The 144,179-nt window shown below is 42.0% G+C and overlaps 6 protein-coding genes across 12 annotated transcripts; 5 read left to right on the top strand and 1 right to left on the bottom strand.

The window, feature by feature from the left end:
• The first annotated feature begins 32,242 nt into the window (after positions 1-32,242).
• Positions 32,243-38,383, top strand: LOC103977283 (ubiquitin domain-containing protein DSK2a). Of its 2 annotated transcripts, none has more exons than XM_009392757.3 (8): positions 32,243-32,643; positions 35,895-36,668; positions 36,740-36,948; positions 37,024-37,131; positions 37,202-37,260; positions 37,618-37,649; positions 37,825-37,911; positions 38,024-38,383. In XM_009392757.3, exons 1-8 carry the CDS (start codon positions 32,403-32,405, stop codon positions 38,170-38,172), a joined length of 1,659 nt encoding a protein of 552 aa, XP_009391032.2. In that variant the 5' UTR covers positions 32,243-32,402; the 3' UTR covers positions 38,173-38,383. The 2 variants fall into 2 exon arrangements, with proteins under 2 accessions (XP_009391032.2, XP_009391031.2); XM_009392756.3 differs by having other exon boundaries at positions 36,737-36,948.
• Positions 38,384-39,097: 714 nt separating this feature from the next.
• Positions 39,098-45,624, top strand: LOC135581915 (uncharacterized). Of its 2 annotated transcripts, none has more exons than XM_065141397.1 (4): positions 39,098-39,336; positions 44,410-45,056; positions 45,124-45,207; positions 45,287-45,624. In XM_065141397.1, exons 1-4 carry the CDS (start codon positions 39,299-39,301, stop codon positions 45,382-45,384), a joined length of 867 nt encoding a protein of 288 aa, XP_064997469.1. In that variant the 5' UTR covers positions 39,098-39,298; the 3' UTR covers positions 45,385-45,624. The 2 variants fall into 2 exon arrangements, with proteins under 2 accessions (XP_064997469.1, XP_064997468.1); XM_065141396.1 differs by having other exon boundaries at positions 39,197-39,336; positions 44,341-45,056.
• A 9,452-nt stretch (positions 45,625-55,076) lies between these two features.
• LOC135632325 (WRKY transcription factor WRKY51-like) lies at positions 55,077-56,750 on the top strand. The gene is made up of 3 exons (XM_065140800.1): positions 55,077-55,752; positions 55,851-55,976; positions 56,064-56,750. The coding sequence occupies exons 1-3, from the start codon at positions 55,178-55,180 to the stop codon at positions 56,236-56,238; spliced, it is 876 nt and encodes a 291-aa protein (XP_064996872.1). The 5' UTR covers positions 55,077-55,177; the 3' UTR covers positions 56,239-56,750.
• Positions 56,751-57,357: 607 nt separating this feature from the next.
• On the top strand, positions 57,358-77,506 carry LOC135632482 (ubiquitin carboxyl-terminal hydrolase 2-like). 5 transcript variants are annotated; one of them, XM_065141091.1, is made up of 9 exons: positions 57,358-57,597; positions 58,106-58,223; positions 59,793-59,850; positions 70,550-70,627; positions 72,818-72,868; positions 74,998-75,044; positions 76,229-76,275; positions 76,360-76,462; positions 76,562-77,506. In XM_065141091.1, the coding sequence occupies exons 5-9, from the start codon at positions 72,838-72,840 to the stop codon at positions 77,336-77,338; spliced, it is 1,005 nt and encodes a 334-aa protein (XP_064997163.1). In that variant the 5' UTR covers positions 57,358-57,597; positions 58,106-58,223; positions 59,793-59,850; positions 70,550-70,627; positions 72,818-72,837; the 3' UTR covers positions 77,339-77,506. The 5 variants fall into 5 exon arrangements, with proteins under 5 accessions (XP_064997163.1, XP_064997164.1, XP_064997160.1 ...); XM_065141092.1 differs by lacking the exon at positions 58,106-58,223; XM_065141088.1 differs by lacking the exon at positions 70,550-70,627.
• A 596-nt stretch (positions 77,507-78,102) lies between these two features.
• LOC103977315 (protein BTR1) lies at positions 78,103-97,695 on the top strand. Its single transcript, XM_009392807.3, has 8 exons — positions 78,103-78,409; positions 92,521-92,759; positions 92,835-92,935; positions 93,263-93,453; positions 94,785-94,897; positions 96,412-96,555; positions 97,049-97,110; positions 97,202-97,695. The coding sequence occupies exons 1-8, from the start codon at positions 78,328-78,330 to the stop codon at positions 97,287-97,289; spliced, it is 1,020 nt and encodes a 339-aa protein (XP_009391082.1). The 5' UTR covers positions 78,103-78,327; the 3' UTR covers positions 97,290-97,695.
• A 21,707-nt stretch (positions 97,696-119,402) lies between these two features.
• Positions 119,403-119,771, bottom strand: LOC135632497 (uncharacterized). The gene has a single exon (XM_065141103.1). The coding sequence runs from the start codon at positions 119,769-119,771 to the stop codon at positions 119,403-119,405; it is 369 nt and encodes a 122-aa protein (XP_064997175.1).
• Positions 119,772-144,179: the final 24,408 nt, after the last annotated feature.

Below are 144,179 nucleotides of genomic sequence, written 5' to 3'. Positions count from 1 at the left end.
TTGTGCTAACTACGATTTTTCCTAAAACATTTACTGCAACTTGTTCCGGTGCGTCAATCGCTTCTTTCGGGGAGCTTCCGGCGAACTTCCGTCGATCATCCGATGAACCCTCGGTGATACTCCTGTGGACTTCCAGCAAACTCCTGGACTTGCGACGATTCACTTGGCGAGTTCCGACGAGCTTCTTTGGCAAGCTTATGGACTTCTTGGATTTGTTCCCGTAGAACCTCCGACGACTGTCCTAACTTCCGTCGAACTCTCTAACTCCCAACGTGATCATTGTCTTGACTCCGGCGCAACTCCTGCTGCATGTCTTACTTTCATCATAGTTAATCCTGCACACTTATCTCCACATATAGATTAGATAACAAATGACAATTGACTTCATCATCAAAATCCGAGATTCAACAATCTCCCCCTTTTTTATGATGACAAACAATTGATAATGGAGTTAGCCTTAACTCCCCCTGTCTATATGCCATACTTGAGATAAGTCATTCTTGAATTCAAAACCTAAGAATTCAAGAGACATATTGATAAGTTAAAATCATTTGAACTTATCAATACTCCCATCATGATTTCCATCATGATGTATCTCTCTGAAGATGATGTCAAGGCTTGACATTCATTTTCAAATATAACAAGTTTGAATGATGGTAATAGTAGCAATTCATCATATTGTAAGATATCAACATGTAAAGCTGCGAAGTAAGATTTTGATATCATTACACGATGTACACATTTCAAATATTTTAGCAAGTATTGCATTTCATCACATGGTAAGATATCAACTCGTAGAATTTCGATGCAAGTTTTTTGTTTGATATCTTGACACGATACAAACAAGGCATAATGCAAATTAATCATAGCATATGTTCATATATCTCTTGGTGATATAAGCATGGCATAATCATAGCATCAGTGTTTATAGCATCAATTCATATATTTCTCCCCCTTTGTCATCAACAAAAGCCATGATAGTTGTGATACCAGCTATTTGTGAGTTTACTTTGAGTCAAGATGTGTGTTAAACAGCTTTTGTAAGTAAAAGTACTATCATCCATATTTCAAGATGGAATTCATAAACAGGAATCATTTCATCAAATTCATTTCAGAAAAAATATTTTTCATAAGAGTGTATGAGAAAATCAGGATTTTTAGCATTCCAATTGTTAAGCAAATCCAAAAATGAAATGAACTCTTTCATACATTCGGACAAGACTATTCTACAGATTTTCAAATACAATCATGAAGACAAAACATTTTTGTATTCAACACATAATTTTCAATATGTTATTTAGGCATGTAATGGCAATCAAGTGATTTGATCATTCAATAAAGTCCGAAAAATAATTTTAACTAGTTTATGTATTCGGACACATCAACATTCCTAATTCTCTTCTTATGAAATCAAATTGCTCTTCACTTAGAGGTTTTGTAAAAATATCAGCTAGTTGATGTATAGTGTTAATATCATGGCAATGTCATGACTTATCAATTGCATTGGTATATCACTTTCTCAAATTATATTTATCATGGAAATCAAGGCACAAAGTTTGTAAAATCCAAGATAAACAATGAGAGATGTTTGTAACTCTGCATATGTGTTGAATCTCGTATTTTGATGATGAAACTACTTGATATATGTTTATAATTTAATCTGCGTTTTGAGTGACGCAGGATGCTTCGATCAGGATGAGACAATTAAAGCAGGAAAATCATGTTGTGCCGAAGGAACATGTTAGAAGATTGGACGTCGGGCCGGTGGATCGGTCGACGTATCGACAAAAGGCTTCGGGCCGTGAACTCGGGCATCGGGCCAAGAAGAGCGGGTATTGTGCCAAGGATATCGGAGTTGCGGAGTCAACTGGCCGATTGGGCAATAGGCTGCAGGAGAGGATGATGCGCCGAAGAATCGGACGAAGCGTCGAGGGACCAATGACATGTCGGACAACTTGGTTAATTGCTTAGGATTAATTGTCTTGATCGAAGTTTTGTTTTGTTGTGCAGGATTAACTATGATAACGATGAAGACATAAAGCGAAACAAAGTGTCGGAGTCAAGCGCGAAGGATTTGTTGCGAGTTCGAGAGTTCGACGGAAGTCCGAAGGTTCGTCGGGAATGCTACCGGAACTAGCCAAGAATGAGTTGGGAGCTTGCCGAAGGCTTTTTCGGAAGCTCGCCGGAAGGTTCGTTGGAAGTTCGCGGAGCTCGCCGAGAAAGATTGGAGCTTGCCGACGAAGCTCGTTAAAACTCGCTAAGATCAAATCGTGAAGTCTAGGAGCTTGCCGGGAGTCCGCAGAATGGTTTCCGAGAATTCATCGGAAGACCGCCGGAAGTTTGCCGGAAGCTCGCCAGAAGAAGTCTTGACTTGCGGACTTTGTAATAGCTTAGAAAATGTCTTTAAATTCATAGTTAGCACGTTAATTAGGGTTAGGATTAGGTGTTAATCCTATAACCCAAGTAGGGGCCAATTAGGCCCAAGTTCGGACTGGTTTGGACCAAGTTTGGAGCCAAACCAAGTGAGCTGGAATAGTGAAAGAGGTGCCACCGCCAGGGTTGGAGGTAGCACCGCCCAGGCTATGTCTTCCAGCGAAGACTGGGCGGTGCAACCGCCCCAGCCAAGAGGTGCAACCGCCCAGGATATGTCTCCCAGCGAGACTGGGCGGTGCAACCGCCCCAGCCAAGAGGTGCAACCGCCCAAGGCTCAGTCTCCAAGCGAGACTGGGCGGTGCAACCTCCTCTGTCAAGAGGTAGCACCGCCAGAGCTCAAGTTTCGAGCTCTGCCAAGAGGTGCAACCACCGAGCTCGATCTTCAAGCTCTAGGCAGAGAGGTGCAACCTCTTTGGACAGGAGATGCATCGCCTGAGCTCGGTCTTCGAGCTCTGGCAGAGAGGTGCAACCACCTCTGGCAGAGAGGTGCAACCACCTCTGGCAGAGAGGTGCAACCACCTCTGGCAAAGAGGTGCATCAGCCTGAGCTCAGTTTCGAGCTCTGCCAGGTGATGCAACCACCGAGCTCAGACTTCGAGCTCTGCCAGGCGATGCAACCACTGAGCTCAGTCTTCAAGCTCTGGCAGAGAGGTGCAATCGCCTGAGCTCAGTCTTCGAGCTCTGCCAGGCGGTGCCACCTCTCCAGTCAAGAGGTGCAACCGCCTGATCCCGGAATTCCGGGATTTGATCGTTTTGAGCTCCAAATTTGAATTGGGTTGGGGCCTATAAATACCCCACCCATTCAACACTGAAAGGATACAGATCCACACCGAATTCTTGATCTTTTCAGTGATTCTAAGAGCTCAAATTTGTGTAAAGTCCTAAAGTTCTCCTCCTTCTGTTCTTCAAGTCTTGAGTTGTAAAGAGAGGAGAGAAAGGATCTGTAAAGGTTGTCTCCTGAGCCTGTCAAAAGGAGAGAAACTGTAAAAGGGCAGTTAGCCTTCGCCCATTGAAGGAAGGCAGCTAGTTAACGTCGGTGACCTCGTCGGAGGAGGAAGCCAAAAGTGGAGTAGGTCAAGACTGACCGAACCACTCTAAATCTCTGGTTTGCTTTTACCTTGAGCACTTTATCATTACTGCAAACCTCCTACATTGCTACTGCCCTCTGCGCCTTTACGAACGAGTTTCTAAGCTCTGATCTTTCAGAATCTGCATTCAAACGTAAATCGTGTTTTCGTACGATCTTCACACTGCAGTTTACGCTTACATTCGGATTCCATTTATAACTGTAAATTTCTTTCTACGTAAAACACTTTTCAAGGTTCAAAACTGCTTTTAGACGCAAAACTACATTTAGACGTAAAATTACGTTTAGACGTAAAACTGCGTTTAGACGCAAAACTGCGTTTAGACGTAAAACTGCGTTTAGACGTAAAACTGCGTTTAGACGTAAAACTGCGCTTAGACGCAAAACCGCGTTTAGACGTAAAACTGCGTTTAGACGTAAAACTACGTTTTGACGTAAAATTGCGTTTGGACGTAAAACTGAGTTTAGACGCAAACTGCGCTTAGACGCAAACTGCGCTTAGACGCAAACTGTGTTTAGACGCAAACTGCGCTTAGACGCAAAACTGCGCTTAGACGCAAACTGCACTGTGATTCTGCTTTTATATCGAAATCATTTTTTATCGGACGAACGCAGCTTTAGCTTTTAAATTGCTGTAAGATTTCCGCTGCACTAATTCACCCCCCCCCTCTTAGTGCTCTCGATCCTAACAATTGGTATCAGAGCGGGGTATTTCTCATTTCGGATTTACACCCGAGAGAAATGACTTTTCAAGAGGGCTGTTCGGTCTTTCGTCCACCGTTCTTTAACGGATTGGACTACACTTATTGGAAAACTCGAATGAGAGTTTTCTTAATTTCTCTAAATCTGGATTTATGGAATATCATTGAAAACGGTTTTCAACTTCCCTCCAAACCGATGAACGAATGGTCGGTTTTGGAGAAGAAGAATTTTTCTTTAAACGCAAAGGCTATGAATGCCTTATTTTGCGCATTGGACAAAAATGAGTTCAATCGGATTTCTACGTGTGAAACGGCTTTCGATATTTGGCGCACTCTTGAAATCACGCACGAGGGAACTAGTAGAGTCAAAGACTCGAAAGTTAATATTTTACTGCTTGATTTCGAGCTTTTTCATATGAAACCAAGCGAAACCGTTGTTGACATGTACACCCGTTTTACGGATGTCGTCAATGGTTTAAAATCACTTGGTAAAAGCTTTTCGGATTTTGAACTCGTTAACAAAGTTTTGCGCTCACTTTCTAAAACTTGGGATTCAAAAGTAACTGCTATTCAAGAATCGAAAAACTTGAACCATTTTCCACTTGAAGAACTAATTGGTTCATTGATCACATATGAAATGACGTGCAATGCACGTGAAGAACTTGAGAACCACCTTCCAAAGAACAGGAAGGATTTGGGACATAGAACATTTGAAGACCACTCGAGCATAAGCTCAAGTGATGGTGAACTTAAACTACAAATGAAACGAAAATTAAAAAGCAAAAAGAATGGAACTACTTGCTTTAAACGCAAGAAGAAGAACAAAAATTGGGATGAATCGAGCTCATCTGAAGACGAGAAAGTCAACAAAAGCGAGGCGGCAAACTACGCCTTACTAGCTTACGACATTGAGGTAATTAAAATGCCTTTGGTTTATTTTGAAATTACTTGATGCTTTCATGATATATTTTCTTTTTTAGTTTAGAACTAATTTTCTTGAAAATTACATGTTTAAAAATAAAAATACAAAAATTATGATCATGCTGATAATTTCGAAAATAATATTGCATATTTTATGATAAACAAACAAAATGATTTTGATCATGGTTAAGAAGTAATAATGTGTATCATGTTTGATTAACATTGTTGAATGAAATCACGTTTGATTTAAAGTAATGCATAAAGATGTAATATGAAATGGTTATTAACAATTTTATGCATGTGATTTTAAGTTATCCATGATCATGAGCTTGTTTGATCTTCTTGACTTAATTTCAAGATCTATAGCAAAAATCATGTTTGAATATATGAAAGTGTTAATTTCATTTTCGGATTCAGTTAACAATTGGTATCCTAACAATCGGATTTTCTCATACACTTATGAAAAATATTTTTCTAAAATGGATTTGATGAAATGATTCATGCTTATAAACTCCATCTTGAAATATGAATGATAGTGTTTTTGCTTGCAAAGATTTGTTTCACATTCATATCTCCTATGATTCGTGTGCAGAAAAAGAATTTATAAATCATAACACAATGTGATTTCTTATGCAAAAATAAAGTGCTTTTGTGATTCTTTGCTAAAGAGAATAATTATTAAAATCATGATCTTGATAACATGAAGCTCTTTATAAATCAAGATCATTCATTATGCTCCCTACATTTATCAAAAAGGAGTTCTTCAAATGAAATGCAATTCAATGAAGTGTCATATTGATATCTTGAAACTTGGAATATTTTAAAATGTGATCTTGATAAGAATGTTTCAAGTTGCTCTTTGTACTATATCTTTTCGAATGAATCATGAGCCTTGATATCATATATTTCATAAACAAGATTTCTTTGCCTTATGTCTTGAACTTTAATGCTTATCTTAATTTGGCATATAAAGACTAAGGCATGCTTAGATGAAAAAGAATCTCTTAAAAAATGCTTTTCCCATCTGATCGAGATTAATGATTTCATGATATTTTGTGAATCTCGAAATTAATTTTAATGACTTGATTATGAATTTCAAGTTAATGATTTGATTTGAATAAGTTTTATCTAAATCATAATCTTCATCTTGCAAAATTGAAGTCACAAATAATATCTTGTGGTATTCATGAATTGATACTCACAATATGAAAGCATTGATATTCATGACTTGAATTGGATTGAAACATTGTATGCTTAAATTAATCATTCTCCTATGTTTCAAAAATTCCTTAAATGCCTTATGTGATGATTGAAAACTAACTTGCTTTATGATGAATCAAAAATCATGACTTGATCTATGATGTAAATGCCTTGAAATGATTAAAATATTTAACACTTTTATGCTCTACCCCCTACTTTCTTCTTGTTTTCAATGATAAAATGGGGAGAAGTTTTGATCATGCATGGTAGGATATAATTTGACAAAATTGATACCATCATGATATGAAACATTAATGTAATTATGAATGGTGATATGATATCATGCATGTAATACTTCAACTTATGATAATGATGCATGCAATGATAAAATATTCATGATGAAAAATTGTCTTGACATTCATAACTTGATTATTCATCATTTGTCATGATTTTGAAATCGTTCTAAAAGGAAAAGAGAACTACAAAACTGTATTCTCTCTTTCTTTTTTACAATGACAAAGGGGGAGATAGCTAGCTTGTACAAGTCAAGAAGATGCAAAAACTTGATTGCTAGCTTACCTATTTTAAGAAGCAAAGATTGCTAACTTGCTTATTTCAAGAAGAAAAATTGTCTTCTTGAACATCACTATCTTGAATATCTCAAGAAGCAAAACTTGCAATTTGCACACTGCAATAGGAAGCAAGAATCATGAGCTTACACAAGAAATTTATCTTGCATTTGCTTTCGAAATTTTTGCTAGCTTATATATTGTGAAACTTGTATATCATAAAAATTGCTAGCTTGTTGGTCTAAAGAGAAGCAAAAAGTTGCTATCTCAAAAGAAGAAAATGTGCTATCTTGCCTATCTCAAGAGGCAAAAGTGCTAACTTGTGCATCTAGCAAAGTGAGCAAAATTTTCAAGAAGCAAGAGTTGCCTTCTTGAACATCTCTAATTTGCTAGCTTGCATAATATAGAACTTGCTATCTTGAACATTACCAAAAGTGCTATCTTATATGTTATAAAACTTGAATATCTAAAACTTGAAAGCATGAATGTTCTAAGCATGATATAACACTTGCTAAATCTTCTAGCTCCAAGATTGCATGATGATAAAACTTGATACTATGTTTTTCATGCAATGAGTTTAATCAATATCACAAACAATTAATTGTGATACTTCTCCTTTTTGTTGATGACAAAGGGGGAGAAGTATGTTGATGAAATGACATGTGATGCATAAAGTTTATGCATATGTTCATGTTGACGTGTTGCAAGTATTCATGATGAATATTGCAATGACTTGAATTCAGTTTGAATTCAAGGTTCTATCAATATGGCATATTGATAGGGGGAGTTTGTTTAAACTCCGGGAGTTAAGTTTAACTCCGTCATCAAGTGGTTGTCATCATCAAAAAGGGGGAGATTGTTGAATCTCGTATTTTGATGATGAAACTACTTGATATATGTTTATGATTTAATCTGCGTTTTGAGTGACACAGGATGCTTCGATCAGGATGAGACAATTAAAGCAGGAAAATCATGTTGTGCCGAAGGAACATGTCAGAAGATTGGACGTCGGGCCGGTGGATCGGTCGACGTATCGACAGAAGGCTTCGGGCCGTGAACTCGGGCATCGGGCCAAGAAGAGCGGGTATTGTGCCAAGGATATCGGAGTTGCGGAGTCAACTGGCCGATTGGGCAATAGGCTGCAGGAGAGGACGATGCGCCGAAGAATCGGACGAAGCGTCGAGGGACCAATGACATGTCGGACAACTTGGTTAATTGCTTAGGATTAATTGTCTCGATCGAAGTTTTGTTTTGTTGTGCAGGATTAACTATGATAACGATGAAGACATAAAGCGAAACAAAGTGTCGGAGTCAAGCGCGAAGGATTTGTTGCGAGTTCGAGAGTTCGACGGAAGTCCGAAGGTTCGTCGGGAATGCTACCGGAACTAGCCAAGAATGAGTTGGGAGCTTGCCGAAGGCTTTTTCGGAAGCTCGCCGGAAGGTTCGTTGGAAGTTCGCGGAGCTCGCCGAGAAAGATCGGAGCTTGCCGACGAAGCTCGTTGAAACTCGCTAAGATCAAATCGTGAAGTCTAGGAGCTTGCCGGGAGTCCGCATAATGGTTTCCGAGAATTCATCGGAAGACCGCCGGAAGTTTGCCGGAAGCTCGCCAGAAGAAGTCTTGACTTGCGGACTTTGTAATAGCTTAGAAAATGTCTTTAAATTCATAGTTAGCACGTTAATTAGGGTTAGGATTAGGTGTTAATCCTATAACCCAAGTAGGGGCCAATTAGGCCCAAGTTCGGACTGGTTTGGACCAAGTTTGGAGCCAAACCAAGTGAGCTGGAATAGTGAAAGAGGTGCCACCGCCAGGGTTGGAGGTAGCACCGCCCAGGCTATGTCTTCCAGCGAAGACTGGGCGGTGCAACCGCCCCAGCCAAGAGGTGCAACCGCCCAGGATATGTCTCCCAGCGAGACTGGGCGGTGCAACCGCCCCAGCCAAGAGGTGCAACCGCCCAGGGCTCAGTCTCCAAGCGAGACTGGGCGGTGCAACCTCCTCTATCAAGAGGTAGCGCCGCCAGAGCTCAAGTTTCGAGCTCTGCCAAGAGGTGCAACCACCGAGCTCGGTCTTCAAGCTCTAGGCAGAGAGGTGCAACCTCTTTGGACAGGAGATGCATCGCCTGAGCTCGGTCTTCGAGCTCTGGCAGAGAGGTGCAACCACCTCTGGCAGAGAGGTGCATCAGCCTGAGCTCAGTTTCGAGCTCTGCCAGGTGATGCAACCACCGAGCTCAGACTTCGAGCTCTGCCAGGCGATGCAACCACTGAGCTCAGTCTTCGAGCTCTGGCAGAGAGGTGCAATCGCCTGAGCTCAGTCTTCGAGCTCTGCCAGGCGGTGCCACCTCTCCAGTCAAGAGGTGCAACCGCCTGATCCTGGAATTCCGGGATTTGATCGTTTTGAGCTCCAAATTTGAATTGGGTTGGGGCCTATAAATACCCCACCCATTCAACACTGAAAGGATACAGATCCACACCGAATTCTTGATCTTTTCAGTGATTCTAAGAGCTTAAATTTGTGTAAAGTCCTAAAGTTCTCCTCCTTCTGTTCTTCAAGTCTTGAGTTGTAAAGAGAGGAGAGAAAGGATCTGTAAAGGTTGTCTCCTGAGCCTGTCAAAAGGAGAGAAACTGTAAAAGGGCAGTTAGCCTTCGCCCATTGAAGGAAGGCAGCTAGTTGACGTCGGTGACCTCGTCGGAGGAGGAAGCCAAAAGTGGAGTAGGTCAAGACTGACCGAACCACTCTAAATCTCTGGTTTGCTTTTACCTTGAGCACTTTATCATTACTGCAAACCTCCTACATTGCTACTGCCCTCTGCGCCTTTACGAACGAGTTTCTAAGCTCTGATCTTTCAGAATCTGCATTCAAACGTAAATCGTGTTTTCGTACGATCTTCACATTGCAGTTTACGCTTACATTCGGATTCCATTTATAACTGCAAATTGCTTTCTACGTAAAACGCTTTTCAAGGTTCAAAACTGCTTTTAGACGCAAAACTACATTTAGACGTAAAATTACGTTTAGACGTAAAACTGCGTTTAGACGCAAAATTGCGTTTAGACGTAAAACTGCGTTTAGACGTAAAACTGCGTTTAGATGTAAAACTGCGCTTAGACGCAAAACTGCGTTTAGACGTAAAACTGCGCTTAGACGCAAAACTGCGTTTAGACGTAAAACTGTGTTTAGACGTAAAACTGCGTTTTGACGTAAAACTGCGTTTGGACGTAAAACTGAGTTTAGACGCAAACTGCGCTTAGACGCAAACTGCGCTTAGACGCAAACTGTGTTTAGACGCAAACTGCGCTTAGACGCAAAACTGCGCTTAGACGCAAACTGCACTGTGATTCTGCTTTTATATCGAAATCATTTTTTATCGGACGAACGCAGCTTTAGCTTTTAAATTGCTCTAAGATTTCCGCTGCACTAATTCACCCCCCCCCTCTTAGTGCTCTCGATCCTAACAATATGCTCACAAAAAATATATCAGGTAACCATATCAAGGATCAAGGCAAAGCCCATCATGGTGAGTAACATAAAGTGTTTACAATAACAACAGATGATTGTGTTCATACAAGCTCATTCATGAGGTAGAAAATTAAAGTGCCTAAATAAAGAGTCAAATTGTTGATGAATTTGCTACAGCTCAGATAGGATTTGATCATGTCGATGTTCAAGCCGTTCTTGTCTTTGTTCGAATCGGTCCATCCGAATCCCAATATCTTCGACAGATGATGTATGAGTTTGCTCAAATGGATGTGTTTCCTCAAAGGGACAGATCGGAGGAGATTGGGTACCCCTAAAGACTGGTGTTTTCGGTTCTTGTTCTGGTTGAGGGGGATCGGTTCTTCTAGGCATTCTAACCCAGTTACCGTTTCTATAAAAACATCTTAATCGGTGAAGTAGAATTTTATTTATTATGCTAAACCTATCTACTTTTATTACTTCTTCTTCCGGTGGTATTAGAATATCGTAGGTTTTCATTATTCTAGTGATTATACCACCATATGGGAGCATCATATCTTTCTTAGATAGTTCTAACATGTTTTGTTGGATAAGATAACCAAGACAGATGTCATGTCCTTTCATGATCAAATACATAGTTCCTAATTCTAATTGGCTTACTTCATCATGATGGTATTGTTTAGGGAGAATGATGCTAGTTAAGATATGATGAAGTACCTTAGTGTTTAGAGGCAATAGATGTTCACAACTTTTAGGAACAAATGCTAAGTTGGGATTGGCAAAAATTGTTCCTAAGGCTTCAACATATGTTGTTCCAACAGTTTCATCATCCCATGATCCTCTAAAGTAAAGTCCTCTACTTTTTATGGGAATGCCTATCATGTCGCAAATGAATTTATCCGTAATGGAGATTTGTTGTCCTAAAAGATAGGTAGACATTCTTTCTTCTTTATCTATTTGTATGTTGTTGTAAAACAATCGAACAAGTCTTGGATAGATGGGTTCATTAATTTACAAAATAGGGAGTAGATCTAAGTTTGCAAACCATTGGATTATCTCTAAGTCTCTTAGTTCATTTAAATCTATATATTTTCCCTTATTGACACTCCTAAGTTCGAAAGAGGAAAACTTTTCAGCATGGTATTTTGAATCGAAAATGGTGAGATCAAAATCTTCTACTAATCTCCTCTTTCCTTTGTCCCTTGAGGATCTTCTAGATCCTATAACTACTGCTGTTTAGAAGAATGGTGATGAGCAAGAGTAAATGAATCAAAAACAGAATTTAAGGGCTTCTTACAGAATACCTTAGTGAGATCTTCAAGAGAGGGAAGGATTGTTGATGTTTTGCTCCGAAATGAGGGATATTTGGGATGCTATGAGGGGAGAAATGGGGATGGAGGAGCTTTGGAAGAGTAAAGAGGGGAAGGGAGTGAGTTGGGGTTGGTTTCACCGCTGGCCCTAGCTTGGGTTAAAAAGGGCAGAGTTACGGGCGGTTGCACCTCTAGCTGGGGCGGTGCAACCGCTTGCAACATTTGACAGCCGGAGGTGCTACCTCCAGCTGGGGCGGTGCCACCGCCTGCAGACGGTGAGCACTTGTTCTGATCGTAGTGTGATCTGATTTGAGAGTTTTTGTCTTGAGAAGAATTTTCATTCAGAGCAATCAACTTTACTTACGTAATTACGTAAGAGTTTTCATTTTAAGACAAGAACTTTTGCACGATCAAGATAGATCTTTTAGCGTGCATACTCTCAATGTCGTACACATGTTTGTGACTGTTTGTTCAAGTTGGTAAGTCTTGCAAGTTCATGACAAACTTGGTCAGTTCATGATATAGAGTTGGATTTGAAAGTTATGAACGGATGAAATTGAAGGGTTCGAAAACCAGAGGATATGTGAATTGAGAATCATGTGTTTCTAATTCCGAAAAATCAAATAGGATTGTATCTAAATCGCATTTGTGATTTCTAATCTTCATCTATTATTTAGGCCAAAGAGCATTGCGAGTTATTTTTGGATCTTGGGTCATGAATATCGAGAATCCAAGGAGCAGAATATTATTTCTTGCTCCAGCTTATAATTTTTTATGTCTTTACAGGAAAGGATGATTTTTAGGTATCCATTTGCTTTTGGGTGCCTCAAAAATAGATCTACATTGTTTATCATGTTGCATAGAATTCATTATGGTTCCTTTAGGAACCCAAATTAATTTGTTTGGACTAATTTTCTTGAATGGACAATAATGTGTTTTGTGTCCAAATTTGCAACAAAAGTTGCATTTGCTTTGGTGTCGAACATGTAAGATGGGGCCTTTTATGAAGGTGGTTGGATTTTGGTGAGGACTTCTCACAAATCCAATTCCACTTCTTTTGGGAACGTGACCCTTGTTTGCAAGGATCATGTTCAATGACTTGCTACCAACCTCGAATTTCTTCAAAGTATCCTTAAGTAGCAAGTTTCCCTTTTAGAGAGTTTCTAGATCATGGCATTTTATGCATGAACTTAAACTATCATGATATTCAGTTTTTAACTTATCAAAATTACAAGTAAGACTATCATGCTCCTTTTTTAGCAATTTGTATTTTCTACTAATAATCTTGCATTCATCAAATAAGTCATGGAAGACATTTAATAATTCATCAAATGATAAATCTGCATCTATTAAATTTGTTACCTCCTCTCCGATGGCCATCAAGGCGTAATGAGCAACTTGCTCGGTGTTGGACTCCTCTTCTTCGGACGCGCTCGAGTCATCCCATGTTGCTTTGAGCGCCTTCTTCTTTGATATTCTCTTTTTGACTTGGGGACAATCACTTTTGTAGTGTCCCGGCTTCTTGCACTCATAGCAAATAACTTGGTCCTTCTTGGGTTCAAATTTATTTTTTGTTTCATTCTTAAACTTGTTTCTTTTAATGATTTTTTTAAATTTTCTTGTTAGAAGTGTCAAGTCATCATCACAGTCCTCATCACTTGAGTTTTCTCTCAAGTGGTCTTCTAAAGTTTTAAGTGTCATATCCTTCCTGTTCTTTGGAAGGATGTCTTCTTGCTCTTCATGAGCTTTGCAAGTCATCTCGTAGGTCATTAATGACCCGATTAGTTCTTCAAGAGGGAAGTTGCTTAGATCTTTCGCCTCTTGAATAGCAGTGACTTTAGGATCCCAACTCTTAGGAAGGGATCCTAGAATCTTATTTACGAGCTCAAAATCCGAAAAACTTTTTCCGAGTCCTTTCAGACCGTTGACGACATCCGTGAAACGGGTAAACATGTCGCCAATGGTTTCACTCGGTTTCATCCGGAAAAGTTCGAAAGAATGTAATAGAAGATTGATTTTTGACTCTTTCACTCTACTTGTGCCTTCGTGAGTCACTTCGAGTGTGTGCCAAATATCAAATGCGGTTTCACAAGTCGAAACACGGTTAAACTCATTTTTATCAAGTGCACAAAATAAGGCATTCATAGCCTTTGCATTAAGAGCGAAAGCCTTCTTCTCCAATTCATTCCAATCGATCATTGGAAGAGAAGGCTTCGAAAATACGTTTCGACAAGATTCCAAAGTTCAAAATCCATAGAAATAAGAAAGATCCTAATTCGGGTCTTCCAATAGGTGTAGTCCGTCCCATTGAACATGGGTGGACGTGTAATAGAATGGCCCTCTTGGTTTCTGGCGTATGCCATCTCTCTTGGGTTTTAATCCGTTAGAGAGTTAATCCCGCTCTGATACCAATTGTTAGGATCAAGAGCACTAAGAGGGGGGGGTGAATTAGTGCAGTGGAAATCTTTCAACGATAAAACACGTTCGAACGATAAAAACAATTTCGGTGTGAAAGTCGATTCTAAGATTACTTTAACTTAAGATCAAGCGAGATGACGTTAAAATCAATCTATGAAGGCAGTTTGCAATTATGATGAAAACCAGAATATAAGCGCAAACTGAAATACGATGTTCGTATGAAGAAAATGATTTACGTCTAAGTGCTGATTCGTAAATCACTTGATTAGGCGAGATGCAGTTTAAGCAAGGATATAAAGGCAGTTTGCAGTTATGATTGAAATCAAAACGTAAACGTAAACTGAAATATGATGATCGTACGAAAAAATAGATTTATGTCTAAACGCTGATTCGGAAAGTGCAAAGCTTGAAACCCGATCGTATATGCGCAGAAAGCAGTAAGCTTTAGAGGAGGTTTGCAGTAAAGATAATATGCTCAAAGTAAATGCAAACCGAGATTTAGAGTGGTTCGGTCAATCTTGACCTACTCCACTTTTGGCTTCCTCCACCGACGAGGTCACCGACGTCAACTAGAGGCCTTCCTTCAATAGGTGAAGGCCAACCACCCTTTTATAGTTTCACTCCTTTTGATGGGCTTAGGAGACAACCCTTACAGAATTTTCTCTCCTCTCTTTACAACTCAGAACTTGGAAGAACAGAGGGAGAAGAACTTTTGGACTTTACAACAATTTTGAGCTCTAAGAATCATAGAAAAAGATCAAGATTTTGATGTAAGTTCATGCTCTTTCAGTGCTGAATGGGTGGGGTATTTATAGGCCCCAACCCAGTTCAAATTTGGAGCTCAAAACTATCAATTCCCGGAATTCCGGGATCAGGCGATTGCACCTCCTGACTGGAGCGGTTGCACCGCCTGGCAGAGCTCGAAGACTGAGCCTCTGGGCGGTGCTACCTCCTGTCAGGGGCGGTTGCACCTCCTGACAGAGCTCGAAGACCGAGCTCAGGCGGTTGCACCTCCTGACTGAGGCGGTTGCACCGCCTGGCAGAGCTCGAAGACCGAGCTCAAGCGGTGCCACCTCCTGTCAGGGGAGGTTGCACCGCCCAGTCTCGCTCGGAGACTGAGCCCCAAGCGGTGCCACCGCCTGGCTGGAGTGGTTGCACCTCTCAATCTCGCTCGGAGACTGAGCCCAGGCAGTGTAACCTCCTGCCTTAGGCGGTTCAACCGCTTGGCAGAAATCAGGGTCCGAATGGGTTGATCCATTCGGCCCAATTTGGGTTTTTCAGGGGCCCAATTGCCCCAAGATTAAGTTAATGGGATCACCTCCCATTTCCAACTTAATCATTGTGCTAACTATGATTTTTCCTAAGACATTTACTGTAACTTGCTCTGGTGCATCAATCGCTTCTTCCGGCGAGCTTCCGACGAACTTCCGTCGATCATCCGATGAACCCTCGGTGATGCTCCTGCGGACTTCCGGTAAACTCCTGGACTTGCGACGATTCACTTGGTGAGTTCCGACGAGCTTCTTTAGCAAGCTTATGGACTTCTCGGATTTGTTCCCGCAGAACCTCCGACGGTTGTCCGAACTTTCGTCGAACTCTCGAACTCCCAACGTGATCATTGTCTTGACTCCGGCGCAACTCCTGCTACATATCTTACTTTCATCGTAGTTAATCCTGCACACTTATCTCCACATATAGATTAGATAACAAATGACAATTGACTTTATCATCAAAATCCGAGATTCAACAAACATAAGTGGCACCAACTTTAGGTTAGCTAGTGACACATATCCACTATTTTTTTTCTTTAACTTAAATTTGAATCTTCCATAAATCATATCAAACTTTTAATATTTACTCTTAGGTCCCTAACCATAAACTTTTAATATAATATTATTTAATATAAAATAATTATTAAATAATCCTCATATTTACAAACAAGCATTTACTAAATTTTTGAAAATGGGGGATGTTACACTCTCCCTCCTCAAAAGAAAAATTTAATCCTTTAAATTTATCACACCTCTTTCGATGAGAAGATAAGATCAAAATTTTGCACCTAGATTGAGGCCATCAACATCATTGAGTCTTTTGTGGTGACTTCCATTTTCAAATCCATATGTCGTGACCCTCTTATTATCGCTTTCTAATTTATTTCCAATCATATTTTTATTGTTTTCCATCAGTGCTCAGCCTCTACTTCTAATACAAAGGTGACAAAAGAAATCTTTTGATTGTTAGAACAATTTCGTACATCAAATATCTTCTTCATTCATATCGCCTATTATTCTGCTACTGTTATATCACTAATGAATTAGGTTCACCACACTTTCGCTGCACTACTCTAATTTAATATTTTCAATCAACCCTTTCATCGCTATTAATTAATCAGAAATAAATGAAGTAGGATGACCAAATGTCCTTGTCATCCTAGATTCCTAAAGGACATCAAAGAAAATTTTCACTGATCACTATAGTTTACTAGACCTCAAAGTATTTTGCACATCACAAATATCAAATATCTCAGTGATCCTCAAATCATGCTCTGATACCACTCTGTCACGCCCCCCCAAATTTAATCCTCATTTAGGAGGTGTGAACCTAACTCAAAATTGATGATATTATAATTCAATAAATAATCCAGGATCCAATCACATATTTGAGGACACTAAGAAAACACTCAAGTCAAAATTCACCTATATATTCTATAATTCATAAGACTTGTGCAGTTTATAATCATACCATCATATTACTTAATGATTCACAAAATCCAAAGCCAACTTAACTAAACCATAACAATATCATAAATCCATAAACGTGTCAATCTATACAATCACAAAACCAACATGTACCACATGTTTATATCATTACAGAGTTTAAACTTAACATTCCTAAGATCCCCACATGAGAGGTACGTTCCAAATATTTACAAGACACATCAATATAGAGTTATCGTTTATATTTTATTACACACAAAAGGAACTTATACAACATCAACTTATCAAGTACGAAAGATTTGCCCCAAAATCATCTAGCTTTACACTACCTCAACCCAATTTATACATTTTAGCAAGCGATAAGCTATCCCAAAAATTTTATATAGCAACAGGGTGAGCATATAAAGCTCAACAAGTGACTAACATAACCATAGCAAAGAGGATAATTTTTAAACAAATAAGATATCAAAAATACAAAGAAGAGATACAAGATGAAATAGAAGGATGTTTTGTTTGAATGCAGAATTACAATGTCGTATCGTTCAAAGCATGTTTTGTTCATTCAATCGAGGAAAGGTAATTGGAGTATATCATTGGCATAAGAAGCATATCAATGACATATGGTATTTTTCAAGGCATAAAAAAAACATCTAAATATTTTGGAACATGTCAAAGAACAAAACATAAACAGAAGCTCAAATGTCACATGACGTTGCATTCATTTAATTCTTATCCAAAGTATGAATAGAAACATAACCAAAGCTTTGGATATCATATCAAATAGATAGAAGGTGAATTGGGATCTCAAACATAATCTAGAGCATCACGGGCTCTAAGCACATACCCTTTACCATTTCTGGCAAAGGTCTAGACAATCCCTTTCCTATTTCTAGCAAAGGTCCAAATAATCCCTTTACCATTTCTAGCAAAGGTCCAGACAATCCCACAAATACCATAGTACAAAAGGGTATTGTGAACAATAAGGTTGGTACATATCAGAAATACATGCGGAACAACGGAATGCATATGCTTGTACGAATTATTGCGATGCAAACATGAACTTTACATGATATCTATAGGTGTACAAATAATTAAAGGACAAAAATATACAGGAATTTAAGACAATAATGTAAAGCTCAACTAAAGTGATGGTTTTTGCCGAAATCACTTTCCAAAGAGAAGAAATATGAAGAGGCGAAATCGACCAAAGCTTGATTCTAGCAGAATTTGAGAGACACATTATATGAATTATTTGGGTAATCAATTATACTCCAATTTATACAAAATATGTGTCATTCATAAGTTGTGTCAATCTAGTCTTAGGCAAATTAAGTTTTATAAGAATTGGAGTTTACAACAGGGATTTATAGATAATTTTGTAGCCAAAGGTCTGAAAACATTAGCTTTGTTTTACTAAATCTATAGGGCCGATGAAAATAGATGTTTTAGTTTGCAATTATACTTCAAAATTTTTAAATTAGTTACATAGAGAAAGAATTTTGAGTCTAGCTTTGAATAAATGGTTTGCATGAATTTGAGTTCCCAACAGAAAGTTATAAGCAGTTAAGCAACAAGAGATCAGAAATTACAGTCCCTATTTTGCAGAATCTATAGGGTTAATTGAAACTGAAGTCTTAGTATGTTGGGAAATCATGGGGGGCGACATCATATGCGCAGCGGAAGAACAAGAAAACAAAAATCCCCAATTCCCAAAAAGATGTTCGTCGTCGTGCGAAGATTGGTGCGCAAAATCCGCAAAACACAAAACTGCGTATAGAGATTGTGTTACCTAGGGAGATCGTATATCCCTGTTTCCTTGCAGATCCTTAGGAGAGGGTGAAGGAGGTCAAGTGTTCTCCTCTCTAGCGGTGATCCACACAACAGGGTTGCGACGACGCTCCTCAAAACTCCAGGCCTACTCTGAGGTGGAGAGGGAGAGGAGAATAGGAAGGGCAAGCAAAGACTCTAGCCTATGAGGCTGTGAATCCCTCCTATTTATAGAGATCCCGTGTCAAACCCTAATGGGTCCTTCCCTAGTGGGTATTGGATCTGCATCCAATAAGACAAGGGCTCCGTCGGATATCTCATATCCGAACCTCTACTCATCGCAATGCCTACCATATGTGTGTGACCCTCTAGGCCCAATATCGAGCTGGATGTGAGTCATACCTGTCAGAACTCCTTCTAACTCAATGAATTATTATCTCTGTAATAATTCACTCGACTCATCGACTACGGACGTACTAGGCCACTACGCCGTAGTCCCCAGACGATACAGGGGAATCCAATCCATTGGACCTGTCTGTCCTCAATTACCATGTACCTATAGTCCCTCATCCATCTAATATCCCAGAGACCGTATATCGAGCATGGTGCTGTCAGACCCATACGGTTTCTACTCGAGTCTCGCTCTAATCGGATTCTCCCGGAGAACTCTTTCTCTCTCAACCCGAGTGACCCTGGCCAGGGATTTGTCTGAGCAAGAACACATGGGATATTCCTCTCATGACGCCGAGAGTGGATGATCCTCTGTCGACACTAAATAGCCCTCGTAAGGTCGACTACCACTCCCAATGATCAGCTGTACTAGATCTGGGACAGCCAAACCTATAAGTCTGGTATCAAAGAGTGGAGCACTCATATAGGACATCCTTGGTGTCTCAAGTCTAAGGACTAGATACACCACTAGGACTACGGAATCGTTGTCTGACAATAAGGCATCATCAACCATCCAGCATTCCGTAAGCGGATCAATCAGTGAACTCATTCTCCAATGAGCACCTGTACTGTATCCCTAGTGTCCCTACACGAGCAGCTATGAGACCAGCTGCATCCATCATATGGACGGGTATACAGCACACCAGTCTATTCGGTTATCACGATGTCCCTCTCGAGTAACCTATGACCGGGATTATTTAGGATATGTGTTTAAAGGTGAATCGATCTCATTATCGTGATCTCATCACGATCCGATTCCCATTGCACAAATCCAAGGACATCACAATATATATATGCATTTATGCAATAGTTATAAAGTGATATACGCCAAAATATAATAAGCAAAAAGATTATGTATCAAGTCACACGTGCCATCACTCACGTGATTGGCTTGCTGGGCACCTATGACTAGCATAGTAGACATTTAAACTCCAAATCATTCAATCTTGGTATCAAAATAAAGATTTTTTAGTCTACTTTCAAATGGAATAGGTTTGCCTAGATCAGAGTTTATTACAAAAAGTTTGGACTGAAACAATGTATAGAGGTCAGATTATCGAAAAATTACAGATTCATGGCTTTGTATCAATAAAAGAAGGTCTGGTTCTCAACTGAAATCTCTCAAATTTTGTAGAATTAAAATGGAAACAAAGGTTAGGGTTGATGCAAAATCTCAAGCAAAGCTTCCTCTTCCTCTTCTTCTTCTTCTTCTTCTTCTTTCCTTCTCCTCTTAAACTAACGTTGGTTGCGAGAAACTTAAGTTTTTTCTTTAACCTCTCATCTAATTACTATAATTACTTGGGTGTGGCTAATACAAGGGTTGTAAGGTTTCATGCATGCATGAAAGGGGCTAGGTGTCATCTTTAGAGCAAGCATAAGTTGTACCAACCTTAGGTTAGTTAGTGACACATGACCACTATTTTTTTTTTTTAACTTAAATCTGAATCTTTCATAAATCATATCAAACTTCTAATATTTATTCTTAGGTCCCTAACCATAAACTTTTAATATAATATTATTTAATATAAAATAATTATTAAATAATCCTCATATTTACAAACAAGCATTTACTAAATTTTCAAAAATGGGGGATGTTACACTCTCCCCTCCTCAAAAGAAAAATTTAGTCCTCTAAATTTATCACACCTCTTTCGATAAGAAGATAAGATAAAAATTTTGCACCTAGATTGAGGCCATCAACATCATTGAGTCTTCTATGGTAACTTTCATTTTCAAATCCATATGTCGTGACCCTCTTGTTATCGCTTTTTGATTCATTTTCAATCATATTTTTATTGTTTTCCACCGGCGCTCGGCCTCTACTTCTAATACAAAGGTGGCAAAAGAAATCTTTTGATTGTTAGAACAATTTTGTACATCAAATATCTTCTTCATTTATATCGCTCATTATTCTGCTACTGTTCTACCACCAATGAATTAGGTTCACCACGCTTTCGCCGCGCCACTCTAATTTAATATTTTCAATCAACCCTTTCATCCCCATTAATTAATCAGAAACAGATGAAATAGGATGACCAAATGTCCTCATCATCCTAGATTAATAAAGGACATCAAAAAAAAATTTCACTGATCACTATAGTTTACTAGACCTCAAAGTATTTTGCACATCATAAATATCAAATATCTCAATAATCCTCAAATCATGCTATGATACCACTCTGTCACGCCCCCCCCAAATTTAATGCTCATTCAGGAGGTATGAACCTAACTCAAAATTGATGATATTATAATTCAACAAACAATCCAAGATCCAATCATACATTTGAGGACACTAGGAAAACACTAAAGTCAAAATTCACCTCTATATTCCACAATTCATGAGACCTGTGCAGTTTATAATCATACCATCGTATCACTTAATGATTCATAAAATCTAAAGCCAACTTAACCAAACCATAACCACATCATAAATCTATAAGCATGGCAATCTATACAATCACAAAACCAACATGTACCACATGTTTATATCATTACAGAGTTTAAACTTAACATTCCCAAGATCCTAACATGAGAGGTATGTTCCAAATATTTACAAGACACATCAATACAGAGTTTAAACTTACGTTGATATTTTATTACATACAAAAGGAACTTATACAACATCAACTTATCAAGTATGAAAGATTTGCCCCAAAATCATCTAGTTTTCCACTGTCTCAACCCAATTTACACATTTTAACGAGCAATAAGCTATCCTGAAAATTTTATATAGCAACAGGGTGAGCATATAAAGCTCAGCAAGTGACTAACATATCCATAACAAAAAGAATAATTTTTAAACAAATAAGGTATCAAAAATACAAAGCAGAGATACAAGATGAAATAGAAGGATGTTTTGTTTGAATGTAGAATTACAATGTCGTATCGTTCGAAGCATGTTTTGTTTATTCAATCAAGAAAAGGTAATTGGAGCATATCATTAGCATAAGGAGCATATCCATGGCATATGGTATTTTTCAAGACATAACAAAGACATCTAAACATTTTAGAACATATCAAAGAACAAAACGTGAACAGAAGCTTAAATGTCACATGACGTTGCATTCATTTCATTCTTATCCAAAGCATGCATAGAAATATAGCCAAAGCTTTGGATATCATATCAAATTGATAGAAGGTGAAGTGGGATCTCAAACATAATCTAGAGCATCACGAGCTCTAAGCACATACCCTTTACCATTTATGGCAAAGGTCCAGACAATCCCTTTACTATTTCTAGCAAAAGTCCAAATAATCCCTTTGCTATTTCTAGCAAAAGTTCAGACAATCCCACAAACACCATAGTACAAAAGTACATTGCGAACAATAAGGTTGGTACATATCGAAAACATATGCGGAACAACGGAATGCTTGTGCCTATATGAATCATTGCGATGTAAACATGAACTTTACATGATAGCTACAGGTGTACAAATAATTAAAGGACAAAAGTATATATGAATTCAAGGCAATAATATAAAGCTCAACTGAAGTAAGGGTTTTTTCCGAAATCAATTTCCAAAGAGAAGAAATAAGAAGAGGTGAAATCGACCAAAGCTCGATTCTAGTAGAATTTAAGAGGTACTTTGTATGAATTTTTTGGATAACCAATTATACCCCAATTTATACAAAATAGGTGTCATTCGAAAGCTATGTCAATCTAGTCTTAGGAAAATGAAGTTTTATAAGAATTGGAGTTTATAACAAGGAGTTATAGATAATTTTATAGAGAATGGTCTGAAAACATCAGCTCTGTTTTACTAAATCCATAAGGTCAATGAAAATAGATGTTTCAGTTTGCAATTATACTCAAAAAATTTTAAATTAGGTACATAGAGAAAGAATTTTGAGTCTAGCTTCGAATAAATCATACTTTGCATGAATCTGAGTTCCCAACAGAAAGTTATAAGCAGTTAAGCAACAAGAGATTAGAAATTACAGTTCATGTTTTGCAGAATATGTAGGGTTAATTAAAACAGAAGTCTTAGTAGGCATTTAAACTCCAAATCATTCAATCTCGGTATCAAAATAAAGATTTTTGAGTCTACTTTCAAATGAAATAGGTTTGCCTAAATCAAAGTTTATTATAAAAAGTTTGGACTGAAAAAACGCATAGAAGTTAGATTACCGAAAAATTATAGATTCATGACTTTGTATCAAAATGAAAGAAGGTCTGGTTCTTAGCTGAAATTGCTGAAATTTTACAGAATTAAAATGGAAACAGAGATTAAGGTTATTATGGGATGGGGTTAGAATACTTATCTTAGAAGAGTTTGATTCCCCTAATGTGGGGAGTTGATGCAAAACCTCAAGTAAAGCTTCCTCTTCTTCTTCTTCTTCTTCTTCTTCTTCTTCTTCTTCCCTTCTCTTCTCAAACTAACGTTGGTTGCAGAAACTTAAGTTTTCTTTCTTTAATCTCTCATCTAATTACTCTAATTACTTGGGTTTGGCTAATACAAGGGTTGCAAGGTGTCATACATGCATGAAAGGGGTTAGGTGTCATCTTTAGAGCAAACATAAGTGGCACCAACCTTAGGTTAGCTAGTGACACATGTCAACTATTTTTTTTTTTCTTTAACTTAAATCTGAATCTTTCATAAATCATATGAAACTTCTAATATTTACTCTTAGGTCCCTAGCCATAAACTTTTAACATAATATTATTTAATATAAAATAATTATTAAATAATCCTCATATTTACAAACAAGCATTTACTAAATTTTTGAAAATGGGGGATGTTACAAAAACTCATAAGACAACTATGTATATCTTGAATAGGGTTTCTAATAAATAGATTCAATTAACCTCATTTGAGTTATAGATTGAAAAGAAATTCAATTTGAGATATTTACATATTTGGGGTTATCCTGTAGAAATAAAAATCTTCAATCTATACGAATATATTCAAGAATTATTTTTAGATATTTTATTAGTTATCTTAAAAAATTTAAGAGATATAGATTTTATTATTCTAATCATAGTATGAGAATAGTAGAATCTAATAATATAATATTCTTAGAAAATGATAAAAATAGTTGGAGTGAAAAATCTTAAAAGATTAATTTTGATAAAGAGACAAATAAGTTGATACTTCTTTATCATTTTTTATTCAAGAAATTATTGTTTCTTAAATCATTAAATGAATTGATGATGATAAATAAAAAAAATAATATTGACGAACTCACTCATGATATTGATGTTACTATTAATGATCTTATAGAATAATCACAACCAACAATTTTGATAAGATTTTAATGGAAAAAGAGATGTCATTTATGATGATTATATAGTACATCTATAAATTTAGATTATGACATAAGAATTAAAAGGGATTCCTTATTGTTTTTATAAGCTATGGAAGGTAGCGATTTTGAAAAATGGTACAATGTATGAAAGGAGAGTTAAAATCAATGGACTAGAATGATCTCTAAGAACTCGTTGAGTTGTCCTATAAAGGAGTTGATTACAAATGAGTCTTTAAGACAACGTGACTCAAAGGATAACATCGAATGATAAAAAGTAAAACTTGTAACCAAATATTTTTCTTAGAAAGAATGCATCCATTATAACAAGACATTTTCTCTATTTTTTTTAAAGGACTTTTAAAGATTGTCATAACATTAGTAACTCATTATGATCTTGAGTTATATCAGATAAATGTGAAAATACTATTTCTAAAAGGGAATCTAATTGAAAAAATCTACATAGAACAACCTAAATGATTTACAAAGAAGAGAAAAAAAAGGTCAGCTTGTAAACATAGAAAATCTATTTATGATCTTAAATAAGTTTCTAAGCAATAGTATATAAAGTTTCATGATACCATTACTTTCTTCAAATTTAAAAAAATTATTATTGATCAATGTATATATTTGAATGTCAATAAGAGCAAGTTTATTATATTGTTCTTATATGTTGATAATATTTATTTTTCAACAATGATCTTAGTTTATTATATAAAATCAAGATATTTTTCATCTTAAATTTTAAGATGGTTATAATGAATAAGATAGCTTATATTATTGGCATTGAGATATCTAGAGATAGATCACAAAGATTGCTAGGACTATCTTAGAAAAGATATATTAATCGAGTCTTAGAGAGAATTAATATATAGTTTTGCTTAGCTAATGATATACATATTACCAAAGTTGAAAATTTCAATTAAAGCTAGTGTCCTAAGAATTACTTAAAAAAGAATCAAATGAAGGATATTCCTTATACATGCACATTTGGAAGTCTATTATATGCTTAAACTTGTATTAAACTAGATATCAGTTTTGTAGTTGGAATGCTAGGTAATTACTAGAGTACTCGAGGAATAAAATATTGAAAGATTATAAAGAAAGTAATAAAATATTTTAAGGGGACGAAAGACTGCATACTCATATATAAGAGATCATATCAACTTATAGTGTTAGGATTTAGATGTTTATTTTGTAAATTATCTCGATAGTGAGAGGTTCACTTCATAATTCATATTAATGTTAGCTAGATAGATAATTTCTTAAAAAAATATAAAGTAATTGCTTATTGCATTATTAATCATGAAAGCTAAATTTACGTTATACTTTGAAACTATAAATTAAGCTTTATGATTATAAAATTTCATCTCATCACTTTGTGAGATTGACTCAATTGTTAGGTCGCTGAAGATATTTTATGATAATATCATAGTAATTTTCTTCTCTAAAAAGAACAAGTACTTTAGTTGTCCCAAGCATATCGAGATCAAGTACTTGATGGTTTGATAAAGAATATAGAAACAACAAGTATTAATTAAGAATTTAAGTATTTATTGATGATTTTTTATCAATTTACTAAAGTTTTACAACCTAAAGTATTTATAGGACATGTTCTAAGCTTGTGAGGAATTCATAAACATATTGTGATGCATATTTAAGTGAATATTATTATTGATTTTTTTTTTACTTAATTAAAATTATTTATTTTTATTATTATATTTATATTTATGTTTATGTATATTATAGATGAATGTGATAACAGGATTTTCTTGATAAGATAAATTACAAGAGTTATTATAGATTACATTAGGAAAGCTTAACAATGTTATGATTTATAGAATGGAGCAAAACATTAATAACATATAACCGATATAACTTGTATTGGTAATCAGATTTAATATAGTATTAATGCATTTATTAGATGTATTAACTTATTTTAAAATTCATGATCATGTATAAAATACTTTTCAAAACTTTTAAAATCTAATTAGTTAAAATCATTTTCTAATAAACTTTTATTTATTTGTTTTAAATTTAAATTTATTTTATATTTTACTAATTAATGGGTTAAGTGAAAGAATATATATTATATGATCATATTTAATTAGGTAAGATATATTATAGATCTGATTGGATTATGTTAGGACTCTAGCTAGGAGAGTCCTAATTGAGAGGAATATTCATGTAAAACCTACCTAAACCGACCCCTATTAAAGAGGCGAAGAGGCCGGCTAGGGTTAAGAGGTTGTTTCTCAGAGATGAATTAGGAGTTGTAAAGGAATACGAGTCTTGAGTAAAAGTCCTATTAGGAGTTGGTTAGAAGTAGGAGTCTTGAGTAGGAGTCATATTAGGAGTTAGGGTTTCGAAACCCTATAAATAGCCATGTATTCGTCCTCTTTTGATAAACAATAGATGAATATTTTCTGCAGCCTTTGAGCAGCAACTTGGAGGGAGGAACCCCTATAGAGTTCCAAGGAAGCAACTTGGAGGAACCCCTATAGAGTTCCAAGGAGGCCGATCCCCTAAAGAGATCAACCCTAAGTTTAGAATCTACAAGGGTTCTAACACCTAGTATCAGAGCAGCGTTCTTGGCGTCTCGCTGCCCTTCCACAGCCATCCATCAACCCTCCACAATCGCCCAAAGCAATTCCCACAATTGCTTAAGAGATCATTGCCAAATTTTGCCGTCATCTCCACAACCACGGATCATCCTTTGATCTCCCCGTGAATTGCAACAAGTTCTGGTTTTCTACCTTACTACTGCTGCAATTTAGTTATCCTTATTTGAAAATCCCAAAAAAATTATTCCTACATTGCTGCATAAACTTTTCATCATAAAGTTTTCATCTCTACGACGAAAGATACATTGCAGAATTCCAACCGTATAGCACCGTCTGTTTGATCTTGCTACTATGTTTTTTCTATCCAAATCTCTATGAAATTTTTATGACATCTTTGACATTTCGTAACAGCAGATTTCCTTTGGGTTTGTCAATAAATTCTCCATATAAACCATTGATATTTTACGTCTAATCTGCTATACTTGAAAATCTGCACTATAAAATTTCAGCCGCATAGCACTGCTTGTTTGATCTTGATACTACGTTGTTTCTATCCAAATCTCTACAAAATTTTTATGATAGCTTTGACACTTCCTAACAGTGGAATTCCCTTTGGTTTCATCAAAATATTCTCAAAATAAACTACTGATCTTTTACGTCTTAATCAAGAAAATTTCGGCAGTATAACAGCAAGGAAATTGGTGCAAGTTGTGATTGCAGAATTCTCGTCGAAAAATTTCAACGGTTTACGATGAAAATTTACAGCAACACAATCATTTTTAGAGATGAATTCCTCAATAGATCAATCTTAGATGGAAGCCAAGATGATCTATGAAGTGTATAAGAAATTTCATTCAAAAAAGATTGCAAATAGATGGGTTAAGGCAACAATATGCGGCTGAAATTTTCTGCAGCATAGATTTTTAAGTATAGCAGATTGGACATAAAAGATCAGTAGTTTATATTGAGAATTTTTTTATGAAACTAAAGGGAAATCTACTATTAGGAAGTGTCAAAGCCATCATAAAAATTTCGTAGAGATTTGGATAGAAACAACATAGTATCAAGATCAAACAAACAGTACTATGCAGCTAAAATTTTACAGTGCAGATTTTCAAGTATAGTAGATTAGACGTAAAATATCAATAGTTTTTAACAAAACCAAAGGGAAATCTGCTATTAGAAAGTGTCAAAGATGTCATAAAAATTTCATAGAAATTTCGATAGAAAAAGCATAGTAGCAAGATCAAACAGATGGTGCTATGCGGTTGGAATTCTGCAATGTATCTTTCGTCGTAGAGATGAAAAATTTGTGATGAAAAGTTTATGTAGCAATATAGGAATAATTTTTTTGGAATTTTTTAATAAGGATAACTAGATTGCAGCAGCAGTAAGGTAGGAAACCAGAACCTGTTGCAATTCACAGGGAGTTCAAAGGATGATCCGTGGTGGTGGAGATGATGACGAAATTTGGCAACGATCTATTAAGCAATTGTGGGAATTGCTTTGGGCGGTTGTGGAGGGTTGATGGATGGCTGTGGAAGGGCAGCGAGATGCCAAGAACGCTGCTCTGATACTAGGTGTTAGAACCCTTGGGGTTGATCTCTTTAAGGGATCGGCCTCCTTGGAACTCTATAGGGGTTCCTCCCTCCAAGTTGTTGCTCAAAGGCTGCAGAAAATTTCGGCAGTATAACAGCAAGGAAATTGGTGCAAGTTGCGATTGCAGAATTCTCATCGAGAAATTTCAACGGGTTATGATAAAAATTTACAGCAACACAAAATCGTTTTTAGAGATGAATTTCTTAATAGATCAATCATAGATGGAAGCCAAGATGATCTATGAAGTGTATAAGAAATTTCATTCAAAAAAGATTGCAAATAGATGGGTTAAGGCAACAATATGCGGCTGAAATTTTCTACAGCACAGATTTTTAAGTATAGTATCGGTTGATGACTATGAGGCCATGCTTGGCATAGAATGTCTAATGATGCTAGCTGATGTCTCTTGAAACTTTTCCAAATTAATTATGAAATTCTACTGCAAAGGCAAACAAATCATCCTATGCGGGAAGCGCGGAAGCAACGTAACCACCGTTTTAACCCAACGAATGGAGAAAGTTTTACACAAGGTAAATGGTGGCTTTTTGATGCATCTCTAGAAGTAACCAGAGGGGAAGAAAATAGAAATTGAAGATCAAAATCTCGCCCAATTGCTTGCTGAATTTGCTAACATTTTGCTGAGCCGCACGGTCTTCCTCCTACTCGGCAAACTGACCATCGGATTCCAATCCTTCCAGGCAAGCCACCAGTGAACACTCGGCCGTACCAATATCCTCACCTCTAGAAAGATGAAATTGAAAATATCATAAAGGAGTTGCTTGAAATAGGGGTGATTCGGCCAAGTTGCAACCCCTATTCCTCACCTGTGCTACTTGTGCGTAAGAAGGACGGAACTTGGCGGATGTGCATCGACTACCGAGCTTTAAATGACATCAGCATCAAGGACAACTATCTAATACCAATGGTGGATGAACTTCTTGATGAATTAAAAGGAGCTCAAGTCTTCACGAAGTTGGACCACCGATCCGGTTACCACCAAATTCGGGTATGTCAAGATGACATTCCAAAAACTACATTCCGCGCCATGCCTCACGGCCAATCAAATGCCCAAGTCACATCTCGGCCTAATCCAATGCCTAAGCCATGCCTCGCAGCCAATCTAATGCCCGAGTCACATCTCGACCCAATCCAACGTCTGCGCCACGCCTCGCGGCCAATCTAATGCCCGAATCACATCTCGGCCCGATCCAATGCCCGAGCCATGCCACGCGACCAATCAAACGCCCGAGTCACATCTCGGCCCGATCCAATGCCCGAGCCACGCCTTGCGGCCAATCAAATGCCCGAGTCACATCTCGACCAAATCCAGCGTCCGAGCCACGTATCTCGGCCATCCAACACCTGAGTTGCATCTCGGCCAAATCCAATGTCCAAGCCATGCACGTCGGCCATCTAACACCTGAACTATGCACCACGACCAAATCTAGCATCTAAGCCACACACCTCGGCCATCCAATGCCTGAATCACATCTCAACCAAATCCAGCGTTTGAGCCATGCACATTGGCCATCCAACGCTCGAGCCTCGCATCTCGGCCAATCCAACGCCCTGGCCACGCCTCAGTGCACCTCGGCCAATCCAACGCCTGAGCCACGACCTCAGCACACCTCGGCCAATCCAATGCCTGAGCCACGCCCTAGTCACATCTCGACAATCATAACTCCGGGCCATGCCAAACCCGTTATCCGACCTATGACTCATCGGTTTCGCCTCGACATGCCCCTACCAATCGATCGGCATAGTCAATCCTGCCTGAAGCACAGGGCACCACCCCTCTAAAACACCCCCCGACAAGTCAATCCAGCCTCACCGCGCAGGTCTTGCCTCGCTGGTTTCGACGCTCCGGTTTCTCCTCAATAGGCCCCTACCGTTCAATCGGCAGAGTCAATCCTACCCGAAGCACGGGGCACCGCCCCTCTAAAACACCCCCTGACGAGTCAATCCAGCCTTGCCACGTAGGTCTCACCTCGCCAGTTTCGACACTCCAGTTTCGCCTCAAGAGGCCTTGACCGTTCGATCGACAAAGTCAATCATGCTCGAAGCATGAGGCACCGCCCCTCTAAAACACCCCCCAACGAGTCAATCCAGCCTCGCCGCACAGGTCTCGCCTCACCGGTTTCGACGCTTTGGTTTCGCCTCAATAGGACTCTACCGTTCGACCGGCGAGGTCAGTCTTGTCCGGATCACTGGGCACCGCCCCCCTGAAATTACCCCCCTACAAATCAATTCATTCCTCCCATAAAAAGCCCAACGCTATCATATCCCTCAAACCCAAGCATGCCTCCCGGACCGTCAGCGATCCGTCAGCACACCTCGGAGAGGGGGGGGTGGGGAGGGCGGTGGTGAAGTGATAGGGCGTATTTTGGCCCTATGTGAACCACCGACAAATGCTACATACCGACGCAATACCGTACGCCCCCAGAATCGCGAGATGCATGCCACGTCAATCTCCAACAGTGCGACTGTGCGACCTAACCACCCAAGGGCTGGGGGCGGTGTCGTCTGCTGTTAGGGCAGTGCCGTCTGACGCCGCTCAAGCACCCCCGAAAATGCCACCTCATCAGAGAGGTTGTTCCGCCCCCATAGTCAATGACCATGTCGGACCAAGGCCCAACCAATTCCCGCACGCATCGACCTGATCCGGGAAAAAGAGGGGGGGGGGAGAAAAATCAATTAATCACTCTACTGACTTGCTCATTAGAGAGGCCTCATCGGGTGATCCAAACGCCTCAATCATTAGAGAGCCATTTTTGTAGGAAAACACGACCATCTCACGAAGACGAGCTACCAACCACCCCGGAGAAGTAGAGACGCAGCACGGCATACATAGCGCCCGGAGCAGCATACCAAGGAACGCTGATCAACACCCCGTCGCGAGGGCCCGGTCGACCTCGGCATCCAACTCAGCGGGCAGAAGACTCCCGACATTGACTCGTGGACCAGGTCGTGCTGACTCGGAGGGGGGGGGGGAGGGGGGAGTAATAGGGTATATTTTGGCCCTATGTGAACTACCGACAAACGCTACAGATCAATGCAACACCGTACGCCTCCAGAACCGCGGGGTGCATGCCACGTCAAACTCCAACGGTGCGACTGTGTGGCCTGACCACCCCAAGGGCTGGGGTCGGTGTCGTCTACCGTTAGGGCAATGTCGTCTAACGCTGCTCAAGCACCCCTGAAGATGCCACCTCGTTAGAGAGGTTGTTCTGCCCCTAGAGTCAATGGCCATGTCGGACCAGAGCCCGACCAATTCCCGCATGTAAGTATAAATACCCCCGACCTGATCCAGGAAAAGGGGGGGAAGAAAAATCAATTTATCACTTCACTGACTTGCTCGTCGGAGGGGCCTCGTCGGGTGATCCCGACGAGGGCTATTTTTACAAGAAAACATGACCATCTCACGAAGACGAGCTGCCAACCACCCCGGAGAAGGAGAGACGCAGCACGATATACATACCGCCTCGATCAGCACACCAAGAAATGCTGATCAGCACCCAGTCACGAGGGTCCGATCGACCTCGACATCCAGCTCAGCCGGTAGAAGACTTCCGACATTGACCCGTGGATCAGGCTGTGCTGACACCAATGTTCACCAACAATTATAATTATAATTATATATATATATATTTTTTAATATAAAAAACCGACATTTAAACAACCGGACAACCCCATTCCTTTGTCACGTGAGACGGGCGTGACGCGTCCCTGTACACGTCCACATCACGTGAGAAGTCCCTCCTTCCCCTTGAAGTAAATATAAAAAAGAGAAAAGAGTTAACTTTTTCTCTTTTATTTCTTCTTCTTCCCCCTTTTTGATTGCGCGAATACCGTTTCCTGAAGCTTCCGATCGCTCCCTTTCCTCCCTTGCAAGCTAGAGAGAGGCCCGGTCCCCTTCCCTTTCTCGAGCCGCGCTTCTTTGGATCGGGACCCGATCGTCCTTGGCCTAGGGCTATGGGCACCGACGGGGATTCCGGCCACGCAAGCGGCTCCGACACCGTCGGAGGGGCAGCCGCCGTCACTGTGCACGTCCGATCCTCGAGCGGGTCCAAGTTTTCGGTGCAGACCGCTCTCGATTCCACCGTCGCGGCCCTCAAGGCTGCCCTGGTTGAGAAGTGCAACATCCCGGTGGAGCAACAGCGGCTGATCTACAAAGGGCGGATCTTGAAGGACGAGCAGACACTGGAGAGCTACGGTGCGTCGCCTGATTTCGTGTCCTTTTGCTTTGTTCATCTCCTGTTGATCATATCTCCCTATTTATTTTGTAGATAGATGTCATTTTCAGAATTGGTTGCCTGTTAACGAGAGAATCTTCCTTAAAGAGACGCGATATAGCATAAGAAATGCAAGATGTCAAAAATAATCACTAGCGGATGCGTAAAGGATGAAAGCTTTCGATGCTTTGATCAAACGTTGAACAAGAAATATATATTGAAATGAATATTTATCATGTGTCAGCGCACAACTTCAAGATGGAAATGCTTTTGGACTTTATGTTCTGTCTTGCTGCCCCTTAAAATATTTAGGATTTTCACCTCCTATCAACGGCCTTGCCTCCTTTCTTCAAGGGGTGAAGATATCCTCCCAGAGAGGCACTTCTATCATAACAAAATTGAAAGTAAAATCTCATGATCTGTAACGACTGATGGCCAAAAGGTATTTAGTGAATCGGGCTGTCTAAGGTTTATTGTTTATTATCCGCAAAGAGGATAAAGTATTTATTCTGATTTTATAGAGATTCTTATGGTCTGGACCGAGCATAAATTATTAAGGACTTGCCTGTACTTTCTGGTGACTTAATAAGACCTAATTTTTTGTATCCGAGCTCAACCAATCATATAAAATATTGTGTTGAATTTAGACCAATATATGGACTATAGTTGTGGTCTTGAGCTGATAGCATGTCTCAATGATAGGTCTAATTTCTCCAATGTGAAAGATATGGAAAAAAATAAAAAATTCTGGAAAATTGAACATGGGATGAAAATTCTGGTTCCTGTCATTAACTAATAAGTGTAGAAAAATGATTGGATAGTTAGATCAATGCAATTATTTTCTGCATGAGGCTGTCGTATTATAGCTGGATTCTTGGTAGACTAGTTTATCCTGCAAGGTGGATGACTTGGAGCAATTGATGTCAGATAAGTGGTTGCAGTGCCTTAAGAGCATGCAACTCTGGCAGATTTTAGTGTATACTCATTCTACCGGTTACTTGGTTGACAGTTCAAAACTGTTTTTAGAAATGTGAGTTATCATATATTGACATGGAAATACTTAGGTACGTATTCCAAATCTTTCAACATGTAACTGGCAAACTGGTGATATGCTGCATTTTGACCATTCTTTTTCTGTAAAGATGGAAGATGGTATTTCCTTAGGGTGTAGGGATTATCGCTTAATATTTTACTGGATGTCATAGACAATTGAGCAAGTTGGAGTCTTTTACAGTCTGTTAAGAGCAAAACAAGTTGACACATTTGTTACTGTAATTAACTTAATAATAATTGTCCTGTGATTAACTTTGTTACATTATTGAGCTGTGAGTCAGTTTTATGACATCTCTTGTTCTTTGAGAAGGAAAGGAGACAGTCAATTGGTCTTTTTAAGCTTATTCATGGTTATACTTGAGGGTAACATACATTTCAATTTAGCTATATTGCTTGTGGATCTTGTGTAAAATATGTGTATAGTGATATGTTAATCATATATAACTGTTCACAAAGTATACAAAAAGTTAATGATGAAGCTTTGAGTGGAAGGCAAGTGGTGGTCTCAATTATATTATGTTATGAACTGGCTTGCAATGAAGTTGTTGCCACATTTTTGTCAGTACAAAAGAAGCATGCCGTAACTAAATGTGGATTAATTATTATACATCACTTAATTTGCATGAGCAAAATATCGTGAATAATTTATAGTGCAGTGAAGTACTACAAAGGAATTGGACCACAGAAGAAAACCTGACAAACAGTTTAGGGTAAAAATATTCACTAGAATTTTGAGTTGATGCAATTTTGATGAGACTGAGTTTAGGTATAGTTTTATCCTATCTGGGGTTAGTTTTAGTCTTTTAGATTAGATTGCTGGCAACATTGCATAGTTGCTCCCCTAAAGTTGTGTGCCCCTCTAAATAAACAGACATTTATGATTATCTATCATGAAAACCCTCTCTAGTGGTCTTTATTAATACTCTTCAAATTAGAAATTTTGTACATTTATAAAAGAACTGGGTGTATGAATTTTTTTTACAAATTATAAGGGGATATCTGCTAATTTGAACTCTCATGTGTGAAAATTTGCATCTGTATTCTGTTTTAGGGTACATATGAAATTCTCTAAACTGTTATAGGCTTCTCATGCTTTTTGTTTGGTGTGCTTCGAGTTTGACCCATACTGGCATGTCAGGCCAGCAATATTTTCAGAAGAAAACAACTCAGGGAAGGAAAGGTCTGTGGTGGTGGGAAGGATTTGTATTTGCATTTGACTTTTGTACTCCTATTCTATTAGGGTCTTCCTTTATAATGTGTGCATTGGGGATTCTAGTGTTGTATGTGTGGGCATCAACTCTCTTGTTCTATTCTCCTTTCAACAGAGTGCATCATATCCATCTTTGCCCGTTGACATGAACTTGTATGCCAAACCACAAATTTGCTTGTGTCAGTCTTTGTTTTATTTATCTACAACTTTTTTTTTTCATTGATTTTTGAATTGTCTCCTGATTTGTTTACAAACTTGGCCAACTTGTACTGTACTGTCTGTCCAGCTATAAACTTTGGTAAGGACATAAAAAACATAGTTATTACTACATAAAATTGTTCAAGTAGTCTTTGTTTTATTTATCTACAACTTTTTTACATTTTTGTTGATTTTGAATTGTCTCCTGATTTGTTTACAAACTGGGCCAACTTGTACTGTACTGTCCGTCCAGCAGGCTAGAAATCTTGGCAAGGACACAATAAATATAATTATTACTACATAAAATTGTTCAAGTAGATCTTTTACCACATAAAAAAACATGATAAGTTATTGTTATATGGTATGGTTGGAGCTTAAAAGTTTGTTGAATTTTTCCATAGTATCCTGCTTGATTCCTTGACATTCTTGTTACAATTGGACTTACTTGAATCCATATTGATCTAATTTTATGATGGTTGACTCCTACCTTGAAGTAGTACAGCAGATTTCTTTTTTTTTCATTTCTTTCATATTTAATCCTCTTGTTATTTTAGGCATCAATCATACTGGCTAACTGAGTGATTGTAAGTTGTTTATTTTCTGTTTAGTACCACCTCATTTCTTGTTAATTGTGTGGTCACCTTGTTGCTCTCTGTGCTTTAGTTAGTGACCATTAAGGCTAGATGACTGCATGGATGTGGTTGGTTCTCTTGGTCTCCATCATTCACTGGCATTATTTTAAGGCTTCCTTTTGTCTTTTGTCCTTCCTAGGGCTGGAGTCAGATCACACAATTCATTTGGTTCGTGGTTCAATACCACCAGCTGCATCTGCTGATGTGACTGTAGCTAGCAATGGAGCTTCAAGGGTTCCGAACAACACTAGAGGTGTTGAGAGTGGTGGTTCTAATGAAGGCGGCCGATTTGGAGCTGATTTTGGAGGCTCGCTTTTCCCTGGCCTTGGTGTTAACAGAAGAGATGGTAGTGGTTCAGGTTTTTTGGGGTTTGGTTTACCAGATCTTAATCAGATGCAGCAGCAGCTTGCTCAAAATCCTAGCATGATGAGGGAAATAATGAATATGCCTGCCGTTCAGAGTCTGATAAATAATCCTGACCTGTTGCGAAATATGATAATGAACAATCCTCAAATGCGTGAAATCATAGACCGTAACCCTGATTTCGCACATGTCCTTAATGACCCTAGTACACTACGACAATCACTGGAAGTCATGAGGAATCCTGAACTCATGAGAGAATTAATGCGGAACACTGATAGGGCTATGAGCAACATTGAGTCATCCCCAGAAGGATTCAACATGCTTAGGCGCATGTATGAAACTGTTCAGGAGCCATTCCTGAATGCTACAACTGGAGCAGGGAACATGGGCAACGATTTGGAGCGAAACCCATTTGCTGCACTTTTGGGAAATCTGGGTGCTATGCAGGCAAGAGATCAGACACCAAACCAGTCCGTTACTGATTCCGATGCAACAAACGAAACTGCTGCACCAAACAGTAACCCACTACCAAACCCATGGGGCAGAACAGGTAAGTGATTTGATATTCTTATTTCTTCATATGGTTTATTTGTTATGTATTAAAAGTTGATGCAACAGCAGGAGGTGCACGAACTACAAACACTAGACAAGCCCCTGCAAATGATGGAAGATCTCCAGCCATTGCGGGGTTAGGTGGGCCTGGTTTGCCAGAATTGGAAAGGATGGCTGGTGGCATGCCGGATCCATCCTTTTTGAATCAGCTTCTGCAGAATCCAGCCATTATGCAGATGATGCAGTCCCTTCTCTCCAACCCTCAGTTTATGAATCAGGTATCTGCTATCTATTAGGAGTGAGACAGAGCTGTAATTTTTGCTAGTCCATGTCTGATTGTTGCTTATTATTAGGTATTGAATCAGCAACTTGGTGGCTCGTTGGGGTCCAATTCCCAACTTAGAGATATGTTGCAGAACCCAGAATTGATTCGTCAGCTTACTTCTCCTGAGATGTTGCAGGTAGCTTCATTTGCAATCATAATTTGTTTCTGGTTTTCTGTTCTCAAGTCTTTATTTTTCCCCTTTGCAGCAACTTCAATCTTTTCAGCAATCACTTCTATCCCAGGTTGTTCGGCAACAGTCGAGCCAGTAAGTTATCACTTATATAAGATTGATTCCTTTTATTTTGTTATTCTGCTATTCATTAACCTTTACATATTATCACTCATCAAACTAGATAAAGTACTTGTGCTTGTCTAGGATTGGTTGAGCTTGCCTTTTTTCTTTAATGTCCATGGGTGAAATCTTGTTTGATTGACTAAGATTGAAATTTGAAAAAAAAGAATGTTGTTAAGTTTCATTTTCTTTTTGATATATGAACTAGTGCAAAAGCACAATTGGAGCCGAGCTTTGACTGTTTGTTGCCTTTGCACCTTAAGATGAGTTAGTTACTGGCATGCATTTCAAAATTTGATTTGTTCACCGACTTTATGATCGTCGTTGCAGGGAACAAAATCAGAATGACGGTGGTGCAGCAGGTACGAGGAAATCATCCAATGTATCTGGTCCTTGGGGCCTCTCGATCCCATGTTCATTCACTAGATCTGTGATATGGCTTTCCATAAGATCTCAAGTCTTTCTGTCTTAATGATATTTCTGCACAATGGATGCATTTTAAATACAAGATGCATTTATCATTTTGTTTTGATGCAGGGACTACAAATACCAGTGGACTGGAGCTCCTGATGAACATGTTCGGTGGGCTTGGACCTGGTGCTGGTGTTCCTAATAACCCTGATGGTTATATGCCTTCTAGCCTGTGTCAATTAATACCAGAATATCCTTTTGCGATCGAAATCTGTATTCCAAATTTCCCAAGTGTTAAACATTTCTATGGGTCTATGTCTTGCAGTGCCACCAGAAGAACGATATGCAACACAGCTATCCCAGCTACAAGAAATGGGTTTCTTGGACACTCCAGCAAACATTCGGGCTTTGAGTGCCACTTCTGGAAATGTCCATGCGGCAGTTGATTGGCTCTTAAGGAATATTGGTGGATAGATAGTCTTCATGTTTGCTTTGCCATTTTTCCCTTAGCTCACAACTATAACGATGGTTTCAACTTCATAATTTTGCAAGGCATAATCATATATACTTTTCGAGTTGTGTAACCTATAAACGGTTATGTCTCAGTTTCAGATGTCTCTGTTGATATATATTGACTCATTGTAAATATGAATCCTAAAAATTATTATCATTCCAACTTTTTACAGCCAGGTATTATTTTTGGTCACATCTTTTGGTTGCGCATGCTTAATTATATATGCTTTGAGAATCTTCAGGCATCAAAAGAAATGTTGAAGGAAATGATCTGATCATCAAAAGCCCCTTCGTCGAGAGTGGATTGTGTTTTAATGCATATATAATTATGTAGTTTTGAGAGTGGTCTTTTGGTTTTAATGCATATATAATATCCATTATTTATGACGTATACGTTTTAATTGAAGTACATTTTATACATGTGAACTAAAGAATCAGGGACGAGAGTTTATCTTGTTGTTGCATTTAAATAAAAAAGAATTTGTTTTATTATGGTCTCAATATTTTAATAATAAAATCAAGCTACTTTTTTGCTGAGATCAGTTTGATCTTTTGCTTTTTATGCATATATATATATATATATATATATATATATATATAATATCCGTTATTTATGTGTGATATAACCTATTGAGATTGTCGATAAGTGTCAGATTATATATATATGTATGTATATATACATATATGTATATACATATATGTGTATATACATATATATATATATATATATATATATATATATATAATATTAACATGTTATTATTTGATTTATCTTCTAGTGCATACGTGGCATAATCGGGTCCATACATGCCGCATCATCTCCACCCACATCCATGGTGGATTGGACGCTCGCATACATGACTCTTTGCACGAACCCGCAGATAGCTTTATCTCGAGCACATCTCCCCCCTCCTCGCTTCTCTCTCTCTCTCTCTCTCTCTCGCTCTCGCTCTCGTCCCTCCAATTCTCTCTCTCTTTCTCTCTCTCGCTCTCGTCCTCCAACACCGTTCGTTCTCCTTCTACTCGTCTTTCATATCTCCCTTCTTCCTCGTATTCGCGTTCGTGTTCGATTCTTCGGCAGCCCACGATGGCCCGCATTGCTGGTGGAGTTAACGGGCGATCCAGGTGGGTTGTTCTATTCCATCCTCATGCCCTGCTTTGTTTCGCTTCAAATTCCTTTCTTGATGCTTTCTCGCACGAATGAGAGAGCAATTCCGCGTCCATATGGTATCCCATTATGATCGAGCCCTGTGTGATCGATGTTTCCCTGCGATAGCTCAATTGGAAATTCTCCCCCTTTGGAACCTAAAAAAGAAATATTTACCGGTGGACGGTGATGATTCCTATTTGAAAGTTCGTTGCTCTCAGGAACATCCTCTTTAGTTTCCCGTTAATTGGTGGCCTCCTTTTGGGCTGAGTCAGGGGCGGTGACAATTTCATCTAGTGCAATGTCCGTAAAGACGTTTCGTGAGTTTGCTGTGAATCTTTCTTTGATCAATTACACATGGAATAAAATAGCTTCTGATTTGCACACTAGACGACAAAGACCCTATATTTACCCTTTGGGTCATGTTTTATTTCTGAAGATAGTGCTGCTGACTTAGGTTAGATGTGGTTTGTTTCTCATAACGACAGCTGAGCATAGTAGTTTTGAGTTCAATTTGTGTGCTAAATTTCAAATTTTTGGTTTTGCTTCTGCTTTATTAATTATAGAGCCTTGTCTTGTTAACCTCTCTACCATTGCTGTTGAACTGATTTATTTTTCTCATACATTTTTTTGGAGCTTTCTGGACAATGGAATCATTGCATCAATCATCAGTGGACAGTTTGTTCGTTGTAAATTTTTATGGCTGGTCTGCATAGGCTTGGTCATGATTGATTTACTGTTTTATCATTTATAGGAATATGGTATTTGTGTGCTAGTATGTAGATGGTGTTTCTAAAATACTGTACTGGCATGTGAGGTGGTGGTATCTTGCTTGGTCTGAGATGATTCAAGCTGGTTTGAGATTTGAGAGTCTTAAACAGTTAAATGACGAACGAGGCACTTGTGTCATTCTAGCATGTGAGACTTGATAGAATGCAGCTTGAAAAGTTAACTGACATCTATTCCCCTTGTCTAGAGATACAATCACTTTCTGAATGCATTTGGAGAAATATGAGCTTTGATCAAGAATAGTGAAGGGGTATGAGATCTAGAAGTTGAAGGGTGAAGGAAGATCTATGTCTCATCGGAGCATGCAAGAATCAATATAATAATGCTTGTAAAGTGAAACAGAGTGAATACAAATAAGGAGGAACTTAAGTGACATTGAACCTCTGTTGTTAGCTTTAAGAAATTACCATTGCTTTTGAAATGGAATTTGGAGACATGAACTTATTCTAGAAATACAAATGACTTTCTTTTTTAACTCTACAGCTAAGCGGCCTATGGAAAAGCAGAATATCTGACCATTCACTCTTGTAAATTGGTTTTCTTGCTACCTTTTCTGCATACTTGTTCAACCTATTGAATAATATATAAAATAAATTCCTTTTGATCTTAGAGCATGCATTTCTTGTCATCAAGAAATGTATTTCTTATATTTCTATTTTGCCTTTAAACCATAATCTTTTCTTAGAATTTTTTTTATAAAGTGTTGCATGTATTTTCTATATTGCTATTTTGTACCTTGTCCTTGTCATCAAAGTTGGTGGAATATGAATGCTTAGATATTTGATTTATACTTCTCTCCTCTGCATGACCAATATGTATTGAAATTTAGGTAATTCTAGAATCATGGATTTGATTTTTGCAATCAACCACATTATATTATTTGTTCCAGGATAGTTAATTTATCAGTTCTAAGAATAATCACTAGTAAACAAAATGTTGATAATTGAATGGTATAAGAAACTCTTGTGGCATGTTAGATTTGGATATTTTAGAGTAAGTTAACTTGACAGATTCGACACTAGTTGCTAGTTGGATAATGCTGGTTTATAAGATTAAGTGTTGGATATTTGAATGAAGTTAGGGGAGAAGTTATCACATTAAGATCATTTTATTATGTCAAACATATGCTCATGCCACTTTTTGTCTCAAACACGTATGCAACATGCACTATATCATTTACATCTTTTCAGAATATGCATCCAATAAGGTTATCAATCTTTTGAGAATGTCAAATCACAAATCATCCAGTATGTTTATCTTTGGCCATATCAGAGCCGGTTAGAACTTGGCTAATTGATTGATTTTAATTTGGATATCAAGTCTCATCTTCAAAAAAGTATACCTGGCACATGAGGCTCCCGCCAATTTGGGGAGGGTCAATGTACACGACCTTATCTTTATATCTAAAGAAACTGTTTTAAGAGTTGAAACCCGGTCTCTTAGGTCACAAATGAGCAAGTAACAAGTTCCATCAACTGTCAAGTAACAAATCCCATATACAGAGAGCAATTTTGACCCTTTCATTTGACAAAAATGGTATCCAGTTGAATCATATGGACAAGAGTGATAAGCATTAAGATAATATCAATTTGTTTCATGTTTTAAATGTTGACTCATATGTGATTTTTGGGGTGTCACTGGAGTGGCTCCAATCCTTGTCATGAACTCAAGATTCTACTGTGTTTCTTCTGCTCAATTTTTCTCCTAGTGCTACTTGTTTCTTTAGTGGCTTCTTACTAGCAAAATTTTACTTGTAGGACAAATGATTTAGGATGTGCAAATTCAAAATAAAAAATATTAAGTACATGTATTTACAACACTTCATGCATCATGTTTTGAATGTATACTACTGGTTGCCCAAGGGATATGACTGGTCACAACCGAAGTGCCACTGGTGCAACCCAGGCCTAACTTTGGTTTAGGTTGAGTTGCAACGGATTTGAGTTTCTGTCAAATGCCGTGATTATTTCATGTGTTTTCTTTTTTGCTGTTGAAAACAAAAGTACCAACTGTAGCTTCTTAGACTCTTTTTCCTGACTCAACCAAACTTTCAGCGGGTCTCATGTACATAAGTTATTCGCTTGACATACTTCCCTGTCTATTGTTAGTTATTGTCAAAACTCGTCATAGACAATACTGTTTCATGAACAATTGAAGTTGCAATATGAGACCTGTAGCTGTGAGATCAACCAACTGCCATGTGTGGCTTCAGTTGGTATCTGTCCATGAATGCAACTTGCTATCTGATGCTGTTCAGTTATGCTGTATTGGGAGGATACATGATGCTTAATTATATCTCTGTTTATAAAAGTTTGTCCCACTTATCTTGGCCCACAATGTGATAATGACAAAGAAAAAATGGTGTTCAATCAATTTAACAATGAACCTGCTTTCAGTCTTTATGTTTGCAAATACAATTGTAACTTTTGCATATGTGACAAAAGACCAATTTATGCCCATTCATCATTTGGGGCATGGCCATCTCCCTCAGATTTTACCTTGGTGGATGGGACTTCTAAGTTCTACCAGTCTTAGTTGATGCTGTAGAGTCCAAAATTTTTTTGATCCAATTCCTCTACATTGAACTTGGGTCTTAGTTTGAGGCTTATTTTGTACAATGAACTGGTTTGAACTTGGTTTGAGGCTTAGTTTGAGGCTTATCCAATTCCTCTACCAGACTTCTAAGGTGCCTTTGTTCTGGTTCCTTATATTATGGTGTGTCCTTCAGTTCAGACCACATGGATCTATGTATTGACAAACTAACTTGAATTGGTCATAAATTTTCATGAGCAACATTTTTAGTTATTTCAAGCAACAATTTAGTTCGATAGCCAAAAGCATGCATGTTGCTTCTAAACATGCTCCCTTAAATATCTGCAAGGCAGGAGAATACTATTTAGATTAAGACTAAAACATTACTCCATCATGAATTCTTTAATTTTTAGCTTCTTAGACCTAGAAATGGTTCCACCTTAGTAAGAAGATGATATATGTTCAACAATTTCTTTTCTTGTGGTTGCACCATATATGAGAGATTTTGACAAGCAGTTTGCCTAAATATTGATTTGTGGAGATACCAACTGTAATACTTGAGTATCAAACTGAGACAGCTAATCTTAAGAGACAAGGTTGGTGATTGAGTTTGACTTGGCTTTACATCATTTTCACACACTTGGCTCTTTACAATGCTTATTGATCATTCCCCTTATCAGGTTCTTCCTCTATACAGACATATGTAATATATATGCATATAGTTACATGTATAGCGCAAGTCTTGGCAACGTGATTAGGTTGCTCCCTTGCTACTTGAGTAATCATGATTGGAGTTACAGATAAAACCTATTTAGCTGTGGAGATAAGGGTTATTGTGCCTCCTTATATAACTGTATCAATATGTTTGCTTTTATATGTATAAATTTATTTTGTACAATATTAAAACTTTGTAGTAAAATCTCTTAAAGGTATTCACTGTTCTATTGCATTATAATGATTTACAAATTCATTGAAACCTGATGAGTATTGGTTGCCCTGCATTTTAAGATGTTCAGACCATGATTTACTATTTTTCATACTATAGCTCTGCACTTTATTTTTCCTGCATATAACTAATTCTTTTTTTTTTTTTTCCGAGTGGGACAGGGATGCCATATCTGTGGTTAAAATCTTAATATAACTTCCTTCTGTACCTCTCTATCCTATGTATGTCTTAATACGCTCATTCTTTAAAATAATACCAGAAGTCTTTGACAAAAGTTCGACAAACTTAGTGATTTTTTGTCAGTCTGACAATGGTTGTTTAATGCTGTTGCTAAGTTCCTAGTGAAGGCCATTGTTGGAAACAGAGGGACTAACATGAATGCTTAAAAGATTATTTGGTGGGTGAAAAATTAGCATTATTTTTTTGCTTCTGAAGCTTGACTTGGAAGAAATCCTCAGAAATTGGCAAACCCTTTTTAGGTATTTGTATTATAGACACATATAAAAAGTGATTCATAGGGATATCTAGTTATTGTGTGCATGTTGAACTTCTTGATGGCAAAAGCTATTTTCAGGGCCTCTCCTGTCTGCAGATTGAGTTGATGCTGTTTGTGGCCTTAACTTTGGCTACTGACTGCTGCTTACTCACTGCTGCATTATGAAATTAATTTCTCATTATTTACACATTTCATTTTTTTCTGCTTGCTACACTTCAGTTTATTTTGGGTGAGGAACTGTCTTCACCAATAGTTCAATAGAATGATAGATAAGTTCAGCAAACACAGATTGGTCAGCGGTAGGAGTGCGATGCCAGCGGGAGACAAGAAACAAACAGTCTCAGTGAAGAAAGTTGCTCTGAGAGAGTTGTCAAATGAATCCGGGAATATCATTAACTGGCAACCAGAAAATTTTATTCTGAAAGAAAAGGGACAAGACCCGGATTTGATTAAGGTATTTGTCCCTGATTCTGCAAGATTAGCTGGATCCAAAAGGAAGCAATCCGATGGTCCAGCAAATCCTTCCAGCTCTCAGATGCCAGGCAAAATTTGTTCACATGGAAATCTCGTCTATGTTCGTAGAAGGCTTGAAACAGAACAAGCCAAGACTGGCACTTCAGGCAATGCTAATAAAGATGAATCTTCTGAATCAAGGATGTCAGAAGGCGTTGTCACGGTGGAACCAAATCTGGTTCTGAATAAAATCCAGGAACCTAAACTTGCTACTTTTGGGGGACCGTCGGATCTTAATTCTTGTGAGAAGACCAACTCTGGGTTAGTAGTTTCAGAACCACATGACTCAAGTGTTATCAGTGAAACTCCTGTAATTGACGATTCACTTAAAGTGAATAATCAAGATCGGGGAGAAAGATTCCTTCAGTTGCAGATGTTCTTAAAGAACTGCAATCAATCCGGCCAAGAGGATTATATGCAAAGTAAGTCAACTTTTCGGTTGCTAGGTTATATATTGGTGATTTCTGATATCTTGTGTTGATAATTCAGTGCTCCAGTCCTTATCTGCTGCTGGTCGAAGTAAGCATGCTGTCGAGTTGGAGAAAAGAGCAATACACCTCTTGTTGGAGGAAGGTAATTTAGCCTTCTGTAGCCTGTGATCCATTTCTTTCTTTGAAATTACTTGTATCCATGGCTCCGCTTTCTTTGGCAGGTAAAGAATTACATCGCATGAAAGTTCTTAATGTTTTGGGCAAAGCCTCACAACAGGATCATGTGATGCGACCAGCTCATACGTCATCGTCTTTATAGTCACATTTTCAGAGATGAGAACAAGGTAAATAGTGTCAACTCAAAGAGTTAAACATGTAAGCGATGTGGATCTTTGATTTTGTAGTCTCGTGACAGTTATCTTTGTGTGGAGTTGAGAACTCTTGTTTGATCTGGAAAAGAGATGCTCCCATGTCATATAAAGAGCCTATGTAACTTTGATTTCAGTTTTTAGATGTGTATGAAACTAATAAGAGTAACATGGAATTTTGCTTGGAATAAGCAGCTGCTCTTCCTCTTGACTTGTGCGAATTGGATGAATTTGAGAACTACTTGGTATCCTGGTACTAAAGACGTGAGAGGATTTTTAAGTCGTGACTGTCGAGACATGGAACATTTATTTTACGAGATTTTAGATGAAGTGAAATGATCTTTGTTGAGATATTCGAATTGGTTAGTGTATTGTTATACAAATAATATGTCTCAGGCATCATATATATATATATATATATATATATATACATATATATATATATATATATATATACACACATATATATATATATATATATATATATATATATATATATGTATGATTGTGTGTTATTTGATATAATATTTTTTTAAACTTTTTAAAAGTGATATTTGTTCTTTTTATTTTTAACACTCAGAAAGTTGAAGTCGGTTCATCTGATCGATGGTCGTACTTTTAATCAAGAAATATCATAAAAATATATAAAATAACTCCATATCACAATCGGAATTTTAAACTATGGATCGGGATGAAGAAGATGAAGAGTTTTAAACTATAAGGATTCAAAGGGAGAGAGGGAAAGGAGTTTCGAAGGAACAGAAATGAATAGAATGCGAGGGAAAACACAGGAAGAGGGATGATTAAAGTGGGAGAGAGAGAGAGAGAGAGAGAGAGAGAGAGAGAGAGAGGTGTCGTGGGAAGAAGATGAAGAGTTGAATGATAGAGAGTGAGAGAGAGAATGAGACAAAAGTAGAGAAGCTATTGGATAAAAAAAAAAAGTGTGTTTTTTTTCTTCCCTTAATTCGAATTTAGAATTAATGTAATAATCTCAGCTGTATTACAAAACCCGACTAGTTTTATGTGATCCGATTGATCCATTCTGATGTTTTAACAAAATCTATCGAATGAGTGGATCAGATCGATCAATGCTTCGATTATCGATTTTTAGTCATCACTCGATTGATTGCCATCCTAATTTTATCAGGTTTTTCTATTCTTCCTTTCGTCTTGTGTTCTAACTTGAATTGCAACGTACTATCACGGACTTAACTGGTTTTGCCTAAGTCGTGCGGCACCCTTGCGTGTCCGTCCGTAAAGGTCAGCCTCTCCGAAGCCTCCCATTGTCCCTTAGGACCAACAAAAGAGAGAACGGGTTAGAGAAAACGCCTCAATCGGGATCCACAAGCAAACATATCCGAAAAACACTTCATAGACAATGCAAATTACAAACAGACTTTACAAGCTCTGAACAGTTGCACAATAAAGGGTAAAATGGTCCATTATAGATCGAAAATCTCTCGCACGTGTCCACATGACACAACCTTTATTTACAAGCCTAAAGAGGCCACCAACCCAACTAAAATGGGACTATTAAGCCTTCGGGCGTCCTTCTACATGCTGTACAAGGCATGAACAAACCAAATGACACGGATATACATAAGCATTACATCAAACATCATGTTTAGAAGTTTGTCCGTGACATTCTCCCCCACTTATTCCTTCGACGTCCTCGCCGAAGCCTTTGTCGACACTGCAACTCCTCGCCTTTGTTGAGTCTTCAATCTTCTGCTCCAGCTGCACTGCGTCTCTTGGCTCCCAACTGCTCTCCGCTACTGTTTTTGTGTAGTCGAACCTTTGATCCGCTATGCTGCTTCAACTCACCAATGACTCTGACTTTGGTGTGGGGTTGGCTGAGTTGTGTTGATCCTTGTTGATTCCTGCGGATCCTCCAAATGAAGGAAAAGACCAGCCTTACTACGCTAGTCTCTCAAATTCCTCATGCTGCTTGAACTGGGTGGATGCTTGTTGGAGCTTTAACGAGCATCGTCTCGCAAACTTCTGAAGTTTTGGGTCCTTCCTCCACAAAATTTGCTCATTGACTCTTCTTTCACTTAGTTGTCACATCCAAGTAGGTTCGCATCACTTCTGCTTTCGATTGGCATTTCGTTGGGAAATGAAGCGAACAATCTACTCTCAGTAGCACTGATCACCGTTGGTGAGGATTTAACAACTATTATCTTCCATTATCTTCGAAGGGTCTTTGAACTTGTGCAGAGCTCCTCTGTTGGATAGATAAGAGAATTGTGATACTCGGTTTCGCCTATTCTCTTAAGAGTTGAGAAGGCAAAGGTTACTTGACTTCGCCCGCCTCCTCGAGGTTGTACTCCATGCATCGAGCTGATTACTGGCCTTCGCCTGCTCTTTGCTCACACTTCTAAAGTACTTGAAGTGTTTGCACTCCTTGCGTTGAGTTAGTTACTATGATTCACCTTCTCAATGTCATCGAACTTCTTGAATGCAGGGAGTTTTCACCCCAACTTGGAGTAATTCTCTCATAGGTTTGGTCGCCTCTGGGATTGCATCGTCTTCTCCATCAACCCTACCGCCTACTCCACTGAGTAGCAAAGGTACAGCACCGTATACTGCCTGCTTCGTTCCTTGGTTATGCACTCTTGCATGACCCGAAGTCCTTCACATTCGGCTATCTTGATGAGAAGCTCATTGACATCGGTCTTACGAAGTTCCTCGGCCTCTGCCCTTCAGCCTTGTCTCGGTACTTAGAGATTGCATCTGCATGCTCCACCTCCTCGGCCCCTTTCACGACCAAGTGCTCTCCCTCAATTAGAGCAAGGGATCAATGACTTTCACGGAAGTCCCGCCTCTGCGGTACCATAGTGCTATCATGCCCATGGCCCTACTATCCGTCGCCTCGCATCTGTATCCCTTTTCTTCACGATCAGTAGATATGTCTCCGTGGCACTCCTCTGAGTCCACCTACATTCTAACTAATGCTTGATTTTGGGTAGCTAAGTTCCTCTAAACTCGTCGTCGCTTCCTCGCCCCTACTTCAACACCTTTGTATTCTCCAAGTAGTCCGTTTGGTCGATGGAAAGACATACTGCAACTCTCATGCATGGCCTTTGCCATCACGTTGTAGGGTTTGCACTGATTCTGTTCTCCCTAGCTTCCTTGGTAGCAACGTTCGCTTACTCGACCTTGTCCTCTGACTTGCCGGGCTCCCTTAAGCGAATATAAGCTCTAGAGCAGTCCAACTCTCCAGCTGCTTCGATCAAGTCCCTCCCATGGAACTCACTGGTACTTGCATTCGAACTTTTCCCTTAGTGGAACACAGCCCCCATATGCTGATGACCAAGGCTTTCATCCGATGCAAAATTCAATGCACGCACGGAAGACCCGCCTCTACGGTACCATGGCCTTCACTCCTTGAATCCATAGCCTTTCTTGTCGTCGTGTTGTTCACCGAAGTGGAGCTTCCAGTAGCTCCTGATCATACCTCCATATGATATAGTCCCTCACGAGACTATGTCGTGTGTATCGCATTGCCACAAACTGTTCCACCACGATCCGCTGCACCATGTCGCCTCCTGGTGACATCTCTATTACATTCTGATCCTTGTGGGATGAACTCGAATTGTGAACCCTTCATGTGTGGCCTCTGCCAATACATCGCAGGGTCTCTTCCACCTTCGATTTTATTCGCTCCTTTGGCAATCGACCTTCATCCACCCACTCTTGGGTCACACCTAGATGAAGCACTGCTCTAGGACAGTCCGTCGCCTAGTAGCTCCCGAAGTCCATCGACTTCACTGTAATTTGTGCACCATTGTCTGGATCCTGGGCCTCTGCCCCTACCAGCACAATCTCCGCTGTGCACCACTTCCTTCATGGCAACTTGAATGGCAACACTATGGCATATTCTTCAAGAGTACCCACCTCTGTGTCCTCTTGCCCTGTGCTAAGGCCTTCTGAACCCAACTTCGCCTCCGCAAATTGAGTCGCCTTAGTTCCTCCATCAAATGCTCCTCCGAGATAAGGTGCATGTGCCCAGAAGCTCCTTTCGTCTTTGGCACCATGCAAGATGAGTCCACTCCGTTAGAATGAAGGACCTATGGAACAACATGATTCTACTCTTGCCTTTGCAAGAGTTCATGTCCTTGACCTCTGTCTAAGGAAAGCAATGTGCCTCTGCTCTATGTTCCAACTTCTATGCTGGCTCCCTTCATGCAGCTTGGGTACTTCGCCGAGTTACACCCAAGTTGCTCTGCTCCTCGTTTTTGCATTGAGTCGATGGTAGCCCTCATTCCCACCATTCCACGGGTCAGCCCTCCCTTGAGTCCGATCTCCATATCGACTCCAAGTGTGCCTTCATTTGTGTTGCTTTGGGTCGCTCCCCCACTTGATCTCGCAATGCATCCACCAATGCATTCTCTCGGGCGAGATCATGCAACAACTTCTCGCTGCTTGCTCAGTCCATTGAGCTTCGTGGAGTTGTTGTTTGTTGAGGTACTCCTTCTCAACTTGTGAGGTTCGTCCCACATATTCCTCCCTCTAGAGAGCCGGGACTTATCCCTCCTGGATAACTATCCCGTTGGAGCAACATCTCTCTTCGTTTCGAAGACCACCATCCCCTTGGACTACTCCGATCTGCTGAACAAACTATGCATTGTTCTGCCTCCTGCAAACACACTTGCTAGATTGCGACTCCACGTCAATACAGCCCCTGTTGCACCCCTCAAGGCCTAGCAATATGCTGAACTTGTTGCACACTTCAGCCTCCTACGGACGTATCCTTCACATGCTGAAGAGAAAGTTTCAATGCTCCATGGCGCCGAGTTTCGGTTGCCTTGGGATGGCCGCGAACATTCCATCGTCCGCATACAAGCCCATGCATGAGTTAGCAATTCCCCTCACCTCTATGAGCTTTGCACAACTCTTTCGATCGCTTAACAACTCAGTCCACCTTGCATGGCCTCATCCTTTACCAAGCGCCTCGCTTGTCTTGAGCACCATCAAGTATTGTTGTCAACGTTGAGTCGTAGCTCAAACTTAGCCATCCCAACCTTTGTGCACTCTGCATTCTTCCAAGCGTGCCTGTTCTCGTGGTGCCTCTTACGCGAAGGGTTGGCCATTCCTCTGAATGCCAATGTCAGATGCCTGCTCCTCCGAGCGACTCCTTTTCCCTACATCTTCATGCTTGTTTTCCCTCAAACGGTCGTGCGTGTGTTGACTACCCTCAACGCAGCCCCGCTAGGTCCCCCACATTTTCATGCTAAGTGTTTCTATGAGTGCTTGTCCCGCTCTGATACCATCTGTCACGGACTTAGCTGGTTTTGCCTAAGTCGTGCGGCACCCTTGCCCCTTGCGTGTCCGTCCGCAAAGGTCAGCCTCCCCGAAGCCTCCCATTATCCCTTAGGACCAACAAAAGAGAGAACGGGTTAGAGAGAACGCCTCAATCGAGATCCACAAGCAAACATCTCCGAAAAACACTTCATAGACAATACAAATTATAAACAGACTTTACAAGCTCTAAACAGTTGCACAACAAAGGGTCAAATGGTTCATTACAGACCGAAAATCTCTCGCACTTGTCCACATGACACAACCTTTATTTACAAGCCTAAAGAGGCCGCTAACCCAACTAAAATAGGACTATTAAGCTTTCGGCCGTCCCTCTACATGCTGCACAAGACATGAACAAACCAAAAGATACGTACATACATAAGCATTACATCATGATGTTCAGAAGTTTGTCGAAAATTGGTGAAGATTGAGTGACATGTTATTCTTCGTATGATTTGAATCAAGAGATGAAAAGCGTCTTTCACGGTTCGGCATGGCTTTTGCGTCTCCTGCGACCCGTACCTTCTCGGGATTCAGGTCGTGACCCGAATCGGGGCCTGCAGCGTGTTCCGACCGACCAACGCCACGTGTTCGACGCGCTCGTTCGGTTTGACGGTCCCGCCGCCAACCGTCACACTTCAAACGGCGGATGTAACCGCCGACGGGAACACGACGCTTCGCCGAGCGACGCCACCGTACTCCATTTTCTACTTAACCCACCTACTTCTCCTCCTCTCCTTCAGCAGCAACACCGAGAACCCGATGCCCCAATGACTGTCACGGCCAACCCAGAGCTCCCCGTCCACTCCGGTGGCCTCGCGGCTGCCGGCGGAAGCGCAGGCGACGACGACGGCGACGACCCGTCAGGACACAAGCGCCTCAAACGCAACAACAACATCGACGCGAACCCCGTCTTCCCCGAAGACGATGACGACGAGGAGACTGGCGACGAGGAGGCCGGAAAGATACCTCCTGCGCCGCTTCGTCGTCCTCCCCGCCGGCCCGAGGCTGCCGGGCCGCGGCAGTGCGACATCTGCAATAAGATCTTCAGTTCGATCAATGCGCTGCACGGGCACATGCGCAGCCACCCCTTCCGGAAGTTGCACGGCTCGGCGACGCCGTCGTCTGGGAAGCTGGATGCCGAGCAGGAGGTGGCGGACTCTTTGCTTCTGTTGTCTGGGCAGGGAGGAGCGACGCGGAAGAGAAGGTTCATCTGCAGCAGGTGCAACAGAGAGTTCGCCACCCGGCAGGCTCTCGGCGGCCACCGCGCGAGCCACAAGAGCCAGAAAGGCTGCTTTGAGAAGGCCAGAGAACTAAGAGAGTACGGCCCCAGAAGCGGGAGGAGAAGAAGGAAGAGAGGAATCAACAACGAGGGGCCGTCTGGGACCAAAAACACAGAAGCAGCAGCGGTGACATTTCCAGTGACAGCACCACCGGCAGCGCCTCGCGCAGCAACAAGAGCAGTCGAAAGGACGACGACGACGACGACGACGACGGTGAGGAGGGGTAGGAAGAGGAAGCTGGACCTGAACCTACTGCCGGCGTCTTCGGACGACACCAGCGGAGGCAATGGCAATGGCAATGGCAACGGCAACGGCAACGGGAGTCCGACATCCGGTGCCAAATGTTGATGAAACTGAGACAGATGCCAACTGATGAGAGTATGCCGTGACATCGTTCATCCAACATTGCAATAAGCATAACTTTTCTGCTGACATTTATCACTACTTTTCTTCCAGCGTGAGATGTTTTTGTGGTGTTTCTGCTCAACATTATTATTGTGTTAAAACTCGTACTCTGTTTCTTGATTCACTAACATTCTTCAGGACGTTTATATATATGTGTGTGGTTGTTGAAATGATCGTTTGTGCTCTTCTCCATGCTAAAGTTTGCAGGCTTACGTACGTGGTAACACGGTGCGATGCATGCATGGCTGCTGCAGTTTACATGCACGTAACCGACGTCCAAGAATGTTCCTCTCTGCATGATGCGGTCGGATGGAGTATGGCATGACGGGGACGACGTGCTTGATTTCATGAATATTGGAGGGATTCAATTTTTGATACGTAGATGCAACTAATTTGTTGATTCGGTGAATATGTTAGGTGAGTCCGTGAGATCAATCAACCGGATTTGTCGAGGAGAATATTTATGAGTAGGAGCTTCTGAGGTATGTATGATTCAGATTTGACTTTTTCTTTCTCTTCTTACATTTTTGGGTATACCTCAGACGCTTGTTTCGTAGAGTTTATGCGAGGGATCCGCTTGGAGTACTCTCCTCGAAGGACTATCCAGAGAAGCTTGACAACGCTTGAAGGAAGGCGGCCCAATGCGGTAGCATCAGCAAGGAGTAGCCAAATAGGACTTGGATTTGGATTTGGATGATGAACGACAATGATCCGACCAGAGTTTTTATTTGGACTTGTGATTTGTATTTTGAATAGATTATATTGTAAACTAAATATACAATGGTAGATTCGAAATAATGTTACTACTGCATGAATAAGAATTATAATTCAGTAGTTCTAACAAGTGCCGGCAGTTTCATGCACTCTCGAATTCCCTTGTCTTTGAGGATTGGTTAATTGATCTTACTTTTTCGAAGAATAAGAAGGAAATAGAGGAAATGTCTCGAACCACCGGTAGCGGACAGCCAATGGCAATTCATTCGCGTTCGGATAAATCCAAAGTCAAATATTGCATTGTATCTATTATAGTACTTTGTAATTTGGCATTTATTTTTGGATCTATTAGCGTTTGATGATGTAAGATGGATCAACATTGTCACGCTGGACTATATATAGAAGAAGAATAAGATGATCTATATTACGTTTAATGCATAAAATATGGATTCTTAGCTCTGCTGGGATTTCATGCCAGAGAAAAAGAATCCAGTAATGATATATATTTGAGATCTTAAAAGCTTTGGTGGTTAGCTTTTTGGTGTTTGTAGACCGTCAAAGGTTAGCATTTTCGAGTTGATCGGTGATGCTCGATGGTGCAAATCCTGATGTGGTGACATCATCTATATATATATATATATATATATTAGATCTTAACACACACAAGGTGACATCATCTCTTTTGATAGATACTTTACGTATGGAGAAAATAATATCTTCACTATATGAAGAAAATAAATACAAAGAATGTCTCTTCTCTCTCTTGAGTTAAACTTAAGTTAGAAATCCTGTGCACACTCTCACATAAGTCAAAAAGAAATTTTTATTTACTTTCTAATATATATTCTTAATTAAAATTTTAATCTTAATATTGCATGTGGTTAGAATCTAACTTAGGTCTCCTACACTCCTTACCAACCCCAACCTAACACATTGAATAATAATAAATTCATCATAGTTATCATATTCTTCCATAAATGATTCAAATCATTTTTAAAAGGAGAGAATAAATATATCTCCATCAATTCTTAACCATGTCGACAACAGCGTCTGCCAGCTAGTTTAATGCCTCAACCACAACCCAATCGGCTCTCCACTAACTTCTGTCGGCGAGTTGACGAGAACGCCATCGGCAGGGCGGCAGAAGTCAAAAAGGAAGAAAGAAAGTTGCAGCCAGCTGACCTCGCTTTGAAGCCAAGTTTTTTGCAAGAGAAAGCAAAGAAAAGCAGACGAGGAGGAGTTTGCCTTGGAGCCACGCTTCCTGGGGTCGCGTGGGTCAACTCCACCCCGGGAAGCAAAGCATCATCAAGTTATCCCCATCAAGCATGTCAACCAATCGGACGGCCCGCGGCTCTCTCGTTGACTTTTTCTCCTTCCTCACCTCATTTATTATTATTATTAGAAGTCTCGAATCCCTCCATCTCCGGCCTCCTGCTTTAGAAGCACATTTTTCTTTATTTGAATTATGTATATTTCTAACTTAAGTCTACACCTACACTGTAACGACATCGAGAACGAAATATGTCTCATCTGATATATATATATATATATATGTCCGAAAGTTCATCCATATGTATCTGATCATCTTATCTTTAGGATTAGTTTGACATTCTCATCTGATGGTTTTTTGAATATATATTATTATTATATCAAAATGTTTACGAAGGTGGATAACACTTGGTAGGTTCCCTGTCCAAAAGTCAACGGTGACTTGGAAGGCAGAGCACCCCGTTTGCTTTGCTGACGCGCCACACCACCCGTTCTCATCCGAAAGTCCACGCGACGAGTCGAAGAAACAAACCGGGATCTAAAGGCCTCTTTTGACTTTAATTCTCGTGCTTTATTAATTTATTTTTTATTTTTCTTTTTCATGTTCTCTCCGTCTCGGCCTCGCTCGCTCATTATAAACATGTGCTCCTACTGATCTCTCCTCTCTCCTCTCTCCGCTCTCCTCTCGCCTCTCTCCTCTCCGTGGTAATATTATTATGAGGTCACTTTGGATCTGATCTCGGGGTGGCGTTCTTGATCGCGTCGTACGATGATGGCCGTCGATCTGGTGGGCCATGGAAAGATGGACGACCTGGTGGCGCTCCAGGAGGCGACCGCCGCCGGGGTCCGCAGCTTGGAGCACCTCGTCTTCCGGCTCTCCCACCTCCCGTCGTCGCCGTCAGATTGCAGCGAAATCGCTGATACGACGATCTCCAAGTTCAAGCAGGTGATCTCCGTCCTCGACCGCACCGGGCACGCTCGCTTCCGCCGCGGACCGGCTCCCGCCACCGACGGAAGGCTGAGTCTACTCCCGGAACCGCCGAAGCCGCGTCCGCTGACGGCGCCGAGGGCCATAACCCTGGACTTTACCAGGCAGGGGGGCGACCTCCCTGGGACGTCCCTGAAGCTCGGTTTCGGCGCCTCGGCCACGACGTCGTCCGCGAACTCCTCCTTCCTCTCCTCGCTCACCGGCGACGGCAGCGTCACCAACGGCAGGGTGGGGCCCTCCGTCGGGAAGCCCCCCCTCTCGTCGTCGTTCCACAAGAAGAGATGCCCCGGCTCCGGCGTTGCCGCGAGAAAGAACGCAGGCGCCGACGGCCTCTGCCACTGCTCCTCCAAGAAGAAGTAAGCCCCCGTCCCTTCGTCGTCCAGCTCAATTTAGCTATCCTCCGTCGTGATATCTAACCTGCGCCATCCGTCGTCGTCGTTTCTCGTTCGTGCAGGAGATCGCGGGCGAAGAGGACGATACGTTTGGCGGCGATAAGCTCGAGGGACGCCGACATACCGCCGGATGAGCACTCGTGGCGGAAGTACGGCCAGAAGCCAATCAAGGGCTCCCCTCACCCCAGGTAACTACTTCGCTCCGCCCTCCACCACCGTCCGGTGCGTCAACCCTGGCGACGTGGCCTGATCTGACCCGTCTCGCTCTTGCGCAGGGGCTACTACAAGTGCAGCAGCGTGCGGGGGTGCCCGGCGAGGAAGCACGTGGAGCGGGCAGCCGACGACCCCTCGGTGCTCATCGTGACCTACGAGGGGGAGCACCGGCACAACCCCAACCCCGCGCCGCCCGCGTCCACGGAGGCCATCATCGTCGGCCGCCCACGTGCTTGATTCCTTTCTTTCCTTGGTGTCAGCGTTAGCCTGTAAAAAACGATTCACGAGGAAGGAAGATTACGAGAGGAGAAGAGAAGAGAAGAGAAAGAATTCGAGAAACTTGAATTTGGACTTGTGTGGTGGGGTGGAAAACATGTTGTCGTTTTGGAGCTGTGAATTAACGAGCTGGGTTTGATGCAGAAGACTTCAACGTTGCGTCGAAAGACATGGTTGGGTGGAGCTTCCTTGGATCTGTAACGTGAAATGGCTCGAGTGGTCCTTGTTCGTCGGCGGCTCCCACTCTCGACTCCTTTTTGTCTGGTTGACCTCCATCACCTTGCACTCGAGGAGGATGAATTTGTTAATACATTCTGATAATTTTTGGGGATTGAAATTACGACTCCTTGTTTAATGTATAAAAATATAAGGAACTCCAAGCTTAGATCAACAATCTTGTACGTCTTCCACTGTTGTTCCAATAATTGCTAGATATTTTTATTTTATAAAAAAACATGATGGGTCCTGAAATGTATCTCTCATTACTCACCCTAAAAATAAAGGTGGATGGATTAGGGATTCTTCTCGGTTTGCACTTATATATATATATATATATATATATATATATAAGTTAAAAGAATGAAAATAATATTTTAACGTGTTAAAGATTGTAACGACTAAATATGATAATGTGTCTTAGCACAATAAGAATAGCGGAAGTCAGGGACTTTTCATTAGGCAATGAATTCTCTAAGAAATATTTTTTTTTTCTTATATCAATCATTGGAGAAAATATATTTATTAATTGGTTATTTGATGTTCTACTATTGTCTAACCCTAAACCCTAAACCCTAAACCCTAAACCCTAAACCCTAAACCCTAAACCCTAAACCCTAAACCCTAAACCCTAAAACCCTAAACCCTAAACCCTAAACCCTAAACCCTAAACCCTAACCCTAAACCCTAATTATTCCTTTTTTTTTGGTTTTTTTTTTAATCTTGATGCCCGATTACCCGATATGTCTGCTGGGCGGGCGCTTGGACATTGCGCTCGTTTGGGCCCAACCAGTGCTGGGCTTTTGCGTCGGCCTTATTCAATGTACTGGGTCAAACCTGAGTCATGATAAACAGTATTGGTCTCCCCCCGACGCTCTACCCGGCCGTTCCCGTGCCCTAAGCGGTTGCTGTTCTCCCAGCAGCGACTGCGGCGTTTCCTCGGCGGACGGCGGCTGTATTCGTCTCCGTCAGCGAACAGCGGAAGCATCGGCGGTGTCTTCCTCCGGCGAGTTCTTGTCGCTGCCGCGATTTCCTCGGTGAACTGTGACTGCTGCATCTTTCTCTCCATCTTTGTAACGGCAGAGGCGGCGTCTCTGCCCCCTGGTATCTCTCTCTTTCTCCTCTTCTTCGTCTCTCTTTCTCCTCTTCTTCGTCCTTTGCCGTCGCCGCCCCTCGCCCGATCCCTCCTCGCTCCCCCTCCCTCTTCCACCTTGCCGCTAGGCAAGCTATTAGGTTTCTCCTCGAGCGTTTCTCTTGCTCTTGTCAGTCCCCGGCTCACGGCCCTGTTTTTTCGGATCAATTGCTTCGCTTCGTATTCAATCTTGCCCTCTAGTTTTGATTCTTGATGGGTTTTTTTTTTTGTCGTCTTCAATCTTGCCCTATCTCTCGGTCGCTCTCGTTTCGGATCCATCTTTCTTCTTCGCTTGGTCTTCAATCTTGCCTTCTAGTTTGATTCTTGAAGCTGTCTTTTCTCTTGTTCAATCTTGCCTCCTCGTGTTCCTCCTTTTCCTGTCGTTTCGATTCTTGAAAGGATCTTTCCTCGTCTTCGGTCTTGCCCCGTGGTGTCGATTCATGATATCTTCTCAGTCTTGGCATTTTGTTTGGAAGTCAGTTGAGTATGGAATTGCAGCGGGCTGTTCATGACTGACCACGATAGAATCGGGGCTCTGAGGACTGAGGGGCTTACTAGTGGAAAGTGGATAGACGCAGACGATGGCATGACCATTCTGGTATCTTTCGAGGCCTACATATATTGTTCTGATCCTTTAACGGTGCTCTTGTTTTTCTTCAAGTTTGATGCGTCTAAAGACATCTTTTAGTTGTGTGAATACACAGTATAATGGTGTCAACATTGTTATGGTAGTTCGGTGCAGACAGTTAGGGAAGTGATCGGCATAGATGCTAAGTTTCCTTGGGTATTTTGATGGTTGTCAAATCAGGTTATTAGTACACAAGATTCAATTATTTGTGGATTTTGTTTTGTGTGTGGATTAGTAGACAATATTCAATAGTAGTCAAGTCGGATTCCTATGTTATTTCAATGATTCCTTTCCCCCTCCCTTCCAAAATTCTGTCTCCTATCCCAGATCCTCTTTCCACCATCTCATCTTCAATATAGGTTATTCCGGATCCTCCATCAAGGAGCGTCTCAACAATGGCTTGTTAAGGACCGTGCTGGACCATGTTGTCAAACACCAAAAGTCTTTTGGATCTCTACTTTAAACCATAAACCCTAAATCCTAAAAACCCTAAACCCTAAACTCTAAATCCTAAAAACCCTAAACCCTAAAATCGTAAATCGTGAACCGTAAACCCTAAACCCTATACCCTAAACCCTACAATTGCAATTAGGGCTCGACTCGGACAATGTTATGATTCAATTACAATTAGGTCAAACTTGAGTCGAATTAATTTGGATCTCTACTTTGAACCAAATAAGAATCATGACACCACAATACCCCGCCCCTTACCGACGTCACAAGAAAGTGCCCGGGCATACTCGTGCCCTAAACACAGCCACTCTCTCCCCAGCGCCGACTCACTTTCTCCCCAACAACGACTGCGGCGTTTCCTCGGCGAGCGGTTGTCTTCCTCTCCATCGGCGAACAGCGGAAGCAACGACGGTGTCTTCCTCCGGGGAGTTCTTGGCTGCGGCGTTTTCTTGGTAGATTTTGTTTTGTATGGATTAGTAGACAATATTCAATAGTAGCCAAATCGAATTCCTAGGTTCTTTCGATGATTCCTTTCACCCTCCGAAGATTCTATCTCCTATCCCGGATTCTCTCTCCACCACCTCATCTTCAATCTAGGTTATTTTGGATCCTTCGAGTTGCTCTTGGCGTTGCGACATTTTCCTTGGTGAATGACATTTTCCTTAATGAAATGACAACGATGACATCCCTTCCCCGATCCTCCTCCCTCCTACCTCTTCCACCTTTTGTCGTAGCTCCTCTCCTGGTTTAGGGTATGATCAAGATGTATGCCAATAAGGTCATCACCAGAAGGAAGAGGCCCATCAAGGAGCACCTCAACGATGGCTCGATAAGGGCCATGTTGGACCATGTTGTCGAACGCCAAAAGGCTCAGCAGGGGACCCTATCGGACCTTTCTTGTTATCGCCAAGAAGTGGAAGACCAAAATTAGATTCTTTTTATGGAAGAAACTTCTCTTGATCCCCCTAGATTTTACCCTTAACCACTCTTGTATATAAGATTTTGGGTGTTTTTAATGTTTATATCTAGGCTTAAGATTTTTTGTTTGGTTTTTTGTTCTGATTTTGATTTTGATTTTTTTTGTAGGCATCAAGTGCCAGGCAAATCAGGTGTGGGTGATGATTTAGGTGTACACTCTCTTGCGGTAAGCATCACGTCGTGAACTTGAGTGATTTTAGTTGTTCTTTGTTTTCTTCTTTTTAACAACTATATTGTACGGCTTTCTATTTCATGAGAAATTGGCTAACAACAAATTAATGGGACTTTTCAGAGTATGATGTAAATGGATCTTGAAATTTTCCACACTGTTACATATGATAGTATTAATTACTCATTTGGTTGCATACACTTGTTCACAAACATTGGTTTAGCAGCAGTTCATCCTATAACCTGACTAGCATTCATTTTGAGGTCATTTTATGTTCCACTCATCGTCATATAGTGGTGTAATGCTGGAATACTACTTGAAGGGTGGTGCTAAATTCTAACAAAAAGAAGGAATAATTTATGATGTCTTAAATGCGAAGAAAATATGTGTTTGTCAATTTGTTGTTATATCTTTCTATTTTCTAATTATCTAAGCACATTTATAGGTGGTGATGTTACAACTTCTACAAGGTCTTGTTCTTTCATGTTTTCCGTTTCCTAATTTGCTGGTAGTAATTTTTTTTTATATTAGAAGCTTTTGTACCATTTGTCAGAATTATTTACAAACTTATTCAATTAGTGCTACTTAAAGTTATCCTTATCTTAAATTGTAATACTTGTTTATTTTGTGAAAAAAGAAGCGACACTATGCACATAACAATAGCAATAAAACTAATCAGACTGTATAGTCTCATGATTGTGTCTTTATCTCTTGAAATATTGCATAGTTCTCCACTTTGCTTTTGCTTATTCTATTTATGGATGCTCATGCCAACCCTAAATCTGTATTTGGGTCCCACTACTATGGCCTTGTGGTTCATGTGGCTTTAGAAAATGGTCGAGTGTTGTGTTCTTTTTAATTCATTCTCTCTCTCTCTAAAATTGATGGAGGAATTAGATTGTGATGAAATTGGGAATTAAGGTTTCACACCAGCCTCTTGCAAATTGCAATTTTGAGTTAGATTGACATGCAATGCTTGTTAACTATTTAGACAAAGAAGTCTTGTAAGTGTGGTTGGTACAAGACAATCAAGGTTGTTTAGCTTTGACATGAAGGAGCTTTTGAGGGTCGACTAATCGATGATTTTTACATTCCTAAACTCACAAAATTAGATAAGTCTTTATTATCTTAAAAAACGTTGAAGTTGCAATCTTCTATGTGCATCAACATGCATTTGATGTAGATCATTATCTGCACATGTTAATTTATACCCATGGATATATATATCATATACTTTATTTGACATGTAAAACCAAATAACAAGAATAGTGATTAAACTCATAAGGTACTCTATGACATTTTTTAATTAAAAAATGAGGTGGTACTTTCCATAACTTTGTAGAAGAATAAGTAGTTTTGCTAATTTGTTTATCTAGTGAGGATTAATATAGTCGAAGGTGCTAGGCGCTAAAAGACACAAAAGTGCTAAAATGCCCATGGCACTAGGTGCGTACTTAAGTGAAATTAAACACTCCTAAATATTAAATTTAAAAGACATGAAAAATTTAATCATTTCCAAAACACTAGGAAGTGGTTCTGAGTTGCTATCATTGGGATGGGAAGAGGGAGGAGGTATGAGAGAGAGTTGTCGGTTGGGACTGGTGGTTGTCGGTTTATCGACTGGGAGGGGAAAGGGGAAGAAGGACAAGGCATGAGAGAGGGTTTTTCTTGATGGTGCTCTTAGCCTCTCTTAACATATTGAGGAGCTCAGGGAGAGTCACCTAAAGCTTGTTCATGTTAAAATTCATAATGAACTGAGAAAAGGAGTCTGGAAGGGTCTAAAGCATAAGATCCATACGCAGATTATCCTCTAGGATCATTCCTAGACCCGTGAGTTTCTTTATCCACTCAATCATCTTAAAGACATGGTTCTGAACCAGTGTCCTCTAAGTTATCCTAGTGCGGAAGAGACTTGCATATCTCATATTGTTGAGGCCTTTCTTGCTCCTTAAACAATTTATGGAAATATAAGAGAATGGATCTGGTATTCACCTTTTTATGTTGTCTCTGTAACTCAGGAGTTATGAAGCTCTATGTAACATTGAGCAAGAGTGGAATCGTCTAAGTATTTCACATAGTAAGCGATCTCATCCTCACTTGCCCCTTCCTCGGGAGTGGGCATCATTGTGTTAAAGATATGCGATTTTCTATGTCATGAGAACGATTATCTAGTTGTAGAGTCTATCCATGTAATTTATAGTAGTGAGGCGGTTGACATCATGTATGCCATGTAATGGATTGGAAAGCGACATGTTGTTGACCAACAAAAAGATGTAGCAGAAAAATAAATAACACGTAAATTTTGTATAAAGTAAACGATCAAGATAAGGACTTCTATCTTAATCTACTCTTAATATTTTTTAGCGAAACACATAACTCCCTCCGATATATGTATCAGAAACCCTCGACAGATCTTTAGTGGGGATCAAGATCCAATCAGTGTCTTAGTGTAATCTCGCCGGACTCGACCAATCATACTAAGCTCGAAAAAGTAGGCAACTCTTGTCGATCACAACTCCTTGTGATTCTCGTCCTATTCGGCCTTTGAAACGTCATGGTCTCTAGGGACTTGACCAACCATGATACTCGGTTAAGTCATCACCATCGTTACAAGATGAGTCTGATTGATGATATGCCCTCGAGGGTCTCCTCTTATAAAGCCATTGTAAGATTTTGTAAAAAAGAAAAGTTAAGCCCAAGGTTTATTAGACCTTTTGAGGTCATTGAGAGGATTGGTTCTATTGCTTACCGGCTTTGCCTTACAATCATTTTTATGTCATATCCATTATATATTTTATGTTTCAATGCTTAGAAAATATATATCAGATTCCTCTCATATCATCAAGTATGAGCTGATTGCAATTGAAAAAGACTTGTCTTACATGGAAGAGTCCACTCAGATCATTAATAAAAAAGAGAAAATCTTAAGAAAGAGAAGATCCTAAGAAAGAGAATCATTCCTCTCGTTAAAGTAATTTGAAAACATCATTTTACGGTTGATAAGACTTGGGAATTAGTGGAAGAAATGAAGAAAGGTTATTTTAATCTTTTCGTCGAATGAGGTATGGCAAATTTTGAGGACTAAAATTTTCTTTTAAGGATGGGAGAGTGTAATATCTCTCATTTTTTACAATTTTGCTAAGGCTTATTTGTAATATAAGGACCTATTTGTAAATATAATGATTGTTTAATAATTCTTTTACAATAAATAACTTTATATTAAAAGCTTATTACCAAGTACCTAAATGTGTATCTTAGCAATTTGATATGATTTGTGAAAGATTCATATTAAATTAAAAAAATATAGAGGACATGTGTCACTTGCTAACATTAGGATAAGTTAAAAAAAAAAAGGACATGTGTCGCTTGCTATCCTTAGGATGGTGCCACTTATATTTGTTCTATGGATGACATGTAAGCTTCTTTCATGCATGTTTGCCACCTTATAATCCTTGTATTTGCCAAACTTAAGTAATTCGAGGTGAAATTAAAGGAAAATTTACCAAATGAAAGAAACTTGCTGCAACCAAAGTAAGCTTGATAAGAGAAGAGAAGAGGAATTGAAGTAGAAGAAGTTTTGCTTTGGCTTGATGTTTTGGATCAATTCCTCACATTTGGGAATCAAATGTTTCTAAGGCTAGTGTTAAATGTTTTGTTGTATAAGTACACTTTGAGTCTAATTAAATGTTGATGGTAAATATGAACTTATGTGTTTTGTAGAGGTTTTAACGGACCTCTCATGTTTAGGATTTTATAATGTTAAGTTTAATTTGTATAATGATACGAACTTATGATAAATGTTGGTTTTGTGATTGTATAAATTCCCACACTTGTCGATTTATGATGTGGTTATCGTTTAGTTGAGTTGGTTTTGGATTTTATGAATCATCAAGTGATGTGGTGTATGATTATAATTACATAGGCTTAAGAATTGTGAATTATGGGTGTGAATTATAACTTGAATGATTTTTAGTATCCTAAAATGTGGTTTGTATCCTGGATTAGATTGTTGATTAAATTTTAATATTATGGATTTTAAGACAGGATCACACCTCCTGATATGATAATTTAGGGGACGTGACGAAGGTGGTATCGAAGCATGATTTTAGGATCATTGAGATATTTAATACATTTGATGTACAAAATTATATTAAGGTTTAGTAATTATATAGAGATCGATGAAAATTTTTTTTGATGTCTTTTAGTAATTTAGGATGACAAGGACATCTGGTCCTCTTGCTTCATCTTCTTCTGGTTAATCCATGAGGCCTTCGGCCTCGTGGGTCCCATTGTCACCTCTATGCTTCCATCGTGCCTCCTCGTTTAATTACATTATAATCATAGACACGTAGGCCTTAATAATAATAATTACATTAATGATATTATTATTATTAGAAGAAAATTATGATTTGAATATTATGAGAAAACGACAAGGCCTATTGAGATTTGAATATTGCGTCTGTCTAGGTGCGGTATGATCTTATTCAACAAATTTAAAAAGGACAACTATGTGATCCACATTTAATCTACTTGAGGAATGAAGTAGAAAAGGGATTGAAGTCGAATTTTCAAATTTTAGAGGATAGCCTATTGAGATTTGAGATAGAGTATGTGTTCCAAATGACTCTGATATCGATAACTAAATCCTGAAGGAAGGTCATAATTGAAAGTACACCATTAAATCCCGATAGCACTAAGATATATAAAGATCTCCAAAGTTATTATTTGTGGGAAGGCATGAAGAAGGAGATTGCAATGTATGTTTTAAAGTGTTTTGACTTGTTAGCAAATCCAAGCAGAACACCAGAGATCTGGCGATTTGTTTCAACCTTTAGATATTCCTGAATGGAAATGAAAATGTGTTACCGTGGATTTTGTTTCAGGACTACTCGGAACCTCCATAAAGCATGATGTTATTTGGGTTATCATTGATCGGTTAACTAAATCTGCACATTTCCTATTGATCAATATGACTTATTCTCTTGATAGGCTTGCAGATTTATATATCAATGAAATAGTAACACTTCATGGTGTTTCAAAAAGATCTCTAATAGAGACTTTAGATTTCTTTTAAAATTATGGAGAAGGTTACAGCAATCTCTAGGCACTAAAGTCAAGTTTAGCATTGCTTATCACCCTCAAACCGATGGTTAATCAGAAAGAACCATTCAATCTCTTGAAGATTTACTTAGAGCCTATATTATGGATTAGAAAGGTGATTGGGATAAAGATATCTCTTATTAAATTCACTTACAATAATAGTTACCATTCGAGCATTCGAAAGGCTCCGTATGAAGCTTTGCATTGGCAAAGGTACAAAATGCCTATAAGTTAGGAGGAAGTTGGTGATAGAAAGTTGTTAGCACCAGACAAAGTGCAAGAGACTACTGAAAAGATTTGAGTTATAATAAAAAGGCTAAAGATTGCTCGAAGTCATCGTAAGAATTATGTTGACAATAGAAGACGAGATATTGAATTTCAAGTAGGGGATTTTGTATTCCTGAAGGTCTCCCCTTACGAAGGCATTGTAAGATTTTGGAAGAAAGAAAAGTTAAGCCCAAGGTTTATTGGACATTTTGAGGTCATTGAGAGGATTAATTCTATTGCTTACAGGCTTTGTCTTGAAACCATCTTTATGTCACATTTATAATATATTTTATGTTTCAATGCTCAAAAAATATATACAAGATTCTTTTCAAATTATCAAGTATGAGCCGATTGCGATCAAAAAAGACTTCTCTTACATGGAAGAGCCCACTCAGACTATTGATAAGAAAGAGAAGATCCTAAGAAATAGAATCATTCCTCTCGGTAAAATAATTTGGAAGCATCATTTTACGGATGATACGACCTGGGAACTTGTGGAAGTAATGAAGAAAGGTTATCCTTTTCTTTTTGTCGAAGGAGGTATGATAAATTTAGAGGACTAAATTTCTCTTTTATGGAAGGGAGTGAAATATCTCTAATTTTTGAAAAAATTGTAAGGACTTATTTGTAATGTAATGACCTATTTGTAAATATAAGGATTGTTTAATAATTTTTTTTGCATTAAATAACTTTTTATTAATAGCTTATTGCTAAGGACCTAAATGTGAATCTTAGCAATTTAATATGATTTGTGAAAGATTCGTATTAAGTTAAAAAAATAGAGAATATGTGTCATTAGCTAACTTAAGGATGGTGCCATTTATGTTTGTTCTATGAATGACACGTAAGTTTCTTTCATGTATGTTTGCCATCTTGCAATCCTAGTGATTACAATAGGCGTTCGGGCGCGACGAGGCGAGGCCCGAGCGCCTCGCTTCATTTCTAGGCGACGTGCTTCAAAGAGGTGCCGCTTGGGCGCTTGCCCGAGCCCAATCTATCACAGACTTAGCTGGTTTTACTTAAGTCGTGCGGCACCCTTGCGTATCCATCCACAAAGGTCAACCTCCCCAAAACCTCCCATGGTCCCTTAGGATCTACAAAAGAGAAAACGGATTAGTGAAAGCGCCTCACTCGGGATCCACAAGCAAACATTTCAGGAAACACTTTATAGACAATGCAAATTACAAACAGACTTTACAAGCTATGAACAGTTGCACAACAAAGGGTCAAAATGGTCCACTATAGGTCGAGTATCTCTCACAAGTGTCCACATGATACAATATTTATTTACAAGCTTAAGAAGGCCACCAACCCAACTAAAATGGGGTTGTTAAGCCTTCAACCGTTCCTCTATATGTTGTGCAAAGCATGAACAAACAGAAAGACACGGACATACATAAGTATTACATCAAACATCCTGTTTAGAACTTTGTCCGTGACATTCTCCCCCACTTATTTTTTTGACGTCCTCATCGAAGCCTTTGCCGAACCGGGATCTATCCCTACTGGATATCTGTCTCGTTGGAGCAACATCTCTCTATGCATTGTTCTGTCTCCTGCAAACGCACTTGTTAGATTGCGACTCCACGTCAATATAACCCCCGTTACACCACTCAAGGCCTAGCAACATGCTGAACTCGCTGCACACTTCAGCCTCCTACGGACGTATCCTTCACATGCCAAAGAGAAAGTTTCAATGCTCCATGGCGTCGAGTTTCGGTCGCCTTGGGATGGCCGTGAATATTCCATCGTCCACATACAAGCCCATGCATGAGTACCGAATTCATCAAGTTAGCAATTCCCCTCACCTCTATACTCTTTCGGTCGCTGAGCAACTCATTCCACCTTGCATGGTCTTATCCTTTACCAAGCGCCTCGCTTGCTTTGAGCACCATCAAGTATAGTTGTCAACGTCGAGTCGTAGCTCAAACTCAGCCATCCCAACCTTTGTGTTTTCTGTATTCTTCCAAGCTTGCTTGTTCTCGTGGTGCCTCTTGCTCTAAGGGTTGGCCATTCCTTTGAATGTCAATCTCAGATGCCCGCTCCTCCGAGCGACTCCTATTCCCTACATCTCCATGCCCGTTTTCCCCCAAACGGTCACGCGTGTGCTGATTGCCCTCAACGTAGCCTTGCTAGGTCCCCCACATTTGCATGCCAAGTGTTTTTATGAGTGCTTGTCCTGCTCTGATACCATCTATCACGGACTTAGCTGGTTTTGCCTAAGTCGTGCGGCACTCTTGCTTGTCCGTCCACAAAAGTCAATCTCCCCGAAACCTCCCATGGTCCCTTAGGACCTACAAAAGAGAAAACGGGTTAGAGAAAACGCCTCACTCGGGATCCACAAGCAAACATTCCAGGAAACATTTAATAGACAATGCAAATTACAAACAGACTTTACAAGCTATGAACAGTTGCACAACAAAGGGTCAAAATGGTCCACTACAGATCAAGTATCTCTCACAAGTGTCCACATGACATAACATTTATTTACAAGCCTAAGAAGGCCACCAACCCAACTAAAATAGGGTTGTTAAGTCTTCAACCGTTCTTCTACATCTTGTGCAAAGCATGAACAAACAAAAAGACACGGACATACACAAGTATTACATCAAACATCATGTTTAGAACTTTGTCCATGACAAATCATCGGGCGCTTCGGGCGAGCGCCTGGGTTAAACTAGGCAATCGAACCAGATTTTTAGGTCTGGTTGGTCTCCGGTGCTTTAGTTGGTTCAATCGAACCAACTAAATCATCGATATCAGGCTCCCTCTCACGATTTCCTCGACTTCCCCAACCCTAACACTCGCGATTTTGCCGTCGAGATTTCTTCTCCACCGTCGCTGCTCTCTGCTGCCACTGTCGCTGCTCATCGCTACTGTTGCTACTCGTCGTTGCCACAATCGTTGCTTGCCGCTGCTATCGCCGCTCCCGCTATCGCTCGTCGCTCCCTCTACCTCTCGCAGCTCCCCCTCCCACCCTCGCTGTTGCTCTCCGTTGCCGCTCATCGCTCCCGCTCTCGCTCCAATTACGGTCGTTGCCTTACCAGCCTCAGTCTTCTCACACTCTTCTCACTATACTGTTAACAATATATTATTAGTATACTACTCACTGTATACTAATAATAGTATTTTTATTTATTAGATTCATAATATATTATTTTGATTTTAATACTATTAATTTTTATTTATTTAAAATTATTGTTAGGTTTCAAAATAAATGACAAGTGTACAGAGCAACTGAATAGATTTGATGTAAAATTTTATTGTTATGATTTTTAAGACTTTTTATTAATGTGTCGTAGTATAGCCTTGTTAGAGCCCTTGCAGCCCACCCTCCTCACTATTCGGCACAAAACAATATAGATGACTTAATATAAGGCTCCCTTTGGCTTAGTCAAGAGCTTGACATGGTATTTTATGTCTAACTTAGAGAATAGACCGAGCCCTTGTGTAGTTGGTTTAAGACTGATCCATGGCCCCTTATGACCTATGTAGTAGCCTTGCTGTGTGAGCATTTAGCAGCTTACCCATGGCCCTTGTGGCCTTGCTAATGTCTTAAAAATTAATTGAATCATATCAGTTTAATTGATTCAGGACTCTTTTGAGGATGATTCTAAACCATTATTGTCTATTTCAAGCTAGTTTTCACTAACAATCTTGCTTATGATAGATGAAGATCAATTATTTTATACAAAGTCCTCTTTTAAGACTTAGAATTAAATCTTACACTTGAAATACGTTTGGAATAACTCTTACAATATAAAAAAAAATTCTCACAAGGTTAACTCCACTCTTAATCTTAGGAACACTTATTTTAACTAACTAACTTGGTTAGATATTTATAGAATATCCGATCATTCCAAAATATAAAGTAAATTAAGAAAAAGTATTTCTAAATCATGAGTACTAATGTTACTATAATTCCTCGAGGCAATACTATGGTTGAAACGATAAAAAGACATCACCTAAGTTGTTCGAGATATGTCAAGCGATATCATCACTAGGGCTATATGATACCATCGTTAAAGTTGGACAGTATTACCATGTAGACTAGGCTTCCAAGCCTAATAAGAGCCCAAAATAACCCAGAAACCAACCTAAACACTTGGTTTTATAAAGACCCGATTTGAGCCTAAATAACAACTTAATTGTAGCTTAATGAAGCATATGTATGGACCCAAAGACTCAATTAAGGCTCCAAGGACCTATGCAAAGCATCGATGACTCAATCAAATGTATCAATCATTCATCTATTATACCATCAAGTCTATCGACAAGTCATCTTATAATTTGACACATCTTTTAACACATTGTTTGATCTTTACACATCATCATATTCTCTAATACGTCGATTTGTTCAACTCTGATACATCATCTGATCCTCTTACACAATGTCTATTTTTTCAATATGACATTTGATCTTTATCGTAATATCTAATTTTATCATCGAGTCATCCTTAACTCATCATATGTTTAATTCTTAAAATTTATCAAAATATGAGATTTAATATTAAGCTTTATAAATGTAAAAACTAAAGCTTTAAAAAAAGAGAAGGAGAATAAGAATGAGGTCTTCGTCACTATCAAAATAGAACATGGAGCTTTACGAAGACAAAATGGAAGGAGAATGAGCTCAAAAGACACCTCTCATAAGGTAACCTATATTCATTCACACAACAACCATAAAACTCATCAATCCGCTTCCAACCCATTTTGGACAAAATAAACCATAATAAATCGGAGGGAACGCATCTCGCACCGGTGGTCAAAGAGCCAGTGTTTTAGGTGATTAATTTGTATTTCAAAGAATACATATGAGGGAGGGAGTCCCACCGACTCACCCGATTGCGATCGATTAGATGTACCTCACTGGAGGAAGAGTTGGGTTCCGTCGGTTGTTTCGCGAGGCCCACATTTTTTATTCCAATCAGGAGGCAGTAAGAAAGAAGAGCTACGGATAAATGGTAGAAGAAGCGCTTTTGTGACTGTTCGGATCACTATAAAATAACATGAGCCCCTCGCCTGTCCTGAGCCTCCTACGCCCCCACCGTAGATTGATGATATCATAGTGACTTTGTTCCTCCTTGCGTTCTTCGTCCTCTTCATTTGCGGCTGCTCTGCTTGTTGCTTGTTTGAGATCGCTGTAAGCTCTATGCCTCTTGTTGACACCGGTTTCTAGGGTTTAAAAGGTTTATGGCGTTTATATTTAAGGAAGGTACAGCCGAATATCTAGTTTTGTGGATCTCCACCTGAATTTTCTTATAGACTATGTTCTTCTTCGAATTATTTATCATTGATTGTTATGCTTCCTGACTTAATTGTGACATAGGAGAAACTTTCGGAACAGAAATTGTGGCTTGCTTTGAAGTGGGAATACCATCCTTGAAAAACGCTTGAAAAAGAAAAGGTGTTTTTTCTTGCGTTATCTGCATCAGATGTTTGGCCAATGAAAAGTCCAAATTTTGTCATGTATTCTGATTTTTTTTTAAACTATTGCTTTTGTTTTAATCCCAGATGGGACAAGCTATGTGGGAGAGATGATTAATCAGTTTGTTATATTACATTTTTGCAGATTATTTTCAATTTTGCTTTACATTATATGTCTAGTTATAACCTTTGCTAAGCAGGCACCCTTCCTTACCGCCTCCTTTGTTATTCACTTGGTAATTTAGCAATAACAGTGTATGTTTGGAACATGTTTAAATACAAACCCTGAATGAATAGGTAATTGTCTCTTACAATCACTGTCTTGTTGAATGAAAGCGACTTGTGCCTCCATCACTGTGCAACTTTGATCTTAGTTTATTTTAGTTAAATATTTATTATATTAGGGAAGTAAATTATGATTTGGAACCTAGACTAAAAGGAGGTAAAAAGTGTTCTGTTCCTTTCTTGAAGATATTTAAGGAAGTTTCTTGATGCGAAAATAGATTATAAGGAAAGGTCTATATACTGGTCATATCATAATAAGTAGAATCACCTTTTTTGTCTGATATGATAAATATCTATTATTCATGCCTTCTCTCTTTCACTATTTTTAAGTTATTTTTACTTTACTAAAGACTTAAAGCATTATGTATCCTAAGTCTAAAACAATATTTTTTTTACAATGTATATGTGGCAGCTGTAACATAAATAGGACCAGTGACAAAAGCAGCTCGATCAAAATGTACTTGTTTGCATAATACATGTCATGTACTTGGAGATTCATTTTTGTTTTTCCCCCCTCTCTGGATTGTTGCTGTGAGAGATTGTTCTTTATTGTCCATCTCAGTCCGCTAGAAAAATACTTTCGAGAATAAATAGTCTCCTATGCAAGTACCCCATTATCTATAATGTCGAAACTTTTCATTAGAAAAAAAGCATATCTCCTTGGAAGTTTCATCATGCAAAGCTATCTGTTCTTTAGGACAGAGGATGTGAAATTGCATCTGGTTTTTCGTATTTGATTACCTTTCTTTATTTTAAAAATTTTTTACTTTTCCTTTCCGGAAATATTATACTTAAATGAGAAAATCAAATCATTGAATATCAATACTTGTTGCTATTCTAACTGAAAATGGAGTCTTTGCAGTACTAAGTGACATGCATTTTCTGCTCACCAAATAGGGAAAAGATATCATTGGGGATCTTGCTTATCAGGATATGTTGATATTCTAAAGTGTACATTAGTTATTGTGATACATGTTTTACTTTTTCCATGTTTTAATGTTTCCCAAGTTTTGATCAGTCGTCATCCATTGGTGTCATGGTAAGGTTGCTAGTTTGCTATGAGTCATGGAAACCACCTCTTTGCTTGTGCATTCATTGACGCTCTCTAGACTTCCATTGGTGAGAACTTGTGCATTGGACCATTCTTTTTTGCTATCCATTGCTGTAAGGTTGAAGCAGAACATGTGTTCTCCATCGATGTGTATTACGTTTTTATGCTAAAACAGAGTGCCACCAACCTATATGAGCCTTCTTTCAAACTTATTTTTACTGTGTTTTCTTCTAGTATGATTGAATTGAGAACTGTTCGTCTGTACCCAACCTTGGCATGTCTTGCTCTGATGTCCCATTTCTTTTTTGTGCTTATTTAGCATAAGTTAGATCTGCTATGTTCTCCTTTGAGAATCAATGGACATATTGGGAATCTTCCATTTGACTGGTTTAAACTTGTGAAAAGTGTACATCTTGAGGTTATTATTTACACATCTGAAAAGTGTACTATCGTATTCCATCAGCACTTTATCTTTTCTTTATATTCTTTTAGAGATTGCAAGCACTATGATGCATGGATCTTATTAAGTGATCCTTTTTAGGGAATGTATGTGTGGCTGTTATGAATTGTTACATTTAGTTTAAACTCATTTGGACATGTTACTAAAGTTTCTCAATTTTGGTATGTTCAGCTCATACTAAGGTAGTTACATTTTAACCCAGCAGACACTGATTGGTCATCATTTGGGATTTTTTTTTTTTTCTTGGAAAGTTTTAATCTTATCTTGTTATATTTAAATAACTTTCTGTGTGTTATATTGGGGTGTTTCTTTTTGGGTATAATTTGTGCTGGTTGCATGATTATACTGAAAATTAAATGTGGCAACCTTTGCAGGTTATAAAAGATTTCTCAGGATGTCTTGGTGTACTATTGAGTCTGATCCTGGTAAGTCATTGATATGAAGTGAATTTTTGCTGCTAAAACTATTTTTCATGACATCTTTCTCATGCATATGTCTTTGTCATTAATGGATTCTTTTTTCTTTTGTATAAAGATCAGTCAGATTTCTTTTTTCTGGATTTCTAAACTTGTTGAAGCATTGTGTACTAGATCATATACTTATATGACATTTCATCATATAACTTTTTGAATTGAACTATTTTTTCCTTGTATGGGATATTATTTTGATCCAGGAGATGAGACAAATCTCGTGATTTTTTTATGAGACCTGATCTTTTTTCATTCAAAATAGCTGCCAACAGGCTTCTACTTGTACTATTTTCCATCTACCCTGTAGACATTCAGAAATAGCTAACCTAAAAATGAAGGTTGACTTTCATATATAATATTTAACATATGGAGACATAGTTACACGATGCTGGCTCCAAAATTTGAAAACTAGAATCTAGTTTACTTGTTGGTTCCATTTCTAGAAACCAACATTCATTGACCAGTGCCATTGTGCATTTCCTGATTGTGGTTGGTGGACATCTTTACTTGATGTTCAGTAGGATTTCTTTACTTTCGGACATTTTTGAAGAATTTTCAACTAGTAGTGGCCAGGCATAGAGATTCTATTTCTGGAATTTGAGTGAAACACAATGGCACTGGCCAATGAATGAGTTAGTTATCAGGCTTGCAATTTCACTTGGATAGGTCTATACCAATCCAGTTTGGGTGTGAACAGGTACAGGGACCACTCCCGTTTCGAGCGATCCTTGTCATCATTAAAAAAATAATAATAAAACCTTTGTTTACTCTAAAGAATTCATGATTAGCATTCACGATTTCTCTTATCCCTCTAATGCACCTATCTCCCTGCCATCCACCATGTGCTGCTGACCTCGTAGTGGATATGCTTCCTCCTCTTCCTCCACTGTCACCTTCTTCTTTGTGTTGTCGGCCTCAATTCTGGTACACTTCTTCCTCTTCCTCCACTACCAACTCTTCTTCCTCCACTTCATCCACCTCCATCATCACTTCTTCTTCGTCCTTTCTTCTTTTTCCTCGTTCTCTACCACCTCCTCTTCTTCCTTTTCCTCCACCGCCCCTTTCTTCTTCCTTCCTCTTCCTCCTCCATCGTCTTGCTGCTCCTCCTCCACCACCTGCACCACCTCCTCTTCTTCCTGCTTCCTCCCTCCACTGTCTCCTTTTCTTCCTTCTTGTTCCTTCTCTTTCTTCCTCTTTCTCCATTGTCTCCTCTTCTTCGTTTTCTTCTTCTTCTTTGATTCATATCGGTGTACCAACACCCAGTATGCTGTACATACCAATCCACTTTAAGACCAGTACAGAGTCCAGTTTCTTCTTCTTCTTTGATTCATATCGGTGTACCAACACCCAGTATGCTGTACATACCAATCCACTTTAAGACCAGTACAGAGTCCAGTATAAAATTGCAATCCTTGGTTATTTCATCCATTATGATGGTGTTGACATACATTGACATGTTCTCATAGACAGGCTAGTATCTTTTTTGTTATAACAGCTTTCTTTTTTTTTTTAATTGAAATTTCATTATGCATCTGGTTGCTTTTGTTGAGTTGCCAATCTTAGGGTGCATCTATGATGGTTCTGTGTTGCTTTGAGTGTTGGGTAATACTCCTTGTCAATGTATAAAATGTAACAATGCTGCATAATTAGTATTGTCTAAGTGTGAGCTGAACTTCTTTCAGTGCTAAAGTCAATTTTTTCTGTTAGGTGGTCTATAACTTGGATTAGTGTAATTTCTGGTCTTTTTCCCAGGAGTTACCTGTATATACACAAAAGTCTGGATTCATGGACTTGTTACTGTATCTGATGCCCTATAGTGGATCCAAGAAGTTTCTATATCACAGATGTATGTGATCTGACAGCATCTCGATATAGGCACATCAAGGAACATCATAGATGTTTACCAACTTACTTTTTTTACACTAAGCACCTCAGGGAAGTCACTTTTCAAATTTGAAATTGACACTATATTTTGTTCCCCTGCTATGTTTTGCATATTTAATATGTTGTTATAATATACTTTCTCCATTTCTGTGTGACAATTATTTTATTCCATGTTTAATCTTTTTACCTTGCTCTGTCAGGTGTTTTTACTGAACTTATACAACAGATGCAAGTCAAGGGAGTTCAAGTAAGTTTATCTGCTTCTTTTTTCTGTTTTTTTTTTGGACAATTGACAATTGGTAGAGCACATGATGACATTTATTGTAGTGTTAATTTATTGCCAGTGCAGATGACTACAAATAATTGGTCAAGGCTTTCCTCATCTTGTGTTCTTCTTGTCATGCATTAGCATAAATATGGAGCACTGGAGGTGGCAAGTTTCTGTTATTAGCCAAGATAATTTGTTATGCATGAAAAAAAAGAAACTGATGATCATCGTCCAATTCCAGCTTTCATTATAACTTCAGCTGCAGTGACAAAAATAAATTGAAAATTGACCAATAACTGATCTGTACTCAAATATCAGGTTGCTCCTATCTAATTTGTGCATTTTAAATGGCAGAGCTAAGTCTGACATGACCATGCTCTGGTTGTCACAGTTGATGTTGCCTGTCTCAAACCTCCTTTTGTTTAGCATTTTTGAGCGACATGAATCAGCGGAATTTGGAAAAACATTTCCTTTATCTCATATGTGGGCATGCTTGAGGCAATTGAATCCATTCTTTTTCCTTCATCTCATTTATGGCCTTGTTAGAGGCAGTCAAGTAACCCCCATGTTTTGGGCTTTCTTTATTGCCTTTAGGGAGTAGTAATTATATAAGCACTTAAACAAGTTTTCAGAACCTTATTCCTTGTTTTGCTTAATATCATCTCTTTGATTGGCTTGGAAGATTAGTATTGTGACCAAGGATTTTAGTACCTATCAGACCGGTATGTATTGATTAGTATTTAGCAATCTGACCAAGTATAGGTATTGAAACATATGGCTCGATATGTGTACAATGTCATTCATTTTATTTTTTTATTATTTTATGCAATGATATCACATGGTACTGGTCAATATACCACTTGATATACTGGTATCGTTATGATTATTAGATTACTGAAACTATCATCAAACCAGTATTTAAAGTTTTTCCTGTCACAATTTAATGTAGTATGAAATTATAGATGGTTTGGTTGTCTTTTGTCAAGAGTTGAATATTTTGATTATCTTTTGTACTTTTCTGATGATTATTAAGGTTTATCTCTTTTAATGTTTTTTTATAGAGCATCTACTTCGAGGAGTTTATCATCTTTTCTACTGTTTCAACTTGCATGAATTCTGGTGTGTTGAACAAAATATGTGGTTAATAATATCATTCTCAATAGGTGGAAGAATTATATTCGCTTGATCTGGATTCTCTGGACAACCTGCGGTTAGAATCTAAACCAATCACTCCATCGTGGTTTTTCGTATATTACTCCACCATGTATCTAATTTTTGGCTTTGCTTTTCACAGGCCAGTATATGGGTTGATATTTCTATTCAAATGGCGACGAGGGGAAAAGGATGACCGTCCTGTAATTAAAGATCCAAATCCAAACCTTTTCTTTGCCAGTCAGGTTAGACAAGGAGTAAAAAAATACAATATTGGAATGTTTCTGTGCATTTTTGTGTGTTTGAAAGTTCTTTATATCACTGAGCTGATTGGTTATCTGCAGGTTATTAACAATGCTTGTGCAACCCAAGCTATTCTTTCGATATTGGTGAATTGTCCAGATATAGACATTGGTCCAGAACTATCAATGCTTAAAGAGTTCACGAAAAACTTCCCTCCAGAACTTAAAGGACTGGCAATCAACAACAGTGAAGCCATTCGAACAGCTCACAATAGCTTCGCTAGGCCTGAACCATTTGTACCTGAAGAGCAGAAAGTTGCTGGCAAAGATGATGATGTCTACCATTTCATAAGCTATTTACCTGTTGACGGAGTTTTGTACGAGCTGGATGGACTGAAGGAGGGGCCAATCAGCCTCGGCCAGTGCCCCGGTGGGCCAGGTGACCTGGATTGGTTGCAGATGGTGCAACCAGTAATCCAGGAACGCATCGACAGGTATTCTCAGAGCGAAATCCGATTCAACCTCATGGCCATCATAAAGAATCGGAAGGAGATATACACTGCTGAGCTGAAGGAACTGCAAAAGCAGAGGGAGCATCTTGTGCAGCAGTTGAATGAACATGCAAACACTGCTGATAAAGACAGTCCTGAAGTCGAAGCTTGGAATAAGTCACTCACCGAAGTGACTGCCAGCATAGAAAGTGTGAGCGAGAAGATACTGATGGAAGAAGAGAAGTTCAAGAAGTGGAGAACTGAGAACATTCGGAGGAAGCATAACTACATACCATTCCTTTTTAATTTTCTAAAGATTCTTGCAGAGAAGAAACAACTGAAACCCCTTATTGAGAAGGCCAAGCAGAGATCGCGCAATCCAATATAAACAGGGTCCCTTTTCGTGGCGTTTTTAATGGCTAACTAGTTTGAGAATTTGCTTTGTCTCTCAACTCTGGTACCAAAGTATGTTTATTGCTGCAGTTTCTACGAAACTTTCAAGACTAATTTGTCATTTTGGATTGATTTGATTAACATCAAGGTATGTTTCTCGCTACATTCCTGCCAAACGTCTAGTAAAATCTTTGATTAGCATAAAGTGTGAACTACTGTCACTTTATGCATCTGCCATCAGTTTCATGGCTCACTTAGGTTATTTTTGCTGCCTTGAATCAGTTTGCATCAAACAGGTAGCCTGTCATCCTCCCAAAAGAGGATGTCAAAAACAAATAACACGTCAACAAACCTCAACCTGGTTTATATCCATGGAAATTTTTAAATTTTAACACCATATATGTATTATATTAAGAAAATGGATTCTAAATTCTGATTTATTAATTGGACAACAAACGTTTTAACCGTTAGGATGTCATTTCAAATATAATAAATTATTCTTCCCAGTTTTTAGGATAATATACAATAACAAATAACAACAAACAATGAAGCCTAAATCATTTAATATCGACTATATAGATATTTTATCGTAATTTAAATCTTAATTACAGTTTCTAGTAAAATCTTTTATATATATATATATATATATATACATATATATATATACCAGATAAAAATGAAATATGACGTGCGTTAGAGTTTATATAATTCTAAGAACACACGCAATGAGCATGGATTTAATTTGCTTTGGATGACCACCGGATCCGGACTCAGATCCTTTGCGGGCCGAATCGGTTGACATCCCTAAGGGCACCTAATCACCGGCCGAATGAGCCTCCACAGGATCGCCGCGGCGCGAGAGAGAAAAGGAATGAGGCGCGAGATCGCCAAGGCATTTCGGCGAATGGTCTGAGGCAGACGCGTCCTTCGTCCACTCATCCCGCCTTCCTCCCCTCCCGCCTCCGCTCCGCTACATCTTTCCCCATGGAGTCCCCCGAGCTCCACGGCGACTCCTCTCCCGACGCCGTACCACGTCGATCACAGCGCCCCAGATCCCCACCCCTAGGTAACGTGGATTGCTTGTTTGCTTTTCTTGATCCCATGGAAGAGCAGCGGAGATCTTCTGATGGTTTGTTGCTGTTGCTTATTAGTGTACGCGATTGTGTTATGGTAATACTTTAGAGGTCTGGATCAAATTGTTGGGGAGAAAGCAATCGATTCGCTTGTGCTGTTTAGGCCCTTGACATCGTGGTGCTTCTTCCATCTTTTTTTTTTTTCTTTTAATCCTATAAAAGAACCCTAGCAGAACTCCAAAACCACTGTTTTCATTTGTTTGTAAGATCGGTTGGGAGAAGCTCCTCAGTTGGATGACACGAAAGCACGTCGAACTACTGAAGCGGGAGGAATGTAAGCAGAAAAGTTTAGGATTGCATGGACAGTGACTTTCTGGACAAAACAACTTGAGCAGATCAACATAATAGCTTGCTTAAGTTGAATTCTCTTGGTGACTAGCTGGGAGTTATATAATGACTTTTTATAGATTAATTTGCTCTCTTGTAGTTCGCTTGACTGTCTGATTGCCTTAGCTAACAACCGTTTCACACTTCAGAGTGTCTACTTGGAATGACTAGAATATAATTTATGGTTTTGGTTCAGGTATATATCATTTTAGTTACTCCAATTTTATCTAATTCCTTTCTAGGTGTTAATGATTCCTTATCTTTCATATCCTGTGTCTACTACAGCATATAGCTTATCATGTGCATTGACTATTGAGCATTCAACACAGACATAATGTCAAAGATTTCTCATAAAAAGGCTGTCCTACTTTCTTGTGCATATTCAATCACCACCTGAATTTGTAGTGATTGTCAGCCAGTTGTAGGGAGTATCCTTTTGTTGACTTATTTCATAATCGCAAGATGTGTCATTGATGCATGGTTAAAGTGTAATTTAGTCCCTTGGCAACTATCTTGTTGATGACCTTTGTCCTTTGGCTTTTTCGTCAATGTCATATAGGTACATATTCGCAGCCAAAACATGACCCAAAACATGCTGCCAAACATCTGTACATATAAACAAAAGCAACGAACGGTTCGTTGAACGAAGTTATTGCGGGTGTGCGTCGAACATTCGTGACATTCTCCCCCACTTAAACTGTTGACGCCCTCGTCGACGCTTGTTGGTTGTTGTTGATGGCTGCTTCTTCATGTCGAAGGGCGTCTTCGGGCTCCCAACTGGCTTCGGTTCGGGGAAGCTTTCGTCACTTCACAAAGTACTCGGTCTGCTCGGCTCCATTGGGTAGCTTTATCTTGCGATCCACTAAAATGGTTTCAACTCGCTTCTCGTAGGAGGTTTTGGTGGGGGGTAGCCGAGTTGGAACACTTTAGGAAGCATCTTGCGGATCTAAGTGGTAGGCCTTCAAGTTGTTGGCGTAAAAAACATTGTGAATTTTGAGCCACGCCGGCAGTTGTAACTTGTAGGAGACATTGCCCACCCTACTGATAATTAGGAAGGACCCTTCATACTTGCGCACCAATCCTTTGTGTACTTTGTTCCTAAAGAATTGGAGTGATATTGGTTGGAGCTTTACCAACACCAAATCGTCGACTTTGAACTCTTGCGGTCGCCTTCTCAAGTCTACTCACTTCTTCATCTTTTTGGTCGCCTTCTCTAAGTAAGCCCGCGCAATATCTGTATTTCAGTATCATACTTTTGCAAAGTGATATGCTGACAGACTACTCCCAATATATCCAATAGCCAAGGTGTGAGGAGTTGACGGTTGTTGTCTTGTAATGATCTCGAAGGGGCTCTTGTTAGACGTAGAGCTCCGTTGCAAGTTGTAGGAGAATTATACTATGTCCAACAGCTTCACCCAATCTCGTTGGTTGGCACTCACGTAGTGCCGAAGATATTGCTCCAGGAGCGAGTTTATCCGTTCGGTTTGGTCGTCCGTCTGGGGGTGGAGGCTTGTGGAGAAGTATAACTTAGACCCCAACAATTTGAACAGCTCGGTCAAGAATCGTCCTAGGAACTGAGCGTCTCGATCATTGATGATATTGTGCGGGACTCCCCAATACTTCACCACATTTTTCATCATCAGCTTGGCCGCCTCCTCTGCTAAACAGTTTAGAGGTGCAACTATGAAAGTTGCATACTTTGAAAATTGATTGACCACCATGAGTATCGATCCGAGTCCCCCTATTGTCGGTAAGCTTAATATGAAGTCCAAGGAAATGCTCTCCCACGGCCTTTCTGGTACGGGCAACAGCTCCAAAAGTCCCATCGGCTTCCACTGCTCCACCTTGTCTTGTTGGCAAGTGAGGCACGTTCGAACATATTCCTCCACATCAATCCCCATCTTCGGCTACCAAAAGGCCCTCTCCATGAGAGCCAAGGTTCTGTAAATGCCTGGATGTCCAGCCGAAAGAGAATCGTGACACTCTCTTAAGAGCTCACGCCTTAAATTGTCCACTCGAGGGATATAAACCTTATTCCCTTTTGTGTAAACGAGTCCCTCCTGGACCCAAAATCGTCGTGTCTTGCCTTCTTTGATGAGTTGCATCAGGGTTACTACTTGGGGATCACTGTACAATCCATCTCTAATCCTGGAAAGGAAGTTGGAGTGCTGGCCCGCAGCGAGGCTCTGGCCGACCTTGCCACCTCAACCGACGCCTAAGACGCTTGAAGGGCGCCACCACTTCATCAACTCAATAATTCCGCCAGAGGTTCCCGACGTCGGCAGGTGGGCCTAGCCGTGCTGACTCATCAGTCACGGCACATTTGTTCACCAACAGTTTGGCGCTAGAAAGAGGGCCCATGTCGCAGGAACAGTTGGCAGGAACTCACCTCGGGAGGGAGCCCCCGACCGACCTCCCTTCCGCCGAGCCAGAAGGACAAGCCCTCTCTGCCCCTACGGGCAGAAGGATACCGGCTTCAACGATTGATCGTTACTGGCGTCTATTCAACGACCCACGACTATCTCCCCCGGGGCTCGCCCTGGGGGGCCCGACCGTGACGCCCGAGGCGTTCTTTAGCCTAACTAAGCAAGTACAGACCATGGCGGGCATGATGCAGACGCTCGCCCCGATCATTCCCCAAATCGTGCAGCTGGCGGTCCCCCCGATCGATCCAGCCCGGCAACCCCTGACTGGGGAACGGCTCGAGATCATAGAGGCCTGTGGGCGAGCGACGGACCCGAGCGGTCCTCCTGAGCCAAATGCACCCACGCCTTGCCAAGCCACATTATCTCACCTGAAGCCCGACATCATATCATCGGACTCGGCGGACGACTCGCTCAAAGCCTAGTTGTCACGGGTTAACCAGTGCCTGGACGCTTTCCAACGCGAGCTTCGGAGGTCGCGCAGCGAGAGCAGCGAGTGTGCCTCGGGCGGGTCCCCCTTTACCCAGGAAGTACTGGGCAAACCGGTACCCCTCAACTTCAGGTTCTCGATATTGGAGACATATGACGGAGCCTCCGATCTCATGGAGCACGTCTCTGTATTCCGGGCCCAGATGGCCCTCTATGGCGCCTCTGATGCACGGATGTGCCGAGCGTTTCCAACCACTCTGAAGGGGTCGGCGCGGAAGTGGTTTAGTTGGTTGCGCCAAGCTTCGGTCTCGTCCTTCGACCAGCTGGCCGAGGAATTTGAGCAAAGTTTCCTCGCTAGCGCGCGGCCCAGACCCTCTATGGTCACCTTGCTCGCGCTGTCCCAACGCGAGGACGAGTCACTCTCTCAGTTCGTGGCACGGTTCTCCACCGAAATCCGGAGTTTTCCGGATACTCATCCTTCTCTAATCTTGCAGGCTTTTCTGATGGGTTTGAAGCATTCGAGGTTCTTTTGGTCGCTAATCGAGAAGCCGCCGGCGACCATCTCCGAGGTGCTCCAATGCGCCAACCAGTATGTTGCCGCCGAAACATTAGTGGCGGGGAGGCGTGTGGAGAGCAAGAAGCCAAGGATGGAGCTATCTCGAGGAACGGCCTCGGCGGTCCTAACGCCTCCCTGCCGGGGGCCCAACCGACAAGAGCTGCTGCTCCCAAGACCCCCCAACTCTCCCCCTAAATGCATCTCGCATCGAGATCTTCCTCCAGATCAAAGAGATAGGCCTCTTGCAGTAACCTCGCCCTATGAAGGCCGCCCGCAGAGACCAATCTAAATACTATAAGTTCCACTGGGACCACGGCCACAACACGGAGGACTGCCATGACCTCCACAATCAAATAGAAGCACTAATCCAGAGAGGCCACCTTGGACGCTATCTCAAGTCCCGGGAGGCAACTCCGTGCCCTAGAGGGCCCCTCGAGAGACAGATCGACGTCATCTCTGGCAAGCCGGCAGCTGGCGGCACTAGCGCGGCGGCAAGAAAGGCCTACGCGCGCAACACGGTGGAGAAGCGTCCTCGGCCTGAGCACGAGCCTACAATTACCTTTGGGGTAGGGGAGGTCGAGCGCTCCCACCACGACGATGCTCTGGTAATCTCCGTCCAAATCACCAACGCCCGAGTCAAGAGGGTGATGGTTGATATAGGGAGTTCTGCCAACGTCCTCTACTTCGATGCCTTCGGGAGGCTCGGTTTGACCCAGGAAAATCTTACCCCTGTGACGTCAACTCTTACAAGGTTCACCGGATATTCCATCTCCTCGCTCGGAACCACAGTGCTCCCATCACTCTCGGGGAGGAACCAAGGACGAAAACAGTAATGACCACCTTCATGGTGGTCAACCTACCATCAACCTACAATGTCATCCTCGGCCGCCCGACCCTCAACAGGATCCAAGCGGTGGTCTCCACCTATCAAAGAACCATCAAGTTCCCAACCTCGGCAGGGATTGGGGAGGCTTGGAGCGACCCAAGGGAGTCGAGGCGATGCTACCTCATCGCAGTCGCTCTCCCGCCAAAGCCTCGCCCAACCCCGGTTCCCGACCCTCGTGAGGCACCTGTACTACAAGCGACGCTAGAGCCCTCGGAGCCGCTTATCGAGATGCCCTTGAAGCGGGCTCGACCCAACCAAACCGTTTCGGGATTGTGCTCCCCGAAGCGGACCAGCTCCACCTTGTCGATTTCCTGAGGGAGAACATCGACCTATTTGTATGGTCCCCCGAAGCTGGTGGTCCGGAAGATAAAGCTGGTGGTCCAGAAGATGCCGGCCAATCGAGTCACGCGCTCGAGCGCCCCCCTAGCATCATCTGGGACCCCTGTCCAGGGAGAGGGCGCGAGGAGTGAGAAGGGGAAGGGGTTGGCCGGATCATCTGGTAGCGTCCCTTCCAGGAGGGGGCCGGCATCCCCCCTACCGATGCGGGAAATGTGCCGCATCTTCTCCTAGCCCAAGGGCGGGCAGTTTCAAGCCCAACTGATGGCCGACCTTCCGGTCAGGGAGCCGGGAGCCCCTTACGCTGCCTGGTGGTCGGCTTTGAAGGCCGACAGCCGACCCTGGGTCGATGGAGAAGATGCCCAGGAGTTCGTCCGAGGGGCACTGCACCCCTCGTTGGCCAAGGAGCTGTACAGCTCCGACTCAGAGGTGCTGGTGGATGGGGCGCCAAGTCGCTCGTCCGGGTAAGTGATGGCCATCCCTTTTATTCGCCTCCTTGCTTCGTGGATGATGACAATGATTTTCATGCAGGGCCTACGTTATGGGATGACGCTGATCGACCGGGTCCTTGACGTCGGGCGGGCGATTGGGCGTCAGATGGACCTCGACGACGCCCTCCGGAAGGTCAACCTGAAGCTGAAGGCCGAGGGGGGTGCGAAGGCGATTGCCACAGCCGAAGGGCACACCACGACGTTGGAGGGGGAGGTGGCTCGTTTGAAGGCCGAACTTGAAGAAAGCCGGTCACACATCCGTTTGCTGGATGACGAACTGTTGTCCCTCTCCCAAGACGTTGAGGCCGTCGAGGAGGTGCTCGAGGAGGAGCGTCTGAGGTTGCCCGGAAGGGTGGAGGAAGCGGTTGCCGAGTACAAGGCGTCCGCGGGGTTCAAGCGCGGCCTGGTGAGGTTAGGCCGGGTCACGTACGAGTACGGGTTCCGGGTGGCCTATGCTCGTTTCTGGGTGAAGTTCCCGGACCTGGACCTGGAATTGGACCCATTTGCCGAAGACCCTGCGGACCAGAACGTCGACATGCCGGTGAATTTGCCTTTTAACGACGAGCCGTCGACTCCTCCCTCGGGCTAGGGGTTGCATCCCCTTGTTTTTGTTTTGTCTTTCCTTCTTTTTCCTTTTGTCCGGTCGGGCCTGGGGGCGGGTCACCTGACCGCTATATGTACATATTTTGTAATCAAGAAGCTGGTGGCTCGAGATCATAGAGGCCTGTGGGCGAGCGACGGACCCGAGCGGTCCTCCTGAGCCAAATGCACCCACGCCTTGCCAAGCCACATTATCTCACCTGAAGCCCGACATCATATCATCGGACTCGGCGGACGACTCGCTCAAAGCCTAGTTGTCACGGGTTAACCAGTGCCTGGACGCTTTCCAACGCGAGCTTCGGAGGTCGCGCAGCGAGAGCAGCGAGTGTGCCTCGGGCGGGTCCCCCTTTACCCAGGAAGTACTGGGCAAACCGGTACCCCTCAACTTCAGGTTCTCGATATTGGAGACATATGACGGAGCCTCCGATCTCATGGAGCACGTCTCTGTATTCCGGGCCCAGATGGCCCTCTATGGCGCCTCTGATGCACGGATGTGCCGAGCGTTTCCAACCACTCTGAAGGGGTCGGCGCGGAAGTGGTTTAGTTGGTTGCGCCAAGCTTCGGTCTCGTCCTTCGACCAGCTGGCCGAGGAATTTGAGCAAAGTTTCCTCGCTAGCGCGCGGCCCAGACCCTCTATGGTCACCTTGCTCGCGCTGTCCCAACGCGAGGACGAGTCACTCTCTCAGTTCGTGGCACGGTTCTCCACCGAAATCCGGAGTTTTCCGGATACTCATCCTTCTCTAATCTTGCAGGCTTTTCTGATGGGTTTGAAGCATTCGAGGTTCTTTTGGTCGCTAATCGAGAAGCCGCCGGCGACCATCTCCGAGGTGCTCCAATGCGCCAACCAGTATGTTGCCGCCGAAACATTAGTGGCGGGGAGGCGTGTGGAGAGCAAGAAGCCAAGGATGGAGCTATCTCGAGGAACGGCCTCGGCGGTCCTAACGCCTCCCTGCCGGGGGCCCAACCGACAAGAGCTGCTGCTCCCAAGACCCCCCAACTCTCCCCCTAAATGCATCTCGCATCGAGATCTTCCTCCAGATCAAAGAGATAGGCCTCTTGCAGTAACCTCGCCCTATGAAGGCCGCCCGCAGAGACCAATCTAAATACTATAAGTTCCACTGGGACCACGGCCACAACACGGAGGACTGCCATGACCTCCACAATCAAATAGAAGCACTAATCCAGAGAGGCCACCTTGGACGCTATCTCAAGTCCCGGGAGGCAACTCCGTGCCCTAGAGGGCCCCTCGAGAGACAGATCGACGTCATCTCTGGCAAGCCGGCAGCTGGCGGCACTAGCGCGGCGGCAAGAAAGGCCTACGCGCGCAACACGGTGGAGAAGCGTCCTCGGCCTGAGCACGAGCCTACAATTACCTTTGGGGTAGGGGAGGTCGAGCGCTCCCACCACGACGATGCTCTGGTAATCTCCGTCCAAATCACCAACGCCCGAGTCAAGAGGGTGATGGTTGATATAGGGAGTTCTGCCAACGTCCTCTACTTCGATGCCTTCGGGAGGCTCGGTTTGACCCAGGAAAATCTTACCCCTGTGACGTCAACTCTTACAAGGTTCACCGGATATTCCATCTCCTCGCTCGGAACCACAGTGCTCCCATCACTCTCGGGGAGGAACCAAGGACGAAAACAGTAATGACCACCTTCATGGTGGTCAACCTACCATCAACCTACAATGTCATCCTCGGCCGCCCGACCCTCAACAGGATCCAAGCGGTGGTCTCCACCTATCAAAGAACCATCAAGTTCCCAACCTCGGCAGGGATTGGGGAGGCTTGGAGCGACCCAAGGGAGTCGAGGCGATGCTACCTCATCGCAGTCGCTCTCCCGCCAAAGCCTCGCCCAACCCCGGTTCCCGACCCTCGTGAGGCACCTGTACTACAAGCGACGCTAGAGCCCTCGGAGCCGCTTATCGAGATGCCCTTGAAGCGGGCTCGACCCAACCAAACCGTTTCGGGATTGTGCTCCCCGAAGCGGACCAGCTCCACCTTGTCGATTTCCTGAGGGAGAACATCGACCTATTTGTATGGTCCCCCGAAGCTGGTGGTCCGGAAGATAAAGCTGGTGGTCCAGAAGATGCCGGCCAATCGAGTCACGCGCTCGAGCGCCCCCCTAGCATCATCTGGGACCCCTGTCCAGGGAGAGGGCGCGAGGAGTGAGAAGGGGAAGGGGTTGGCCGGATCATCTGGTAGCGTCCCTTCCAGGAGGGGGCCGGCATCCCCCCTACCGATGCGGGAAATGTGCCGCATCTTCTCCTAGCCCAAGGGCGGGCAGTTTCAAGCCCAACTGATGGCCGACCTTCCGGTCAGGGAGCCGGGAGCCCCTTACGCTGCCTGGTGGTCGGCTTTGAAGGCCGACAGCCGACCCTGGGTCGATGGAGAAGATGCCCAGGAGTTCGTCCGAGGGGCACTGCACCCCTCGTTGGCCAAGGAGCTGTACAGCTCCGACTCAGAGGTGCTGGTGGATGGGGCGCCAAGTCGCTCGTCCGGGTAAGTGATGGCCATCCCTTTTATTCGCCTCCTTGCTTCGTGGATGATGACAATGATTTTCATGCAGGGCCTACGTTATGGGATGACGCTGATCGACCGGGTCCTTGACGTCGGGCGGGCGATTGGGCGTCAGATGGACCTCGACGACGCCCTCCGGAAGGTCAACCTGAAGCTGAAGGCCGAGGGGGGTGCGAAGGCGATTGCCACAGCCGAAGGGCACACCACGACGTTGGAGGGGGAGGTGGCTCGTTTGAAGGCCGAACTTGAAGAAAGCCGGTCACACATCCGTTTGCTGGATGACGAACTGTTGTCCCTCTCCCAAGACGTTGAGGCCGTCGAGGAGGTGCTCGAGGAGGAGCGTCTGAGGTTGCCCGGAAGGGTGGAGGAAGCGGTTGCCGAGTACAAGGCGTCCGCGGGGTTCAAGCGCGGCCTGGTGAGGTTAGGCCGGGTCACGTACGAGTACGGGTTCCGGGTGGCCTATGCTCGTTTCTGGGTGAAGTTCCCGGACCTGGACCTGGAATTGGACCCATTTGCCGAAGACCCTGCGGACCAGAACGTCGACATGCCGGTGAATTTGCCTTTTAACGACGAGCCGTCGACTCCTCCCTCGGGCTAGGGGTTGCATCCCCTTGTTTTTGTTTTGTCTTTCCTTCTTTTTCCTTTTGTCCGGTCGGGCCTGGGGGCGGGTCACCTGACCGCTATATGTACATATTTTGTAATCAAGAAGCAATTTCGTTTTGAGAACCCTGGCTTAGTCTTCTCCTCTGATCGCGTATGTGCGGGCTCTCCATACCTTTATTGCATCCCAATCAACTCCTCCCCCCTTAAAGGTAGAATTTCTTCAGGTTCACGACATTCCACGTCCTTGGGAGGGGGCATCCCTCCATTGTTTCGAGCTAGTAGGTGCCTTCCCGCACCATGTCGTAGACTCGGTAGGGGCCTTCCCAATTGGTGCAAGTTTTCCCCTTGCTTGGGCTGAATTGCTCACTTCTGCTTTTCGGAGGACGAGGTCCCTGACTTGAATCGGTCGCGGACGGACCCTCTGGTTGTATATCCGAGCGGTCGCTTTCTTGTATGCCAGGGTGCGTAGGTGTGCCTCAGCTCTTCTCTCCTCAAGGAGGTCCAAGTTGGCCCGCAGCCCCTCCTCTGAGTGCCTTCGCTCATAGTGGGAGGTGCGCAAGGTTGGGAATACCATCTCGGACGGAAGAACCGCTTTAGTCCCGTATGCCAAGCTGAACGGGGACTCTCCCGAGGCGGCTTTGGGGGTTGTTCGCATCGCCCATAGGACGCTGGGGAGCTCGTCCACCTAGGCCCCGCGCACACTTGAGATTCTCTTCTTAAGGCCTTCAATTATTGCTCGGTTCATCACCTCGGTTTGACCGTTGGTCTAGGGGTGTGCGACCTAGCTGAACTTCAACTGAATCCCGTAGGATTGGCTACTGCCTTGAACTTACTGTTGTTGAACTGGGTCCCGTTGTCGATGATGATAGCCCTCGGGATCCCGAATCGGGTGATGATGTTCCTCCATGTGAATTTCTGAACGTGCATCTCGGTGATGGAGGCCAAGGGTTCGGCCTCGACCCACTTCGTGAAGTAGTCGACCCCGACTATGAGGAAACGTCGCTGACTCGACACCGGAGGGAAAGGCCCGACGAGGTCGAGCCCCCATTGGGCAAAGGGCCAAGCCATATCAATGGGGGTCAGGGGGACTGCCGACTGGTGTGGTAGTCGGGCGTGCCGTTGGCACTGCGAGCACTGTCGTGTGTATGTCATGGCATCCTAGCGCATCGTCGGCCAGTAGTACCCCTGCCGAAGGGTCTTTAAGGCCAAAGTCCGCCCCCCGACATGCCCCCCACATATTCCCTCGTGGAGCTCGACGAGGACGGCTTCAGCCTTCGACGGCGCGAGGCAACGCAGGAGGGGTTGAGTGAATGCCCTTCGGTACAATCTTCCAACGATGACGCAGTACCACGCTTGAGCTCGCCTCAGCCGTCTTGTAGCCGTGAGATCGTTGGGCTCTTTCCCACCCGCCTTGTAGCGGAGGATCTCTTCTATCCAATTCAGAGGTAGATTTGTTTCGGCGACCTCGTGAGTCGGTATGGTCGGGACTGCCATGGACTCAATGGTCGGGACTGACTCAGGGGTATGGGTGGAGGTTGATTTGGCCAGCGCGTCGACCCGCTCGTTTTGCGCCCGAGGTATTTTGGTGACTGAAAAGTGGTCGAAATAGTGGGCGAGCCGCTTTACCTCCATTAGGTATGATATCATCGTGGGGTCTCGGGCTTCGCAACTCCCGTTGATGTGTCCCGTCACCAGTTAGGAGTCGTTGAAGACTTCAAGATCGCCCACGTGTAACTCCAGAGCGAGGCATAGACCGTGGAGTAACGTCTCGTACTCAGCCTCGTTGTTGGTGGCCCGGAACTTTAATTGAAGAGATCTTTCATAGGCCTCTCTCGACCGACCTCTGAGGACGAACCCGACCCCCTCGGAAGTGGAAGAGCCATCTACGTGTAAACTCCACGTGCCCTGGCCACTTTGCCGCCCTGCAGCCTAGTCCTCGGGCGTCAGCTCGGAAATGAAATCGACCAGCACCTGAGCTTTAATGGCGGTCCTGGGGGAGTACTGGATGTCGAATTCGCTGAGCTCGACCGACCACCGCAGCATGCGACCCGATGTGTCGAAGTTGGATAGGTTCTGCCGTAGCGGTTGGTCGGTGACTACTCTGATTGGATGAGCTTGGAAGTAGAGCCGCAACTTCCGGGCCGTCAGGACAAGGGCGAGAGCCAGCCTTTCGATCGGGAGGTATCGTATTTCGGGCCCTTCGAGGACATGGTTGACGTAATGCACTGGTTGTTGCGTCGGTGGTACCTCCCGAACTAGCACTGAACCGACAGTGTGCGGCGAGGCCGCCGGGTAGAGGCCGAGGGTCTCTCCCGGTTCAGATGAGGTGAGTCGGGGCAAGCGGACGAGGCATTCCTTCAACTTCTCGAAGGCCTCCTCGCATTCCGGGGTCCAAGTGAAGCTGTCAGCCCGTTGCAGAACTCGGAAGAAAGGGAGGCTCTTGTCGCCCGAATGCGACACAAACCTATTGAGCGCTGTCAACCTCCCGGCAAGCCGCTGCACTTCTTTGGCCGAGCGAGGGGAGTGTATCTCAGTAATGGCACGAACTTTCTCTGGGTTGGCGTCAATTCCCCGTCGGTGAATGATGAAGCTGAGGAACTTCCCCGAGCTGACCCTGAAGACACACTTTTCTAGGTTCAGACGCAAGTTGAACCGCCTGAGGGTTTGGAATGTTTCCGCCAAGTCGGCTAGATGTGTCTTTGCGACCTTGCTTTTTACAATCATGTCATCTATGTACACCTCCATGTTTATTCCGAGCTGGTGTTTGAAAAGCTTGTTGACCATCCTTTGGTAGGTCGCGCCAGCGTTCTTAAGGCCAAAAGGAATAACTTTGTAACAATACGCCCCCTGGTTGGTGACGAAGGCAGTATCTTCTCGGTCTTGGGTCGCCATCCGGATTTGGTTGTAGCCGGAGAATGCGTCCAAGAACGTAAGGCGTTTATGACCGGCGGTGGTGTCGACCAACTGGTCTATCTTGGGGAGCGGATACGGGGTCCCCTCCAACGGGACAATCTCGCCTCCGAAGCCAAACATGTTGTCAAGCATCTGTACATGTAAACAAAAGCAACGAACGGTTCGTTGAACGAAGTTGTTGCAGGTGCGTGCCGACCGTTCGTGACATTACAGTGCTATAGCCTATGTCTATATACTTGTCGGCCAGTGTATATGCCAGTATGTATCAGTTTTCCGAAAAAAGGCTAGAAAATATTGAAAATTCAAAAAACCCTTTTTTATGAATTTTTCTCCTTATTAGTATATAAATTATACTTTAATAAGAATAAAGCATATATATGCCATAAATGAATAGAAAATCTAGGTTATAAGGAGAAAAATTGGATTTACCTTTTCAGATGCATCGAGGAACTGTTGAAGGAATCTACTTCAGTTGATCTTGAATTATCTGTAAAAAAAGGGTTGAGATGTTGGATTAGATATTTAAACTTTAAGGTTTGAGCGAAATAAACTATCAAGAAATCAGGATAACAATTATATATATTTGTTTCTACCACCAAAATAAATGTTGAGAATCCATGATCGATGGAATGGGGTCCTCGATCCTATGAAGTTATATGTCAATATGATAGGTTTATTGGACCCAATCTTGAAAATGCTCCCTTGACATATTGTATTTATAAACCATGTACTGTTGGTGCATCAATGTGGTAAACATTGTTGCGTCATTGTCATTAATAACATGTGTTCAAGGCACCTCAACAGTCCATCTAAAGCCTTAAAAGTGAGAGTGAGTGAAAGAGATGGGAGGGAGGAGGATTAGAGCACAAAAGAGTATCGACCATTTATGGGTCAGTAATAGTCAAAATCCAATCATTACCGACCCGCATCGGTTGGTTACAATCGAGTATCGACCAATATTGACTGTTGGGGCCAGATTTGATTCATTATGGGTCAGTATTGGTCAAAATATGACCGTTAATGACTCGTATTAGTTGGCAATGGTCAAGTCTTGATCTTATTGGTTGATACACGACCCATACTGGCCAATACTAGAGCAGTTTTTTTGCATGCCGCACGAAACAGGTTGGTTAATGTATCGATCAGCTGCCTAAACGGTAGGTACCACTCATTTTATACTGTTTCAGTTGATACATCAAACCTTGATGTATTCTACCAGCATGACCATCATGATGACATACCATGAAATTGAAAAATCTTTAGTGTGAGATTAGATCGTGATGAAAGTTCTTTTTTCTTTAGAGAACTCCATAAACATTCTAAATTAATATTGCTAAGTAACTTATCTAACATATGATGCTGTATTATATATTTGGGCTTCACATGGCCAATGATGGTCAATGTGGCATACAAAGATTAGACAAAGACATGAAATAAGGAATGACTGGCTGTAAGTGATAGAAGTTCATCATTATTTGATTCATTCATATGAGACTGATAAAAAATATTTTGATGTTCAAGTTAACAACTATTATAAGCAAAATTTATGACAAGGAAACTTTTTTCATTTTGTGACACTTGTAAGACATTTAGGTATCAGCTATCCATCATTTAAGCATCTTCAGCTGATTACCACTTATTATTTCAATGTGACTTGATTTCACTAGCCATATGTGAGTTTATGAAAGTAAATTGCTAACTATTACCTTATAAAATATATCACATGTTATTTAGAGTCTGAAAAAACGATCTGTATGCCCTTTTTATGCTGATTGGATTAACTTTTTTCTTATATTGCTTTCTCTTTTTTTATTTTTTAAATTGTCATGAGTTTTAACCATGTTGAATAAATTTGACATTTTCTTTTGCCATTTGCAATTATATTTACTTGGAAAATACTATATTTTTTTTTCTTTGTTCAGATCCATAAACCTGATCTATTAAATACTTCAATTTTCTTAGATGATAAGGAGAAGCAGACACACATACGATTTCTTGTATCAAACACTGCAGCTGGGTGCATAATCGGGAAGGGTGGATTAACAATTACTGAATTCCAGTCACAATCTGGAGCCCGTATTCAGCTATCACGTAATCATGAAGTCTTTCCCAGAACTTCAGATAGAATAATATTGATTTCTGGGGCATTTAGTGAAGTAATGAAGGCAATGGAACTGATCCTCGAAAAATTGCTAAATGAGGTATAGTTTTTATGTTATTTCTAATTTTTTATTGAAAATTGTACTTCATCTGAAGTTTTCTTTACTAACATACAGGTGGAAGAGGGTAATGATGTTGAAGGTAGATCAAAAGTGAGGCTCATTGTTCCTAATAGCTCATGCGGTGCCATAATTGGAAAAGGAGGATCCACTATAAAGTATAGTCTTATAAGCATATTCTTTAATAGTTAGGTGAAGTTGTACACTTGATACCTGGAATTAGGGGAAAACATAAATTAAAAATCTTAAACAATATTTGCAACTGTATACTGTCATTTTGTATGACAGTTACTTCTGGATTGCGATAGGCTAAGAACCATAAAGCTATTCTGCATTAGTAGGAGTGACTTTTTTTTCTTTACCTTATTTTAGTTGATTAATCTGAATTACATTATATTGTACAATTCACTACTTATTCGTAGTGCTTCTTTGTGTCCCTTTTGTTTGTTGACATAAGTAGTTGAGACATGTCATCAATTTTGCAGGTCTTTTATAGAAGAGTCCCAAGCTGGGATTAAGATATCACCTCAGGATAATATTGCTGGCCTAAATGATAGGCTGGTTTCCTTGACAGGGTCTTTTGAGGAGCAAATGCATGCTATTTTTCTTATATTGTCAAAATTAATAGAAGATGCTCACTATCCTCAAACATTAAACTCGCCTTATCCATATTCAGGTGCATCTCCAATATTTATGTAGTCCATCCTTTATGTAGAATTTTTTGTTATCACTAGTTGTTTTGTGTATATTCTATTAGATGCCTTTGCCGTCTAAATGGCAATCTTAGATCTATGTTTGAATTCTGCATCTCTGCTAACCTATTAGCTTGAGAAGTCTCTTTATCTTTCTTGTGCTTTCTCTATTACGGCTTCCTATTCCATGTTCTGGAGCATCCAAGAACTATGGCGTACTAGTTTTTCTTTTTTTTGCCCTCTGTACCTTGATGGCTACCACTGGAATCCATCTAGGTTCTATGGTTAGTTGTGATACCACTAGAGTGATATTGTGATATTGCTAAAGGATTTATAGTAGTTGTTGTTTCTCACGGAAAACAATGTTGTAGCTAGAGATCCAACAAACTTTGATGTATAAGCATGGAGCAAAGAGAACTCTTGCAATTCTTTCTGAACTTGGATGAAGATTGCAAAGTGGATCTAAAACTTCAGCTGAAGATTGCCATCTGACGCCTCCACCTCTTTCTCTCCTCTCTTTAATTTCTTCTTTTTAGGTAGTCAAATCAGCTAGAGTTAGCCAAATAGACCAATTCCAGTTGAATTTAGCTGATTCTAGCTGATTCTGTTTTTTTGTTTCTGATGATAAGGCCCAGAACTGGTTTGGTTGTATTGTGTTAGCTGAATGACATGGTGAAATATTGAAATTTAGATGAGTAAAAGACTTGGTGGTAGTCAGTAGGAACTTTGCTATGTCAAAAAAGCCAAGAGGTGCTTATCTTTCTATAGTGTAAGCAGTACGTTTTTAACCTGTTTCTGGCTTACTCATCTTAGCTATTTGCGTTATGATGAGAGGATATGATGGGTCCCATTCAAGACCCACATGTAGAGCCATTGGTTTGTCCTATTAAAGTGAGGGTAAGTGAGGCAGATTAAAGCATATTTCTTTTGAATACTCAAATATTTTGCAAATTGTTCATTTGCTTTAGCAGTGCATGGGTGCATTTAGACACACTGGCAGCTGTTTGTGAAGTGATGATAACATATTGTGTTGATGTGGCAGAAGCTCCTACAGTGATGTGACACGTTAATAGCGTCTAAAGTTTGATGTGGCATTTCTAATCTTGTCTGGCAGCTTTATCTGGCTTAATGCGCATATCACTATGAGCAACTTATTTTTGATCTGATAATTTCAGAGTTAATTTTTCCGATTATCTTTTCACTATGAGCAATTTATCTATTGATCTGATGTGAACAGAGTTGATTATTTGATATTATTCATTATTAAATATGATTGTTAATTTGTTTTCTTTCCTTTCTCATTTTGGATTCTTAGGTGTTAACTTTCCTGGTTTTCCTGGTGTTCCCGTTAGTTACATGATTCCTTCTGTAGCATATCCTGTGGGTTATGGAGCAAATGGAATTGGAGGAAAATATCTTAGTAATAAAGTAAGAATATCATCTGTTTCTTATAGAACAAAATATTACATTCAGTATTTTTTTCGTTTACTGATCTTTATCGAGGAGCATTAGTTTTCATATTTTTCTTGATAAACCATAAGCTATAAATTGTCAAAATATGGTTTCAGGGATTGTGGTTGTGCCATCTCATGATAGTTATACATATATGTGTTCAGAACATATTAGCATGCCAAGAGTATCTCCCATTTGATATGTCTAGTACCAATCATGTTGGTAGTCGGGCCTCTGTTTCCGTGACACTTCCATAACGGTCCTGTACTGGCACAAGAACATTGACAGCAGGGCTAATGTTATAGTTCCATGTAACTTTTCTAGTTTTCTTAGATGTTTTTTAGCAGAATATAGAAACTTTAAAAGACATCAAAAACACTTGTTTGAATAAGATTTCCCTGGTCAGGTTGGCCTTTATCATGTTTCAAATGCATTATTTTTGGAGATTTTGAAGTTGGTGTGATGTAAAAAAGCAACAAAAAAACAACATAATATGGACAATGATAATGATGATCACAGGTGATGGACCATAATGTTTTCTTAATTAATGAAGAAAACTTTACAGAAATTTAGTATTTATTTTGGCATACTCATGGATGAATGAAGTGGTGCAATTTGTAAATATACATTATGAATGTCAACAATTAAATCAATTAAAGGGCATCTTATAGTTGCTGGACCACAGTTTTCCAGGAGGTGTACTTTAGAAATCTATTCTGGTTCCTGCTAGACCAAAAGATCTTTGAATTGGGGAACTAATTAGTTTGATGGTATAGTTTGGTTTAACAAAGGCTTAGACACTAAAAGTTATACATATGAAATTTAATAAAATTATAAATGATGAAACGGTTCACAGTATATTGTGTTTCTTGACTTTCCATTTTGCCACTTCAGTGCACTGTTTAACCATATTGCTGGTTAATCTGGTAAAATGGTCTTGGCACAGTATATAAGTTGGACTATAGTAAAGTGTGCATTACCTAAACACCAGAAATCTGTAAAGATTGGTGAACCAAACATAAACTTTGTGACTTAACTCGGAACCAGCAAATAGAATGTAAGCTTAGCACTTTGTGCTAGATATTTTGCAACATGTAGCCTAGAAAATATGTTTAACTTATCCTATACCCTGGAGCAGCTGATGCTCGATCACTATGTGTGGACATTAACTCATTATTTTAAGTCTTTCTGTGGTTTTCTAGGTTTGGAATACTACTCAGTAGTCAGTAGTTGACTGTTGGTTGATCATGTCTGAAGTTGTTGTCTTATGGATTTGGTTACCAGAAAGTAGTATTTGGTATCTTGTGATCTTAGAGTTAAACGTTGCATGCTTGTAGTCAGTCACTATTTGATGTGTCTGATATTGTACCTTTGGTCCTGTTTTCATGATAATGTTTCCTTCTGTTTGTTGCAACATTAAAAAGCCTTGTGTGATGGTTTGTATTTGACTACACCCTTGCTAATAATGCTTCATGATAATTGTATGTTAGGGTGTGGCATCACCTTTGGTTTCATCACGGTCACCTGGTGGGTCTCATGAAAACCAGAGTAACTCGACAACAATTGGCATTGCAGATGAGCATATTGGTGCTGTTGTCGGTCGAGGGGGGAGGAACATAATGGAGATAAGTCAGGTTTGAAAAAAAATACACCATGTTTCTATTTCGATTTTTGCTATGATGTAATAATGGCTGAAATTATAAAGGTAGGTACTGATTGATGCTTGATGTAAAGATACAGTTAAAGTCCATATCTTGATGATTCAATATGAGTTCTAGGTAAAGATATTCATTTTGGAAAGAAAGGGTGTCTTGCTATCTAACCAAGAATTCTAATATGGGAATTAGTATTCTTATTACTTGTTATGTTTCATGCACTAGAGAGAGAAATTCTTCTATGTACATGACAGGAAACTATCTACTGAAATAATTAATCAGATTATGTAATTATTTGATTTAATTTAGAAGTATATGCATATTGGTAGTGTCCTTCTATCTATGCATTTAGTACTAACATGGCTCTTTTTAGTGGATGTTAGTCATCAAATCATATTTTTGGCAGAAGTTTTTAGCGAATGCAAGAATTAGTTGCTGGAAATTTTCAACATGAAAGGCTCTTGATTTTCAGGTTAGTGGAGCTAGGATCAAGATTTCAGATAGAGGTGATTTCATTTTGGGCACATCAGATAGGTAAAGAAAGCTCTTGTATTTGTTTCCTCTTCTCAGTTCATCTTACCACATGGATTTTTGTATTCTGATTATTCTGCGACCATACATACAGGAAAGTAACAATAACTGGATCATCAGAAGCAATTCGTGCTGCTGAGGCTATGATCATGCAGAAGGTTTCATCAAATTCTGAGAGATGATTGTTGATTATTTGCTCTACAATCCAGATAATTTATTGAAGCTGCTTTATGGGAGAAATCTTTATTCAATCAGCAGGCCAGATATTCTTCTATATCGGTAATATGAAGGTATTTAAGGGGAATACAGAATTGAAAGGTTTTTTTTGCCCCTAGAGATCTGGACGAGTCATCTTTTGACGTGTTCTCTGGGAATTGCCTTGCAAAATGATGAATAGTTTCAGAATCTCTTCAGTATTTGTAATCTTTAGTTCAACTCTTGAAGAGTTCTACTTTTGACCAGTTCAGTCAACAGGTATATTGGTTGTCATTCTGCATCAACAGATGGAACTTCCAATTTTTTGCGCACAAAATGGTATTTGTAGAACTTATTTCAGTTTTTCTTAAATTCATTTGATAGTTGCTGGTTTGTTTTGTGCTTTTGCTACATGTTAGATCTTAAGAACCAGTTGATTGACTAGCTTTAACACAACCATACTGGTTATGGTTGACCATACTTGTTCCACCCATACATCTAGTGGAAATAGTCTGGTATATATGGGTGTTTTGGGGCGTGTTGGTCTTGTGCTGATAGCATTTCTCATCTCACTTGTCTTTTGTTGTGCTTTTCAGGATTGTAATTCATGCTTATTTGGACTTGTTTCATCGCTTAGATAACAATATTTAGGTGAATGTGTATTGAGAATATGAATTGAATAACAAAGGAGAAATACAAAATCCAAATGTAAGAAAGCTATTAAAGTTGGTAAAAAGTTTGGAATCTTTATTGATCCATACAATTATGTAGGAGCAAAAGAATCTATAAAATTTTTTAGTTGCTTTGTTTACTATTATTATTATTCATGCTGCAGATTCTCTAGAATTCATTACTAATATCCTAATTTTCGTAATAGACAATAGGCAGATTACAGGGAAACGAATCAAACATTCATTTTTGGGAGTGATTGCTAGTCTTCAAAACTAAGCCTTTAATGAATGATAATACTTTATTACTTAATATTTAACAAAAATAAACTATCAATCGTTATTATCTGAATGTTCAAATGCTAATATAATTCGACATTATCTTAGGCTAGTACAAGCGTGCGCACGGAGAACCTATTCGCGTGCAAGCGGTGCAGTCGCCGCAATCTCAGGTGCACAATGTTCCTCTTTGTTTGTAGGGCACCACCCACCACCGGGACATGGGAGGTGAGAAGAGTCGAATCAAATTTAGAGAGGAAGTTATCGTCCAAAAAATTGTAGGTGTTAGTGAACAAAAGTATCATGGCCGGTGAGTCAGCACGGTTAAGTCCGTAGGCCACCCTTGGGAAGGAATGCTGGTTGGCATGGGTCGGGGTCTGAGCCGGCTCACTACTCTCCCTTGTGCAATGGAAGGTATCTCTTGGGTCGAGATACTTGTCGCTCGGGGGTGGCCGTTTCGGAGCGACTCGGGCAAGAGTCGAGTTGGCGAGGTCGACTGGGCCCTCATGAGAGGATGTTGATCAGCGTTCCTCGGTCTATCAACCCGAGTGTCGTTTGTGATGGGTCATGTCTCTCTTATTGAATCTCGTATTTTGATGATGAAACCACTTTATATGTGTTTATGATTTAATCTACGTTTTTAGTGACGTAGGATGCTTCGATCAGGATGAGACAATTAAGGCAAAAAAATCATGTTGGGCCGAAGGAACATGTCAGAAGATTGGACATCGGGCCAGTGGAACGGTCGACGTATCGACAGAAGGCTTCGGGCTGTGGATTCGAGCATCGGGCCAAGAAGAGCGTGTATTGCGCCAAGGATATCGGAGTTACGGAGTCAACTGATCGATTGGGCGAAAGGCCGCAAGAGAGGACGATGCGCTAAAGAATCGGACGAAGCGTCGAGGGACCAATGACATACCAAACAACTTGATTAATTGCTTAGGAGTAATTGTCTAGATCGAAGTTTTGTTTTACATGTGCAGGATTAACTACGATAGCTTGAGACATAAAGCAAGTCTACCAGAGTCAAGTTCGATGGGTGTTCGAGAGTCCGAAGATTCGTCGGAAGTGCTGCCAGAACCAACCGAGAAGAAATCGAGGACTTGCCGAAGATTTCGGAAGTCTGCCGAAGAGATTGTCAGAGGTTCGCAGAGATCACCGAGAAGGTTCGGCTACTTGCCAAAGACTCACTGAACTCGCCACAAGACCGGGAGCCTACTAGGAGTCCGTCGGAAGAAATCCGAGGGTGTATCGGAAGTCCACCGGAAGTTCGCCGGAAAGCTCGCCGGAAGGGAACTCGACATTGCCGGTTAAAAACATGCTTAGGACTATGTCTTAATTTCGTAGTTTGCATGTAATTAGGGTTAGGATTAAGGGTTAATCCTATAACCTGGTTAGGGGCCAATTGGGCCCGAGTTTGGACTAGTTTGGGCCAAATTTGAAGCCCAACCAATGAGCTGAAATAGTCCAAGCGGTGGCACCGCCCAGAACCCGAAGGATCGGGCGGTGGAACCGCCAGACTGGGCAGTGGCACCGCCCAAAACCTGAAGGACCGGGCGATGGTACCGCTGGACTGGGCGGTGGCAGCGCTAGTAAACGATCAATATGACATTGACAGACGGTGGCACCACCAACTTCGGGAACCCAAGGGAATTCAAAATTTGGAGCTCAAATTTGAATCCTCTTGGGGTCTATAAATAGCCCTCTATTCTCAGTAGAGAATACAACTTTTGAGAAGTAAGAGATTGAGATAAAGCCTTAGCAAAGTCTTTAGCAAATCTTGTTTTCCATAGCTTAAGTGTTCACCTCCCTCTTTCTCTTTGAAAATTTATAAGAGTGTGAACCACTTGTAAATGGTTGTAAGAGGGGTATTTGTCCTTCCCCTTCAAAGTGATTTGCTAGTGGAAGTTGGGAGCCTCATCGAAGAAGGTTTCGCAAGTGGATGTAGGTCATTTTGACCGAACCACTTTAAATTAGTGTGTTCCTTGAATGTGTGAGTATTTACCTTTTTGAAACCATTATTTACATAGCAGCAAGCATTCGGTTTTCATCTTTTCACTTTACTTGAGCTACTTTCTCCAAGTTATTCATTGTCGGATTGAAATCTCTACGCATTTACGAAATCGTTTTCAAACTTACAAGTTTTAATCCGCTGCACTAATTCACCCCCCCCCCCCCTTCTTAGTGCCGCTCCGATCCTAACATCTCCGACTCTGGGATAAATGGCAACACGTCCTCGTACACTAGATGGCGATTCTCGGGCCGAGACGCTCGTCGCTCGGGGGTGGCCGCCTTCCTGCAAAATGGCCTTCGTCGGGTGCTCCCCGATTTTGGCCTCTCTGACGAGCAAGTCAATGGAGTGTTTTAATCTCGATTTTTTTCCCCCCTTGGCCGAGTGTCAGCCATGGGTTTTTATACTATTGTGCGAGGATTGGTTACGCCTCGGTTTGGTGTGGCCGCTGACCTTTGTAGGATGGGACGTCTTTTCTGACGAGTTGGCGTCTTTGGGGATGCTTGAGCAGTGTCAGACAGCACCGCCCCGAGCTCTCGGGATAGTCGTGTCGCATAGTGTCTCGGTACAGGACCCGACTTAGCGTGCATCACGGGGTTCTGATGGCATGTGGCGTCGGATTCTGACATTGGTTGGGACGTGACGTGTGACATCGGCGGTAACTCATCCGGGGACCAAAATATGTCTTATCACTTCTCCCCCTCCCACCCCCCCCCCCCCTCCAAGGCATGTCGTTGGGTCCCTAATGGACCAGGGGGGCACGCTTAGGGCCAAAGGAGGCTATTGTGCTGGTTGCCCGTGCGGGGAGCTGGATTGACTCGTCGGGGGGGGCGGTGCCCCACGATTCAAGCAGGACTGACCCTACTGATTGAACGGTGGGGGCCTAACGAGGTGAAATCGAAGTGCCGACACCAGCGAGTCGAGACCTATGCGGGGAACTCGACGTGTCTCAATTCAGATGATGGGTTTCGTATGGTTTGGAGTTACGGCTGTCGAGTTTCCAAGATAGCGGGAGAGTCGGAGCGACTCGATTTTTGGGACTTGACGGGCAGTGAGTTGGGGTCGATGTGGAGTGACTTAGATAACGGACTAGGCTGGTGATTCGGGCACTGGATCGACCGAGATGTGACTCGGGCATAAGATTGGTTGCGGGGTGTGGCCTAAGCGTTGGGTTGGCGGGCTGAGTGATTAAGTCTGGTTCCGGTTTCGGTGCTGACGGCTCGCCAGTCGGGAGCGATCTGGAGCGGGTCGGGTAGGCATCGAATCCTGGGGGCCGAGTGATTAAGCTCAGTTTCGGTTTCGGTGCTGAGGGGTCGCCAGTCGGGAGCGATCTAGAGCGAGCCAAGCAGGAATCAAACTTGGGGGGCCGAGTGATTAAGCTCGGTTCCGATTTCGGTGCCTACGGGTCACCAGTCGGGAGCGATCTGGAGCGAGCCGGGCAAGAATCGAACCTGGGGGCCGAGTGATTAAGTTAAGCTCCATTCTAAATTGATCCTAGGGGCCGAGTGATTGAGCTCGGTTCCGGTTTCGGTGCCAATGGGTCGCCAATCGGGAGCGTTCTGGAGCAAGCCGGGCAAGAATCGAACCTGGGGGCCGAGTGATTAAGCTTCATTCCGAATTGATCCTAGGGGCCGAGTGATTGAGCTCGGTTCCGATTTCGGTGCCGACAGGTCGTCAGTCGGGAGCGATCTGGAGCAAGCCGGGCAGGAATCGAACTTGGGGGTTGAGTGATTAAGCTCGATTCCGAATTGATCCCGGGGGCCGAGTGATTGAGCTCGGTTCCGATTTCAGTGCTGACGGGTCGCTAGTTGGGAGCGATCTGGAGCGAGTCATGCAGGAATCGAAACTAAGGGTCGAATGATTAAGCTCGATTCCGAATTGATCCTGGGGGCCAAGTGATTGGTGCCGATGGGTCGCCAGTTGATAAGGCATATTTTGGTCCCTAGATGAGTCACCATCGACATCACATGCCACGTCCCATCCAATGTCAAAATCCGATGCACACACGCCATCAAAACCCCATGGTGTATGCTACGTCGGGTTCCGTACCAAGACACTATGCGATATGACTATCCCGAGAGCTTGGGGCGGTGCTGTCTGACACCGCTCAGGCATCCCCAAAGACATCAACTCGTCAAAGAAGTCGTTCCATCCCTCAAAGGTCAACGGGCACACCGAACCGAGGGGCAACCAATCCTCGCACGATAGTATAAAAACCCTTGGTCGACATCCGGCCAAAGGGGAGGGAAAAATAAGATCGAGATAAAAACACTCGACTGACTTGCTCGTTGAAGGGGCTAAAGTCGAGGAGCACCCAACGAAGACCATTTTTGCAGGAAGGCGGCCACCCCCGAGCGGCGAGCGTCTCAACCCGGAAATGGCCATCTAGTGCACGAGGACACGCTGTCATTCACCCCGAAGTCGAAGAGACGTGACCCATCACAAACGATGCCCGGGTCGGTAGACCGAGGAACGTTGATCAACATCCTCTCACGAGGGCCCAGTCGACCCCGTTGGCTCGACTCTTGCCCAAGACGCTCCGAAACGGCCACCCCCGAGCGGCAAGCACCTCGACCCAAGAGATACCTGTTAGGATCGAGAGCACTAAGAGGGGGGGGGGGTGAATTAGTGCAGCGGAAATCTTACAGTGATTAAAAACCAAAAGCTGCGTTCGTTCAAAAACTATTATGATGCAAAAGCAAATTCTCAGTTTGTATCTAAGTGTAGTTTGCGTCTAAGCGCAGATTGCGTCTAAGCGCAGTTTTGCGTCTAAGCGCAGTTTACGTCTAAACTCAGATTTACGTCTAAACGCAGTTTTACGTCTAAACGCAGATTTACGTCTAAACGCAGATTTACGTCTAAACGCAGATTTACGTCTAAACTCAGATTTACGTCTAAACGCAGATTTACGTCTAAACGCAGATTTACGTCTAAACGCAGATTTACGTCTAAACGCAGATTTACGTCTAAACGCAGATTTACGTCTAAACGCAGTTTTACGTCTAAACGCAGATTTACGTCTAAACTCAGATTTACGTCTTAAACTCAGATTTACGTCTAAACGCAGATTTACGTCTAAACGCAGTTTTACGTCTAGACGCAGATTTACGTCTAAACTTTGAAACTTGTTTGTATACTCGCAGAAGGCAGTATGCAGTTGAAATCAAGACGTAAACGTGAACTGAAATCTGATGATTGAGCGAGGAAAGCCGATTTACGTCTGAATGCAGTTTTACGTCTAAATGTTGAAACTCGTTCGTAAAATCGTAGAGGAAAGTTTGCAGTTATCAATAGGATCAAAATGTAAGTGTAAACTGCAAAGAAGCTCGTTCGTAAAAGCACGAAAGACAGTTCTGCAGAATCAAACGTAAACGTAAACAGTAATGTATGAAAATACGAATTTACGTCTGAATGCAGATTCGGAAGAACAGCACTTAGAACTTGTTCGTGAAAGCGCAGAGAGCAGTAGCAATGGAGGAGGTTTGCAGTAATGATAAGGTGCTCGAAAATAAACGCAAACCAGAGATTTAGAGTGGTTCGGTCAGCCTTGACCTACTCCACTTTTGGCTCCCTCCACCGACGAGGTTGCCGACGTCAACTAGGTGCCTTCCTTCAATGGGCGAAGGCTAACTGCCCTTTTACAGTTTCTCTCCTTTTGACAGGCTCAGGAGACAACCTTTACAGACCTTTCTCTCCTCACTTTACAACTGAAAACTTGAAGAACAGAAGGAGGAGACTTAAAGGATTTACAACACTTTTGAGCTCTTAGAATCACAGAAAAGATCAAGATTTCGGTGTAGGTCTGTATCTTTTCAGTGCTGAATGGGTGGGGTATTTATAGGCCCCAACCCAATTCAAAATTCGAGCTCAAAACGATCAAATCGATCAAATCCCAGAATTCTGGGATCAGGCGGTTGCACCTCTTGACTGGAGAGGTGGCACCGCCTGGCAGAGCTCGAAGACTGAGCTCAGCCGATTGCTCTTCTCTGCCAGAGCTCGAAGACTGAGCTCGATGGTTGCATCACCTAGCAGAGCTCGAAGACTGAGCTTGGTGGTTGCATCACCTGGCAGAGCTCGAAATCTGAGCTCGGTGGTTGCATCACTTGGGAGAGCTCGAAACTGAGCTCAGGCTGATGCACCTCTCTGCCAGAGCTCGAAGACTGAGCTTGGTGAATGCATCACCTGGCAGAGCTCGAGACTTAGCTCAGGCTGATGCACCTCTCTGCCAGAGCTCGAAGACTGAGCTCGGTGGTTGCATCGCCTGGCAGAGCTCGGAACTTGAGCTCTGGCGGTGCAACCTCTTGGCTGGGGCGGTTGCACCTCCCAACCCCACAGCCCAGGCGGTTGCACCTCCTGGCTGGGGCGGTTGCACCTCCCAACCCCACAGCCCAGGCGGTTGCACCTCCTGGCTGGGGCGGTTGCACCTCCTGGTGCAATCAGGGTCCGAATGGTTCACTCCATTCGGCCCACTTTGAATCTTTTCAGGGGCCCAATTGCCCCAAGATTAAGCTAATGGGATCACCTCCCATTTTCATGCTTAATAATCATGCTAACTACGATTAACTCTAAGACAACTTCTGCAGCTTTGCTCCGATGCGTCAATCGCTTCTTCCGGCGAGTTTCCGGCCAACTTCCGTCGATCAACCGATAACCCTCGGTGATCCTTCTGCGGACATCCGGCATACTCCTGGACTTTGCGACGATCCACTTGGCGAGTTCCGACGAGCTTCGCTTGGCAAGCTTCTGGACTTCTCGGATCTGTTCTCTCTGAACCTCCGACGACCGTCCGAACTTCCGTCGAACTCTCGAACTCGCAACAAATCCTTCGCGCTTGACTCCGACACTTTGTTTCGCTTTATGTCTTCATCGTTATCATAGTTAATCCTGCACAATTAAAACAAAACTTCAATCGAGACAATTAATCCTAAGCAATTAACCAAGTTGTCCGACATGTCATTGGTCCCTCGACGCTTCGTCCGATTCTTCGGCGCATCGTCCTCTCGTGCAGCCTATTGCCCAATCGGCCAGTTGACTCCGCAACTCCGATATCCTTGGCACAATACCCGCTCTTCTTGGCCCGATGCCCGAGTCCACGGCCCGAAGCCTTCTGTCGATACGTCGACCGATCCACTGGCCCGACGTCCAATCTTCTGACATGTTCCTTCGGCACAATATGATTTTCCTGCTTTAATTGTCTCATTCTGATCGAAGCATCCTGCGTCACTCAAAACGCAGATTAAATCATAAACATATATCAAGTAGTTTCATCATCAAAATACGAGATTCAACAATCTCCCCCTTTTTGATGATGACAACCACTTGATGACGGAGTTAAACTTAACTCCCGGAGTTTAAACAAACTCCCCCTATCAATAGCCATATTGATAGAACCTTGAATTCAAACTGAATTCAAGTCATTGCAATATTCATCATGGATACTTGCAATACGTCAACATGAACATATGCATAAACTTATGCATGACATGTCATGTCATCAACATACTTCTCCCCCTTTGTCATCAACAAAAAGGAGAAGTGCTACAAACAAGTGTGTGTGATATTGGTTCAACTCATTGCATGAAAATCATAATATCAAGTTTTATCATCATGCAATCTTGGAGCTAGAAGATTTAGCAAGTGTTATATAATGCTTAGAACATTCATGCTATCAAGTTTTAGATATTCAAGTTTTATAACATATAAGATAGCACTTTTGGTAATGTTCAAGATAGCAAGTTCTATATCATGCAAGCTAGCAAATTTGAGATGTTCAAGAAAGCAACTCTTGCTTCTTGATATATGCAAATTTGTCAAGTTTTGCTAGATGTGCAAGTTAGCATTTTTGCCTCTTGAGATAGGCAAGCTAGCAATCAAGTTTTTTCATCTTCTTGACTTGTACAAGCTAGCTATCTCCCCCTTTGTCATTGTCAACAAGGGAAAAACCCTTTACATCAATTTCTAAATCATGACAAAGGTAAGTAATCATTTTTATTTGTGCATCATTATAGTTTCAATGCACAGATTCATTAACATTACATTTCAAAAAATTTATGCATGATACCGAAAAATCAATCATCATCATGAGCATATCAAACATGATATTCAAGCATTCGTGATATATCATTTTGGCAGCATGATCATAGATATTCAAACGATGGTATCTAGAATTCATTACATCCTATTATGCATGATTATTAACTCCTCATTTGTATTTCATGCATTATTTCATTTCATCTCATAAGGAATATCAAGAAGAGTTATTGGATGATGAGATAAATATTTTATGAATACACAGAAAATCATAAGTGTTTCATGTATCCATATTATCACATGAAGCATATTATCATTTTTAAGATTCATAACATGAATAACGTTATTACTATTTTATCAAAATCAGTTTCGAGATTCACATAATATCATGAAATCATTAATCTCGATAAAATGGGAAAAACATTTTCTTTTTAAGTGATTCTTTTAACACATCATAAAAAAAAAAAAACTCATTCATAATTCAAGTGATTTACAAGATATCATAAATGAATTTATCACTTGTATTTCATCAAAATCGAAAACTCTTAGAGATAGAAAATGATTGAAGCATTTAATCTGATTGAAGAATGATTCATATTTAAAGTGTAGCATTTGTCAGATCTGAAATCATCAAGTATAACTTTAATATTTTCATTGCAACATTAAGCAAGGTTTCATTGAATATAATTTTGAATGATTCTTATAAATGCCTAAAACTTCTTTAGTTTTAATTTATGATTGACTTTATAATAGCATGCTCAAATCTTTATTTTTATGTCAAAACCATACATTATATTTAATAAACAAAGACAATGAAAAATATCAAGCCTTCCAGACAAAAGCCATGTATCGTCATTGAAAAGCAATATGAAAATCATCAAAATATACATTCTTGCTTCTATAAGATTAATCTCACTAGGTGTAAAATCATTAGATTTCTATCTTGCATTAACATAAGACATGCAATTTTCATTATCATTTTCAAGATTACAAGCATGATCATATTTTTGCATTTTCATTGTTAAATTATTAAAAATATAATTTTCAACAAAATTTAAAGAAAAAGAAAAGTGCATCATGAAAAGCATCATGTAATTTCGAAGTAAATTAGGGGGATTTCGATTACCTCATCATTGTAGGCTGTTAAGGCGTAGTTTGCCGCCTTGCTTTTGTTGACTTTCTCTTCTTCGGAGGAGCTCGATTCATCCCAATTTTTGTTCTTCTTCTTGCGTTTAAAGCAAGTAGTTCCATTCTTTTTGCTTTTTAATTTTCGTTTCATTTTAAGTTCACCATCACTTGAGCTTATGCTCGAGTGGTCTTCAAATGTTCTACGTCCCAAATCCTTCCTGTTCTTTGGAAGGTTGGTTTGTTCATCATTGTCCTCATCACTTGAGTCATCGCTCAAGTGGCATTCATTTGTCCAGAGTTCCAAATCCTTCCTGTTCTTTGGAAGGTGGTTCTCAAGTTCTTCACGTGCATTGCACGTCATTTCATATGTGATCAATGAACCAATTAGTTCTTCAAGTGGAAAATGGTTCAAGTTTTTCGATTCTTGAATAGCAGTTACTTTTGAATCCCAAGTTTTAGAAAGTGAGCGCAAAACTTTGTTAACGAGTTCAAAATCCGAAAAGCTTTTACCAAGTGATTTCAAACCATTGACGACATCCGTAAATCGGGTGTACATGTCAACAATGGTTTCGCTTGGTTTCATATGAAAAAGCTCGAAATCAAGCAGTAAAATATTAACTTTCGAGTCTTTGACTCTACTAGTTCCCTCGTGCGTGATTTCAAGAGTGCGCCAAATATCGAAAGCCGTTTCACACGTAGAAATCCGATTGAACTCATTTTTGTCCAATGCGCAAAATAAGGCATTCATAGCCTTTGCGTTTAAAGAAAAATTCTTCTTCTCCAAATCCGACCATTCGTTCATCGGTTTGGAGGGAAGTTGAAAACCGTTTTCAATGATATTCCATAAATCCAGATTTAGAGAAATTAAGAAAACTCTCATTCGAGTTTTCCAATAAGTGTAGTCCAATCCGTTAAAGAACGGTGGACGAAAGACCGAACAGCCCTCTTGAAAAGTCATTTCTCTCGGGTGTAAATCCGAAATGAGAAAAACCCCGCTCTGATACCAATTGTTAGGATCGAGAGCACTAAGAGGGGGGGGGTGAATTAGTGCAGCGGAAATCTTACAGTGATTAAAAACCAAAAGCTGCGTTCGTTCAAAAACTATTATGATGCAAAAGCAAATTCTCAGTTTGTATCTAAGTGCAGTTTGCGTCTAAGCGCAGATTGCGTCTAAGCGCAGTTTTGCGTCTAAGCGCAGTTTACGTCTAAACTCAGATTTACGTCTAAACGCAGTTTTACGTCTAAACGCAGATTTACGTCTAAACGCAGATTTACGTCTAAACGCAGATTTACGTCTAAACTCAGATTTACGTCTAAACGCAGATTTACGTCTAAACGCAGATTTACGTCTAAACGCAGATTTACGTCTAAACGCAGATTTACGTCTAAACGCAGTTTTACGTCTAAACGCAGATTTACGTCTAAACTCAGATTTACGTCTTAAACTCAGATTTACGTCTAAACGCAGATTTACGTCTAAACGCAGTTTTACGTCTAGACGCAGATTTACGTCTAAACTTTGAAACTTGTTTGTATACTCGCAGAAGGCAGTATGCAGTTGAAATCAAGACGTAAACGTGAACTGAAATCTGATGATTGAGCGAGGAAAGCCGATTTACGTCTGAATGCAGTTTTACGTCTAAATGTTGAAACTCGTTCGTAAAATCGTAGAGGAAAGTTTGCAGTTATCAATAGGATCAAAATGTAAGTGTAAACTGCAAAGAAGCTCGTTCGTAAAAGCACGGAAGACAGTTCTGCAGAATCAAACGTAAACGTAAACAGTAATGTATGAAAATACGAATTTACGTCTGAATGCAGATTCGGAAGAACAGCACTTAGAACTTGTTCGTGAAAGCGCAGAGAGCAGTAGCAATGGAGGAGGTTTGCAGTAATGATAAGGTGCTCGAAAATAAACGCAAACCAGAGATTTAGAGTGGTTCGGTCAGCCTTGACCTACTCCACTTTTGGCTCCCTCCACCGACGAGGTTGCCGACGTCAACTAGGTGCCTTCCTTCAATGGGCGAAGGCTAACTGCCCTTTTACAGTTTCTCTCCTTTTGACAGGCTCAGGAGACAACCTTTACAGACCTTTCTCTCCTCACTTTACAACTGAAAACTTGTAGAACAGAAGGAGGAGACTTAAAGGATTTACAACACTTTTGAGCTCTTAGAATCACAGAAAAGATCAAGATTTCGGTGTAGGTCTGTATCTTTTCAGTGCTGAATGGGTGGGGTATTTATAGGCCCCAACCCAATTCAAAATTCGAGCTCAAAACGATCAAATCGATCAAATCCCAGAATTCTGGGATCAGGCGGTTGCACCTCTTGACTGGAGAGGTGGCACCGCCTGGCAGAGCTCGAAGACTGAGCTCAGCCGATTGCTCTTCTCTGCCAGAGCTCGAAGACTGAGCTCGATGGTTGCATCACCTGGCAGAGCTCGAAGACTGAGCTTGGTGGTTGCATCACCTAGCAGAGCTCGAAATCTGAGCTCGGTGGTTGCATCACCTGGGAGAGCTCGAAACTGAGCTCAGGCTGATGCACCTCTCTGCCAGAGCTCGAAGACTGAGCTTGGTGAATGCATCACCTGGCAGAGCTCGAGACTTAGCTCAGGCTGATGCACCTCTCTGCCAGAGCTCGAAGACTGAGCTCGGTGGTTGCATCGCCTGGCAGAGCTCGAAACTTGAGCTCTGGCGGTGCAACCTCTTGGCTGGGGCGGTTGCACCTCCCAACCCCACAGCCCAGGCGGTTGCACCTCCTGGCTGGGGCGGTTGCACCTCCCAACCCCACAGCCCAGGCGGTTGCACCTCCTGGCTGGGGCGGTTGCACCTCCTGGTGCAATCAGGGTCCGAATGGTTCACTCCATTCGGCCCACTTTGAATCTTTTCAGGGGCCCAATTGCCCCAAGATTAAGCTAATGGGATCACCTCCCATTTTCATGCTTAATAATCATGCTAACTACGATTAACTCTAAGACAACTTCTGCAGCTTTGCTCCGATGCGTCAATCGCTTCTTCCGGCGAGTTTCCGGCCAACTTCCGTCGATCAACCGATAACCCTCGGTGATCCTTCTGCGGACATCCGGCATACTCCTGGACTTTGCGACGATCCACTTGGCGAGTTCCGACGAGCTTCGCTTGGCAAGCTTCTGGACTTCTCGGATCTGTTCTCTCTGAACCTCCGACGACCGTCCGAACTTCCGTCGAACTCTCGAACTCGCAACAAATCCTTCGCGCTTGACTCCGACACTTTGTTTCGCTTTATGTCTTCATCGTTATCATAGTTAATCCTGCACAATTAAAACAAAACTTCAATCGAGACAATTAATCCTAAGCAATTAACCAAGTTGTCCGACATGTCATTGGTCCCTCGACGCTTCGTCCGATTCTTCGGCGCATCGTCCTCTCGTGCAGCCTATTGCCCAATCGGCCAGTTGACTCCGCAACTCCGATATCCTTGGCACAATACCCGCTCTTCTTGGCCCGATGCCCGAGTCCACGGCCCGAAGCCTTCTGTCGATACGTCGACCGATCCACTGGCCCGACGTCTAATCTTCTGACATGTTCCTTCGGCACAATATGATTTTCCTGCTTTAATTGTCTCATTCTGATCGAAGCATCCTGCGTCACTCAAAACGCAGATTAAATCATAAACATATATCAAGTAGTTTCATCATCAAAATACGAGATTCAACAATACCTTCCATCGCACAGGGGAGAGCAGTGGGCTGTCCCGGATCCCGACCAATGCTAACCAGCATTCCTTCCCGAGGGCGCGGCCACCTCATCATCCTACTCACTCCACAAGAAGCTCTCGACATCGGCCTGCTGACTTAATCGTGTTGACTCATCAATCATGGTACTTTTATTCACTAACACTAGTCGGGAGCAATCTAGAGCGAGCCGGGCAGGAATCGAACTTAGGGGCCATGTGATTAAGTTCCGTTCTAAATTGATCCTGGGGGCCGAGTGATTGAGCTTGGTTTCGGTTTCGGTGCCGACGGGTTGCCAATCGGGAGCGATTTAGAGTGAGCCAGGCAGGAATCGAACTCGGGGCCGAGTGATTAAGCTCGGTTCTGAATTGATCCTAGGGGCCGAGTGATTGAGCTCGGTTCCGGTTTCGGTGTCAACGGGTCGCTAGTCGGGAGCGATCTAGAGTGAGCCGGGCAGGAATCGAACCCGGGGGCCAAGTGATTAAGCTCGGTTCTGAATTGATCCTAGGGGTCGGTTCATACCTGAACGCCATCATGCCACATGGCGGGCCAGGTGGAGCATCACAGGGGCTGGTGGGAAACTTCATTTTGAATGGCCTTCAGCGGGGGGTATCGGGTGATGGGACGCCTTTGGCAGGAGCTCTGAGGCAAGTGAATCTGGCGGATCCGAGGGGTTGCAATAGGTCTTAAATGCCGCGACTATTCCTCTCCTCGAGAAGCCCTAATCGTCGCCTCGCCGCGGGTTACCCGCCTTTAATAATCACCATCCAGGGTGGTTGCCATCAACTTTGCCTTCAGTCTTTCGTCCTACGCCTCGGTTCCTTTCTTGCAACTCCGTCATCCTCTTTGCTTCAATCCCTCGCCCCGAACCCCGAGCTTCTTTCTCGCAACTCTGAGATCGGGATGTCTCCATTTTTGTCTTCGTCTTCATTTTCGTCTTTGTCTTCGTTTTCATCCCCATCTCCCTCTCCTTCTCCTTCTCCCCATCCCAAGTGTCGCCAAACTCCTAGCGCTACTTGGTGGCTTTCTTCTGGGAGTGTCGGGGGGGCTGGGATCGAGCCGTCCCAACCCCTCTTTCTGGCTTGCTTCCGCTTGGCCAGGGGACAAGGCAGGTATTACTTGACCGACCACAGCGGTTTTAAGATCGGTGGTGCGCCCTCCAACAATAAAGGTTGGAAGAGGTGTTTCTTCTATATTAGTTGTGATCAGGAGTGGGGCTTCAACACCGGGTGAGCTTTTCGGACCATCGATAACGCCCCCCCGTCGCTCTCTGATGGGGACACAATAGTCGTGGATTGTCTGAGGAGTATCATGTCCTCTTCTCCGGCAATTAAGGAGATGACCGAGGAGTGGATGGTCGAAGCGAAGCTGAGCCCTGCCACCGGGGGTATGGCCATTCGCATATGATGGCTCGTTCGCTCATCCCAAACCATCTGACCACTGCTTATTTTTGTAGAAATGGTGGACCTACGATCGATGAAGAGGATGGCCAGCTCCAAGGCCGTCGAGCCCCCGTCTCGGGATGGGGAGGGCTCCGAAGGCGGGGTTGTCCCGTTGGAGGGCACCCAAAGAGGGCACCAGCATCACCGGTATCATAGCGCTCTCTTAAGAAGACGAAGATGGTGGTTCGAAAGACGCCCGTGATCCGGGTCACCCACTCAAGCGCCTCCCTGGAATCACCCGGGGCCACTGCCCAGGAGGAGGGCTCAAGGAGTGTAAAGGGGAAAGGGTCGGCCGAGTCGTCCGGCAACGACCCTTCTAAGAGAGCGCGCCTATTCCTAGGCCAAGGGTGGGTAGTACCAAGCCCAGCACATGGCCGATCTTCTGGCCAGGGAGCCGGGGTCCCCTACGTTGCTCGGCGGCTGACTATTAGAACCCTTGCAGATTCTAAACTTAGGGTTGATCTCTTTAGGGGATCGGCCTCCTTGGAACTCTATAGGGGTTCCTCCCTCCAAGTTGCTGCTCAAAGGCTACAGAAAAGATTCATCTATTGCTTATGAAAAGAGGAGGAATACATGACTATTTATAGGGCTTCTAAACCCTAACTCCTAATAGGACTCCTACTCAAAACTTCTACTTCTAACCAACTCCTAATATGACTCCTACTCAAGACTCCTATTCCTTTACAACTCCTTATTCTTCTCTAAGAAACAACCTCCTAACCCTAGTCGGCCTCTTCACCTCTTTAATAGGGGTCGGCTTAGGTAGGTTTTACATGAATGTCCCTCTCAATTAGGACTCTCCAAGCTAGAGTCCTAACAGACCCGCCCTCTTCAAATCAGCCTTGTCCTTGAGGCTGATGATTCATGAATTCTGGAAATTTGATCTTCAAGTCATCATAGTTCTCCCAAGTGGCATCTTCTATTGGTAGGTTCGCCCATTGTATTAGCACTTCATTAGTGGGTCGTTGTCGTCGAGTCACGATCCATCGATTAATAATGGCACTTGGCTGGGTCTGGAGTTCTCATTGGGTTGTCTTATTTGGTGGGTGACTTTGGGCTGTCTCCAAGCACCTATTTACAACTTTCATCTGGCCATCGGTTTGTGGGTGATATGTCGTACTCCTTTTCAATTTAATACCCTGCATATGGAATAACTTTGTCCAAACTCTGCTTATGAAGATGCAAGTAGAATTTGTCACAAGCATAATGCATCCCTTATAGTGTAATTCTTTTGAGTCCCAATTGTAATGAGCCATAGATCTTGGTGCTTCCTCCAATTTTTTTATGATCTTACTGGTCTCCGAATCTTCTTGCCATTCCATCTTAATATCCTCAAGGAAGTCACTAGTTGAAAGTGAAATGACCAAAAATTTAGCTTGCTTAGGTAGTCGTAAAAGCGTATCTGCAACAATATTCTCTTTCCCCTTTTTGTAAGTTATTTCATAATCATATCCAAGAACCTTTGTTACCCATTTTGCTGCAAGGGGGAAGATATCTTCTGCTCCAAGAGATATTTTAGGCTTTTATGGTCGGTCTTGATTTGAAAGCATCGCTTGATCAAGTACGATCTCCATCTCGTTGCTGCATGCACAATGGCGAGCATCTCCTTATCATATGTTAATATGTTTTGATAGGGGGGAGACAATGCCTTGCTAATGTATGTGAGTGATCGACCATCTTGCATGAGAACGTCTCCTATTCTGTCTCCAGATGCATCGACCTCAATGATGAAGCGTCGGTTGAAATATGGTAGCGCTAGCAACGGCGTCGTCGTTATGGTTACCTTAAGTTTGTCGAAGGTAGTGGAGGCTCTGTCCAACCATTGGAAGACATCTTTTTCCAATAAGTAAGTGGTGCATTGATCTTTCCATAGTTTTTCATGAACTTACGGTAGTAGCCTGTTAAACCCAGAAAGTCATGTAGCAATTTTACATTCGTCGGAGTAGGCCAGTTTTGCATTGCTTCAATTTTGAAGGGGTCCACCGTCACACCTTCCTCTGATATGATATGCCCAAGATATTCCACCTTTTGTTGAAGAAAGTAAAAATTTGTAGTGGTCGTTGTGTGTTCGAAAGGCGATTTTTGATATGACTTCTTAGTACACTCGTATTTGATAATAACCGGATCAAAGGTCCAGCTTTATGAAGATTTGTGCTCCCTTTCATCTAACAATTCATCTACTACTGGAATAGGGTATTTATCTTTGATGGTTATGCCATTGAGAGCTCGGTAATCAACGCATATTCGTCATGTTCCATCCTTCTTGCGTACAAGTAGCACCGGTGAAGAGTAGAGGTTGCAACTTGGCCGAATAACTCCTGTTTCGAGCATCTCTTTTACAATCCTTTCTATTTCATCCTTCTGGATATGTAGATATTGATATGGCCGAGTATTTGCTAGAGGTTTTCCTGAAAGAATCATTATATAATGATTATGCCGACGGGTAAGAGGTAGGTTGTGTGATTCGTCAAATATATCTGAAAATTTAGCAAGCAAAGGAAGTAGGTTTAGATCTTCAAATTCTATTGGCTCTCCCTTAGTTTGCTACTCAAGTTGTACTAAAAAGCCGCTGTATGCTTTATGCAAAACCTTCTCCATTTGTTGTGTGCAAATCGTCGTTACGTCGCCCCCATGTTTCCCGTGCAGTATCACCTGTTTCTCCTTACTGTAAAATTTCATAATTAGTTGCATAAAATTTCAAGAAACATCACCTAATGTCATCAACCATTTAATTCTGAGCATGGCCTCATGATCATCAAGAGGGAGGAGGAAGAAATATGCAATTAGCTCTTGGTCCTGCAGCAATAGTTTCACTCGCAGACGCCTACGATCATACTTCAAAATCCGTCCGTCGGTGACCTTAATGTCAAATCTGCTGCAATCCTCGATAGGTAAGGCCATCTGGATAGTAACTTTACTATTTAGAAAGTTATTAGTACTGCTCGTGTCAATGAGAACAGTGATCGGTTGTTTTTTTAGAAAGCCTCCAACTTTCATCGTTTGCGAGTTTGAGTAGCTGGCTAGTGCATGTACCGTAACTTCAGTCGGTTGTGGCTCTTCTTCTGCATCTTCTTCTTCATGTTCAAGGCTCTCTTCTGGATGTTCAATGACCTCTTCTTCTATTGGTTTAATCATAAGAAGTCTCCCTTTACTACAACAATGCTCACGGCTCCACGGCTCGTCATAATGCCAACATAACCCCTTCGCATATCGCTCCCAAAGCTCTTCTCTTGTTAACCTCTTTGGTGTAGGGACTTGGTCGATAGTAGGAGGGGCTGAGGGCTTCAATATTATTGGTTGAGGAGTGACCCTAGTCCTCCGAGCTTCATGGTTCAATTGCTCTTCTTGATGTCGTGCGAAAGAGATAGCTGCCATAAGCGTATACAGTTGTCGCGCTTTAACTTCTCCTCAGATCTCTAGCTTCAAGCCCTCAATGAAGGTCCTCAATAGCTATTTTTTAGACCAATCATGAGTTTGATTAGATAACCTTTCAAACCTAGTTTGGTACTCCTGAATGGTGGAGGTTTGTCGGATCTTTGCTAGTTGTCCGTCAATATTCTCGTAATCGGTTGGTCTGAAGCATATCAGCAGTCCTTCTTTGAATTGTCGTCATGAAAGGACTCCATAAGTATATTCAAATCAGTCAAACTACTATATAGCATCCCCTTCAAGATGTATAGCTGTAATTTTCGCCATAGATGCATCCGCGGTTTTATGGTACCGAAAATATCGCTTTGCGCGCGAGATCCAACCAATCGGGTCTCCTTCTTCCCATCTAGGGAAGTTCACTCTCATGCATGGATAGTTGGGGTCGGTCATAGAGCTTCCCTCTCTTGGAAGTCATATCTTCGGGCTTGGTACGATTAGGTAAAGCTCTCTCCTTGATGTGATTTCTTCGGGCTTACTGATCGGTCCAATCTGAGTTCGGTAAAGAGCGTCTGAATCTTATCCTCCATTCACGCCTCGAAGGCTTTGAATTTAGCATTGATTACCTCCTCAGATGCCATAGTATATGCCGCCAAATCTGTGATGTTAAGATCTCTCTTTTGTTGTTGGGTTAAAGGCATGTATTGGTTGAGAGAGGTGATGGTCGAAAGGGTTGGTGGATTGGTGGATGTAGGCTACGGTTTAGGCTTGTTTTGTGGCTATTTTGGGTGCAGCTTGAGAGTATGGTTTGGTGGAGTTTTAGGGTTGTGGATGAAAGTTTTGGATCTGTGGTAGATGGTAGCAAAGGTTTGATGGAAATCAGTGGAAGTTGCAGCAAGTATGTACTGTCTTGTAAGAGTAGAATTGTCGTCGAAGAAACAATGGTTTCTCGACGTTATTTCCACCAAAAACTTGATAGAATTTGGAGAGAATTGATAGGAAAATCACAGTTTATATGACAGAAAGGATGTCTAATTTAATCAAGAAAATTTCGGCAGTATAACAGCAAGGAAATTGGTGCAAGTTGCGATTGCAGAATTCTCGTCGAAAAATTTCAATGGTCAACGATGAAATTTGCAGCAACACAAAATTGTTTTTAGAGATAAATTCCTTAATAGATCAATTTTAGATGGAAGCCAAGGTGATCTATGAAGTGTATAAGAAATTTCATTCAAAAAAGATTGCAAATAGATGGGTTAAGACAACAATATGCGGCTGAAATTTTCTGTAGCATAAATTTTCGAGTGTATCAGATTGGACGTAAAAGATCAGTAGTTTATATTGAGATTTTTTCGATAAAACCAAAGGAAAATCTACTGTTAGAAAGTGTCAAATCTATCATAAAAATTTCGTAGAGATTTGGATAGAAAAAACATAGTATCAAGATCAAACAAACAGTACTATGCGGCTGAAATTTTACAATGCAGATTTTTAAGTATAGCAGATTAGACGTAAAAGATCAATGGTTTATATTGAGAATTTTTTGACAAAACTAAAGGGAAATCTGCTGTTAGGAAGTGTCAAAGATGTCATAAAAATTTTGTAGAAATTTGGATAGAAAAAATACAGTAGCAAGATCAAACAGACAGTGCTATGCGGTTGGAATTCTGCAATGTATCTTTCGTCGTAGAGATGAAAACTTTGTGACGAAAAGTTTATGCAGCAATATAGGAATAATTTTTTTGGGATTTTTGAATAAGGATAACTAAATTGCAGCAGTAGTAAGTTAGAAAACCAGAACCTGTTGCAATTCACGGGGAGATCAAAGGATGATCCGTGGTGGTGGAGATGACGACGGAATTTAACGATGATCTTTTAAGCAATTATGGGAATTGCTTTGGGCGGTTGTGGAGGGTTGATGGATGGCTGTGGAAGGGCAGCGAGACACCCAGAACGCTGCTCTGATACCAGGTGTTAGAACCCTTGCAGATTCTAAACTTGGGGTTGATCTCTTTAGGGGATCGGCCTCTTTGGAACTCTATAGGGGTCCCTCCCTCCAAGTTGCTACTCAAAGGCTACAGAAAAGATTCATCTATTGCTTATGAAAGAGGAGGAATACATGACTATTTATAGGACTTCTAAACCCTAACTCCTAATATGACTCCTACTCAAGACTCATATTCCTTTACAACTCCTTATTCTTCTCTAAGAAACAACCTCCTAACTCTAGCCGACCTCTTCACCTCTTTAATAGGGGTCGACTTAGATAGGTTTTATATGAATGTCCCTCTCAATTAGGACTCTCCAAGCTAGAGTCCTAACACCGACTCTCAAGGCCGACAGTCATCTCTGAGGCGATGGGCTAACCGCCCAGGAGTTCGTCCGAGGGGTGCTGCACCCAGCCTGGCCAAGGACCTCTACAGCTCCACCTCTGAAGTGTTGGTAGAGCGGATGGCCAAGTCGCTCGTCTTGGTAAGTAATGGCTTCCTTTTCCTACCCGATCTCCTCTTTCTTGGGAGCTGAGAGCGATCCTCATGCAGAGCCAGCACTACGGTATGGCGTTGATCGACTGGGTCCTCGACGCCGGGCGGGTGATCGGGAGCCAATTAGAGATTGATGCCGCCCTCTGGCTAGAGAACCTGGAGCTGCGAACCAGGGGGGTCCAGAGGCCATTGCCGTGATCGAAGAGTGCACCACGACACTGGGTGAGGAGGTGGCTCGTTTGAAGACCGAACTGGAAGAAAGCCGGTCACACATTTGTTCGCTGGATGACGAGCTACTAACCCTCTCCTAGGATGTCAAGACAACCAGGTCGATGACCCGGGCTGCCGAGGAGGCCCTGGAGGAGGAGTGGCTGGGGTTGCCCAAAAGGGTCGAGGAGGCGGTCGTCGGGTATAAAGCGTCTGCCGGGTTCGAGTATGGCTTGGTGAGGTCGGGCCAGGTCACATACGAGTATAGGTACCGGGTGGCCTGCACTCGCTTCCGGGTGAAGTATCCAGACCTGGAGCTGTTGTCGGACCCGTTTGTCGACAACCCGGCGGATCAGGACGTCGACATGCTAGCAAATGTCCCCTTCAACGATGGGCCCCGTGACTCTTCCCCTGAGCTAGGGGTTGCGCCCCCTCTCTTTTTGTTTTTTTGTTTTGGTTGGGCTTGGGGTCGTGCCGCCCGACCGCCATATGTACCTCCCTTATCATCAAGAAGCACTTTTATTTTGAAATTCTAACTTGCTCTTCTCCCCGACTGTGGGTGCACGGACCCCCTATATCTTTTCTGCGTCTCGGCCAACCTCCTTTATGGGTAGAATTTCTTTAGGTTTGCCGCATTCCACGTTCTCGGCAAGGGACTTCCCTCCATAGTCTCGAGTCAGTAGGTTCCCTCTTGGACCATGTCATAGACTCGATAGGGGCCTTCCCAGTTGGGTGCGAGCTTTCCCCTCGCTCGAGTCGGGTCGCTCACTTCTGCTCTTCAGAGGACGAGGTCCCTGACCTGGATTGGTCGTGGACGGACCCTTCGATTGTATATCCGAGCTGCCACCTTCTTGTATGCCAAGGCGCGTAGATGTGCCCTAGCTCTCCTTTCCTCGAGGAGATCCAAGTTTGCCCGGAGTCCCTCCTCAGAGTCTCCTTGCTCATAATTGGAGGTGCGCAGGGTCGGGAATAACATCTCGGGCGGAAGGACCGCCTCGGTCCTGAACGTCAGGCTAAACGGAGACTCTCCCGAGGCAGTTTTGGGAGACGTTCGCATTGCCCACAGGACGCTGAGAAGCTCGTCCACCCAGGCACCATGTGCGCCTGAGATTCTCCTCTTCAGGCCTTCCAGAATTGCTTGGTTCATCACTTCAGTTTGGCCGTTGGTTTGGGGTTGCGCGACCGAGTTGAACTTCAACTAGATCCCATACGACTAGTAATAGGCCTTGAATTTAGTTTTGTTGAATTGAGTCCTGTTGTTGGCAATGATAGCCTTCGAGATCCCGAACCGGGTGATGATATTCTTCCATGTGAAGTTTTGGACTTGCCTCTCGGTAATGGAGGCTAAGGGTTCGGCTTCGACCCACTTTGTGAAATAGTCGACCCCGACTATAAGAAAGCGTCGCTGACCCGATGTTGGAGGGAAAGGCCCAAGGAGAATGAGCCCCCATTAGGCAAAGGGCCAGGCCACATCTGCTAGTCATAGGTGCCCAACAAGCCAATCACGTGAGTGATGGCACTGTGACTTGATACAGAATCTTTTTGCTTATTATATTATAGCGTATATCACTTTATAACTATTGCATAAATGCATATATATATTGTGATATCCTTGGATTTGTGCAATAGGAATCGGATCGTGATGAGATCACAATAATGAGATCGATTCACCTTTAAATAAAAATCCTAAATAATCCCGGTCATAGGTTACTCGAGAGGGACATCGTGATAACCGGACAGACTGGTGTGCTGTATACCCGTCCATATGATGGATGCAGTTGGTCTCATAGCTGTTCGTGTAGGGACACTAGGGATACATTACAGGTGCTCATTGGAGAATGAGTTTACCGATTGATCCGCTTACGAAATGCTGGATGGTTGATGATGTCTTATTGTCAAACAACGATTCCGTAGTCCTAGTGATGTATCTGGTCCTTAGACTTGAGACACCAAGGATGTCTTGTATGAGTGCTCCACTCTTTGATACCAGACTTATAGGTTTGGCTGTCCCAGATCTAGTACAGCTGGACATTGGGAGTGGTAGTCGACCTTACAAGAGCTATTGAGTGTCGATAGAGGATCATCCACTCTCGGCGTCATGAGAGAAATATCTCATGTGTTCTTGCTTAGACAAATCCCTGGCCAGGGTCATTCGGGTTGAGAGAGAAAGAGTTCTCCGGGAGAATCCGATTAGAGCGAGACTCGAGTAGAAACCGTATGGGTCTGACAGCACCATGCTCGATATATGGTCTCTGGGATATTAGATGGATGAGAGACTATAGGTACACGGCTACTGAGGACAGACAGGTCCAATGGATTTGATTCCCCTGTATCGTCTGGTGACTACGGCGTAATGGCCTAGTACGTCCGTAGTCGATGAGTCAAGTGAATTATTACAGAGATAATAATTCACTAAGTTAGAAGGAGTTCTGACAGGTATGACTCACGGCCAGCTCGATATTGGGCCTAGAGGGTCACACACATATTGTAGGCATTGCGATGAGTAGAGGTTCGGATATGAGTTATCTGACGGAGCCCTTGTCTTATTGGATGCAGATCCAATACCCACTAGGGGAGGACCCATTAGGGTTTGACAGGGGACGTCTATAAATAGGAGGGATTCAGAGCCTCATGGGCTAGAGCCTTTGCTTGCCTTTCCTATTCTCCTCTCCCTCTCCACCTCAGAGCAGGCCTGGAGTTTTGAGGAGCGTCGTCGCAACCCTGCTGTGTGGATCACCGCTAGAGAGGAGGACACTTGACCTCCTTCATCCTCTCCTAAGGATCTGCAAGGAAACAGGGATATACGATCTCCCTAGGTAACACAATCTACTCTATACGCAGTTTTGAGTTTCACGGATTTTGCGCACCAATCTTCGCACGACGACGAACATCTTTTTGGGAATCGGGGATTTTGTTTTCTTGTTCTTCCGCTGCGAATGTGATGTCGCCCCCAATATTTCCCAACAGTGGTATCAAAGCCAGGTTGTTCGGGCGAATGATTGGTTTTGAACTGCGTGTGTTGTGTTTAGGAAGAATTTTGACGTCAAAATCGTTGACGCAAAAACAGGGAAGGGAAGCAATAGTTGCTTCCCTCGATCTACGTGCGTGCAGCGTAACCGAAGGTGGGCAGCACAGGGGCTGCGTCTGCAGTAGGCTTGCATCCGGTGGGGCTGGCAGCCCGCGGCAGAGGCGCCTGCGACCGCTTCTCCCAAGGGGTGAGGCGCCGCAGAGCAGCGGCGCCTACCGCCACTTCTCCCGCGAGCGAACATCTTTTTTGGGAATCGGGGATTTTGTTTTCTTGTTCTTCCACTGCGAATGTGATGTCGCCCCCAAGATTTCTCAATAGTGGTATTAGAGCCAGGTTGTTCGGGCAAATGATTTGTTTTGAACTGCGTGTGTTGTGTTTAGGAAGAATTTTGACGTCAAAATCGTTGACGCAAAAACAGGGAAGGGCCCACGTGAAGTACATCCTATGCCCAAAGAAGGGGCAAGCGAGGATGAGATCGCTCGCTACGTGAAGTACATTGATGACTCCACTCTTGCTCAGTGCTATATGTTGGGCTCTATGACTCCTAAGTTACAGAGACAACATGAAAAGATGGATGCCAGATCCATTCTCCTACATATCCGTAAATTGTTTGAGGAACAGGGAAGGACTCAGCGATATGAGATATCCAAGAGCCTCTTCCGCTCTAGGATGACTGAGGGGACACCGGTTAAGAACCATGTCCTAAAGATGATTAAGTGGATAGAGAAACTCACAAGTCTAGGAATGGTCCTATATGATAACTTGTGTGTGGACATTGTACTTCAGTCCCTACCAGATTTCTTTTCACAGTTCATAATGAATTTTAATATGAACAAGCTTGAGGTGACTCTCCTAGAGCTCCTCAATATGTTGAGGGAGGCAGAGAGTACTATTAAGAAAGAGAAGCCAGTTCTCTATACTGGTGAGATCAGAAAGAAAAGGAAAGCAGAAAGGTCCCTTAAGAAGGGAAAGGGCAAGGGCAAACCACGTAAAGCAAAGGTTGCTAAGAAAGACCCAGCAAAGGACAAAGGCCAGTGCTTCCACCATGGTAAAGATGGGCACTGGAAGAGGAACTACAAAGAGTACCTTGTAGAGAGGGCAAAATAGAAGCTTAGAGAAGCTTCAGATACATTCATGATCAATCTCCAATTGTCGGATTTTTGTGATAGTGCATTGGTATTGGATACCAGTATTGCTTATCACATCTACAATTTATTGTAAATTCTAGCAAAGCCGAGGGGAGATTGACGAGAGAAATATTGTATAAAGGTTTGTTTATGTAAGACACTACTCCACATATCATGAATGTAAGTGTCTAAGAGGAAACGAGATGAGATGAACAGTGCATACCTGTGGCATTGTAGGCTAGGTCACATCCATAAAAGAAGGATTCAAAAGTTACTAAATGATGGATATCTAGATTCATTCGACTATGTGTCATATGCAACTTGTGAGCCTTGCATTCGTAGAAAACTGACCAACTCTCCATTTAGTGGAACTGGAGAGAGAGCCACTGAGTTGTTGGAACTCATAAATAGTTATGTATGTGGACCCATGTCAATTCATATCATTGGTGGTTACTCCTACTTCATTACCTTTATGTTGAATCTCGGATTTTGATGATGAAACTAATTGATTGTGTTTAAATGTTTGACTACATTTTGAGTGATACAGGTCTACTCGATCAGGATTAGACAATTAACGCAGGAGGAATTGACGTTGCGTCGGAGGAGATCACGTCAGGATATTGGATGGCAGAAGGCTTCGGGCGTCGGGCATCGGGCCAAGGAGAGCGAAATTGCGCCAAGGATATCGGGGTTGCGGAGGTCAACCGCCGATTGGGCAACAAGCCGCAAGAGAGGACGATGCACCGAAGAATCGGATGAAGTGCCAACCAATGACGTGCCGGGCAACAGAATGTCAATTTGCGTTATAATAATTGTCTAGATCGGAGTAGAGTGTTTGCTTGTGTGTGCAGGATTAACTACGATAACCAGAAAACACAAAGCGAGAATACCGGAGTCAAGTTTGATGGACGTTTAAGAGTCCGAAGAATCGTCGGAGATGCTGCCAGAACCAACCGAGAAGAAATCGGGAACTTGTCGGAATTTTCGGAAGTTCGCCGAAGAGATCGTCGGAGGTTCACGGAGATCACCGAGAAGGCTCGGCTACTCATTAAAGTCATCACAAGTTCGGGAGCTTGCTAGAAGCCCGTCAGCAGAAAGTTCGTCGGAAAGCTCGCCAGAACAAGACTCGACGTTCGCGGTTGAAAATTTGCTTAGGATGTGTTTTGGTTATGTAGTCCACTTGTAATTAGGATTAGGATTAAGAGATAATCCTATATCCTGGTTAGGGGCCAACTGGGCCCAAAGTCAGAGTTGGTTTAGGCTAAAAATTAAGCTAAACCAGCGAACTAGAGAGCCAAGATTGAAGCCCAACTAGTGGCTGAAAACACTGTAGTCGGGCTGAAAACACTGTAGGCGGTGGCACCGCCTAGCTGGGCGGTGGCACCGCCCAACACCCGAGAGCTGGGCGGTGACACCTCCTGGCTGGGCGGTGGCACCGCCCAGCGCCCGAGCCCTGGGCGGTGGCACCGCTTGGCTGGGCGGTGGCACCTCCAACAGCGGGAACCCAAAGAGAATTCAAATTTTGAAGCCCAAATTTGAATCCTCTTGAGGCCTATAAATACCCCTCAAATCTCAGCTGAGAGAAGAACTTTTTGAGCAGCAAGTGTTTGAGAGAAAGGCATTAGAAAAGTCCTAGCTAATCTTGTTTTCATTTTGCTAGTGTTCACCTCCTTCATTCTTGCTAAAAATTTGTAAGAGAGTGAACCGCTTGTAAAGAGTTGTAAGAGGGGTATTTACCCTTCCCTTTCAAGAGATTTGCTAGTGGAAGGTGGGAGCCTCATCGAAGAGGGGCCTCGCAAGTGGATGTAGGTCATTTGACCGAACCACTCTAAATCGGCGTAATCTCTGGTTTGCATTTCATTATTGTCATTTACATTACTGCAAATCTTCTTACTGCTTTAGTTCCTTATTACCCTTGTTGCGCAACTTTAAGAATATGCTTTCAAGTTAAACTTTTCAAGTTCCGTTCTTATCGTACGAAAAATTTGTCGAAATCAACGTTTTAATCAGCTGCACTAATTCACCCCCCCCTCTTAGTGCCGCTTCGATCCTAACACTTTACTGATGATTTCTCAATGTATGGATATGTGTACTTAATGAAGTACAAGCCTTTGAGAAATTCAGAGAGTATAAGAATGAGGTGGAGAACCAGACTGGAAAGAGTATCAAAACTCTTCGATCAGATCGAGGAGGTGAGTACTTAAGTACATAGTTTACTCAGTTCCTCAAGGGCCATGGGATATTATCCCAATAGACACCTCCTTATACACCTTAGCTCAATGGTGTCTCTAGAAGGAGGAATCGTACGCTATTAGACATGGTACGGTCCATGATGAGTTTCGCTGATCTACCCATCTTATTCTAGGGATATGCCCTAAAGACCGTAGCTTACCTTCTGAACAAAGTTCCAACTAAGTCGGTAGTGTCTACACCATATGAGATATGGAAAGGGAAGAAGCCAGATCTTAAGGTTGTTAAGATTTGGGGTTGCCCTACCCACATTAAAAGATACAACCCCGATAAGTTAGAATCAAGGACAAAGCGATGCAAATTTATGGGATACCCCAAGGAAACTTATGGGTATTATTTCTATTATCTCGAGGACCAAAAGGTCTTTATAGCTAAGAGAGCAGTGTTCCTTGAGAATGAACACATTCTTGGCGGAGACAGTGGGAGAATAATAGAATTGAGCGAGGTTGAAAAACCAAGCTCAAGCATCACTCTACAACCTGAGTTTGTTCAGGTACCTAACACACAAGTTTCAACTTTACGCAGGTCAGACAGAGTATCGCCTCCTCCTGAGAGATATGTGTGACATATTAGAGGAGAGGATGTTGAGGATATTGATCCTCAGACCTACGAGGAGGCTATTATGAGTATAGACTCCGGGAAGTGGCAAGAAGCCATGAATTCTGAGATGAATTCTATGTACTCCAATAAGGTTTGGAACCTAGTTGATGCGCCCGAAGGTATTGTACCCATCGGTTGCAAGTGGATCTTTAAGAAAAAGATCGGAGTAGATGGAAAGGTAGAGACCTATAAAGCAAGGCTAATGACTAAGGGGTATCGTCAAAGGCAAGGTGTTGACTACGACGAAACCTTCTCACCCATAGCAATGCTAAAATCCATCAGAATTCTATTGGTTATTGTAGCACACTATGATTATGAGATCTGGCAGATTGATGTGAAAACCGCATTCCTCAATGGGAACCTCAAGGAGGAAGTGTATATGATGCAACCTGAGGGATTCGTGTCCAAGAACTGCCCAGATAAGGTGTGTAGGTTGCTTAGATCCATTTATGGACTAAAGCAAGCTTCCCAAAGTTGGAACATAAGATTTGATGAGGTAATCAGATATTATGACTTCGTTAAGAACGAAGATGAGCCTTGTGTGTACAGGAAGGTAAGTGGGAGCATTATCACCTTTTTGGTGTTATATATGGATGACATTCTCATCATTGGGAATGACGTAGGAATGCTATCCACAGTTAAGATTTGGTTATCTAGACACTTCTCCATAAAGGACTTAGGAGAAGCATCCTATACCTTGGGGATTAGAATCTATAGAGATTGATCCAAGAGGATGCTTGGCTTGTGCCAATCCAGGTACATAGAAACTATTGTTAAATGGTTTGGCATGAAAAATTCCAAGAGAGGTCTAATACCATTGAGACATGGGATATCGCTTTCTACTAGTATGTCCCCAAAGACTCCAAAAGAAAGGGCGAACATGGATATGATACCTTATGCCTCATCAATAGGGTCTATCATGTATGCCATGCTATGTACTAGGCCTGATATATCGCATGCTCTAAGTGTCATGAGCAGGTATTAGGTGGATCCAGGCTTGGAGCACTGGAAAGCAGTAAAGTGTATCCTTAAGTACTTGAGAATGACTAAGGATCTTTTACTATGGAGGTAATAGCCTTAAGATTGAAGGCTACACAGACTCAAGTATTCAGTCTGATGTCGATGATAGCAAGTCGAATTCAGGGTATGTGTACACCTTGAATGGAGGAGCAGTGTGCTGGAAGTGTTCCAAGCAAGATACTACTGCTGACTCGACCATAGAGGCGGAGTACATTGCTGCATCAGATGCAGCAAAGGAGGGAGTCTGGGTGAAGAAGTTCATCAAAGATTTGGGAGTCGTTGCGGATAGCGAGAAGTCGACTTCCTTATATTGCAACAACTATGGGGCGGTTACTCAAATAAGGGAACCCGAGTCTCATCAGAAGTGTTCTAAGGAGGTTTTAGCTTATCAAAGAGATCGTAACCCGAGGAGATGTAGCAGTGGAAAGAGATCCATCCGAAGATAACATTGCAGATCCACTAACAAAGCCGTTGTCTCATTTTGTCTTTGAGCGTCACAGGGGTCTGATGGGGATCAGACACATAGGTGATTGGCTTTAGGTCAAGTGGGAGATTGCTAGTCATAGGTGCCCAGCAAGTCAATCACGTGAGTGATGGCACGTGTGACTTGATACAGAATCTTTTTGCTTATTATATTTTAGAGTATATCACTTTATAACTATTGCATAAATGCATATATATATTGTTATGTCCTTCGATTTGTGCAATGGGAATCGGATCGTGATGAGATCACGATAATGAGATCGATTCACCTTTAAATACAAATCCTAAATAATCCCGGTCATAGGTTACTCGAGAGGGACATCGTGGTAACCGGACAGACTAGTGTGCTGTATACCCGTCCATATGATGGATGCAGTTGGTCTCATAGCTGCTCGTGTAGAGACACTAGGGATACAGTACAGGAGCTCATTGGAGAATGAGTTCACTGATTGATCCGCTTACGGAATGCTTGATGGTTGATGATGCCTTATTGTCAGACAGTGATTCCGTAGTCCTAGTGGTGTATCCGGTCCTTAGACTTGAGACACCAAGGATGTCCTGTATTAGTGCTTCACTCTTTGATACCAGACTTATAGGTTTGGTTGTCCCATATCTAGTACAATTGGTCATTGAGAGAGGTAGTCGACCTTACGAGGGCTATTGAGTGTCGATAGAGGATCATCCACTCTCGGCATCATGAGAGGAATATCTCATGTGTTCTTGCTTAGACAAATCCCTGGCCAGGGTCATTCGGGTTGAGAGAGAAAGAGTTCTCCGGGAGAATCCGATTAGAGCGAGACTCGAGTAGAAATCGTATGGGTCTGACAGCACCATGCTCGATATACGATCTCTGGGATATTAGATGGATGAGAGACTATAGGTACACGGTAACCGAGGATAGACAGGTCCAATGGATTGGATTCCCCTGTATCGTCTGGGGACTATGGCGTAGTGGCCTAGTACGTCCGTAGTCGATTAGTCGAGTGAATTATTACAGAGATAATAATTCACTAAGTTAGAAGGAGTTCTGACAGGTATGACTCACGGCCAGCTCGATATTGGGCCTAGAGGGTCACACACATATGGTAGGCATTGCGATGAGTAGAGGTTCGGATATGAGATATCCGATGGAGCCCTTGTCTTATTGGATGCAGATCCAATACCCACTAGGGGAGGACCCATTAGGGTTTGACAGGGGACCTCTATAAATAGGAGAGATTCAGAGCCTCATAGGCTAGAGCCTTTGCTTGCCTTTCCTATTCTCCTCGCCCTCTCTACCTCAGAGCACGCCTGGAGTTTTGAGGAGCGTCGTCGCAACCCTACTGTGTGGATCACCGCTAGAGAGGAGGACGCTTGACCTCCTTCACCCTCTCCTAAGGATCTACAAGGAAATAGGGATATACGATCTCCCTAGGTAACACAATCTACTCTATACGTAGTTTTGAGTTTCGCAGATTTTGCGCACCAATCTTCGCACGACGACGAACATCTTTTTGGGAATCGGGGATTTTGTTTTCTTGTTCTTCCGCTGCGCATGTGATGTCGCCCCCAAGATTTCCTAACAACATCTATCGAAGTAAGGGGGATCGTTGGCTGGTGCGGCAGTTGGGCGTGTCGCTGGCATTGCGGGCACTACTGCACATATGACATGGCGTCCTAGCGCATGGTTGGCCAATAGTACCCTTGCCGGATGGTTTTGAAGGCCAAGGTTCGTCCCTCGATGTGCTCCCCGCAAATCCCCTCATGGACCTCGGCGAGGACCATCTCGGCTTCCGATGGCATGAGGTTGCATAGGACGGGTTGAGAGAAGGCCCTTCGGTACAACTTTCTGTCAATGATGCAGGTCCCATTAACTTAATCAGGGGCCAACTAGGCCCTTAACAGACCCAAATTGGGTTGAATAGAATAGCCCATTTGGACCCAGAATTCCTAGCCGGTGGTGGCATCGCCAAGGCCAGCGGTGGCACTGCCCAAGAGACTCGATCTCCCAGGAGTTCTGGGTGGTAGTACGGCCCTTGTCAAGCGATGGTACCACCGGCAGTTATTACACCTCATCGGACGAGGAAGCCAAAAGTGGATATAGGTTAAGATTGACCAAACCACTCTAAATCTCGGTTTGCATTTACTTTCTGCTTTTTATCTTAACTGCAAACTGCCTTCATTACTTTATATCAACTACACTTTCACATGCTCTCTATTTAAAGATCTTTCCGAAATAATTTTCATCGAAATAGGATTTTATCGTACGAAAGTCATTTTAACCGATGAAAGTTTTCCACTGCATTAATTCAACCCCCCCCACCCTCTTAGTGCTCTTGATCCTAACAATTGATATCAGAGCAGGTTCACTCTCAGTTGGATTAAAACCCAAGAGATATGGCATTTGTCGGGAACCAAGAGGGTCACTCTATTACACGTCCGCCCATGTTCAATGGGACGGATTACACCTATTGGAAGACTCGAATGAGGATCTTTCTTATTTTCATGGATTTTGAGCTTTGGAATATTGTAGAAAATGGATTTTCAAAGTCTTCTCTTCCAATGATCGATTGGAATGAATTGGAGAAGGAAGACTTTCGCTCTAAATGCAAAGGCTATGAATGCCTTATTTTGTGCACCAGATAAAAATGAGTTCAATCGTGTTTTGGTTTGTGAAACTGCATTTGATATTTGGCATACACTCAAAGTGACTCACGAAGGCACAAGTAGAGTGAAAGAGTCAAAAATCAATCTTTTAGTACATTCTTATGAACTTTTTCGAATGAAACTGAGTGAGACCAAGGAGACATGTACACCCGTTTCACGGATATCGTCAATGGTCTAAAAGGACTAGGTAAAAGTTTTTCGGATTTCGAGCTCGTTAATAAAATTCTAAGATCTCTTCCAAAGAGTTGGGACCCTAAAGTCACGGCCATTCAAGAGTTCAAAGATTTAAACAACTTTCCTCTTGAAAAATTAATTGGGTTATTAATGACCTAGGAAATGACTTGCAAAGCTCATGAAGAGCATGAGGACACCCTTCCAAAGAACAGGAAGGATATGATACTTAGAACTCAAGAAGACCACTTGAGAGAAAACTCAAGTGATGAGGACTTTAACGAGGACTTGGCACTTTTAACAAGAAAATTCAAAAAAATTCATTAAAAGAAACAAATTTTAAAATGACACTAAAAATAAATTTGAACCCAAAAAGGACTAAGTAATTTGCTATGAATACAAGAAACCGGGACACTATAAAAGTGAATGTCCCCAGGCCAAGAAGAGAACACTAAAGAAGAAGGCGCTCAAAGCAATATAGGATGACTCAAGCGCATCCGAAGAAGAGGATCCCAACATCGAGCAAGTTGTTCATTATGCACTTATGGCCATTGGAGATAAGGTAATAAATTTAATTGATGCAGATTTATCATTTGATGAATTATTAAATGTTTTCTATGATTTATTTGATGAATGCAAAATAATTAGTAGAAAATATAAATTGTTCAAAAAGGAGCATGATACTCTTGTTAGTAATTTCGATAAATTAAAAATTAAGCATAATGATAGTTTAGCTCCATGTAAGACATGTCATGACTTAGAAATACTCCAAAAGGAGAACTTGCTACTCAAGGACACCTTGAAGAAATTTGAGGTTGGTAGCAAGTCCTTGAACATGATCCTTACCAATAAGGGTCACGTTCATAAAAGAAGTGGAATCAGATTTATGAGAAACACTCACCAAAATCCAACCACTTTCATTAAAGGGCCTATCTTGCATATTTCGCACCAAAACAAACATAACTTTTGTTGCAAACATGGATATAGAGTTTATCATTGTCCATTCAAGAAGGTTAGTCCAAGCAAATTGATTTGGGTTCCTAAAGGAACCGTAAAAACTTTCATACAACATGACAAGCAAATTAGATCGATTTTTAAGGCACCCAAGGTCAAATGGGTACCTAAAAATCATCCTCTTTTGTAGAAACATATACCATCACAAGCTAGGAGAAAGAAATTATATCTTGCTTTTTGGGTGTTCAAGGCCTATGACCAGATATCCAAAAATGACTCATAACGCTCTCTAGCTAAAATGACAAAAAGAGGATTAGTAAAATTAAAACTATCAATTACAAAATGATACTGATACAATCTTGTGTGATATACACTTAAGTTTGATCCCTTAAATTTTGAAACTCGTAAACTCTTATGCATGAATTCCCCTTCACACATCCTCTGGATTTCCGAATTCATCGAATGCATTCCTTCTTCAATTTTTTTTTTTTGATCCAATTATATCTTACAAGATCATGAACTTATGTCTTGCAAGCCAAGTTTGCATACGAATTCTTGTATGATATAAATCATGAACTAGCGAGGCTTACAAGCTTGCATGATGAGTCATGAACATATTGAAAACTCTATATGACATTAGAGTAGAGTATGCATTTCACAAGATCTATCATGAACGTACAAAATTTCTTATCTTGTGATGAAAATTTTTACATAATTATGTAATTATGGTTGGTTGCTCCACAAATAAAAACTCCCTTCAAATTGAAAACACCCATATCAGCTCACACAACCCTAAAAGCAGTGCTCACTGCCTGTAGGCGGTGGCACCACCCAGCTAGTGATAGCACCGCCAACTGTCACGGGTGGCAGGCGGTTGCACCACCTAGCCAGCGGTGCCACCGCCTGCAACCGGCCCCCTTTTAAAACCAAGCTAGGGCCGACGGTAGAACCGAACCCAACTCATTTTCTTTTCTCCCTTGTAGCTCTAAACCCTCCTTCAATTTCATTCTTCCCCTCTAGCTGCCCAAAACTTCCTATTTCCTGCAAGATGAAGAATCAATCCTACATCTTCTTGAAGATCTCAACTAAGGTATTCTCTAAAATGTTTTGATCTCTGTTTTGTATCATCTACTCTTGCTCATTATTTATCTTCCTAAATAACAGTGTTTATGGGTTCTAGAAGATCCTTTAGGGACAAAGGGAAGAGAAGATTAAAAGAAAACTATGATTCCACACTTTTTGATTCAAATCTATATGCCCAAAAATTTGCTTCCATAGAATTTAGAAATGTTCATAAGGGAAAGTATGTTGATTTAAATGAACTAAGCGATTTAGAACCAATTCAATGGTTTGCAAATCTAGACCTTCTCCCAATCCTACAAATAAGTGAACCTATCTACCCTAGGCTTGTTAGGTTGTTTTATAATAATCTACATATAGATGAAGAAGAAAGGGTGTCTACCTATCTTTTAAGAAGTCATATATCCATTACGGATAGATCCCTTTGTGACATCATAGGCATCCCTGTAAAAGATAGAGGTTGTTATTTCAGAGGACAATGGGATGATGAAACAGTTGGGACCACGTATATTGATGCCTTAGGAATAATTTTCGACAATCCCAACTTAATGATACTTCCAAAAAGTTGTGAACATCTATAACCATTAAGCACTAAAATACTTTATCACATCTTAATTAGTATCATTCTCCTAAAATAATACCATCATGATGAAGTAAGCCAAATGGAACTAGGAACCATATATTCGATCATGAAGGGATACAACAATTGCTTTGGTTACCTTATCTAATAAAATATGATAGAAATATCTAAAAAGGACATGATGCTTCTATATGGTGGCATAATCATTAGAATTCTCCATGCCTACAATATTGCAATTCCACCCGATAAAGAGGTTATAAAGCTAGATAGATTTAGCATCATAAATAAAAATCTACTTCAACGAATGAGATGTATATTTAGAAATGATCTGTGGGTTAGAATACTTAGAAGAACCGATCCCGCTCAACCTGAACTAGAACCAGAAACACCAATCTTTAGGGGCAATCTCCTCCAACTGGTCCCTTTGAGGAATCACATCCAATTGAGCAAGCACCTTCATCATCTATCGAAGATATAGGGATTCAGATGGATCACTTTGAACAAAGATAAGATCAACTTGAGCATCGCCAAGATCAAATCTAATCTGAGCTGTAGCAGATTCATCGACAATTTGACTCTTTATTTAGACATTTTAACTTTCCACTACCTAAATGAGCATATGTATGTATTTAGAAAAGGTGGACACAATTCCTTCTTGTCATGCTGTAAAACTATGTTATTGTAAACTTTTTATGCTCCTCACCTTGATCGCAATGCCACTTAATTTGATGATCGCAAATCCTTAATATGTTTAACCATTGGTATCTATGACTTGATGTATTATTTTGTGAGCATTTACAGAGTTAGGAATATTAATGTTAATTGAACTTCGTTTTCGGATTTTCCTAATTCTTTGATCACTTAAATTTCATGCTAAAAATTTTATACAAATTTGACGTGAATGAATGCTTCAATAACGTGTTTACTTTAAAGTTGAAAATTTTGTGCCTTGGTGCTAAAAGTTTCCACGATGAGCATGTTATACTCTCATTGTGATTTGAGAAGGTTCATTCATACATCAGATTCTTAATCTTTAAGTACTACCAAAACACTAATAATTTTGATTGAAAAACTACGGCAAAACATTGTCCGAATACATGAATTTGTTAAATTTTTTTTTTGGATTTTCTTGACTTTTTGATCAATCACTTAAAAACTCAATGCTGAAAGTCTTATTATACGAATTTTACATGATTATATGCTTCAATAACATGTTGGAAACTGTGTCTTGATTTTCATGATGATAAGCATGTTTTACCTTCATGATTGAAGAGCCATAACAAGACTTTATCTGAATGCATGATTTTGTATTTTTCTTCCGGACTTAATATATTTCTTGAATGGAGCTTTCATGAGCCTATGTCATATCAAGTTTATTTCATATCAATGCTCTATGATTTTTGACATATGGAATTAATTAACAAATGCATCTCTCATGGATTTACCTTGTGAAAAATGATTTTTAATCGAGAAATGCATTTGATGTAATGATTCTTTCACATGAATTCCTTCTTGATGAAGGAATATTTCTTTTTGAGATGAACACTTGCAAGGATTTAATTTCAAATGTATATCTTAATCCTTGTGAAAAATAAAGCATGACTTTATCATTCTCTTATTGTTTTTAACTCAATGGGTTTCCTCCTTCATGCAAAACGTTAATGACAAATAAAAAGCGAAGAAGTAATGAAAGCTATCTCCTTGATGAACTTTTGAATGATACCATGTCATGGTTGCTTAAAAAATAATTTGTCTGAATGGTATCTTACCACTTATGGTTGAAAAATGACATGAATCCTTACCACACTTATTGTTGAAACACTCTCCTTTTTATTAATGACAAAGGGGGACAAATATGTGATAAATTGATGATAGAATGAATTGCTATATACTTGAAATGTTTGCATTAATGATAAGATATCTAGAGCCTAATTTATAATTTTACAAATTGATATCTTACCATATGATAAATTGCTATGATTGCTATCCTTAATGAATTGCTTGCATTATGTTAAGATATCTCGAGCTTACATTGCAATTTTACAATGTTGATATCTTACCGTATGATGAATTGCTATGATTGCTATCCTTCATGTTTGAAATAGAATGAATTGCTTGCATTATGTTAAGATATCTAGAGCTTACATTGCAATTTTACAATGTTGATATCTTACCATATGATGAATTGCTATGAATGCTATCCTTCATTTTTGAAATATAAGACTTGAAAATGGATGTCATGCCTTTAAATCATTTTCAAAAAGTTACACCATGATAGGAATCATGATGGGAGTATTGATAAGTTTAAATTAACTTAACTTCTCTTGAATTCAAAGGCTTTGAATTCAAAAATGACTTATCTCAAGTATGGCATATAGATAGGGGGAGTTAAGGTTAACTCCGTCATCAATTGATTGCCATCATCAAATCGTATGGGTCTGACAGCACCATGCTCGATATACGGTCTCTGGGATATTAGATGGATGAGGGACTATAGGTACACAGTAACTGAGGACAGACAGGTCCAATGGATTGGATTCCCCTGTATCGTCTGGTGACTACGGCGTAATGGCCTAGTACGTCCGTAGTCGATGAGTCGAGTGAATTATTACAGAGATAATAATTCACTAAGTTAGAAGGAGTTCTGACAGGTATGACTCACGGTCAGCTCGATATTGGGCCTAGAGGGTCACACACATATTGTAGGCATTGCGATGAGTAGAGGTTCGGATATGAGTTATCTGACGGAGCCCTTGTCTTATTGGATGCAGATCCAATACCCACTAGGGGAGGACCCATTAGGGTTTGACAGGGGACGTCTATAAATAGGAGGGATTCAAAGCCTCATAGGCTAGAGCCTTTGCTTGCCTTTCCTATTCTCCTCTCCCTCTCCACCTCAGAGCAGGCCTGGAGTTTTGAGGAGCGTTGTCGCAACCCTGCTGTGTGGATTACCGCTAGAGAGGAGGACACTTGACCTCCTTCATCCTCTTCTAAGGATCTGCAAGGAAACAGGGATATACGATCTCCCTAGGTAACACAATCTACTCTATACGCAGTTTTGAGTTTCGCAAATTTTGCGCACCAATCTTCGCACGACGACGAACATCTTTTTGGGAATCGGGGATTTTGTTTTCTTGTTCTTCCGCTGCGAATGTGATGTCGCCCCCAATATTTCCCAACAGTGGTATCAGAGCCAGGTTGTTCGGGCGAATGATTGGTTTTGAACTGCGTGTGTTGTGTTTAGGAAGAATTTTGACGTCAAAATCGTTGACGCAAAAACAGGGAAGGGCAGCAACAGTTGCTTCCCTCGATCTACGTGCGTGCAGCGTAACCGAAGGTGGGCAGCACAGGGGCTGCGTCTGCAGTAGGCTTTCGTCCGATGGGGCTGGCAGCCCGCGGCAGAGGCGCCTGCGACCGCTTCTCCCACTGGGTGAGGCGCCGCAGAGCAGCGGCGCCTACCACCGCTACTCCCGCGAGCGAACATCTTTTTGGGAATCGGGGATTTTGTTTTCTTGTTCTTCCACTGTGAATGTGATGTCGCCCGCAAGATTTCCCAACAGTGGTATTAGAGCCAGGTTGTTCGGGCAAATGATTGGTTTTGAACTGCGTGTGTTGTGTTTAGGAATAATTTTGACATCAAAATCGTTGACGCAAACACAGGGAAGGGCAGCAATAGTTGCTTCCCTCGATCTACGTGCATGTAGCGCAACCGAAGGTGGGCAGCACAGGGGCTGCGTCTACAGCAGGCTTGCGTCGGGTGGGGCTGGCAGCCCGCGGTAGAGGCGCCTGCGTGAGGCGCCCGACGGGCAAACCCCCCCCCCCCCCCCCCCCCCCCACAAGGGCGGTCGCCCGGCGGGACAGCATCGCCTGCGAGCGTTGCCCCGCCGGCAGAACCGCCCGTGGGGGCGCCCACCTGCAGCGGCGGCAGGCGAGGGCAGCGCCCTCGCCCCACCGCACAGGCCACCGCCAGCAGGGTGGCGGCGGCGGCAGTAGTAAGAGGGAATTAGGGTTTTGGGCAAAAAGACAGTTTTGCCCCTATGAATTTGAGAAATTCCAGTTTTTGTCTTTGTCCAAATTATGAAAATACCCTTAGAATTGACAAATTCCCTACATGTCCCTGATTTCAGAAAATATTAATTAATTAAAAGGTTTAGTTGATTATTATTTTTATTATTATCTAGTAGTCCGACATGATGATGATTATTTATACATGTGATGTATGATGTGTGGACGGATGATCATGGACCGTGTGATGTGTGTACTTGTGATTATTATTATTGAGGTCTGCGAGCCTCCATTATATTTCTCATTTATTGTCGGGCCTGCGTGCCTATGATTAAGTTATAATCACATGAGGAGGCGTAGCGGGAGCGTGGATGCAATAGCGGGACCCACGAGACGGACGATCGTGATGCATGAAGATGCATCAAGATGTCGACGGAACCGACGAGGACGAGATGGACGATCACAGGGCATGGAGATGCACCGTTGCACACATAGATCTTGATGTGAGTGATTAGGCCTACTGGCTCGGGCTTAATTATATTAGGTTGTGGTCCATGATCATCTGGTGTGATTGCTTTTACACATACTAGATATGTATATATATTTGCATGCGATGTAGATATATATTAAATATATATATATGTGTGACATGTCATATTATGAGACCAAATCATAGAAACATCTCTCGATAATATTAAGTCGATAAACGTGAGGCAATTAGATTGACCCACGTGGCCTTCCATCGTTATAAGTAGGAACCGATTCCCGGTGTAGGTTGAGTTGGTAGAGTCCCTCGAGACTCACTTATATCGCGATTCGCTATCTTGCTTACGACATAGAGATGTCACCGATGACCTGAGGGCATGGTATGCTTGGTCGAGTCCCTCGAGGGTATATCATCAAATCAGACTCATCTTGTAATGAAGGTGTTGACTTAACCGAGCATCATGGTTGGTCGAGTCCCTCAAGGCCATGGTGATTCGGAGGCCGAACAGGACGGGAATCACAAGGAGTTGTGATCGGCAAGAGATACCTACCTTTTAGGCTTAGTGTGATTGGTCGAGTCCCTCGAGGTTACACTAAGACGCTAATTGGATCCTGATCCCCACTAGAAGTCTACCAGAGACTTCCGTTTCACGTGCTAAGGGTGTCGCGTGACTCGTTAGTAAAATAGTGGGAGCATATTAAGATAGAAGTCCATATCTTGATAGTTTATTTCTTGCAAAATCTACATGTTATTCATTTCTGCTACATCTTTATTTTCAAAAAATGTCGCTTTCAAATCCCTTACGTGGCATACTTGATGTCAACCGCCTCACTAGTCCAAATTATATGGATTGGCTCCATAACTTGAGAATTGTTCTCACATCGGAGAAAATCGTGTACGTCCTTGATACAGTGATGCCTATGCCCAAAGAAGGGGCAAGCGAGGATGAGATCGCTCGCTACGTGAAGTACATTAATGACTCCACTCTTGCTCAGTGCTATATGTTGGGCTCTATGACTCCTAAGTTATAGAGACAACATGAAAAGATGGATGCCAGATCCATTCTCCTACATATCCGTAAATTGTTTGAGGAACAGGGAAGGACTCAGCGATATGAGATATCCAAGAGCCTCTTCCGCGCTAGGATGACTGAGGGGACACCGGTTAAGAACCATGTCCTAAAGATGATTAAGTGGATAGAGAAACTCACAAGTCTAGGAATGGTCCTATAGGATAACTTGTGTGTGGACATTGTACTTCAGTCCCTACCAGATTTCCTTTCACGGTTCATAATGAATTTTAATATGAACAAGCTTAAGGTGACTCTCCTAGAGCTCCTCAATATGTTGAGGGAGGCAGAGAGTACTATTAAGAAAGAGAAGCCAGTTCTCTATACTAGTGAGATCAGAAAGAAAAGGAAAGCAGAAAGGTCCCTTAAGAAGGGAAAGGGCAAGGGCAAACCACGTAAAGCAAAGGTTGCTAAGAAAGACCCAGCAAAGGACAAAGGCCAGTGCTTCCACCATGGTAAAGATGGGCACTGGAAGAGGAACTACAAAGAGTACCTTGTAGAGAGGGCAAAATAGAAGCTTAGAGAAGCTTCAGATACATTCATGATCAATCTCCAATTGTCGGATTTTTGTGATAGTGCATTGGTATTGGATACCAGTATTGCTTATCACATCTACAATTTATTGTAAATTCTAGCAAAGCCGAGGGGAGATTGACGAGAGAAATATTGTATAAAGGTTTGTTTATGCAAGACACTACTCCACATATCATGAATGTAAGTGTCTAAGAGGAAACGAGATGAGATGAACAGTGCATACCTGTGGCATTGTAGGCTAGGTCACATCCATAAAAGAAGGATTCAAAAGTTACTAAATAATGGATATCTAGATTCATTCGACTATGTGTCATATGCAACTTGTGAGCCTTGCATTCGTAGAAAACTAACCAACTCTCCATTTAGTGGAACTAGAGAGAGAGCCACTGAGTTGTTGGAACTCATAAATAGTTATGTATGTGGACCCATGTCAATTCATATCATTGGTGGTTACTCCTACTTCATTACCTTTACTGATGATTTCTCAATGTATGGATATGTGTACTTAATGAAGTACAAGCCTTTGAGAAATTCAGAGAGTATAAGAATGAGGTGGAGAACCAGACTGGAAAGAGTATCAAAACTCTTCGATCAGATCGAGGAGGTGAGTACTTAAGTACATAGTTTACTCAGTTCCTCAAGGGCCATGGGATATTATCCCAATGGACACCTCCTTATACACCTTAGCTCAATGGTGTCTCTAGAAGGAGGAATCGTACGCTATTAGACATGGTACGGTCCATGATGAGTTTCGCTGACCTACCCATCTTATTCTAGGGATATGCCCTAAAGACCGTAGCTTACCTTCTGAACAAAGTTCCAACTAAGTCGGTAGTGTCTACACCATATGAGATATGGAAAGGGAAGAAGCCTGATCTTAAGGTTGTTAAGATTTGGGGTTGCCCTACCCACATTAAAAGATACAACCCCGATAAGTTAGAATCAAGGACAAAGCGATACAAATTTATGGGATACCCCAAGGAAAATTATGGGTATTATTTCTATCATCTCGAGGACCAAAAGGTCTTTATAGCTAAAAGAGCAGTGTTCCTTAAGAAGGAACACATTCTTGGCGGAGACAGTGGGAGAATAATAGAGTTGAGCGAGGTTGGAAAACCAAGCTCAAGCATCACTCTACAACCTGAGTTTGTTCAGGTACCTAACACACAAGTTTCAACTTTACGCAGGTCTGACAGAGTATCGCCTCCTCCTGAGAGATATATGTGACATATTAGAGGAGAGGATGTTAAGGATATTGATCCTCAGACCTACGAGGAGGCTATTATGAGTATAGACTCCGGGAAGTGGCAAGAAGCCTTGAATTCTGATATGGATTCTATGTACTCCAATAAGGTTTGGAACCTAGTTGATGCGCCCGAAGGTATTGTACCCATCGGTTGCAAGTGGATCTTTAAGAAAAAGATCGGAGTAGATGGAAAGGTAGAGACCTATAAAGCAAGGCTAATGGCTAAGGGGTATCGTCAAAGGCAAGGTGTTGACTACGACGAAACCTTCTCACCCATAGCAATTCTAAAATCCTTCAGAATTCTATTGATTTTTGCAGCACACTATGATTATGAGATCTGGCAGATTGATGTGAAAACCGCATTCCTCAATGGGAACCTCAAGGAGGAAGTGTATATGATGTAACCTGAGGGATTCGTGTCCAAGAACTGCCTAGATAAGGTGTGTAGGTTGCTTAGATCCATTTATGGACTAAAGCAAGCTTCCCAAAGTTGGAACATAAGATTTGATGAGGTAATCAGATATTATGACTTCGTTAAGAACGAAGATGAGCCTTGTGTGTATAGGAAGGTAAGTGGGAGCATTATCACCTTTTTGGTGTTATATATGGATGACATCCTCATCATTGGGAATGACGTAGGAATGCTATCCACAGTTAAGATTTGGTTATCTAGACACTTCTCCATAAAGGACTTAGGAGAAGCATCCTATACCTTGGGGATTAGAATCTATAGAGATTGATCCAAGAGGATGCTTGGCTTGTGCCAATCTAGGTACATAGAAACTATTGTTAAATGGTTTGGCATGAAAAATTTCAAGAGAGGTCTAATACCATTGAGACATGGGATATCGCTTTCTACTAGTATGTCCCCAAAGACTCCAAAAGAAAGGGCGAACATGGATATGATACCTTATGTCTCATCAATAGGGTCTATCATGTATGCCATGCTATGTACTAGGCCTGATATAGCGCATGCTCTGAGTGTCATGAGCAGGTATTAGGCGGATCCAGGCTTAGAGCACTGGAAAGCAGTAAAGTGTATCCTTAAGTACTTGAGAATGACTAAGGATCTTTTACTATAGAGGTAATAGCCTTAAGATTGAAGGCTACACAGACTCAAGTATTCAGTCTGATGTCGATGATAGCAAGTCGAATTCAGGGTATGTGTACACCTTGAATGGAGGAGCAGTGTGCTGGAAGAGTTCCAAGCAAGATACTACTGCTGACTCGACTATAGAGGCGGAGTACATTGCTGCATCAGATGCAGCAAAGGAGGGAGTCTGGGTGAAGAAGTTCATCAAAGATTTGGGAGTCGTTGCGGATAGCGAGAAGTCGACTTCCTTATATTGCAACAACTATGGGGCGATTACTCAAATAAGGGAACCCGGGTCTCATCAGAAGTGTTCTAAGGAGGTTCTAGCTTATCAAAGAGATCGTAACCCGAGGAGATGTAGCAGTGGAAAGAGTTCCATCCGAAGATAACATTGCAGATCCACTAACAAAGTCGTTGTCTCATTTTGTCTTTGAGCGTCACAGGGGTCTGATGGGGATCAGACATATAGGTGATTGGCTTTAGGTCAAGTGGGAGATTGCTAGTCATAGGTGCCCAGCAAGTCAATCACGTGAGTGATGGCACGTGTGACTTGATACAGAATCTTTTTGCTTATTATATTTTAGAGTATATCACTTTATAACTATTGCATAAATGCATATATATATATTGTTATGTCCTTGGATTTGTGCAATGGGAATCGGATCGTGATGAGATCACGATAATGAGATCGATTCACCTTTAAATACAAATCCTAAATAATCCCGGTCATAGGTTACTCGAGAGGGACATCGTGATAACCGGACAGACTGGTGTGCTGTATACCCGTCCATATGATTGATGCAGTTGGTCTCATAGCTACTCGTGTAGAGACACTAGGGATACAGTACAGGTGCTCATTGGAGAATGAGTTCACTGATTGATCCGCTTACGGAATGCTTGATGGTTGATGATGCCTTATTGTCAGACAGTGATTCCGTATTCCTAGTGGTGTATCTGGTCCTTAGACTTGAGACACCAAGGATGTCCTGTATGAGTGCTTCACTCTTTGATACCAGACTTATAGGTTTGGCTGTCCCATATCTAGTACAATTGGTCATTGAGAGAGGTAGTCGACCTTACGAGGGCTATTGAGTGTCGATAGAGGATCATCCACTCTCGGCGTCATGAGAGGAATATCTCATGTGTTCTTGCTTAGACAAATCCCTAGCCAGGGTCATTCGGGTTGAGAGAGAAAGAGTTCTCCGGGAGAATCCGATTAGAGCGAGACTCGAGTAGAAACCGTATGGGTCTGACAGCACCATGCTCGATATACGATCTCTGGGATATTAGATGGATGAGGGACTATAGGTACACGATAACCGAGGATAGACAGGTCCCATGGATTAGATTCCCCTGTATCGTCTGGGGACTATGGCGTAGTGGCCTAGTACGTCCATAGTCGATGAGTCGAGTGAATTATTACAGAGATAATAATTCACTAAGTTAGAAGGAGTTCTGACAGGTATGACTCACGGCCAGCTCGATATTGGGCCTAGAGGGTCACACACATATGGTAGGCATTGCGATGAGTAGAGGTTCGGATATGAGATATCCGACGGAGCCCTTGTCTTATTGGATGCAGATCCAATACCCACTAGGGGAGGACCCATTAGGGTTTGACAGGGGACCTCTATAAATAGGAGGGATTCAGAGCCTCATAGGCTAGAGCCTTTGCTTGCCTTTCCTATTCTCCTCTCCCTCTCTACCTCAGAGTAGGCCTGGAGTTTTGAGGAGCGTCGTCGCAACCCTGCTGTGTGGATCACCGCTAGAGAGGAGGACGCTTGACCTCCTTCACCCTCTCCTAAGGATCTACAAGGAAATAGGGATATACGATCTCCCTAGGTAACACAATCTACTCTATACGTAGTTTTGAGTTTCGCGGATTTTGCGCACCAATCTTCGCACGACGACGAACATCTTTTTGGGAATCGAGGATTTTGTTTTCTTGTTCTTCTACTGCGCATCTGATGTCGCCCCCAAGATTTCCTAACAACATCTATCGAAGTAAGGGGGATCGTTGGCTGGTGCGGCAGTTGGGCGTGTCGCTGGCATTACGGGCACTACTGCACATATGACATGGCGTCCTAGCGCATGGTTGGCCAATAGTACCCTTGCCGGATGGTTTTGAAGGCCAAGGTTCGTCCCTCGATGTGCTCCCCGCAAATCCCCTCATGGAGCTCGGCGAGGACCATCTCGGCTTCCGATGGCACGAGGTTGCATAGGACGGGTTGAGAGAAGGCCCTTCGGTACAACTTTCTGTCAATTATGCGGGTCCCATTAACTTAATCTGGTGCCAACTAGGCCCTTAACAGACCCAAATTGGGTTGAATGGAATAGCCCATTTGGACCCAGAATTCCTAGCCGGTGGTGGCATCGCCAAGGCCAGCGGTGGCACTGCCCAAGAGACTCGATCTCCCAGGAGTTCTGGGTGGTAGTACGGTCCTTGTCAGGCGGTGGTACCACCGGCAGTTATTACTGCCAGCGGTGGTACCGCTCCTATCAGGCGGTGGTACCGCTTGAGCTCGGTCTTCGAGCGTTGTCAAGCGGTAATACCGCCCAAATTGAGCGGTAGTATCGCTCAGTGACATATGACAGGCCATAGTGCCACCCAATTATGGCGTTGGTACCGCCAGGACCACGAAAATCCGAGAATGGATACTTTGAGCTCCATTTTCAAACAGATTTAGGCCTATATAAACCCCACCCTTTCTTGTATGAAAGGGCACCGAAAGCTTGCTTTAATTTTGAGTATTTGAGGGCTTAAAAGTGTTGTAAAACACAAGAGTTCTTCTTTCTCTCTCTTTCTAAGTGTTTATCATTCAAGAGAGGAGTGAAAACTTGTAAGGGTTGTCTCCTAAGCCCATCAAACGGAGAAAAGCTGTAAAAAGGTGGTTGGCCTTTGCCTATTTAAGAAAAGCCTCTAATGGACGTCGGTGACCTCATCGGACGAGGAAGCCAAAAGTGGATATAAGTTAAGATTGACCAAACCACTCTAAATCTCGGTTTACATTTACTTTCTGCTTTTTATCTTAACTGCAAACTGCCTTCATTACTTTATATCAACTACACTTTCACATGCTATCTATTTAAAGATCTTTCCGAAATAATTTTCATCGAAATAGGATTTTATCGTACGAAAGTCATTTTAACCGATGAAAGTTTTCCACTGCATTAATTCAACC

The sequence above is a fragment of the Musa acuminata genome, chromosome BXJ3-3 (genome assembly GCF_036884655.1).
Source record: "Musa acuminata AAA Group cultivar baxijiao chromosome BXJ3-3, Cavendish_Baxijiao_AAA, whole genome shotgun sequence".
In the NCBI taxonomy this organism is placed as follows: Eukaryota; Viridiplantae; Streptophyta; class Magnoliopsida; order Zingiberales; family Musaceae; genus Musa; species Musa acuminata.
This window is presented reverse-complemented; position numbering and strand designations above follow the sequence as displayed.

Excerpts from the sequence above, each read along its gene's own strand:
- LOC103977283 (XM_009392756.3), top strand. The coding sequence starts at position 32,403 with ATGGGCACCGACGGGGATTCCGGCCACGCAAGCGGCTCCGACACCGTC. Across the intron at positions 37,132-37,201 it reads CTTCTCCTGAGATGTTGCAG|CAACTTCAATCTTTTCAGCA; the intron begins GTAGCTTCATTT and ends TCCCCTTTGCAG. Across the intron at positions 37,912-38,023 it reads TGTTCCTAATAACCCTGATG|TGCCACCAGAAGAACGATAT; the intron begins GTTATATGCCTT and ends TATGTCTTGCAG.
- LOC135632325 (XM_065140800.1), top strand. The coding sequence starts at position 55,178 with ATGATGGCCGTCGATCTGGTGGGCCATGGAAAGATGGACGACCTGGTG. Across the intron at positions 55,753-55,850 it reads CACTGCTCCTCCAAGAAGAA|GAGATCGCGGGCGAAGAGGA; the intron begins GTAAGCCCCCGT and ends TCGTTCGTGCAG. Across the intron at positions 55,977-56,063 it reads AAGGGCTCCCCTCACCCCAG|GGGCTACTACAAGTGCAGCA; the intron begins GTAACTACTTCG and ends GCTCTTGCGCAG.
- LOC135632482 (XM_065141090.1), top strand. The coding sequence starts at position 72,838 with ATGTCTTGGTGTACTATTGAGTCTGATCCTG. Across the intron at positions 75,045-76,228 it reads TGCAAGTCAAGGGAGTTCAA|GTGGAAGAATTATATTCGCT; the intron begins GTAAGTTTATCT and ends CATTCTCAATAG. Across the intron at positions 76,276-76,359 it reads GATTCTCTGGACAACCTGCG|GCCAGTATATGGGTTGATAT; the intron begins GTTAGAATCTAA and ends TGCTTTTCACAG.
- LOC135632497 (XM_065141103.1), bottom strand. The coding sequence starts at position 119,771 with ATGAACCAAGCAATTCTGGAAGGCCTGAAGAGGAGAATCTCAGGCGCA.
- LOC135581915 (XM_065141397.1), top strand. The coding sequence starts at position 39,299 with ATGGCCCGCATTGCTGGTGGAGTTAACGGGCGATCCAG. Across the intron at positions 45,057-45,123 it reads CCAAGAGGATTATATGCAAA|TGCTCCAGTCCTTATCTGCT; the intron begins GTAAGTCAACTT and ends TTGATAATTCAG. Across the intron at positions 45,208-45,286 it reads ACACCTCTTGTTGGAGGAAG|GTAAAGAATTACATCGCATG; the intron begins GTAATTTAGCCT and ends TTTCTTTGGCAG.
- LOC103977315 (XM_009392807.3), top strand. The coding sequence starts at position 78,328 with ATGGAGTCCCCCGAGCTCCACGGCGACTCCTCTCCCGACGCCGTACCA. Across the intron at positions 78,410-92,520 it reads CCCCAGATCCCCACCCCTAG|ATGATAAGGAGAAGCAGACA; the intron begins GTAACGTGGATT and ends CAATTTTCTTAG. Across the intron at positions 92,936-93,262 it reads AAAGGAGGATCCACTATAAA|GTCTTTTATAGAAGAGTCCC; the intron begins GTATAGTCTTAT and ends TCAATTTTGCAG.